This window comes from Mus caroli, unplaced genomic scaffold, assembly GCF_978045245.1.
Source record: "Mus caroli unplaced genomic scaffold, Mus_caroli_1 scaffold_13, whole genome shotgun sequence".
In the NCBI taxonomy this organism is placed as follows: Eukaryota; Metazoa; Chordata; class Mammalia; order Rodentia; family Muridae; genus Mus; species Mus caroli.
This window is the reverse complement of record NW_028227268.1, coordinates 45,801,765-45,912,986: the sequence shown is the minus strand read 5'-3', so window position 1 is coordinate 45,912,986 and position 111,222 is coordinate 45,801,765. Positions and strand designations below refer to the sequence as shown.

The 111,222-nt window shown below is 42.6% G+C and overlaps 1 protein-coding gene and 1 long non-coding RNA gene across 2 annotated transcripts; one reads left to right on the top strand and one right to left on the bottom strand.

Moving 5' to 3' along the window:
- Positions 1-13,006: 13,006 nt before the first annotated feature.
- Cpd (carboxypeptidase D) lies at positions 13,007-87,089 on the bottom strand. The gene is made up of 21 exons (XM_021176197.3): positions 86,268-87,089; positions 80,602-80,849; positions 58,247-58,389; positions 49,462-49,631; positions 48,393-48,742; positions 47,660-47,851; positions 44,706-44,873; positions 41,828-41,937; positions 37,861-37,963; positions 37,254-37,396; positions 34,738-34,907; positions 32,228-32,551; positions 30,106-30,301; positions 27,370-27,505; positions 26,521-26,652; positions 25,649-25,744; positions 25,481-25,545; positions 20,934-21,065; positions 19,667-19,852; positions 19,034-19,133; positions 13,007-16,969 (listed from the first exon to the last, which is right to left on the bottom strand). The coding sequence occupies exons 1-21, from the start codon at positions 87,023-87,025 to the stop codon at positions 16,743-16,745; spliced, it is 4,149 nt and encodes a 1,382-aa protein (XP_021031856.1). The 5' UTR covers positions 87,026-87,089; the 3' UTR covers positions 13,007-16,742.
- Positions 87,090-98,320: 11,231 nt separating this feature from the next.
- LOC147001455 (uncharacterized) lies at positions 98,321-103,727 on the top strand. Its single transcript, XR_015044861.1, has 3 exons — positions 98,321-98,508; positions 102,410-102,516; positions 103,575-103,727. It is a non-coding gene; the product is annotated as an uncharacterized LOC147001455 (long non-coding RNA).
- Positions 103,728-111,222: the final 7,495 nt, after the last annotated feature.

The following is a 111,222-nucleotide window of genomic DNA, read 5'->3' as shown; positions in this document are numbered from 1 at the left end:
AGAGGAGAGACACAGTTTCCATTGTCTCTCCTTAAATAGGATGTCTTGGGACCGGAGGTTGGGGGGGGGGGGTCAAGCTTAATGGGGCAGGTGCTTTGCCTGTATGTAAGAGGGTCTGGGTTCGACCCCCAGCTCTCTATAAACAGAACATGGTAGTATATGCCTTTAATTATAGTACTCGGAATGTGGGGATAAAAAGTCCAGAAATGCAAGGTCATCCTCAGCTACATAGAGAGTTCAAGGCTAGGTAGGGATAAATGTCTCAAGAAAAAACAAAGAAGAAAGAAGAAAGAAGAAGAAGAAGAAGAAGAAGAAGAAGAAGAAGAAGAAGAAGAAGAAGAAGAAGAAGAAGAAGAAGAAGAAGAAGAAGAAGAAGAAGAAGAAAAAGAAGAGAAAGAAAGAAGAAGAAGAAGAAGAAGAAGAAGAAGAAGAAAAAGAAAAAGAAAAAGAAAAAGAAAAAGAAAAAGAAAAAGAAAAAGAAAAAGAAAGTATCTTCAATCAGCATTTTCCATTCTCAGAGCCAGTGGTTCTTTTCCTGCCCATCTTCCACTGTCCAGTATGTGAAGTTCCTTCCCTGGCTGACTTCCCTATGTCTACAGCAGAGCATCAGTCCTCTGTCCCTTGCTAACAGCTTCCATGTGCCCACAGCCTGAAGCTCACTGATGTGGTTAGACTAGCTGGCTATCCAGCCCCAGTTTTGGCCTCCCCAGTACTGAGATTACAGACATATGCTGACACGCCTGGCCTTTTCATGTTTGTCCTAGGGATCTGAACCACATCCTAATGCATTGCATGTATGCCAAGCAATTTACTGGTTGAGTATAATATGCATTATAGTAATAAATTGTTATGTGTTGTTTAAGCCCATTGAAAAGCTGGCTGTGGACATAGGGTTGTCACCCTGTGCCCCAGTCACACACATACTTAATACCCAAGCATATCTCTTGTAAATTGTCCCAGAGACCCCCTGGCTGGGGATGGGCTGCCTGGCTGGCTCTGTGAGAAAGCAATAGTGTAGCAAAATGGCCCAAAGAGTAAAAATACCAGGTCCGGGAGGAAAGAAGGAGAGTATCTGAGTTAACACACCGTGTCCTTGATCACAGCTGATCATTCCCTCTGACCTTCCTGACATAAAGATGCTGGCGGTGGGAATGGCTCATTGGACATCTTACCTAAGAGAAGCCGTTCTTCCTGGAACCCTTTTTGTGGGTGAGAGAGAGGCTCCAATTAGCTGGTTTTTGCTCTCCAGGTCTCCTCCGTTGCTTTCTGCTGGATGACGTAAGTGTCTGATCTTATGAACTACTACCTCCTGCTTGCTGTCTCTTTCTTTCATTTTTGTTTGCTGTATACCTAAAAAAATACTTGCTTGAAAATAGCACAGCGATCGCAGATCATTCTTTGTTCAGGACACTGGGCCATCTCCCCAGGCCCCTGGCAATGCATTTCTTAAACTCGATTTCCCATTGTTCTGTTTGGAGAACATCTACTATTCTGCCTGCAGGGTGATTGACAAACTAGGTGTTTCCCTGCCCGCTGCAGGTTGCTGCTGAACCTATCTGGTGAGCTTATTCCCATCATTGACTTTTTCAGGTCTTTCACACTCACTTCTTCTTTTCTTTGTGGAGACTGTTCCCTGCTGATGCTTTTTAAAACCACTGGTCACACGATTGTTTATAGCTGGGTGTGGTGGCGTGCTCCTTTAATTCCAGCCCTTGGGAGGCAAAGGCAAGTGGATTTCTGTGAGTTTGAGGATGGTCTGGTTTACACAGTGAGTTGCAGGACAGCCAGGGCTATGTAAGCAATGGTTCTCAACCTGTGGGTTGTGAGTTCCTTGGGTGGGGGGGGGGCGGGGAGGTGTCAAAGGACTCTTTCACAGGGGTTACCTAAGACCATCACAAAACACAGATATTTTCACTATGATTCATAGCAGTAACAAAATTACAGTTATGAAATAAAATAACTTTATGATTTGGGATCAACACAAGTGAGGAACTGTATTAAGGGTCACGGCATCAGGAAGGGTGCGAGCCACTGGCTTACAGTGTTTCTAGTCTGTACCTTTTGCCATTTCTGGTGCGATATAGGTATGTAAGACCCAAAATGACCCCCCAGGAACTCACTGGCGTGTTGTTCTTTGGATCCTGAGGTTTCTAGCCTCTGACATCTTTCCTCTTTTCAACGTCTAGTTGTTCTACCTACGACGCACAAGTTCTTACTGTCCTTCGTAGGAAGAATACAAACATGTTTATCTTGTCGAGAAATGAAGCTTTTCATGTAAATTTTCTCTAACAATTCATCTTATCTCTTTATTTTCTCTCCGTTCTTGAACTTATTCATTGCCATCATTTTAGTAATGTTTGAGTGACAGTTGAAAATAATTGTACTTCCCACAGGACCATTGCTATTTTTCTGGGGAAATAATGAACTGTATTTACATTCCACGGTGATAAGCCAGAACATAATGATTTCACTGTGTAGAGCGTCTTAGTAGAAGTACACGAAGTGTATGTTGGTGGCTCAGTCTCGAAGAGTCAGATTAGTTGACTCTGTCTGTCTTCCTGTGGAGTTCCTACCCCCTTCAGGGTCCACAATCCTCCCTCCTATTCTTCCATAAGAGTCCCCACTGTTTGTCTATGGGTGGCTGCTTCTGTCTGAGTCAGCTTCTGCGTGGAGAACAAACACAGGCTGGACCTAGGCCTCCCCTCACATATGTAGCAAATGTGCGGCTTGGTCTTCATGTGGGTCCCAAACAACTGGAGCGGAGGCTATTGCAAAAGCTGTTGCCTTTCTGTGATTTGTTCTAGCTGGGCTGCCTTGTCTGGCCTCAGTGGGAGAGAAAGTGCCTAGCCTCGAAGAGACTTGAAGTCCAGGGTGTGGGGATGGGGGGGGGCGTGGGGGGGGGGTGACCAGAGGTCCTTCACCTGCTCAGCGGAGAAGGGGAGGGTAGATGGGGAAGGATTGTGAGAAGGGTGATCAGGAAGGAGGCAGTGAGCGAAATGTAAAGTATGCAAGTAAAAAATTAAATTAAATGAAAAAAAGAAGTGCATAAAGTATGCTTAAGACAAGAAAATAAACCTTTGGTTTCACAGGCCATGTGGGCGTGGGATTCTTGGATCCCTCAAGTGAAGGTTCAAGACAAACCTCCCAAGCATCTACCGAGATAATCTTAATTCAGGGAAGTCTGAAGGAATTTATTCCAGAAATTATAGGTAAGAAATGGACCTTAACATTTGAGTGTTTCCAAGTAATAACACATTAGAAAACAAAGCAGTTTTCTCCAAATGAGCTCCGTGTTCACTGGTTACTAAGCCTGTGGGCTCACTCTCCCATGGTGTGTGGGAAGAGGCCCACAGTCACTGTGCAAAAGCCTAATGCCTTTATTCACTATCACTTTAGACTTCAGCCAAAGAACAGCAAAACCTTCCATATTCAGACTAGAGATACGTGGCACAAAAGAGTGAACAAACAGCGGGGGGGGGGGGGGGGGGGGGGGGGAGATGGCCCAGTAGATAAAGCGTTTGTTGTGCAAATGTAAGAACTGGAGTTCGAGCCCCTTGCACCCACATCAATGCCAGGCAAGAGGATGGCAACTTGCCTGTAATCCCCGCGCTTGGACGGCAGAGACAAGAGATGTCTGAAGCAAGCTGGCTAGCTGGGCTATCCAAATCGCCGAGCTCTAGTCAAGTGAGAGACCCTGAAGAGTATTGAGGAAGACACTTGACAGTAAGCTCTAGTGTACACAGGCACCCACACGTGTATGTATGCTCACACACATGCAAACATGCATATATACATACACGGATACTACACAAAATAGGCATACAATAACAGATGAATTAAACCCACGGTATTTACTGGTGAGTCAGCGGATCTGCCCGTACAAACTAGGCTAACATCTTAGTCTCATATGTACTGCTCTCCTTGGAGATGCTAACTGAAGATTTCTTGCTGTGGTCCTGGAGTGAGCGCCCGGTAGACAGCTTTCCTTAACTGCTCAGAAATAAGCCACGGCTTCCCCACCGTGTCTTCTTGGGAGAGTCAACAGGGTATTGACACTGGGTTTCCTACGGCTTCTGTCTGCATTGAAAGGCAGGGTTAAAAACAAAACAAAACAAAACAGATTTAGACATAGAAACCAGGTTGTATGGGTACCATGTCTGGTAAGAAAGCAGTGCTCAGGCTAAGCTAATGTATCAAGTAGGGGATGGCAAAGCCTCTAACTCTCCACTCTTTAATTGTTTGAGGAGTCCTTCTCATGCTTCAGGATAGAAGCAGGCTTCCAGGAGAGAGGTTCTCTGGGGCCCAGCTGTCTGAAAACAAGTCATTAACTTAAAAATGAGAAGCAAAAAGCTATACCCTCAGCACCTCCCCAGATTCTCCTCACTGCTTACATATTAACTCATGCTTCTCCAATATAAAGACATCTGCATTAAACATGTGTGATACCATCGCATAGCAGGCTCTTAACTTAAGACAACCAATTATTCTAAGGCCCTTTGAGAGGTTTAGAAAATTCTCTCTCATCAAAAGCCCCAACACTAGACCATGCAAAATTCAAGAATGTTTGTCCCAGAGAACTCATTTTTCCTTTCTTTTTATTGGTTATTTTATGTATTTACATTTCAAATGTTATCCCCATCCCAGTTTTCCCTTCACAAACGCCCTATCTCCTCCCTCTCCCCTCTCCCCTCTCCCCTCTCCCCTCTCCCCTCTCCCCTCTCCCCTCTCCCCTCTCCCCTCTCCCCTCTCCCCTCTCCCCTCTCCCCTCTCCCCTCTCCCCTCTCCCCTCTCCCCTCTCCCCTCTCCCCTCTCCCCTCTCTCCCCTCTCTCCCCTCTCCCCTCTCACTATGAAGGTGCTCCCCTACCCACCCACTCCTGCCTCAGCTCCCTAGCATTCCCCTGTCCTGGGTCATCGAGCCTCCACAGGACAGAGGGACTTCCCTTCCAGTGATGCCCGGTAAAGCAATCCTCTGCTACATATCCAGCTGAGCCATAAGTTCCCCCCAACCCCACGCCCCCCATGTGTACTCTTTGGTTGGTGGGTTAGTCCCTGGGAGCTTTGAGGGGTGTACTCTCTGGTTTTGTGTGTCAGCTTGACACAAGATGGAATTATCACAGAGAAAGGAGTTTCAGTTGAGGAAATGCCTCCATGAGATCCAGCTGTAAGGCATTTTCTCAATTAATGATCAGGGGGAAAGGGCCTCTTGTGGGTGGTACCATCTCTGGGCTGATAGTCTTGGGTTCTATAAGAGAGCAAGCTGAGAAAGCCAGTGGAAGCAAGCCAGTAAGGAACATCCCTTCATGGCCTCTGCATCAGCTCCTGCTTCCTGACCTGCTTGAGTTTCAGTCCTGGCATCCTTTGGTGATCAACAGCAATGTGGAAAGTGTAAGATGAATAAACCCTTTCCTCCCCAACTTGCTTCTTGGCCATGATGTTTGTGCAGGAATAGAAACCCTGACTGAGACACGGGGTCTGGTTGGTTGATATTGTTGTTCTTTCTATGGGGCTGCAAACCCCTTTAGCTCCTTCAGTCCTTGCCCTAACTTCTCCCTTGGTCCCTGGGCTCAGTCCAATGGCTGGCTATGAGCATCCGTAACTGTATTGGTATGGCCCTGGCAGAGCCTCTCAGGGGACAGCTATACCAGGCTCATGTCAGCAAGCATTTCTTGGCATCAGCAATAGTGTCTGGGTTTGGTGTCTTCAGATGGGATGGATCCTTAGGTGGGGCAGTCTCTGGATGGCCTTTCCTTTAGTCTCTGCTCCACTCTTTGCCCTGCATTTCCTTTTGACGGGAGGAATTCTGGATTAATATTTTTGAGGTGGGTGGGTGGCTTCATCCCTCAACTGAGGGTTGTGTCTGTCCACTAGATATGGACTCTACAGGTTCTGTCTCCCCTTTGTTGGGTATTTTGGCTTCTAGTATCCAATAAAATAGACTTTCAACCAAAAGTTATCAAAAAAGATAGGGAAGGACACTAAATCAAAGGAAAAATCTACCAAGAGGAACTCTCAATTCTGAACATCTATGCCCCAAATGCAAGGACCTACATCTGTAAAAGAAATATTACTGAAGCTCAAAGCACACACTGAACCTCACATAATAGTAGGAGATTTCAACTCCCCACTCTCACCAATGGATAAATCATGGAAACAGAAACTAAACAGAGACAAAGTAGAACCAATAGAAGTTATGAACCAAATGGACTTAACAGATAGCTACAGAACATTTTTCACCCTAAAACAGAAGAATATACCTTCTTCTCAACACCTCATGGTACCTTCTCAAAAGCTGACCATATAATCAGACACAAAACAAGCCTCAACAGATACAAGAAGATTGAAATATCCCATGCATCTTATCAGATTACCACAGACTTAAGGCTGGTCTTCAAAAACAACAGAAAGCCCACATACACATGGAAGCTGAACAACACCCTACTCAATGATAACTTGGTTAGGGAAGAAATAAAGAAAGAAATTAAAGACTGTTTAGAATCTAACGAAAATGAAGGCACAACATACCCAAACTTATGGGACACAATGAAAGCAGTGCTAAGAGGAAAATTCATAGCTCTGAGTGCCTCTAAAAAGAAACTGGAGAGAGCATATACTAGCAGCTTGACAGCACACCTGAAAACTCTTGAACAACAACAACAACAACAAGCAGCAAATACATCCAAGAGGAGTAGATGGCAGGAAATAAACTCAGGGCTGAAATCAACCAAGTAAAAACAAGTAGAACTATACAAAGAATCAACAAAACCCAGAGAACTTGACACATTTCCTTGGATGTACCAAAGGCACCAGGCAGCACAGAGGTACACCAGCCCCAACAGGAGTGTGTGTCAGCACACACACACTCATAGCATCAGGACCTAGGAAAGGCCTACCTAGCTCAGAGGACCTGAGAAATAAACACTGGCAGACAAATGAGTGGGAAATGACAGACAGGTAAGTTTGGAAACTGGATTCTCTGTCAGACTAGGAGGTAGAAGTTCCAGATATTAGCTGAGGACCAAAGGCTAGACCACATGACAAACAAGGTTCATAGTGAGGAAGCCCACACAGGCAAGAGCCTAAAGAAAAAGAGGGCTCTGGCCCAAGGACACATTTTTCCTATCAGAAGTGACCCTCTCCCATGCCATGGCTGGTTTCTTAGTCCGTTGTGTAGGTAAAGTCTTGTCACATGAGACGAACAGCAAGGACTCTGCTCCCTGACTGATGATGAAGGCCTGACACAGCAGGTCTTCAATACCGCAAGCCACAAAGGCGTGGAGGAAGCTGGCGTGGGTGCTGGGTGTGCTCTATGAAGCTGTCACAGGGACTGTTGAGTCCTCAGGCCAGCATTGAGGACCATGTGGGACAAACCCACAGAGGCAGAAGCAGTGCTGTGGGGGGTACCTGCAGTGTTCTGAGTCCTTCCTGATCAAAGTTTTCAGGAGCGATTTCAGGAGCATATGGCAAGGTATGATAGTGTGGGGCATTTCTTGGCTGGCAGAAGAGTAACATCTTTTGTATCTTCCATGATGTAGTTCTGGTGTTTGGAACAGGTAGCCACACAGGTTCAGATCTCAGGAGAGTGGTTTTCCCCCTATAATGCTGGGCATTGGCATTGGCTCTAAGCTGCCACGTCTAGCTAGGCACACGCTCTACCACGGGGTGGCAGCTCCAGCCCTTCTTTACGTGCCTATGTGTGTGTGCGCGTGTATGCAGGCCCGAGATTGAAGTCAGTGTCTTCCTTGGGAGTTCTCTGCCTTATTTTTGGAGACACGGAACCGCTTTGCCTAGCCTGGTTGACCAGCAAGCTCAAGGAATCTTTTTGTCTCTGCCCTCCCAGCACTGAGGAAAACATGCTTTTCTTTCATTTCTAATAGTGGAAAAGGTGCCTCTCCTCTGTGCTCTGTGTTTCATTAGAAGCTATGCTGCAAAGATGGCTTCTTCAGGTCTCGCCTACACAACTCAGATCACACTCACTCGATGCCCCATCCTCCAGTTTGTGGTGATTCTACATGGTGCCCAGTTACCAAACATAAGCTTTATAAATTTGGCAGTGGAAAAAAGTTTCCACTGAATATGCCATCACCAGGAACTAAGTCAAAATCAAATGTGCAGTGATTCCAAGGTTGTGGTTGCTCGGGTTTTCTCAGAATACTTCACTCCAGGTCTGGTTCTGCGCATTTGACCCACCCTTGGCACTGTGCATGATGTCACATGACATAAGGGCAATGAATTCCGCAAGCAACACCAAGCTCAGATTTGAGACTGTTTATATTACAAAGTGTAATGTTTTTACTGTACAAAGTTTCCTGCCCTTATCAACAATGGCTTAATTGTGGAAAAAAAAAGACTTGATTTTTCCCCCCTATTGTCATTCCTTACATTGGATAATGTAAGTATCCAATTACTTGGGGTGTGGTGAGTTAGAATGTTTGATTTTAAAAAACTGCTGTTTGAGTGGCTAATGGGTTTCATAAAAATTTGCTCAATGACTCTTGGCTTGGGATTAGGAAAGAACTCTCAACTTCTGAAATGGCTCAAAGCAGCAGTCTCAGCGCTGATGACTGTAAAACCAAGAAGTACTGATGACGGATGCTGTGTCTGAGTAGCACATATTCAGCGGTGATTTGGAAAAAGATAAGCAAGCCTGTTTAGCTCAATTAGCATATAAGTGTTTGTGAAATTCTGTGTACCAAAGAACTGTTTTAAAATAAATCCTTTAGGATGGATTAGCACTGGATGCTTGATTTGTGTACCCTCTGAGACCCTTCAGCAGGCAGCAGGCTTGCCATTCTGGCAGTCATTCTAGATAAACACTGGAGTGTCACATCCGTTTGCTGACACACCTCTCCTCTTCCCTGCAGTTTGCTTTTCAGTCTGGTGGTGGGACTGGGGATGGGGAGGGGAGGGGGATGGTGTTAGGAAGTAGATACATGCTGTGATGTTATTTTTCTCATTTTATTAAATTTGATTCGAACATTCTCTACTTTCCAATTATATCAAGAGTATACGGTTTTGATAAATACAAGTATATGCATTTTTCTTTTTCTTTGAGACAGGTTCTTGCTATGTGGCCCAGGCTGGCCTCAAAATTAGTGGTCCTCCTGCTTCCTTGCCTTAGATGGCGGAGGTTACAGGTGTGTCCCACTATGCCCACCCCTTTTCTGTTTTGTGTTATTCTGTAATGAAATACTAGGAGACAGCTAGGCTGCTAACGGTGTTTCCAGCTCTCTGCAAGTTTCTCATCATCTTTGAAGCATGTGTTATATTCCCTGTGTTGGAATCACTTAGGTACTAGCCAGCACACCCAGCATATATAATGAGTCAAATTAGACTTCTAAGAATGTCTACCAGCCAAAACAACTCTAATTGTATTTTTGTATCCTTTCCAGAAGTCTCCTATTTGACTGTTTTCTGCAACAGTCTCTACTGACTGTCCTTTGTTTTTTGATTTACAACACTTGATAATGCTAACAGAAGCTTTTCTATTTGTCTTTATGGTGGGGGAAAAGTTGTGAGGTTCCCTCTGCCTCTATGGTGGAGATGCCTTCCACAGAAACTGAGCTGCCTGGGTTCTAGGCATCTTCCCTGCTATGTCCAGTTCCTTCTCAAATTCACCCCATTCAGCCCTTCCTTGTATCCCAACATCTGCAAATTCATGTATCTGAAACTCTCAAAGTTATTTTCCAAAATCCAGCAGTCTTCTAATTCAGCCCTCTCCACAGCTGCCCACACACTCATTCCTTACGTTATCTTTAAAATCAATTTTAGGTTCCTTGTGTCTTATCAGATCCTAAATCAAAAGCCTGGTTGATACTGGGCTCTTTCAGAAAGGATATGCTCATCACAGATGACAGTGTGTACAGATGCTGTAGTCATGGGAAATACTTGGCATTCTAACAGGTGGTGCTCAGGTCTGAACCATGACCCCCGAGGCCTGTGCATGGCAGGCCACTGCTTTACCACTGGGCTACGGCCCCAGCATTAGATCAGCAACCTAAACTTCCCTTATACCTCTGTCACTTCGGCTCAACCTCAATGACAATCTCAGACTAAATCCACATCATCAGCAAGGCATTTATTCGGTACTGTTTCTAAACGTTCCACCCTAAAATTTTCTACAATCATTGCTCTTATTTTCCACTAAAGCTTTGACTTTGTCTTGATTTCTTCATATTCTATTTGAATACATAATTTTTGCTTAAGTTGAGGCATCCATACTAACCCTGGCCCCACCTTTGGACGTAGAGGATCTTACTATGCAAACCAGGCTGGCCTGGAGCTCAGACCTGCCTTTGCCTCCTGAGTGCTGGGGTTAAAGGCGTGAGCCATGCCCAGCTATACAATCATTTGTAATTACCATACTACTTTCAATCTAATCATGAAACTGTTTTGTCTTCAGTCTTCCAGGATGGACTCAAAACTGCACTGTACTCTTAACCCCTCTTAATTCCACTCTACTGGCTGAGGCCAGCCTCTCATTCCTGCTCCCTTTACCCACACTGTTACACAGTAACAGGAAAACATCCCGCTTGACCCTAGCCAAAAGCACGAACCAAGTGACATGCTTGCTGTAACCCATTACTGATTAATGCTTTATCAGATTCCATTGCCAAGGTTTTAAGTTCTAGGTCACTAATGCAAAGTTATTTTGAATCAGTACTAGAACTGGCATTTTGTTTTGTTTTTCTTTTTTTTTTTTTTTTAGATATTTTCTTTATTTATATTTCAAATGTTATCCCCATTCCTAATTTCCCCTCTGAAAATCCCCTATCCCCTTCCCCCTCCTCCTGCTCCCCAACCCACTCACTCCCATTCCTGGTCCTGGCATTCCCCTATACTGGGGCATAAAGCCTTCACAGGACCAAGGGCCTCTCCTTGATGACCAACTAGGCCATTCTCTGCTAAATATATAGCTATAGACACAAGTTCCACCATGTGTTTTCTTTGATTGGTGGTTTAGTTCCAAGGAGCTCTGGGGGTACTTGTTAGTTCATATTGATGCTCGTCCTATGGGGCATCAGACCCCTTCAGCTTCTTGCGTACTTTCTCTGGCTCCTTCATTGGGGACCTTGTGCTCCATCCAATGGATGACTGTAAGCATCAACTTCTGTATTTGCCAGGCACTGACAGAGCCTCGCAGGAGACAGCTATATCGGGCTTCTGTCAGCAGGTAGAGCTGGCATTTTGAATGCCAGTGACAATAAGACATGCAGACCTAGCTGGGAGTGGTGGCATATGCCTTTAATTCCAGCACTCGGGAGGCAGAGGCAGAGGCAGAGGCAGAGGCAGGCAGATTTCTGAGTTCGAGGCCAGCCTGGTCTACAAAGTGAGTTCCAGGACAGCCAGGGCTATACAGAGAAACCCTGTCTTGGAACACCCCCCCCCCAAAAAAAAGAGACATGCTGACGTTTGACGTTTATATGCATGTGAGCAATGGCCACTGTATTTACATTGCTGGTAACAATTCCTAGACATCCGAAAAACTGAGCACAATTAGTAGATTATGTTTATAAAAACAACCAAAAGACGTCTGGATTCAGGTATGAAAAGTGATAAAACTCAGGATAGGATTTCCAACAGTTAAACCAAACCTCTACAAAAGTAACATGGATAGTCTAATCTCACCTAAAAGCCAGTATGAAGCCCCTGGAAAATTAAAACTTTTATCATACTTCAGGCAGCCTACTGAACCACACAGTGGAAGAAAGTTCCAGGAAGTTTTCTTATCTAAATATCTTCTAAATTGAAAAGATGGCCTTTAAGAGATATGGATGCTCACAGTCAGCTAATGGATGGATCACAGGGCCCCCAATGGAGGAGCTAGAGAAAGTACCCAAGGAGCTAAAGGGATCTGCAACCCTATAGGTGGAACAACAATATGAACTAATCAGTACCCCCAGAGCGTGTCTCTAGCTGCATATGTATCAGAAGATGGCCTAGTCGGCCATCACTGGAAAGAGAGGCCCATTGGTCGTGCAAACTTTATATGCCTCAGTACAGGGGAACGCCAGGGCCAAGAAGTGGGAGTGGGTGGGTAGGGGAGTAGGGGGAGGGTATGGGGGATTTTGGGAGAGCATTGGAAATGTAAATGAGGAAAATACCTAATAAAAATATTAAAAAAAAAAAGGGATCTCTGTTCAGATGGCTGACGACATACCACCAAGCAGACCAGGAAACAACAAAGGAAGGGAAGGACATTGGCTACTCCAGGTACTCAGCTTGGAGCCAAACACCACGCTGGCTCCATCTTCTCAACCCACCTCCCATTCTCTTCCAGTTGGTTCCTTAACAGACATGAGGCTGAGATGGTGAGCCTGCTCTGAGATTCTTGCAATTCAAGGTCACATTGTAAATGACATCTATCACAAGCTGGCCCAGACTGAAACCTCTCGGAACTTCCTCAGGAGACTTCTGAGAGAGGCCAAATGCCACTGAAGCACAGCCTATGGCTGTCTCTGCTTCTCTTGTCTGGACCAAGAGTTCCCTGTCAGCACAGCCCATGTTTCTTACATAGCTCCACATTCCCAACCCATTAGAGCAGCAATTTTGGGGGAACTTGTTAAATAACCAGGGGACACTGACTTCATCACGGTCATGCCTGAGATGGCAGGACAGGTTATTCTAACTGTGCTTCACCATGTAGCATGGGTCTATACGCCTCTTGGGCGTTCCTGATCTGAAAGGCAGCACATAGGATACCTGTGGAGTGGGCCATGCCGTGGTAAAGCCCTGTGTGGCTACTGTGTGTGGTGCTCCTGAACGCATCATTCTGGATGCTGCACACTTGTGGCTGCTATGTAAACAGTCACTTCTGAAACAAAACCTTCTGTTAGTCAATTCATAAAGATGGGAACACTTTATAGGTGGCTCCCCATATCCTGCCTCTGGTACTATTTTCTCTTCAAGTTAGGTAGAAAAACTAAGCTTAATACTTTCAGGATTAGAGCAGTAACCATCTACTGTTTTTGAATAAAGCTTATGAGACAACACACAAAGAAAGACAAACATCATAAAATAACTTTTATACAGGATTAGTAGATCTGTTTACATATAAAAAACAAAGGACCTCAGTACAGTTAGATTTCACATAAATTACACAGATTAACTTTTTAAAACTACTATTCAATTCTTTTAAAGTCCCTTTTAAGTTTTCATTTTGAAGGCACAGTGCATGAAATAAAACAAAAGACTGAAGCACTTAAGACAAATGGGTGTTATGTCATAGGAATAGTTGTGGAGAATTTTGGATCTGGGGAAGTATTCTGAAAAAAAAAAAAAAGAGGTAAAAGGAACATAAAAAAATACCATGTCACACTTCCAAAAATCTGCAGCATTGAATGTAGCTAGTACATTCATGTTACACTATTTATAAACATTGTAATTGTCTATATTTACATAATTTTTATCCAATTGCCTCAAAATGGTAACCTATTTTCAAATTTCAAAATCAACCAGGATAATACTTTGAGAGTTAAGTGGAACATTAATGAAGTTTTTCCAAGTATAAAGGAAAAGTGTACTTGGGAGGGTTTTCTTCAAAAAACTAGAAACCCAAATTCAATTGACATTAATTGAAGGCCCTATTTACCCCCCAAACTGCTATAATTAAAACAAATCAGAAACCTAAAGTTATCAACAAGTTGCTAGACAGAAAGATCATTGAATATTTAACCATTAGTGGCATTTTAGTAATAACAATAAAGGAAAAATTGGGGGAAGAGACTTGGGTGCTACCGTAAAACCATCCAGCAGAGACCCACACTGCAGGACACCATGACATGTTCATAGCCAAGAAGCTTCTCAGAGAGTGGGGACCAAACCTGGCACAAGGGTGAGTCTGGCAGACGAGAAACCTCTAATGCTGGGGACAGGTGGAAATGAATGGAGTATCGAGCCATGGTTCCTGGAGAGCTGGTGCTAGCTCAAAAACGCAGCAAGTTCAGACATAAGCACGACCCTTTTATTTTTCACTCATAATTAGTTTTAAATTCAATATTCATTAATTCATCAAATCTCATTCAGGTGAAATTACCAAAGATTAACCAGCCAAGCACACTGAGCCAAACATACAATGTTTCCTTCCCCAAAGCTAACAGCGTCCCAAAGCCAGTTCTCTTCGGTGAGAATGGCAAGTGTTTTTCATTGGATCAGATCCCAGCACCACCCGGAGTTCACTGCTACACCAAAGCTGGTGTAGTTACTTGAGATCATCTTACCAAACCCTATCAGCACAAGTGCATCCGCACAAGCAGAACTGTGAACATCACCTATCCATCACATTGTTTTTGCTAAGGAGCAGGAGGGAAGAAGGCTTATAAACTCATCCCGAGGACAAAGCAACATCTTGTGAGCAAAGGAAAGGCACATCTTAGACTGGGGCAAACTTCCTAATACTGTGACACTTGAGTCCAGGCCTCTGAAGAAATGGAAGGTCTCCAGGAGAAACACTGGAGGCACGCACTGCCCACCCCATATGGCTTCAGTGCCCTTGGCTGCCGAAGTAGTGTAGGATTAGATTGGTTTCACAACCCAAAGAAGGCTGGGCTAAGAACAAAGTCTTGTAGTCATGGGTCTTGTACATTCATGTTCGTAGGTGACAGGCTGGGGAGGCCGGATTTTCCACCTCAGTACATTAGAAGTTCATTAAAGACTCAAAACTTAGAGCAGAATTTGGGTTTCATTTCAGGAAAAGATGACTAAGAGAACTATTCTATATATTCATCTCTAAAAAGGTTTCATACATACTTAAGAAGGCATGGCCTGTGACCGCTGAGATGAACTGTTAAAGACACACTTAATGCCAGAGAACAAGTGGAAAGTGTCCTTTAGTGAACTCTAGTAACGTGAAGGCTGTCACATGAACTTGGTTTCTATTTGTCCCAAGCAGGGCCCAGCCACAGGCCACTTGTTGGTTTTCTGACTTGGCACTTTTAAAAATAAAGCTGAAAAAGAACAATACACATCATTTAGGAAAACAAAGCATTACCGGAAGAGATGGAGTCATGTGCTCTTCATTAGCATTAACTGCCACTAACTGTTCTGTTCATGCAGAGAAGCAAGGTTCAGATATGCTGATACTAGGACAGATGTCAGAACAGCTGGACCTAAGCCACCTAGGTGACCGTGACTAACAGATACCACGATCACATTAGCTCCTTCCATCAACTAAGATGTCAACTTTACACTGTCACTTGGGTGAGTGGAGCCTTTGGGGTGGCTGATACATCAATGGCATGGATGCCGTTTGGAAAGGTAAGAGCTAGTTTTCTGATCCCCTGATTTAGTACAAGTTCAGCAGCAACTTGGCCATTAAAAACATTCAAAGATATTAAACTGTTACGTCATTGGTAAGACTCACACTTACAAAAAGCATCATTCCACTGAACAGCATTCAGACAGACACAATAAAATGCCAATCTTTTAGGTCTCTGCCTGACTGGCATTGAAGAGGACACCTTCACACCAATGTTCTATCACATGGCAGTCTTTCAGTTGACTTTTTTACATGGAAAGAACCATATTTCAAAGCTTAGAACTGAAAATTTTAACATAATTGCTTGATCAAAAAAGGAAAAAAGGAAAAGAAAAAAGAAAAAGAAAAAGACTGTCAAGGGAATCATCGGACAAAGGACTGAATTACTTTTGGAGGCCCATGTGCAGAGGCCACACTATCTCCATGACAGTATGCCATCACAGGGCGGAGGCTTAGGCCGGAGCATCAAGTGTAGACATTTTGGATCCAAGTGTACTGAGAATGTGCAAGTAGGTTTCTTCCACTTCTAGATAGTTTCAGCAGTAGAATTCAGAACCTTTAGGTGTGGGTCATATGGAAACCGCAGGTGTACACACAGAAGGGCTGAAATGCAGGAAATGCTAAGGAACAGGCGTTCCTAGGAGAATGAGTGCTTCACAGTTAAAGCAGCAGCACCTATGGGTTTTACCAGGATAAGACGGACAACGTCCTTGCTTCTGTTCCATCTACCTTTCACCTCTACTCATGGGACATCTGGTGCCTCCACAGCAAAGCCAGTGAGTTCTCCTCTAGGATAAAGATATCTAGAACTTTGCTAAACCTTACAAGAGAGGTAGTAAAATCCTGCTGAGAGCACAGCCCACCAGTTCTGACCCAGCTTGGAAATAGGTAGAAAGACAAATACGGAAGCCCGTTTATTCCATTTCCTAATGTCAGATATGTCTAAGCATCATCCAGCCTCCATTAGACCTGAATAAGAGAAACCCCAGCTATGTGCTAACTGGAGAAGAGAGCTCCTCAGTGGATGGAGAAAAATCTCGAGTTTTTAAAGCTTCGTGTCAGAGTCTGACTGGTGTCCCTGCCTTAATATTTCTGGATTCTTTTGGCCTTTAAATTAAAGAGAACAAAACTAAAGCCACTAGTAAATGCCTGATGTGCAAGATACAACATCTACTAGCTGGCTTTATGCTGTCTCTATAGAGTCTCCGAACAGCTCGTCTTAAATTAAAAAGGGAAACAAAGCGGCTGCCCCATCTTCTGCTGCATAAATAGAAATCAGATTTTTTTTTTTTTAAAGAAAAGGTTAAGAGTACTTTAAGGAAGGGAAGTTCAAAACTGCCTGTGACATTCAGAAAGTATGAATTTAGCAGGCTAACTTCCCAAAGCTCTTTGAAGGAGGAAGGAATTTCTCTTCTTACTGCAGTGTCTCCCAAGAAGAGCTGTCATTTTGCCTGGTACGTATACAGGGAGATATGCAAACCGTGCTTTTCAATGTTTGCTAGAATATAATGTTTCCTCCTCTGTGTCCGTTTCATCCTGGAACTCATGGCTTAGGAGGGACTTCTTAGAGCCAGTTGACATCATGCGAATTTCATCTTCATATTCATCATGATGCTGCCGCAGCCGGTGGAAGCCATCTTTGTGTCTATTGGACTTGATGGAGCAGATGCACCAAATGATGCAAGCCGTTAGGATCAGTGCTGACATGGTGGCACCTGTCCGACAAAACCACATGGGAGTGTTAACAAACAACTACCTCTGATGACACTATTAATAATATGCCATTTACTTTAATTGCATGCAATTAAGAGCAATTTGATTGTCTGTTGATGATCCTCTGTGGTAGACCTGGCAGGCAAGAAGTCCGGAGCCCAATCTCTGGCATCTCAACAAACCCACTCTGTTATTCCAGAAGCAGCGCCCCCACTGTAGCACGACGGGAGACACCAGTAAGCAAACCAGCAAAGCTCAGGACCCAGTCATTTCTAATTGCTTCAGAGTTATTTTCCAAGATCTTCCTTCCTTCCTTCCTTCCTTTCCTTTCTTTTCCTTTCCTTTTTCCTTTTCCCTTTTCCCTTTCCTTTCCGTTCATTTCCCCTTTTCCCCTTTTCCCCTTTCCCTTTTCCTTTCCTTTCCTTTCCTTTCCTTTCCTTTCCTCCTTTTCCTTTCCTTTCCTTTCCTTTCCTTTCCTTTCCTTTCCTTTCCTTTCCTTTCCTTTCCTTTCCCCTTTTTCCCTTTCTCTTTCCCTTTTTCCCTTTCCCTTTTTCCCTTTCCCTTTTTCCCTTTCCCTCTCCCTCTCCTCCCTCTCCCTCTCCTCCCCTCCCCTCTCCTCCCCTCCCCTCCCCTCCCCTCCCCTCCTCCTCTCCTCTCCTTCCTTCCTTCCTTCCTTCCTTCCTTCCTTCCTCCCTTCCTCCCTTCCTTCCCTTGTCTCTTTCCTGTGCTGGGAACTAACTAATCACTGGACTGTACTCCCAGCTCCCAGATTATTCTTTCTTTTCTTTTCTTTTCTTTTCTTTTCTTTTCTTTCTTTCTTTCTTTCTTTCTTTCTTTCTTTCTTTCTTTCTTTCTTTCTTTCTTCTTTTTTTAAAATTTTTACTTAAAGATGTTTAAATTATTTTTTAGAAATTTATTTTGTGTGTGCACACATGCATGCATGTGGAATTCCGAGGACAACTTGTAAACACTGGTTCTCTTTCTACTGTGGGTTTCAGGAATTGAACTCAGGTCACCAGGCTTGTGTAGCAAGATGCTGCTACCTGCTAAGCTATCTTGCCAGCATCCATCCACCCAACCTTCCATCCATCCATCCATCTATCCTGGCTCTCACTGTATCTCGGCTAGCTGAGACTAGCATAGTCCTGACTGGCCTCTAACTTGCAGTGTTCCTTCTGCCTTAAGCTCTTTTTTTATTTTAAATTTGTATACAAGATTAGCAAAATAATAGCCTTAGCCAAAAAAAAAATTGTCATGAAATAAAATCTGAATGCACAACAGCTAACTTAAATCCTGACTCCTGTGGCTTTAACCTCCAAGTACTTTGTATTTTGCCAGGTTCAGAGAGAATGGTGAGCATCCCACAAGGGGCTCTGTGATCACACCACGCCTCTAAGATGCCATTTTCACCTGAGCCCCCACACCTGCAATAGAGCTTGGATTTTTGCTTTAAGTCCAAGTTACACTGAGAAATGAATGGAAGATCATTGTGTCAAACAGACGAAATACACTGGAACATGGCTTTTTCCACATATTTTCCCCTTAACCTTTAAGCAACTCAAACAATGGCACAAATTAACCTTGGCAGGGAAACATTTCCTCTTTCCTGGACCTTGAAAAACCAAAGAGTAAATTCTAGCAACCATTATGATCTTGATACAAGGCAACACTGTTCAGTAAGACCCATTGTGCCAACTATGGCTCTAGGATCTGGGGGTGCAGATCAACTCTGTTGCCTGGAGCCTTTGTTTTAGTGGGGGACAGTAAAGGTAGACAATGCACTGGGCAGACTCATATGAGATCTGTGATAACTAAGATGATGCAAAAAATGTAGGGTTGAGATAATAACAGGTCTCTCAGTAGAGATGAATTTGAGGATAGACCTGAAAAAGTTAGGGACAAGTCACGAGAACATATAAGACAACAGCAGCTTGGGAAAATCAGGTTATGTAAGTATACTTTAGAGGAGAAGCAACTAGCTGGAGGTGTTTGTGGCGGCTAGCCACTCTCAAATTGTAACAGCAGAACTGGTTTTAATGTAAGTACTAAAAACTGAAAATCTTTACCTGACACAGTTACCACGAGTTCCCTTGGCAAACCAAATATCCGGTTATCTGTATCAAAGACTATTACCACAGAACTGGCTGCATCATGATGCACAAAGACCTAAAAGGATAAAGTTTAAGAATCATAAAAAGTCACTTATGGGGCTAGAGAGAAGCTCTGCAGAGAAGAGCAGGGGTTGCTCTTCCCAAGGACCCAGGCTTGGTTGCCAGCACACACACAGTGGCTCACAACTATCCATGACTCTAGTTCAAGGGAACCCAGGAATCCAAACCCTCTTCTGGCCTCTGCTGGCATTGCATGTGAATGATGCACAGACCATACAAGCAAATATCCACACACAACAAATGTTAAAATTAAATTTGCAAAAGCCACTTATAGGATACTGAAGCCCTGCTTCACTAAGTGCTTTGTGCTTATAAAGCAAAGCCAAGTGACATCTACACTATACAAATGCTATGCAAGTTAGTCTTCTGTTGCTGAGGAATTTTTTTTTTTTGGCAACAAAAAAGAATAGGTTCTGTAATCAAGAGGTGGGCATACTTTTTACTTCTTGCTTCCTAACAAGAGTTTCAAAATAAGACACAAGTGTTACTAACAATAAGCACTTACCAAGTCCACCTTGAGTCTCTTACCTGTGTGTGCTGCTGCTGGTACCCATCAGCAATGGCGTTGATGTTATGGACTCCAGGAGCTAGGAGCACATGGAAATAACCCCCCTCCTTTGTGTATACTTTTATTCCTTCATTGAGTACAATGACTGCTTTCGAGATTGGTTTACCAGCCTTGTCTTTTACTAACCCGTGGACTCCTTTGTGGACCTGAAAGAAAAAACAAACAAACAAACAAATAAAATAACATAATTTTCACAATGTCAGCAGATATTTTACAGGCAATAGCTTGAGGCTTGATCAAAATCAACCAAACACATGTATGTGTACATGTACACACCCTACACAAAACACAAAACCTTGTAGTTACAGTAGGGCACAGCCTATGATCCTAGCTATGTAGGAGGTAGATGTAGGAGATGGAGTTCAAGGCCACTCTCATCAAATTAACAAACCCTGTCTCAAAAAAAAAAAAAAAAAAGTATGGGTGTATTATAGCTCAGGGTTGGGTCCAAACCAACCTGACCCCGCCCGTCAGCTAGCTAACTCTCTGTCTCCAGTGACTCTGACTAATCAGTCAGTGCTTCCGAGACAGTGTCAGCCATAAGAACTCTGATACAATGAAAGCCTAAAGTGTTAGCTAGGCTTTAAACGCCTTGAATGCTTTCCCTCCATGGCAACACTGACAGTGTGCACTTGAGCTTGAAGAACAAGAAGCTCCCAATTCTATCAGAGTAACGGTCTGTGAGCGCACGGCATCTGTGGCATCAACAAAAAGATGAACAAACCTCAGGCTAGGGGATGGCTCAGAGGAAAGCAAGCTTTCCACCGCAGTGGGAGGACTGGAGCTCAGATCCCTATAACCCATGTCAAAGGCTAGGTGAGCAGGCCAGCCTACCTGTAATCCAGTGCTCAGGAGGCAGAGGCAGGGGACCCTGGGACAAGTTGGCTAGACAGATTAGCGAGGTTTGGGTACATCGAGACATGTGTCTTAGTATGTATAGTAGAAAGTGACCTCAACCTTTGACATGTACACATGTGATAGTCCATGTGTGGACAGCATACACACATAAACTCACACATTCTTTCTCTCTGCCTCTCTTTCTCTCTCTCTCTCTTACACACACACACACACACACACAAGAACAAAATTCTTCTTTCTCTATACATTTAAAAGTGTTTTAATAAAGGTTTTCATTGAGTACACTCCTAGGATGAAGCCCAGCATGCATGAGGCTCTGGGTTTGATCCTCAGTATCCGAGGGAAGCAAACAACTCAAACCCAGCTCACCTCCACCAGCATGCTAAGGAGAGACTTCTTGTTCTCTGCCCACAGGGCAGGGAGCTGAGCCGCACTTGGGAAGAAACAGCAGCTTGTGTACACGGTGATTTCTGGGCAGTGGCCATAGGTGACACTATAATCCTGGAATATAAAGTCCAGAGTCAAACTAGTACATGTGAAAATCAACTTTGTAAACAAATGAACTAAAAGGAAAATGTGTGACGTAAGCAGCTTTTGTGATAAGTCTTACAACAAGTATAAATAAATCAGCATGTACAATAAGGGTCCCTTGAGGACAGTGACTGTCATGTCCACTCTGATGTAGCAGTGCCTCCCATGGTGCCTGTAGGACAGACAGTGTACTGGGGTTTGCTGCACAAATGCCTTGTGGAGAGCCAGCTTGCCTTTCAACTCTTCAACTCCCACTGTTGCTCCCCTGGCACTGGAGGCAGAGGACAAGCACTTGTCCTGATCCTTCCAGTCTGAGCCTGCTGTGACAATGGCCACTGCTATAGTGGAGCACTTGGTCAAGTGCAGGAATCAGGTATGCAGACAGATTCCAAACTCTTCTTACCACCTTCCCCGAAACTCTCCCACTTACCTAATGATATTAACTTTCTCACATTGTCAACAAACTTTTTTTGTTATAATTTTTTCTTATTTTTGAGATTATAATGTAATCACATAATTTTTCTCTTCTCTTTTCTCCCTCCAAACTCTTCCATGTATCCCTCCTTGCTCTCTTTCAAACCCATGGCTTCTTTTTACATTGATTGCTGTTGCCTATGTTATGTAGATACATATAGATTTCTAAATATAACCTGCTCAGTCTATATACTGTAACTAATATGTATGTTTCAAGGGATGGCTATACTCAATTGGTGTGCTGTTCCTTGGGGAATACTATTTCTCCAGCTCTAACCATTCCTAAGTTGCCTGCAGTTCTTTGTATAGGGTTGAGGCCCTGTGTTTTTCCCCTACCTACTTTGGCATGTCTATTGTACTTGTCCTTGCTCGGCTCATTTTTAGGCAATTACATTGGTGAGATTTTTATAGTTTATCTCCTGCATTACTAGGAGACACAATCTCACAGCACACTCCTTCTCTGACCTACAATCCTCCCCTCTCTTCTGCAGTGCTCTCTAAGACTGCAAGTGATAGAGTTGTTTTCTAGATTTATCTCTTAGGACGGGACTCTGCAACTCTGCATTCTGATTGGTTGTAGTTTTCTGTAATGGTGTCTATATGTTGATGAAGGGTGAGGACATTTATCTGTGATATAAGGGTAAATAATTAGAATGTAGTGAGTGTTCATGCTGGTTTAGTAAAGTGGGTGGTTGTAGATTCTCTAAGACCTGTGACCTCACTAGCTCTAAATAGTTAATTAGGTTTCTAACATTACTCGTGGTTTCCTTCTTGTTGAACCTGTCTTAAGTCCAATTGGAGAGCTGTTGGTTACCACTAAGGTATTTATGCCACTACTGCATAAATAAAAAATAGGGTTATTGTGCCAGAAACTCCATTTTGATTTGATTCACTATTATCCATAATTTCCAAATGCTGTCACTGCACTTCAGTATCAAAACTAAAGCTTTAATGCTTGATTCATATCCTATTGTCACTTGTCTAGATTATTTCAAACCAGTTTCTTTGCAGTGTCTCCTTCCAAAGTATCCTAGGCTCACTATTAGCACAGCTCAGATCCCGTTCTTGCTCAAGACCTTCAGTGACTTCCACTCCTTATTAAAGCATACCAGTTCCAGGCCCTAAACTCTTTTCCTTCTTGTCTCTATTTGGTAAAGGTTACTCAGTAAACTGCTTACTGGTCTCTGCATATGCCACTTTCTCTTTCTGAGCATCCTGCATCACTATCTCTGCATCACAGAAATTAGCCTTCACATAAAGGGAAGGCTGTGGCTCTGTGGTTCTGACTTGGTATAACATTTTCTGTCTTTACATTTTCATGATATCTGGAAGATGCTCTCTTCTAGATCAAATCAATTAATTCTGAAACAGCTACTTGTTTGATAGGCATTGGAAAATATTTTATCATTAATACAGCAAGATGCTCCCACATAGTAAATTCCTTAAAAAAATTTTTTAGATGTACTTTATGTATATGTGTGTTTTGCCTGCATGTACCTATGTGCATCACATGTGTGGAGTGCCCACAAAGGTCAGGAGGCATCCGATTCCCTGGCACTGAAACAGAAGTACCTGAGAGCCAGCATGTTCCCAGCATGTTGGTGTTGGGAACTGACCCTGAAACCTCTGGAAGAGGAGCCAGTGTTCCTAACTGCTGAACTAGCTCTGTATTCCCCCACATAGCAAACTCTTAAAAAGTAAAGGAATGAATAGAAATGAAGTCAATTTCCTATTACTCACAAGAACAAATGATCAGTTAATCACTCACTGTGTAATTGTAAGAGCACTTACTAAACGGGGTCAGAAAGAAGAGCAATCCCTAAGTCCATCCAAACAGCCTTTTATGCAGAATATGAAAAGCCAACTTCCAGTCCAGCTGGAATTGCAGAGACTTTTGAATAACCCAAACAATCCTTAAGAAGAACAGTGTCAAAAGACTTATCAATCACAGTTAGAGCAAAACCAGTACAACAGCAACAGAGCAGCTGCAAACCCGTGAGATTGTATCTGGACATAGGCCCATATTTCTGTGTTCAATTGCTTTCTGAAAGGACGTCAAGTCCATCCAATGAGGAAAAACTCACATTTTTGACAAAAAACCATCTAGATCCCTGCCCTCCCATGAAACTAAGCTCCTGTCTCACACTGTATACAAAACGAACTTAAACAATATTAAGAGCTAAAGCCATAAAACTCTGACAAGAAAAACAGAATCTTAATATGCCAACAAATCATGAGGCAGAGACCTGAATTCCATCCCAGGCCCACATGGTGGGAGGAGAGCAGTGACACCCACAGGCTGTGCGCTTGTTTCCACAAGTGGCGCATGCTCACTTCTACCTCCAAATAAACGTAATTCTTTAAAGTTAAAACAGCAGCCTATAGGATGAGAGCTGGAACTATTTGTAAGTCATGAACATGAAAAGGAATTAATATGTGGACTATATAGAAAACTAACAATCCAATTGGTTAAAAAATTTAATTTCATCCTTACTTTATGTGTGTGGATGCTGTTTTGCCTGCATGCATGTGTACGTATGTGCAGTATCTAATGAGGCCAGTAGAGGGCACTGGACCTTCTACGATTGGAGTTACAGATGGTTGGTTATTAGCCATCATGTGAGTTCAAGGAATTGAACCTGGATCCTTTGGAAAAGTGACTAGAGCTCTTAACCATCTCTCCAGCATCCCAATTAAAAATTTAAATTAACATTGTGTGTGCATCCATGTCATGGTACATATGTGAGGGCAAAAGACAACTTGTAGGAGTTGTTTCTTTCTTTCCACTGTGTGTGTTACGGGGACTAAACTCAGGTCATAAAGCTTGGCAGAAAGCACCTGTACCCTCTGAGGCAGCCTGCTGGCCCAAGCCTGATTGTAAAGTGGACAGAAGATCTGGATAGATAACTTCTTCAAAGAAGCCATACAAATGACCAGCGAGCGCATACAAAGTCAGTCAAATGTCATCAGCCATTGGAGAAATGAAAATGAAAACCACAGCGAGATGATGTTACATCTGATAGGATACGCAAATTAGAATGGCAGGCATTTCGGAGGCTACAGAGAAGATGGGAGTCCTTGAATGCAGCTGATAGGTGTAAGGTGGTAGGAATGCTATAGGGACGCTTGGTGGGTCTTCAGAACATTAAAAATGGAAATAAAGTAATATTCAGTAATAATATCCAGTAATGCCGCTCCTAGGTCTCTACCTAGACAGAGTGAAAACTCAGGCCTAATGAAACTACATACTCGTGTCTATCAACATATAAGTTGATAAACAAAATATGCTATATATAACAGAATAATATTTTGTTCTAAAGGTATGTGATATGTGCTATAAAATGGATAAACTTCAAAAAAATATGTTAACATAAGACGTTAGATACAGAGTCAGGCGTGGTGGCACACACCTTTAATCCCAGCACTTAAGGGAGGCAGAGGCAGGTGGATTTCTGAGTTCGAGGCCAGCCTGGTCTACAAAGTGAGTTCCAGGACATCCAGGGCTACACAGAGAAACCCAGTCTCAAAAAAGGGGGGAAAAAAGAGAGAGAAATTAGATACAAAAGGGTTAACAGGTAAGTTTACTTAGGAGATATTTAGAATGGGCAAATTCCTAGAGACAGAAGCAGCAGTTGCCAGAGAGAACAGGGAGTCGCTCACTGCTTGACTGGTACAGGTGCAGTCTGAAGTAATGAAAACAATTAGAAGTAGACTTGTAATGGTTGGAAATAAGTATAGTTATACAATTGAAAAATGCTTAAAATAGAAGATTACTGCCAGGTTAATTTAAGGCCTAAGCATGTCAAGGAAGTAACAAGGCAGATGCCAGATGCCCGTCACTTTTCTATCTTAGCTTTCTGCTCAATGACCAGCATTCTTCAGCCCATCTAACCATGCTCTCCAAAGCATACCTTCATGCTGCCCAGGTGACTGTGCCACTCGGCTCCCCGCATCACTCCTCCAGGTATGTTCTCATCTATAAAAACCATTGTGAGATGTAGGGTCAACAAGACCAAAGACTCTCCTTTCCCCAAAACAATCAACCAAAACAAGTCACCCAGGGTAGGGGAAGTACCTACCTGAATTATTTGGGCAGCTGGGCTGACCCATGTGCATTGATGGATGGTTATTTGCATAAAGAGATGCCAAATGCTTTAAAGTTTCTTTGTTTTCCACTACCAAGAAGAAAAAATTGAAAGTCAGTGGAAAATTTGAAAAGATTTTTTTCTCAAGTTTAGTATCGTGGATTCAAGTCTTCTTTTCTCCTTCTAGTAAGTTCTGCACCCACTGAAGTTTACTGAGAAGTTATCATAAATAACAACATTGATTTGTTTAGTGTAAGACAATCTTACTTAGGAGCAAACATCTTCTTTACTTTAAAAAAATACTAATGGTAAATTTATACAATAGGCCTCTATACTAAGATACAATATTCTTTTGGTCTTATTGTACCTCAACTATGGACAACTGGGGCCTAATAACAATATTCCTTGTAAGCTACATTGAAACAACTCAAACTGTCTGCATTTTCCATGACCTGGGGGAGATTCAACAAGCAAGTGTTGAGCTTACCACAAGGCACAGCCCACTAGGCAAGGGTGTCAAGCGTGGGAGGGAGTGGTTAGACTGTTACTATGAGCACTGTCACTGTGCCAGACTCGCTTTTGTATTCTCAAAATCTACAAACAGGAATTTCTCAAAATCTGACAGCTTTTGAGAAAGTAGAGCTTACTGAACAGATATGACCAGATGCTGCCACTTGGCCTCCATCGGGTCTTCCCTCTGCAGCCTGCCTGAATTCTTTAAGTACAGTATGGATAAGGCTGATTATTTGAGCATAAAGCAAAGCAAATGCTCATTACTGAAAAACTTTTAGGAGGAGCATTACTTAGTGACTTGGAATGTCCTACCAGGATTAAATAGCACATGTGAAAAGCGATCCTCAGCATACCTGTCTGTACTGGTTTATCATACGGATATGTGACCAGCACAGAACCACCATCTAAGGCAATGGAAAGACTGAAGTCCTGCTTTTGAATCAAATTTTCAATGATGGCTTTGGTCTCAGGCTGAGAAGCATTACCTAAAAACAGAAAAGTTAAAGATAAATATCAAGTTTTAATTTTTGTGAAAGTATAAAAAAATACTCTATTTGAATTCCATCACTATGCTGGCTTACAAAACCTCTAGGTAGCTAGGCAGTGGTGGTGCATGCTTTTAGTCCAAGCCCTCGGGAGGCAGAGGCAAGTAGATCTCTTGAGTTCAAGACTGATCTACAGAGTGAGTTCCAGGATGGCCAGGGCCACACAGAGAAACCCTATCTAGAACAACAACAACAACTAAAAATGTGTGACAATTGTCTCACTATATGCTGCCTCAAGCAAGAAAAGACATTCTCAGAGGGAGGTTATTCCAAGCTGTGCATAGTTTGAGATAATGTGTGCACATTAGTACATTACATAAAACAGCATGCATATATGCTGTGTGTGCACATATTCGGAAGGGTAGAGAAATAGAGGGCCTTTGCTACCTTCTATAGGCACTGGAACACCCCAATAATCTCCACTAAGTTTCTTTTAAAAACCACACACACATACACACACAAAACTTCAATTACTTTTGCTAAGTGAAAGAAAAAATGTTTAAAATGTTTTCTGAATGTCTGTATTGATTTACCCTTCACACTCATAGCCTACATAAGTTAGCACCGTATTCATCACTCACAAAGTGGGGCTGACCAATCTCCTCGCACAGAAAGACTCTTTTCAAAAGTACTAAATGGCCTAAAGTTTAGACCTACTTGTAAAGTCTGTGTCCAGGTCTTTGCCACGGGCATTTGTGTGCCCAGTCTTTGAGGTGCAGTCTTTCTCTTGAGCACGCTCTCGCCCATCTGGATTCAGAGAGGGAACAATCACAATTCTTGTCCTGTCAACCAACTAAAATGAAAAAGAAATCAAGAGTTCATTAGCTCTCTGTGGAACTGACAGCCCCCCGCCCCCAAACACAAAGTCTTTATTGTTCATTTTAAATCGTTATTTTAAAGGGCAAAACACTAAAAGAAACTGAAGTGTAGAATACAATTTTTATTTGCTTCAAACAAATTTTAAAAGAAATGAGACAATACTGTATAACTAGTGTTCTTCGTAGCCTCTTAGTGACAAAGAATGGTGGTCACAGAAGCATTCCTGACATAAAATCCAGTTTGTTGGCTGGCTGCTTTTCTGTGTAAATTTTTATTTGAACATAACCAAGCCCATTCATTTATGTTTAATTACTTTAGTGCATTATAATGGTAAGATTGAGCAGCTATGGAATGTCTGCTGCTGCAAAGCCAAATTATATACTGTCTGGCCCTTATAGAACATGTTTGCCAATCACTGCCTTAGTAATAATAGTGGGGTCATTTTCTGGGTAACAAGAGGGAATATAAAATCTGAAAATAGCAATGCCTGTTCAGACAAGGAGAGTTGACAACAGTGTGTCCACAGACATTAATGCCTCCACATGGGGCAAGGAATAACTTCTGAAGTGCTTCATATTTCTGACAGTATAACATTTAATTTTCACTGTCATTTTGAATGGACTTGGACTCACCTCAGAAATAGCCCTGGCCATGCCTGTGGGGTGTTTTAGAGAAGTTTAACCGTGGACCCACATTCAATGTCAATGGCAACATCCCATGGACAGGGGTCTCAGACAAAATAAAAATGGGGAAAGGAGAAAGCAAGCAGAAGACGGCGCCATCTCTGTGCTTCCTGACTTTGGACCCAATGTGACTGGCCACCTCCTACTCTGGAACACTAACAGGCCTTCACCACAATGATGGATTCTCATCCCCTCAAAGCAAGAGGCACTAAACTCTTTCTGAAAACATGTGAGACCTTGCTCTGAACACTGGCTCTTAAATTTGCCTTTGGGAGATTCTTCGACTACACCACAGACCTACTCAACAGCATCTCTGCATCCCATCACCTCCTTTCTCTTCTGTCAGGTTCCACCATGTCCCAGGCTGACTTCAGAAGCTCTGAGATTCCTGCTAAGTATTTTACCTATGATATGGTCTCTTACTACTTTAAGACCAGTAGGTACAAGTCTGGCTAAATATGAGAACAACCTGGTTTAACTCAGTGGTAGAGCATGTGCCTAACATGTACAAGCCCTGAGTTTGATCTGTAGTGTGTGATTGTACACACCTATAGCCCCACAGTTTCAGAGGTGAAGGTGGGAGTGTTATGAGTTTGAAGCCAGCTTGGGCTATACAGCAAGTTCAAGGCCAACCTTGGCTACATAGTGAGACTTTGTCTCAAACAAATAAACAGCCTAAAGCTGTAGCAGTTTATTTCTTGTGGGGAGGAAAGCCTAAGGAGTGATAAAAGAAATACTGATGCCTCCTGGGGATGAAGTCCAGGCACTGGTGTTTTTAAAGGTTCGAAGATATTTCTAATATACAGTCAGGGATTTCACTATCTTAGATAGTCTCATTTTAAAAGAAAACAAACAAAAAGTGTCTGGGAGAGAATTCTGCAACCTGTAAGAAGTTGTCAATGGAGTCAACTTTGCTGGAGATAATAATTTTCGATTGAGTCTGATCTCACCTAGGGACCTAGGTCCCTTTTGATCCTCATCAGGACGCCAATTCTTCCCCAGTTCCTTTGGGGGATGGTGATGCACTATTAGCAACACTGCGTGGGCTTTAGCACCAGATACACTTGCTGTTTGTTTTTAATTACAAGAAAAAGAACAAACATAGACTATATATTGGTTTAGATTTGTTTTACTAATTACTGGATTTCAGATGTCTAGTAAATTAACCAATACCTCTACTCAGTCCTTGCAAGGATGAGGACTGAGCAACAATGTATACACAGTACTGAGCAACAGTGCTTGGCAGTCAGTGTATACTTAACAAGTATTTGTGCTTCCCACCTTCCCTAAGTTCAATATAAGCAGTGTTAATGGATGTATGTTCTTGCCTTCCTTTCCTTACACAACACAGAGGCTTCTTAATCACAAGGCTTCTTAATCATATACAACTAAGCCCCTAGGACAGACCTCTTTTCTACAGCCACAGATGGCTAAATAGATAATGCTATCAGTTCATATGCAATTGCTTTCAGTCAAGATCCCCAATGATTTTATATATTACCTAAAAAGGTAAAAAGAATTATGTCTTTCACTGTATTTTGTTATTTTGTCTATAAGTAATTGAGGATGGCAGATCCTCAAGTTAGAAGGCACAGAATTGTGGGTAAGGATAAAAGGAGCCTCGGCTTACAGGAGTACTGGACTGAATATAAACTTTCAGCATTTTATTTGTTCTTTGCCTCTCAACATACACAAAGAAATATACGAGAAAGACACTATGCACAGTGCGTATATACAAAGGTGGTTCTTTTTCTTTCTTATAGTACCACAATGTACTAAAAGTGTTTCTGTGTAAAATCTACTAAGACATTTAAAGTTTTATATGGTACCCTGATATCAATGACCCAGAGTCTTTGACTTTGAAGTATGGCAAAACAAACTATTCTCTTACTTGGGTAACAACTGGGTTCCTTTTGTAATTCAGGCAAAGAAATTCAGCCAGAGCCAAGAGCAGTTCAGTTCCAACTGGAGCGTTTCCATGGATACCAGCAACAAAACGAATCTTTGGTTCTTCAGGTTCTGATATGTTGGGCTTATTGGAGATTTCGAGGGACCAAATGTGACGATACTCAACACTCTGTCCCAAACTTTCAGAAACCAGAAACAAAGTCAGCGAGGAACTCAGTGTTATATTAAACTCAACTTACAGACTTTAAAACAGAAATGGAGATGAAGCTGGGCAGTGGTGGCGCACGCCTTTGATCCCAGCACTTGGGAGGCAGAGGCAGGTGGATTTCTGAGTTCGAGGCCAGCCTGGTCTACAGAGTGAGTTCCAGGACAGCCAGGGCTATACAGAGAAACTCTGTCTCGAAAAACAAACAAACAAACAAACAAAGAAATGGAGATGAAGAAAACGAAGCACAAAAGCCTTTACAGTCTTTAAGGACTGAGACATGGTGTCTGAAAACCCTAGAGGAATGGCTTTCCTGAGTCCTGCCAGACTCAGAGCCAGGACTGCTCAGCAGCCTGCAGACTTGGTGCTCCTGCCTCACAACACTGCCCTGCTCTATCTTCTACACTGAGTTGCTTCAATTCTTATTATGTAAGTATTTAAATATACTAAATGTAGGAGTCTCTCTTTTTAAAATCTAAATTAATCTGTATGAATAACAGTTTATACCTTATAATAAATGCAGCAACAGCTTGACAGTAAAAGTTAAGTCAATAAAAATAAAATAAATTATCAAATTTCTACTTTCACAAGGGTTTCCAGTTCAAGGCTAGCTTTTTTTTTTTTTTTTTTTTTTTTACTATGACCAAGATTTAACCAGACCTAGACAGTAATGATGTTATTAGCATTAAATTGAAAAACATTAATAGGATAAAACTGATTGCTTTGTCACAATGCCGGTAGAACTTGGTGCCTGTTAATATACCACTTAAAAAGACCATGTCTATCATTGGCAGATATGTTGTACTTTAAGGAATTATTTAATTTTCAAAAGCACATCCTGAACTAGAATGGCTAAAATATTTAATGAGCTTTTTAAAAAAAGTTATCTAGCAGGATACTGTCCAAATGTGGGCTTTATTAAAGTAGGGAGGCCACAAGCGGTGTGCAGTTGTATGGCTATGACAGATGACTTAAAGCCCAAACAAGGCAAAAATACTAAAAACTCAGTTGAAGAGAGGAAGTTAGCTGGCTCTTCCAAATTAAATATTGCTCTGTATCTATAAACACTGTAAATCAGAATTTAAAAAGCTAAAGTTTCTGACAAAATTTTAGAATCAATGAAGTGAACCCAGTAAAACAGTAAAAGGCTAAATGACACTCAGTAGGTGTGCAGAAGACAGCTTATACACACACTCGTGGCATACACTCAGTAGGAGTGCCGAAGACAGCTTATACACACACTCGTGGCATACACTCAGTAGGTGTGCCGAAGACAGCTTATACACACACTCATGGCATACACTCAGTAGGTGTGCCGAAGACAGCTTATACACACACTCATGGCATACACTCAGTAGGTGTGCTGAAGACAGCTTATACACACACTCATGGCATACACTCAGTAGGTGTGCTGAAGACAGCTTATACACACACTCATGGCATACGCTCAGTAGGTGTGCTGAAGACAGCTTATACACACACTTATACATGGCATACGCTCAGTTGGTGTGCAGCTTATATGCTCCTGGCATAAATATCCTTGATAGGTGAACTCAGCCTTCCAAAATGTGTCCACTGCCCTCAGCAAGACAAAATAAACTAAACAACATTTAGTGAGAATATAAATCTGCAGCAGAAACTCAGCATGCACGTGACAATCAGTCAAAGGAAGTGATAGGAAGAGAACTTTGACTCTAGGAAGGCTCCATCCATGCATCATTAACCTAACAAGGAGTTTCTGGCAATGCATGAGACTCACTGTCAGAAAAATGTCCTTGTGAAATAATTCTCATCCATCAGCTCCCCAGAGAATCCTCTGAGCAAGCCTAAGAACCATTCCAATGGGGCAAAGCAGGAATGAACCCGCTTAAACAAAGGAAGAAAACCAGGGTCATCTTACGTGGTAAGGTTTGTAATGTGTGGGTAGTTCATTACAAGTCCTCTCAGGAACTCGGATAAGTCTTTGTATGAATGGTATCGATACAGAGCCAGGTCTGAGGACGAGCTTAACATGAAGCCTTCCAAGCCATTCTCAGCCGAAAGGTGTTTGATTAATGCTTCAAACTCCTTAGAAGTTGGGTCGCTGGTGTCGTCAGTGCTGGTGCTATGCCCCCTGCCTTTCTTTGACTCATTGTTTGCATCTGCTGAAGATCGAACAAGGGTGAAGTTGACCTGAACAGCACCTTCACTCCTGACGGTCACGTTCTTGGTGACAGGGTTATACCTATAACAAAGCATACAGGTCAGATGCACACTTTCTCAGTATTACAGCACTGGGAAATAGAGGACTGCAGAGAAGGAATAAGCTCAAGAAATAAACTTATGTCGTTTCTAAAAAAAAAAAAAAAATCAAGTTTTCAACTTGAAGACAATTTATTATTTAAAAAAAATAACAAAGAAAAAACATAGGTAAATATATAATATGAATAAGTTTCTAAGATTTAAATTAGGATTTCATGCTGGCCATGGTGGTACATAACTTTAATCCCAGCAGAGGCAGGTAGCTCTCTGTGTTTGAGACTAGCCTGGTTGTCATAGTGAGTTCCAAGACAGCTGGGACTATGTAGAGAGACCCAGTCTCAAAACAAACAAACAAACAAACAAACAAACAAACAAACAAACAAACAAACAGTATTTCAGGAGCTGGAGAGATGGCTCAGTGGTTAAGAACACTCACTGGCTGCTCTTCCAGAGGACCTGGGTTCAAATCCCAAGACCTACATGGTGGCTCACAACTATTAATAACTCCAGACCTATGAATCAAACATCCTCTTCTGGCCACTGTGGGTAACAGGCATGCACAGACATGTGTAGGCATAATATTCATATACTTAAAATAAAAAGTAAAATATGATTTTAAATGCAAGTTTGAGCTTATTGCAGATACCCAGAGGTTCCCGGAGTGTGACTCCACTGCCAGCATTTGTGGAATGTGATGGGAGAGCCTGAGGTAGGACATTCTCTACCAAAGACCTGATTTTTGCCTGCTTCTCGGACACCCTAATGGATCTAGTTTCTCTAATTATTCTGCAAAAGTAAAAGAAAACAATAACCTTGTAACGCAATAGTGTGGGCCTATTTACAAGCTACCAGCTACTTAAAAGCTCTGTTCTTGGTGAAAAGAAAGGTACTGACAGCTCTGAGGGTCTTGTACTTAGCTTTCCTCCAATGAATGTTCAAACTAACTTCACAAATACTCTGGCTCTAAAGGAGAGGAGAGTATCTGTGGTAGGGTCTACTCTTGCTAACTCATGAACAAAGAAAACCAGCTGAGTGTGGTGATGTGCCTGTAACCTTAGCACTCCAGAGGGAGAGGCAGGAGGATCAGAAATTCGAGGTCAAACTGGATGTCACCAGCTCCTGTCTCAAAACAGCAACAAAACAAACAAAACCAACAACAAAAGAGAAGTTTCAGTTTAAATAGGTGTTTCCAATTCTATAACCAGTTGTAAAGGACTATAAAGATAGACTGTTTAGTTTTCTAAAAAAAGGAAGGAAGGAAGGAAGAAAGGAAGGAAGGAAGGAAGGAAGAGAGAAAGAGAGAAAGAGAGAAAGAGAGAAAGGGAGAAAGGAAGGGAGAAAGGAAGGGAGAAAGGAAGGGAGAAAGGAAGGGAGAAAGGAAGGGAGAAAGGAAGGGAGAAAGGAAGGGAGAAAGGAAGGGAGAAAGGAAGGGAGAAAGGAAGGGAGAAAGGAAGGAAGGAAGGAAGGAAGGAAGAAAGAAAGAAAGAAAGAAAGAAAGAAAGAAAGAAAGAAAGAAAGAAAGAAAGAAAGAAAGAAAGAAAGAAAGAAAGAAAGAAAGACCGGCCATAGGTTCATTTTCTTCTTTTTAATAAATCTAGTTCAGCATGCACTTGAGAGGACCAAGAGTTTTGGGGTCAGCCTGGGCTACATAAGACCCTGTCTCACAGACAGACAGACAGACAGACAGACAGACAGACAGAAGAAAATGGTCTTACTCAGAGCCTGCAAGCAGCAGAAATTTTCATAAAAACAATGATGTAAATATATTACATAAAAATGAGAGCACATGAGAGCTTGGCAAAGCTATAAACTATAGACTGGTGTTCTCTGTGGGACAGCAGCATGACCTTACTCAGCGGAACACCAGTATTTATCTTTTCCCCCTCACTTCTTCCAGCAAGCATGTGCCAGAATTACTACTAACAGTGAGGGAAGTCACGAAGGCAGATGATCAGAGTGGAGGAAGGCAAAGAAATGGCTTCAGAGGCCTATGACGGTATAATGCCATAGGCAGCAGGTACTCACTGGTGGAACTAGCTCTTACCCTCCCTGCATTAAACTCTGCTTTGCTTAGCAGGCTCTGAGGGACTTTCTAGAAATAACCTTCTAGAGGGAAGTTCATGTTTGTCTTATTCCTAAGCTTTCAATTTGAAAGCATTCATCACTTACCCTCGGGCAGATGCTGTGATTTTATATGTCCCTGGGACCAAGAGGCGCCAGTAATCTCCAGCTTTGTAAGTAGTCACTGGGTGATTAATTTCAGCAACACTGAGGGTGGCATTTAATATGCCCCTACCATCTGTGGCATCAAGGACAAATCCTTTGACACCCTGATGAACCTGTATAAAGGACAAGAATACCAGATTTTAAGGGGAAAAGCCCATCTAATTACTTTGGGAGCTCGTATCCAAACTAAGAGATTGCTAATAATGTAAACAAAGGAGCTACCAGAACTTCAGTGTTCCCAGTAAAGCTGAATGTAAATGGTCATTAAAACATATATTTGCTTCTAAATGCCTCTGAAAGCAGAGGCCATGTGAAAAACATAATAAGACTTTAAATTCTAGGATGTTAGGTCTACTTCAGAGTATAGGATGCTATAAAAGAAAATACGCCAGAACTGTTTTGAATGGATTATTTTTGTTTTTTTGTTTTTTTTTTTTTTGGTTTTTCGAGACAGGGTTTCTCTGTATAGCTCTGGCTGTCCTGGAACTCACTTTGTAGACCAGGCTGGCCTCGAACTCAGAAATCCACCTGCCTCTGCCTCCCAAGTGCTGGGATTAAAGGCGTGCGCCACCACCGCCCAGCTGAATGGATTATTTTTAAAAGGAAGAATATTCTATATTAAAAAGAACAAAGAGGGGCTGGTGAGATGGCTCAGTGGGTAAGAGCACCCGACTGCTCTTCCGAAGGTCCAGAGTTCAAATCCCAGCAACCACATGGTGGCTCACAACCATCCGTAACGAGATCTGGCGCCCTCTTCTGGAGTGTCTGAAGACAGCTACAGTGTACTTACATATAATAAATAAATAAATCTTTATTAAAAAAAAAAAGAACAAAGAGATACAAAAACAATTATACTATACCTTGCTTGTAAATGTACCTATATGATTACATGTAAGGTATATAGAAATTTGAATATAGACTGGGAATTATAAAATATTAGAGAATTGGTATAAATTTCTTAGGTGAGATAATAATAGCATTTAGAGATGGTATATAGGAGAATATTTTTATTTTTAGAAAATAGATGCCCAGAAGCTAGAGCAATGTCTCAACAGTTAAAAACACTAATTATTCTTCCAGAGGACCTGGGCTCATATTCCAGTAACTAACAACTGTAATTCCAGTTCCAGAGAATCTGATGCCCTCTTCTGGCTTCCACAAGCACCAGATATATACAAATAAAATACCCATACACATAAAATTAAAACAAACAAACAAACAAACAAATAAAAGTAAACAGATATCCAGGTATCTAAAGGCAAAATGTCCCAATATCTCTAATTTCTACGTAGATAGTTCAGCCAAAAACAAGCAAATGAACCAAAACAAACAAACAAACAAACAACCACCATGCATCTGTGTGTTTTTCATATAAATAAAGCAAACCCGGCAGAACGATAGAATTGTAGAAGCTGGGTGCAGAGTAGGAGTGTTTGCTGTACCAGTCACATGTCTTCTCTACAAATGCCAATATACAACACAAAGCATTTTTAAAACAACATTATGAACTAACCAGTACCCCGGAGCTCTTGACTCTAGCTGCATATGTATCAAAAGATGGCCTAGTCGGCCATCACTGGAAAGAGAGGCCCATTCGACATGCAAACTTTATATGCCCCAGTACAGGGGAACGCCAGGGCCAAAAAAATGGGAATGGGTGGGTAGGGAAGTAGGGGGGAGGGTATGGGGGACTTTTGGGATAGCATTGGAAATGTAATTGAGGAAAAGATGTAATAAAAAATATAAAAAAAACAAAAAAACAAAAGCATTTTTAATATTAGTATACGCACTTAAGAAAATGATACAACTGTGATCACATACATATTAGGTTATTCTAGCTAACCATTTCTGAAGCATCTTTACCTGTTAGCCACTGTGCATATCCAAATAAAAGGAAACCATTATACACTTGCATGTGTGAACATGAACACACAATGACAACAAAAGAATATCCTTCCTAGTCATCCACTGGCAAGTGCTTCTAAGTAGCCAATCTATGTCAGCTTTTATAAAGCCAGGCAGAGTGACCACTAACCACCATAGCAAATGCTAACCTGCTTACTCACTTTCTTCCTCATTTAGACAAATAAACTCATCTATACCCATGACTTTCTAGGTAAATATACAAACAAACTGGAATACCGAAGTAGGGCAAACACACTAAGACAAATTAGAATTAGAAAAGGTATATTCTGGGGGTGAAGAGATGGCTCGCTGACGAAAGGACACTTGCTTTTTTTTTTGCAGAGGCCCCTGGTTTGCTTGCCAGGACTCACAGGGCCTCCGTGGACACTGCACACATGGGGTGCACATACACTTATGTAGACAAACTCTCATATACATGAGAATATTTTAAAGACATACTCTAACTTCACTGTATATAAACTATACACTGTATAACCTGTAAGCAAAGCTCGTCTTGCACTTGGAAGGACTCACATTTGTTTCTGAGTAGTTACCTGTTTCATAAACTGGATTAGAGATCTTCGATTTTGCTCCCAGTACTTTGGCAGTTCGTTCTCAAATGGATACTTCACACAACCGAGTTCGATAGTTACTTCAAAGCAATTTGTCTGTAAATAGTTCCAGTCCTGCATGCCACCTAAGGACAAGGACTTAAAATCACCACTTTGAATATTTGAAATAGTTTAGACTCTACAAGGTAAGAATTATACCCAGTTTAAAAAAAAAAAAGCCAACAACAAAAATTATCTTGGCTCTGCAGTGACTGAAAAACAGTAATAAACTCCTGAAAGGGCCTTTGATCTGCATTTCCATAAAGCGCCCAAGGTGCTGCTAAGTCTTCTCCCATTAGCACATGAAAGACATAGCTATGATGGTCTGGACCTTCATACACCAGATGCCAGTCAGACTGTAGTGCAAAGCGTCTATGCAGAATTCCAAGAGCACCAAGTGCAAAACAGTTGAAAGGTTACTGTGATGTCTTAAAGCACTTGGGCATTAGGAAAATAACAGTTCTTTCTCAAAATTGAAAAAGATCATTAGCAAGCAGCACCATCTAGGAGAGTGGGAAACCCACGTTGTCAGGCCTTGATCTTTATTTACCTGGGACGTTATACCAACTAGCTCCGTTTGTTATCCCATGAGGAAAATATTCATTGAGATACATGTCCTTGCAAGGTCTACCTTGGAACATCTGCGAATTTTCCTGAAGAAGAAAAAAAAATCTTTACTAGTATTTGTTTGCATTTATTTTTTTTTAAAGTGTTTTATTTAGTACAGGTACAGATTTACAAAGGTTACCGGAGGGTATATAAGAGAAGGTTTCAAGTGGGAGAACACTGCCATAGGAAGTTGTGAGACTTTCGATGTGTACTTTTCTGTGTCTTTTGGATTTTGACTGTGTGAGGTTTGATCCCTGGAACCCAACAATGACTCCACAGAGCCACATATACATTCGCATAGAGCCCCCCAGGAGTGCTGGGGTTGTGCTGTGTGTTTCTGAGATGACACTGTCTCTTAGCACTCAGACAGAGAATGGGGCTGACAGTCCTCATCATACATTCACATAAACTCACATATAGTTATAAGAAGAAAATTAAAATTAAGAGCTGGATGTGATAGCAGCTGTGGTTGTCTGCATAAGACCAAGCCAGTCAACATTAAGATAGAGAGTGGGTACACGTTTTCCTTATTTTTATTTATTTGTTCCCATTTCTCCAGCTGTTTTTTTCTTTTAGGATAAGACTCGTGGAAACAATCTGTGTCTTGGTGTCTTCAGTATCCAGCCTGGCATCTGGCACATGTGCACACTTATATTAAACTCTGAAAGACAGTCAAAGCTTCATCTGCCCCCTTGGCAACAGAAAATAAGGACAAAAAAGCATGAAGAGACAAATAACAAATTGTTCTATCATCTTGAGAACTCGGCATTTAACTTTAAAATAACAAACTCTGAACAGAAACTTACTATGGGTGTTTATTACAGTTTATGTAAGTCTTTACTCTTAGTAAGCCAAGAAAAGCAAGACTGTGAACAAAGACATAGGGCTTTAATAATCATTTTTCCCAGGGGCAGTAGAAGACAGACCCGGGCCTCCAGAGAAGGCAGGATACAGTGGAACTTAGAATGTGAATCACTGGCTGCAGGACGGGGGCTCGGCTATGGTCAGTGAGGAGAGGCTGAGTGTAGCAGATGTGTGACTACTCTGGGTTATGTCTGTAATGATGAGATGGACAGTAAAGGTGACGGTTGGACTGGTGGGTTTTGTCAACTCAACATAAGCCTAGACATATCAGTTGAGAACTTTTTTTTTTTGGTTAATAATTGAAGTGGGAGGGTCTAGGCTGCCATGGGTGGTGGCATCCCTTGGGCAGGTGATCCTGGTTGATGTAAGCAGGCTGAGCAAGCTATAAAGAGCAAGCCAGTAAACAGCATTTGCCCATGGCGTCTGCATCAGCTCCGGCCTTGAGCTCCTTTCTTGGCTTTCCTCAATAGACTGTGACCCAGATTATGTAAGCTAAGAAAACCTTTTCCTCCCAAAGTTGATTAGTCAGTCTTTAGCATGGCCACAGAAACTAAATGAAGACAGTGCCACTGAGGGCTGGATTTTGGGATACTTGGTATGTCAAAAGGTGTGTGATCCTTAGCAATACCACTGAAAGCATATGGCTGTAGGTCTATGCTGTAAAAAGTTTAATACTCTAAGGAAATAAATGAAGGTAAAGAATTGTGAAGTCACAGCGAATGAGTGCAGAGTATGATGGGAATATGTAAAAACTCTGATCAATTAATTTTGATTTTGACAGTGTAAGTTCTTACTCCTGTATGCATGTCCTCCTAGATATGCCATACCCAAATAGAAGGTAACAATTTTTAAGAAAAACAAAACAAAACAAAACCAGGTGCACTCTTTTATTAGCAACTCTGAATGTGAATCTCACAAGGTCCATTTGCAGAGGGGGTGGGAAGGTGGAATGACAAAAGCTTGTATTAGAGAGCAGAGTTGCGGTAATAATCTTTATGATCCATAACTAATAAGACTACATACCCAATCAGTTGATGAGCGTTAGAAACTATCACATTCAGTACTGAAGTCCCAATGTGAAATTTTTTACTCAGAATTATTTAAGTTTTTACACACACACATTCTGACATATCTTTGTGTATGTGGTGGGAGTGTGTATGGTTACATATAAGTCAGTGTAATTCATCACACTACTGTGTGTGGAGGACAGAAACTGAAGAGTGTGTATGGTTACAAATAAGTCAGTGTAATTCATCACACTACTGTGTGTGGAGGACAGAAACTGAAGAGTGTCCTCTCTGAATCATTTTCTGCCTTACTTTTTGATCTTGGAACTCATGGATTCATTCCGGCTGGCCAGGGAGCTCAGGAGTCTTCCCATCTGTCTTCCCTGGGCTGGGGTTATTCTGTGCCCAGACTTCTATGAGGGCGCCAGGGATCTGAACTCAGGCCATCATGCCTGTTACTATCTGTGCAACTTCTCCAGTCACTGTCTTATTAGTTTGATTTGGAAAAGTGGCTGTGCTCATTATATGGAAAGTTTAGAAAACAGAGTTTAGAAAACACTTTTTTACATTACAGTAAAACTCCAAATATCTTCGTGAATCACTGGTGATGTTTGTTCTGTCTTTAGCCAAGGTCTCACAGCCCACAGTGACTTGGAGCTTGCTCTTTACCTAGGATGTCCTCTAACTCACGATCCTCTGCCTCATCATCCACCTCCCAAAAGCAGGGATTCACAGGGAGCCGACAGTAAAACGTAGGTTTCACAGACCTAACAGTCTCTGTTACAAGTATTTAACTGCCTTTCCTCTACTGAGATGGTTGTAGGTTTGCCTTCTTTGTTGGTATGGTAGTCAGACTGACCTGTTTTCAAATGTTGAAAGAGAAAACAACCATAGACTTGTAGTGAAAATTTTGGAATTTTGGTTTCTTTAAAAAAAAAAAAAAAAACACCAGCACTCGGGAGGCAGAGGCAGGCGGATTTCTGAGTTCAAGGCCAGCCTGGTCTACAAAGTGAGTGCCAGGACAGCCAGGGCTACACAGAGAAACCCTGTCTCGAAAAACCAAAAAAAAAAAAAAAAAAAAAAAACCACAACAGAAATATTATAAGAATATGTTTGCTGGGTGGTGGTGGCACACGCCTTTAATCCCAGCATTTAGGAGGCAGAGGCAGGCAGATTTCTGAGTTCAAGGCCAGCCTGGTCTACAGAGTGAGTTCCAGGACAGTCAGGGCTACACAGAGAAACCCTGTCTCGAAAAACAAAAAAAAAACAAACAAACAAAAAAATCAAGAATATGTTTTTGTTTCTATTCCAGAAATGGGATGCGTGGCTGCTTCAGGTTATCCGCAGCAGCTGACTATGATTTGCCTGTGATAGTTTCTGCTATTATGTGATGTTTGGAATTCTGGGGACTTTTCAGAGTGTATATAAATTCTAGGGCCCTGAGCGGTAGGATGGGTTGTTTGTTAAATGGTTGTGCGCAAAGATGAAACAACAAGAAGAAATTAGATTTCCTGATGACAAAGATCAAACTTGTCCCAAGGAACCTGACCCTCCTAATCAGCAGGCAGTAGTCTAGGGATGACATCACCCCTTGCCCCTCTATCCTTTTTGTCTCCTATCTAGGGTTAGGGTTTGAAAAGGTAGAAGAAAAAGGGTGAAGAAGGGTGGAAGAAACAAGAACCCACAAAGTAGTAAAGACTGGCTACATGATCTATTTGTAAAGTATGGCTGTGGCTGTATGGCCAAAACATTTAACTTAATGCATCAATTCTGCTTTAGCCAACTTTATTGGGCTTATAAACTAAATATGTATCAAATGAAATAAGCTGACATTCTGTTCCAGGTGCTGAGTTAAAACCCACAGATAAAATACATGCCTGAGTTTAAGAGCTAATGGGAAAAGAGCTATAGTTTTCAGAAGTGAGATGAGAAACAGGAGGAGAAAAAAAGCAAGGAGCCCAGAGTATCTTAGCTATGAGAGAGCACCTGACCCGAGTGCTTTCAGGTAGTTTGTACTGAATTAACTTTCCAGTGTACCTTGGAATAAGAAAGTGCTATTTGCTGAAATACAGCATCATCTGGTGACTTGCTGTATGTGGCAACTCCTTGCTCATTATCATCATAAGGGTAGTTAACCACCAGGGAACCTGCAAGGAAAACAGGAAAAGGCACTGTTTCAAAATGGATCAGTTATGCAAAACAAGGCTTTCACACTACAGTCAGAATTGGAAGGTGTGGTTTGTGACCCTGATAGGCTCTAGAACCACCGGGGAGATTATGTTAACTGTGACAGGAGGCAGCACCTGAGGTGCACAGGCGGCTTGATTCTGCACTCTCCTGCAGAAGTCCCACTTTCCACTAGGCTCTCCCACAGAAAGCGTGGTGAGGCTTGCTTCTGCGGCTTGCCTCTGCAGTTTCCCTCAGAAGCTCTGCTTTCCCCCTACACCTGCCCCCCCCCCCACCTTGAAGCAAAGGTGGGGGTTCTTTCCACCTTCCTGGCTGTTTCGAGAGGACTCAAGGAGCCACGGGTGCCAGCCTGAGTAAGACAAATGACAAAACTCCTCAGCCTCAGTGGTACCAAGGCCTGCACTCTCTCAGATAACCAGGTGCGGCTGGTGCCTATCCTTCACAAAAGGAGATTAGGGTCCCACGCTTACATCATAGAAAAGAGGTAATCAGAGGTCACAGACACTTATGGCCGACCATAAAATTAGTTCCTGATAGCCCCACAAAAGACAATCTTTAATCCCCCTCTGGTCCTCGAGATTCTGCCCTACCAAATGGTATTGTGTCTGAGTTATAACTTACCTCACTTGCCTCATCAACCTAAGCATTCAAAGAATTTCTAACTATGCTGTATATAAGAGCTAAACACTCGAGCTTGGGGGCCCACTCCGGACCTACGCTGTGGGGAGGTTTGCGATCTGAGTAATAAAAATAAAAGACTCTTACACAAATTGCAACAGACTTCGAAGTTCTTGAGCTCTCCTGGGTTTTCCCACAGATTTGGGGCATAGCACACCATTCCCTAGGCCCGACTGCCAGGAAGCTACCTGAGCTCAATCATTTACCATTCTCTGCTTCCTAGAACTGTGGGTGGAGATGAAGCCCTTCTCCCCTTGGTAGTGTTTGTCAAGGTGTTTTATCACAGCAACAGAAAAGGTAAGATAGAAGAAAGCGCCATGAAATTTGTTAAGCAAGGCCAATTACGTGTTCTCTAAAACAGGTTAAGCAACTAAGGGGTAGCAGAGCCAGCCTGGTCTGCACAGAAAAATCCTAAAAATTTCTTATGGTCTAAGGAAGTACCAACAGTGAACTGACTCAAAGTGAAGAAAGGGATGCTGTCAAGTGTGAAAAGGCCATCGCTCGCCGCATGCTTGCACGAGGGAAAAGTAGCAATGGTGGGTATCAGGGAGAAGCTTTGAGTTATGCTTGTTAAAGAACCACATCTTTTATACCTGTCTGACTGCTTATTATGCTTTCTACTGCACAGTGTGGAAGTCAGCAGGCCATTTGCTGGAGCAGATTTCGGCCTTCCACTATGTGGGTTCAGAGGATGGAACTTGGCATGTGTCCTTATCTGCTGGGCCATCTCTCCAGCCTGGTACTTTCACTCTTATTCACATGAATCTGTTTTGAGACAGGGTCTCATGTATCCTAGGCTGCCTTGAACTACTATGCAGCTGAAGATGACCTTGAACTCCTGACCCTCCTACTTCTCTTTCCTGAGTGCTGAGATTATAAGCATATGCCACCATGCCAGGCTTATAGGGTACATGCTGGTCATGGACTCCAAGGGCTTCATGCATGTTAGGCAGGTATCCTACTGACTCAAATACGTTCCTATGGTGTTTCTCTTAATATTGACCTTTCATTTTGTTCAAATGACTCATTCCTGATAAGTCATCTTGATATATATATTTCCAAATCCTCAATAAGAATGAAGTCATTATGCTGCAGTTAAATAACTCTGTGTGCGTGTATGTGTGTGTGTGTGTGTGTGTACAGGGGGGAAGAGCACAAATAGAAGATAAGAGAATATGTTTGATCTTTATGATGACAAAGTATACAGTACCTAGTGAACACTATAACAGATAAAGATGAAACACTTGAAGAACTATTACAGAAAGTGATATGAAAAAGAGAAAAGCAAGAAAAGGGAAGGCAGGAAGTGGGAATAAGAGGGAAAGATGGTTTAGTGGGAGAAAAGTACTTGAGGGTAAATCCACAAACCTCATTTAGATCCTGAAATCCAGTGGAAGAGAGAGCTGACTTCTGAAAGGTGTCTTCTGACCGCTACACACATGTCATGGCATGTACACACACACAGTACATGTGTAATAATAAATAGCATTAAAATTTAAAAGGAAAGAAAAAGGGAAGAAGGAGAAAGGGCATGGGAGAAGGCAGAGGCAGGAGGAAGATGCCTGCAAGGCAGGGCCAGTGTGGCCTGCACAGTGAGCTCTAGGCCTGCCTGGGTACCTGGTGAGGACATGTCTAAATTAACAACAACAGAAAAGAAAAAAAAGGAACAAAAGAAAGAATGAGTGGGCGCCGGGCGTGGTGGTGCACGCCTTTAATCCCAGCACTCGGGAGGCAGAGGCAGGCGGATTTCTGAGTTCAAGGCCAGCCTGGTCTACAAAGTGAGTTCCAGGACAGCCAGAGCTACACAGAGAAACCCTGTCTCGAAAAAACCAAAAAAAAAAAAAAGAAAGAATGAGTGGGGAAGGGAGGGGAGAGCCAGGAAATCGGCCTAAAGGGAAGAAAGGCTTTAACTGTTCTCTGTCACAGAGGTGGTGATAGAGGACTCACTTGAAGGAAGCCTAGGACTTCATACAAGCAGACACAATTTCAGCAGGATTTTCAAATACTCTCAACAAGATGAACTCAGTGGCACAGGAGCTGCCGTACATACCCCCGTGCAGATTGGCTGACAGCACAAACGGGTAGGCCTTCACCCAGCTCATCACAGCGATAGTTTCTGGTTGTGTAGGTTCTGTGATCGGAACAAACTGGTCTGGGAAATTCCGGTTTAGGTCAAAGTTGTTGCTGTTGTTTCTGCCAACTACACTGATTGAATCTCCTGCAGGATAAAAGATTAAGGTTTAAGGTAGCTTTTTACTATGCTTTAATATAACACAGACAACGTCAGCCACCTTAACATGCAAGCACCTCAGGCTCACTGCTACCAATCCCATTGAGTGAATTACAGCTCTCCCCCCCACCCTTTTTTTGGTACATTGTGTATTGTAAAAAAAAAAAAAAAAAAGCAACCTCTCTTACAGATCTTTAAAGCAAAGTGATAAAATCATCACTCTCTAGTGTCTGTCCTCTACGTATCCTTTGAGAGGAAAAAAATTAATTAGATAAATGATACTAAGGCACTGTTCAAGTGTTATAATACACACATGATGACATAAGCAACCCTTAAGTTGGTGGCCTTCATCATGAGAAAACATACCAACAAAAAGAAAACTGTGCTGTGCTGACATTAAAATTATTACAAAAAGGTAAAGTCAGTAGAGAACACGCTTGGGCATTTAACCCAATCAAGGAAAAAAGTTCAACTCAAGCTTAACTGTGTAGACTCTTACATAAGTGAGAGCGAAATTACTGTCATAATAGAGAGAAGAATGGCAAGTGAGGTGAGGGCCCACTGGAGGGCTCCCTCGTGGTACTTGGCTCCCCCTTTCAGAAGGGTTGGAGGTGGCAGGAGGGATCTGTGATGCTGGCAACAGTGAGGAGCAAGAACCTGAACACAGTAAGGATCAACCTGAGCTGTGTGAATGAGAGCCCCAGGGTCAGCTCAGTGTGAGCTACCCCATCCTGTGTGGATGTTCACACTGTGAAGTCTGTTCCACTCACAGGGATCACTACAGAGGGATCACTGCTAGCAGCAGCTAAGGGAGAGTAAACAGATTGCTTGGACATATTTCAAGTTGGCTACAGTTAACTGCAGAGACAGGAATAGCTCTGCAAAGCTGTCCTTTTATAAAAAGAAAGCTTTTCTGCCTGATACCCTACTTTGTGCCTTGGAAAGGCATCCCTGAAATAGAGACTGGGGGTCTGACACCTGGTACAGAGATGACCATAGACAGTTGTCAGCTGATAGACTTTATATGCATGTTCACTGCTGGCAGTGAACATTCTCCCTCAACCTCCCATATCCCATAACCACCTCTCTCCAGCTAGACCTAAACCGCTAGCTTAGGTGTATATACAGTTCAACTAGTTCTCCTTTGAGACTTACACCTGTATGATTCTCATGTTTCTGAGTATAAATAACTTAATTTTCCCTGTTATCTACCCATTATCAGCTTAATATAGGTGAAAATTATCAAACCTTTATAGGGAAAACTATTTAAAAGTTCCCTATGGAACCCTGGGCTGGGAAAAGGTGGGTTCTTACTCTCCTAGGGTTCTGTAGAAGGTGACCTGTGTAAACCTGTCCTCCCAGCCCTTTCAGCATTGCCTCAGGAGAGATGGGCTTGCCTAGGGGAGGCAGGAAAAAGAAAAAGCAATAACTTAGCATGGATGGAATATGGATGAGTACAGAAGCCACTGGCTTCAAATATTATCTGATTTGATTTTCCAGTGATAAATAAGGTTACACATATAATAGTTTAATAAAAACTACTGTTAAAATGAAACAGTTTATGAAAAAATCTTCCATTATTTTTAATAAATTGGTTAGTCTTACTTGTCAACTTGATTGGATAGAGACACCACAAGATTAGTAAAGCACTCTATGGGGGTATACCTTTAAGGTATTTTACATCTAGAATAGTATGATGGAAAAACACTGATCATTTTTTTAAAAACAGATTTACTTATTTTTAAGAGCATTGTTGTCTTGCCTGCAATTATGTCTGTATGAGGGTATCAGATCCCCTGGAACTGGAGTTACAGACAACTGTGAGGAAGAGGGAAACAAAGACTGGTCCTGAACATGTGTACTGCCCTCTAATAGGCTAGGGACCCAGACAGAACAAAACTACATGGAGGAGGCGGCCAGCTAGTGCCTGCCAGCTCCATTCTTCCAGAGCAAGTGAAACCACTGCTACTGTCACCGATCAGACTCCAGCATCTTCAAGACTTTCCATGGGGACTGGTATCAGTGACCTCGGGTAGCTGCCAGGGCTCAGCCTTGGACAGCACCGCTGAATCCTTGTTTCCAGGCTTCCTGTTTCTTGTTCTGAACAGCTACCATGTTCTTTGCATGTATAGATGGTCCAATATAGGGCTTCATTATTGAACTACCTCGCTTCTAAGCATATACAACAATCTGATGAACCCCTTTTTATGGTTTTACATACATACACTCTCTATCAGTTCTGTTCCTCTAGAGAACACTGAAGAAGGCAAATAACCACTACAGAAATGCAAAACCAAACAAGGAACACACATCTTAATGAAAGGCTGGAGGATGGCTCAGTTGGTAAAGTGCTATGCAAGCATAAAAGTTCAGACAGTAAACAGCTGCGCACTGTAATGTGCATCTGCAACTCCAGCGCTAGGGGGCAGAGTTAGGCAGATTCCTGGAGTTCACTGACCAGCAAGTTGAGCTGAATCAAACTCTGGGTTCTCAAAAATTAGGTGGAGAGCAACTGAATAAGAACTCAACATCAGCCTCTGCCTTCTACACAGGTACATCATGTGTACATATAGTGTACACACACACACACTACATACATACATACACACACACATATATATGCTTCATCATGTATTGAAAAGTCTGCCCTATTTTCTAAGTACACAAAAGCTAAAATCATTAATAAATCAGCAGAATAAAATAGTTCAACATCATCTCTCTTCCAAATGACGACATTATACAACAACCAACATATTAGGCTGTCTCTTCTTTACCTTCCTGGGACTTTTCATATCCATCAGGATTCATGGATGGCATAAGGTGAATTCTAGTGCTGCGAACCAAATCTGTTACTTCAGGGTCTGTTCCAAAATTCTTGCAGAGATATTCAATGAGATTCAATAGCAGCTCTCTTCCAACCACTTCATTTCCATGCATATTTCCAATATACTTAAATTCTGGTTCACCTGAAACAAAATAATTACACAGATGACTTTTTCCTTTTCAGTTAAAATGAACTCTGCTTTCCCCACTAATATATGTGTGTGTGTGTGTGTGTGTGTATATATATATATATATATATATATATATATATAGTTCCAAACCAAAATATTAAGTAAACATGTACTTCCCAACATAAAAAAACTTCATAAACAAATTGTAGGGTTTTTTAAATCAGTATATATGTCTGAGCAGGCTCAAAGAAAGTATGTTTGCATATCTTGTAGATACACAGACAGACTGGTAATACTCATATATGTATATCCACATGCCAAACTGAACTCAGCTAAATGAATTCAATCTCTGAACATACTAAATACCATGGAAATGTGGATTACCAAATTGATTTTTCTCTTCTGGAAACAGACTGGCTCTATGTTCTTTTTTGACTAGGTATTTTTAATAGAAGTTACACAGCATACAGATGACATTTCTGGACAAAGCACAGGGATACAACACTAGCTTTGAGAGGCACTACTGAGATCATGTGAAAGGCCATGCAGTTACCTGGTTCATGGACACCTGGGTTATCAGATATCTCCATCACATACAGTTCTCTTGACTCTACGGATTTCCCCAGAGAATAAAGACGGGTGATATTAGGATATTCATTGGCAAATCTTCTCAAGAAGATTTCCATGTCGGGAAAATGGTGGTGGTGAAAGTCTTTAGGCTGAATTGGCTGATGGGAGGATGGTGTTCCAGGAGGAATATTAGGAACAGCAACTGTGCCAGGAGTTGTTACAGCCTCAGTTGAACCAGGCATGACTGACATCACAGTTGGCCGAAGGGAGAAATCCATCTCTGTGGCTGGTCCTTCTTTCACCATTATATTATTAATGGTCAATGGCATATACCTTAAAAATTGGGAAGGGAGGTGGCTTGAAATTAAGACTCACGATGCTTTAACATTACAGAAACACTATGACCTTTTCTCATACTCTTGCAGTTAGTGATCTGTCAAAACCCAAAATGTAAGCTAAGACAACTGTATAAATTTAGCCATCTTAGAATGTTACTTCACAGAAAATCTTGGATTAAGTCTTTAAAGAGTTATTTCTTTCACAAAGCTTCCTGTGTATCTCACACTAGAGTTTTGCCAAAAATGTTGCTGTGATATTCAAAGGGGCAGGCAAGTGATATTCAAGGCACGTGTTACCCATCTTTGCCTCACCTTATCAGATTAGCATCCCTCTTCCCTCCCATTGCAAAGCTCAGAATGAAAGGTTATCAAGAAAATCCTCACTCCATGCGAGTCCAGAAAGGTCTGCACCGGTGAGAACCCACTGCTTTAATGCACTGGAAGACAGGTCTTCCCACTCCATCTATGGAGCCCTAGGCTGCTTCTACCTGATTCAACTAGCTGAGGCAATGCTTCCAACGGCGGAACCTTTTGTAAAGCTTTTATAATCTTTCTTCCTCCTAGTGTTCCAATTATGCCTCACACTGTTGGACTACAGGACAAAACACTTCAGTGATAGTACTTTCTCATAGAAAACAGACGCCCCATTCAGTGAGAAGCACATCGAAAGAGAGGCTTGGCACTGTAATTAGGAATCTAGCTTAAAACTTTTACCCAGTTGAAAGCGCTGTAAGATTGTAAGTCCCAGGGACAAGTAATCTGTGGAAATCACCAAATCTTCCCGTTGTGATGTTATGATTAATGCCAGCCACGGAAATGGTTGCGTTCTCTAACCCAGAGCCTGTTACGGAATCTTTAACAAATCCTTTAATTCCAATGTGGACCTAAAAGAAGAAATAAAAACTCAGAGGCAATCAGTTTGATGCTAGAGTTTCTAAACAGTAAGACTACTATAAGAGTTTCAAATTTTTCTTTTTTGTTTGTGACAGGGTCTCACTATGTATCTCTGGCTGTCCTGGAACCCTTATGGAACCAGGCTGGCTGGCCTCCAACTCATAGGGATCCCCTGCATCTGCCTTTGGAGTGCTGGGATTAAAGGAGTGAGTGCCTACCATGTCCAGCAAACAAAGTGTTTTTTAATCCCTTGGAGTTGAAACAAAGTAATAACAAAGAATTAAACTCTTTTTTTTTTAAGATTTACTGTTATTTTGTGAATGTTTGTTTGCATGTATGTGTATTACATGTCTGTCTGGTGCCACACAGAAGCCAGAAAAATATGTGGGAACACCTGGCACTGGAATTACAGTAGGTTGTGAGCTGCTATGTTGGTGCTAGGAACCAGATCTGGGTCCTCTGCAAGACCAGCCTGCTCTTAACCACTGAGCCATCTCTCTAGCCTCAGCACTAAATTCTTAAATTTGAATTATAAAAATCTCTAGAGTGTTTTTGAAGTTCCCTCTCTTTGAAGTCAAGCTTCAAATTTCCTCTTCACACTATAACTTCTGGTGCAGTCAACAGCTGTATGAACATTTCTGATATTTATACTAAATTGATATACACATTCACAATGGTAAAGGGTCTCTAGCAAATATGAACACACAGCCTGTCAACATGACAGTGAAAGAGTTAAATTACTGGACACCTGAACTCTCCATGAACTCTTCAGCTCAGAGTTCTCTTACCCCTCCCATCCAGAGATAGTTCCCGGAGCACTCCTGAACTTTTTACCCCAAGGTACCCCCTCCCAATTGGAAACTGCTCCAGGAACATTTTTTAGATAAGGGGTCTCCTGGAAAAAACCTAGTCCTACCCCTCCCAACTGAAGACTATGCCAAGAACATTTTTGAGATAGGGGCCTCCTGGTACTGTCCCAGAATGTTCCAATAGATCGAGTACATTGCCAAAATATAGGACACGACCCCTTGGTTATGTAAAGCCCCTTGGCAGAACACCTTGGTGACGTAAAACTTGTACTTTTTACCTGGCTATTTCCTATAAAAGCTTGTGAAAAGTTTGAGCTAATTGCCGAATCTCCTCTGCACCTTGCAGGCTGCATGAGATCCGACCCCAGATATCTGGTATATGTGCTTTTTGTATGCTTTCTTGTCGTTGCTGTTGCTGTATTAAATCTTACTCTCTATACATCTTAAGACCGGTCTCAGTGTCTTCTTGGGTGCGCGGCTGACCCGAGGCTTGAGTAAGTGCCTCCCTTTGGGAGTTTTGGAGTCTTTCATTTGGTGCGTTGGCCGGGAATCAGCGCGACTACCCAGAAGTCCTGGACCCACTCAGAAGTAAGATTTACTGTTCTGCTTTGGTCTGGTGTCTGTGTTCTGTTAGTTTCTGAGAGGCCAGGTAGGCTGTTCTGTATCTGGCGCGATCGCGGTTTCAGTTTTGCAGACGCTCAGTGTGCAATGTGCACAGTGAGACCGCGCTCCGGGTAGGAGCGCAGGGTGTGGACAGACAGACGTGTCCAGGTGTCCACCGTCTGTGCGCCCTGGGAGACGTCCCAGGAGGACAAGGGGAGGACTAAGGACGCTTAGTGGACCCCTCTGGAGACCGGGTGGGTTCGAGTCCCACCTCGTGCTCCAGGTTGCGAGATCGTGGGTTCGAGTCCCACCTCGTGCTTTGGTTTTTTCTTTTGTCTAAGTCTCGTGTCTGCTCTCGTGTCTGCTATTATTCTAGAAATGGGACAATCTGCTGGGTGTGTAGGTGTGGAACTGCTGCATTTGTGTATTCTGAGATTGTGGGTTTATTCTGACAGTGGCTGTGAGAGGACGACTGTCTATGGCCTCACGGTCCGCACCCCAAAAGAGATGTTCCAAGGGAGACCCTGGAAGGAGTGCCCAGGGTACAGAACAGTCAAAAAGACCTGGCTGTTGCCTGGCAGAGTGAAAGAGAGAGAGTGTTCCCTCTGCCAGAGCGGGAGTGAATGTGGAATCCCACCCCTATCAGGAAAAGGAGTCAATGTAGAATCCGACCCCGTCAGAAAAAAGTGTTTGGCTGGTTGTGTAAGTCCAGGCGTGGACGAGTGTGCTTGTTTGTGGCCACATGACAAGACTGTGTGTGTGTGTGTGTGTTAACCCTTTGTCGACTGTAGACTTGGACTGACGTCAGGACAGAATTAGTCAGCAATGGTTTTAAAAGGAAAAAAAAAAAAGAGAAAAAGAACCATCAGGCCGGTCTTGCCCACCGCGCTCTCGGCGAGGCAGTGCCAGCGGCTCGCAGCGGGTGGGCAGCGCCGGCCAGCCTGGCTGCGGGGCCATCGTGGGGCAAGACCAGCTGCCACCGGCCGACAGGGGCAGCACACGGTCCGCACTCGGCTGGGGAGCCCCAGGCTGTTCAAAAGAGAACCTAGATGCAGAGCCGGCTTTGGCGGCGCAGTTATGCTGGTGGTGAGTGCGGCCGCCTGCCGGTCCTGGAGTGGCCGTGAAGCCTGCCCCAGCTGGGGAGGGGCCGACTACAGCCGCCGTCCCTCCTTTGGCCCCCCCAGAGTCTACCCGCACTCCCTTGTGCCTGCCTGACTGCGTGCTCCCTCCCCAAAGACAGTGCAGAGAGCACAGGGCGTCTATCAGGTAGTTAAATAGTTAAATTGCTGCCTCTGCCTGCCTGCCAGCGTTTGTTTGCCACTCCCAGGAGTTTACACCGCATTCCGGCGCGCAGCGGAGACTCCGCTCTGGGCTCTTCGCATCAAAGGGTTTGTTTTCAGCCTTTGCCTGCCTCTTGGGTGGGAGAAAGGCTCATTCTCCTGCCCCCTGTATCCTGTCTCTTGTAAACAGAAAAAATTGTGTTCATTTTGAGATATCAGTGTGCAGCCAGATGTAAGAGCTACACTCCCTTCTCTGCCCCATGTGTTTTCTCTTCTCAGGCACTGCCCTGAGCTGTGTGAGTTTGTTCTAAGCTCCGGTGAGGGAGACATACAAGGTAAGGAGCACCTGACTGCCAGGCTCTGTTGAGGGTCTCATGTCTGTGGGACTAGAAAATGTCCCTTCAATCTGACCTAGGTTATGAAAAGTTACAAAAGTTAAGAGAAAGATAGAGGTCTGCAAAGAAGAATTGAGAGCAAAGCTTCAGCAGACTCAAAAGAAATAGGTTAACAGTAAAAAGAGGTAAACTATGAAAAAAGTTAAGTGACAGAATATAGATGTAATAATTAGATCCATTGCAGTTAAGAAACAGGAGCAAAGAGAGATAAATGACAAAGATTAGAACTTAGCACAGTGATACTTGCTAATAATACTAGCACTTAGAGATGATCTGTAAGAAATAGGGAGCCAGAAAATTTTCAAAAAAGATAAGAGAAATGAACTGCTGGTCACAAAAGTCAGGGAGACTAGAAAACTTAGTACCTGGCAACAAAAAAAGAAAGCTTTTGGCTAAAGATCAGAGTGTTTGCTGTTGAAAAAGAAGAACACTGGGTGAGAGACTGTCCTAACAAAAAGAAGAGGAGCCCCCCCCTCCTCAAGACAAAACCCTTCACCTGTTCGTGGCTAAAAATAAAGAGATAGAAGAAGGGGTGCTAACACAGAAGCTGAGTCCTTAAAAGAGACCGGTGGTCTACCTGTTAAAAGCAGCTAAAAAGAGACTGTGTTTTCATATTCCTCCACTAACCAATGCAAAGCAAGTTTAAAAGGTTCCTGGACACTACAGGTCCTTGCAAACTGTGGATCCCAGGTTCTGCTGCATTAAAAAGATAAACAGCCCCTCGTATAAGAAATAAAGAACAACCTTGGATGGCCTTGGATGCTATTGAGACTGCCCTAATGTTGTCCCCAACTTTGGGACTCCTAAATGTGACTGAGAACAAAAGTATTGCCAAAGAGGTTCTTACTCAGAAATTGGGACCCTAAAAGACCAGTGGCACTTGAAAAATTAGACCTGGTGACTGAGGGATGGCCTGCTTGTCTGCATATAGTGGCTTCTGGTCAGGGACACATGATTCAATTGTTTCCCTGGCTGATGGACACATTATTAGAGCTTTTTTTGACAGAACAAGTGACTTTTGCTTCCCCTGCTAACCTGCTGAGTCTTCACCTACTCATCGAAGGAACTTTGGCTCAGAAGGCTGAACTCCTGGCGCTAACCCAAGCCCTGCGGTTGGCTGAAGGCAGAGACATCAAAGACAAAGAAAAAATTCTGGCCCTCCTAGAAGCTCCTGAATGAACTGGGTGAGTTGGGATATCGGGTATCGGCTAAGAAAGCTCAGCTATGTCGTACCGAGGTGCCGACGACGGAAAGCGGTGGCTCACCGAAGCCAAGGAAAAGGCTGTGATGCTGATCCCAACCCCCACCACCCCGCGCCACGTGAGTTTCTGGGAACGGTGGGCTTTTGCAGATTCTGGACTAAAGAAAAAGTCCCATTCACCTGGACTGAGGAACACCAAAAAGCCTTTGACAGCATAAAGGCAGCCTTGCTTGCAGCCCCCGCTCTGGCTTTGCCAGATCTGATTAAGCCTTTTACCCTACACGGATGGCAGTAGCCTCATGGTTAAAGGTAAGCGGAAGGCGGGGACAGCAGTGCAGCAGTGGACAAAAAGCAGGTGATCTAGGCCAGCAGCTTCCCTAAAGAGACTTCAGCCCAAAAAGCTGAACTTGTGGTTTTGATACAAGCTTTATAAATGACACTGACAGCGGGTATGCTTTTGCCACTGTATGGAACAATATGCAGACAAAGAAAGCTGTTGACATCTGCAGAAAAAGACGTTCTCAATATGGATAAATGATACTGCTCACATAGTCATCAAGAAGACTATTAAAGAAAATTTTTTTCCAAGGTTCAGAGTGCCAAAAGCAATAGTTGCCCAGGTAAGTCAGGGTGTGGCCAAGCATTTAGAGGTCAAATAAAAATTACATTGTGTGTATAGACCTCAGAGCTCAGGATAGATAAAAATTAGTTTAAAACTCTAAGACGGACCTTGACAAAATTAATCGTGGAGACTGGCATGGACTTGGTGTTCCTTCCCTATGTCCTATCTCTTGATTCAGTTTTACTCTGTTTAAGATCCTTTATGAAACTCCTATGCCCATCATAGTCTCAAATGATGTGTTTAAACCTATGTTGTTAATAATGCTCTGTATGCTAAGTTAAAAGGGCTTGCAGGTGATACAGAAAAAAGTCTGGTCACAACTGGTTACAGTGAACGAGCTGGATATCCCAAGGACATCTCACCAGTTCCAGCCAGAGATCTGATCTACGTGCACCTGCGTCATGCCCAGACCCTAACTAAATTAGTTATTGAGACTGGCGGTAAAGACTGGGTGACCCTCCTTCCCTTTGTGCTTCTCAGAGTCCGAAACACACCTGGACGTTTTACTTCTTTGACTGAGTCTAGCAGGATATTGGATCCCTGTGTTGACTCTTTCTCACCCTCTGCTCTGTTTACCCATTTAAAGGCCTTGGAGGTTGTCAGAACACAGATCTGGGACCAGATCAAAGAAGCTCATGCACCTGAGACTACAGCAGTTCGGTCCTTGTCAGATGACATCGCACCGGCACTCTTGAGCCTCGGTGGAAAGGACCATATCTGATACTGTTAACAACTCCACGCCTCCCACGTCAAGAAGGCTCCTAGCCAGGGTAGAGGCAACCATGAAGACAACTGGACGGTGGCAACTACTGACAATCCTCTTAAACTTCGCTTGTGTCGTGGGGGCCACCCTAAGCCTAGGGAACGACAACCCTCTTGCCCCGATTCAACAGTCATGGGAAGTGCTTAATGGGGAGGGAAACATTGTATGGGCAATCACTGCAGCACATCCCCCTTGGACTTGGTGGCCTGATCTCACACCTGACATTTGTAAGTTAGTAGCAGGATCTCCCAATTGGGACCTCCCTGACCATACTGATCTTAGTAACCCACCCCCTGAACAGCGGTGTGTTTCAGGTGGAATAGGGAACATGTATGGGTGTTCAGGGCAGTTCTACCGAGCTAATCTTAGAGCTGCACAGTTTTATGTTTGCCCTGGTCAGGGTCAAAACAAAGAGCTTCAACAAAAATGTGGGGGGGCATCAGATTATTTCTGTGGCAAATGGACATGTGAAACGACAGGGGATGCCTACTGGAAGCCTTCCTCTGACTGGGATCTAATCACGGTAAAACGAGGTAGTGGTTATGATAAGCCATATCAAGGAGAAAGAGATCCCCATAAATATCCAAACTATGGCGACCTCCATCCAAATGAGGCCGCCATAGGAGCTTATGGGTGTGCTACTGAAAACAGCCCCCCAGGACCATGCAAAGGTAAATACTGCAACCCCCTACTTATAAAATTCACTGAAAAAGGAAAACAAAATCGTTTAAGTTGGCTTAAAGGAAATAAGTGGGGTTGGCGTGTATCCAGTCCACCGAGAGACCCTGGGTTCATTTTTACAATCAGGCTAACAGTGAGACCTTCCCTATCGACCTTAGTTTCCCCACCGCCCCTAGATACAAAAAGCCGTCTGGTCAGTCTAGTTCAAGGAGCTTTTTTGGTGTTGAATAGGACTAATCCTAATATGACTCAATCATGTTGGTTATGCTATGACTCTAGGCCCCCTTATTATGAAGGAATTGCTCAGATCAGGACTTATAATACTACTTCAGATCATTCTCAATGCCTTTGGGGAGAAAACAGAAAGCTGACTCTGGAAGCAGTTTCAGGAAGTGGACTCTGTTTAGGCCAGGCACCTCAGGATAAACGGCACCTTTGTAATCAGACCCAGAACATCCAGCCTAGCAAAAGTGGTCAGTATCTGGTGCCTCCCATAGACACAGTATGGGCTTGCAATACCGGTCTCACTCCTTGTGTATCTCTATCTGTTTTTAATAGTTCCAAAGACTTCTGCATTTTAGTTCAGCTTATTCCTAGACTCCTGTATCATGATGATAGCTCCTTTTTAGATAAGTTTGATCATCGGGTCCGTTGGAGAAGAGAGCCCATTACCTTAACCCTGGCAGTACTTCTGGGATTGGGAGTAGCAGCAGGAGTAGGTACAGGGACCGCTGCCTTAATTCAGACCCCCCAATACTATGAAGAATTACGTACAGCTATGGACATTGATATTAGAACTATAGAACAGTCTATAACTAAATTAGAAGAATCTTTAACTTCCCTGTCTGAAGTAGTGCTGCAAAATAGGAGGGGATTAGACTTATTGTTCCTTAAAGAAGGAGGACTTTGTGCTGCCCTAAAAGAAGAATGTTGTTTTTATGTTGATCATTCAGGAGTAATCAAAGACTCTATGGCCAGACTTAGAGAACGCCTAGATATGCGTAAAAGAGAGAGAGAAAGCCAACAAGGATGGTTCGAAAGCTGGTTTAATAAGTCCCCTTGGCTTACCACTCTCCTCTCCTCCATAGCAGGACCCTTAATTATACTTATGCTTTTGCTCACTCTCGGCCCCTGCATTCTTAATAAGTTAGTGGCTTTTGTCAGAGAAAGAATAAATACAGTGCAAGTTATGGTATTAAGGCAACAATATCGGGTCCTTCAGGAAGCCGGTACCCAGCTCTAAGATTAGAGCTTGTCCCTAAAAGAAGGGGGGAATGAAAGAGTTAAATTACTGGACACCTGAACTCTCCATGAACTCTTCAGCTCAGAGTTCTCTTACCCCTCCCATCCAGAGATAGTTCCCGGAGCACTCCTGAACTTTTTACCCCAAGGTACCCCCTCCCAATTGGAAACTGCTCCAGGAACATTTTTTAGATAAGGGGTCTCCTGGAAAAAACCTAGTCCTACCCCTCCCAACTGAAGACTATGCCAAGAACATTTTTGAGATAGGGGCCTCCTGGTACTGTCCCAGAATGTTCCAATAGATCGAGTACATTGCCAAAATATAGGACACGACCCCTTGGTTATGTAAAGCCCCTTGGCAGAACACCTTGGTGACGTAAAACTTGTACTTTTTACCTGGCTATTTCCTATAAAAGCTTGTGAAAAGTTTGAGCTAATTGCCGAATCTCCTCTGCACCTTGCAGGCTGCATGAGATCCGACCCCAGATATCTGGTATATGTGCTTTTTGTATGCTTTCTTGTCGTTGCTGTTGCTGTATTAAATCTTACTCTCTATACATCTTAAGACCGGTCTCAGTGTCTTCTTGGGTGCGCGGCTGACCCGAGGCTTGAGTAAGTGCCTCCCTTTGGGAGTTTTGGAGTCTTTCAACAGTACCAATTTATAGGGTTTTCTTGTTGCCAGGAATTGAATGCAGGGCTTCATTTATGCCAAACACTCCTTCTACTACTGAACTATACCACAACCCCCCACTAAAAATTTGGCCAATTATTTCTATTTGTAAAAGTGTTCTAAGATTGTCAAAGGAGGTCCCACGGAGCAAGGAGCTAGGACCAGGGCTGGGGTAGAAGAGGTGGAGCTTGATGCACTCTAGTCGATCATAAACTAAGAATTTCTAGAGAGTATCTACAACCTTAAGGCACATGAGACAAAGAACATGCTATTTGGACTGTTTCTTCCTTATTTAACCCATTATTTCTAAATTCCAGTCTTCACGCCAGCAACTTTTACCTTTTCAATCAATGTGATCAAAGACTCACGATTATTCTCCCATTCTTGTCGAAGCTGAGAAGCAGGTGGGTACTTGCAGCAAGACAATTCTAATGTGATCTCAAAACAGTTGGCCCATACATAATTGTAATCTTGCATACCACCTGCGGAGTGACAGGAAGACAAGTTTATTTACAGAAGAAAAGAATTCCACTCCCGAAAAGACTGGTGAAATTAAATCATCAAACTTTTTCCATGTATATATTATGTTTCCATTAAGTTGTATGAAATTGAAGAAGGCTCTTCAATTATATAAACTAAAAAGGAAGGTTTATACACACTGGGAACTCGTGTGTGTGTGTGTGTGTGTACATACATACATATATATATGAGAAATACATTTAACTGGTAGGATGAGCAGCTATAAAAAGTATGATTAAGGGGGCTGGAGCAATGGCTCAGTGGTTAAGAGCACTGACTGCTCTTCCGAAGGTCCTGAGTTCAAATCCCAGCAACCACATGGTGGCTCACAACCACCTGTAATGGGATCCGATGCCCTCTTCTGGTGCGTCTGAAGTCAGCTACAGTGTACTTAAGATATAATAAATAATAAATAAATCTTTTTTTTTAAAAAGTATGATTAAATCAACTAATAACAGTTGTAGCTGCTTATAATTTCAGACCAGTTCTGTTTTATATGTTTGCAGTATTTCCAGAATGAAATGAATTGTATGAGGTAGTTATTGCTACTGTGCCCATTTTACATATGTGAGAGGTCAGGCAAGGGTACTAGTGAGCAGGCACTACTCTAGTTATAGTGAGGGAAGTGGGGAGATGCCCACTGTGGCTTTATACTAACTGACGGAACAGAAGTGCTTCGAAACGAGGTTGAGTGATGGGAGCAATGTAGGATCACAAAAGGCTTTGGCACTGAGCAGTGTGTGTTATCAAGAAGGTAGCAAGAGACAAAGAGGCCATCTAGGGTGGCACAGCTACATCACTCAGGAAACGATAAGAGAATGGACTCCTGAAATGTGAATAAAGGGGAGAGAACTGGAAGATTAGTGCTCACAGTTGACCATCGTTCTCACATTACGCCTACACAAGCCCACACATTCACTTGCACGAGAGTTTTACCTCATCATTCCTGCTGCTTGGTTTTTCTCCCATCTTCTTTTAGGAGGAAGAATGAAGAGTGGAGGAGGGGGCATAAATTCTCTATGAGCTCACCTTGCTCCTAGAGCGTGGGCACCTAAACATACAGAGAACCAGAAGCCTCCCACCGCCTTTTGCCTGTGAAATGGGCTCTGACCTTAGTCATTTCCAACATCCCTGAAAGACACCCCAGAGCTCAGGTTTGCTGAGGGTTTTTATTTGTTCATTTTGGGGGGCTTGTTTGTTTTATACCTAGAACTCATCAAAATCCTCCTAGGATAACTGTCCCTCGCCCAACAGGCATCCTCTCTCAGCTGTCTCCTCCACCCCTGGCAACAGAAGATACAAATGTGCATTTTGAGAGTTATCTTTCTCTAATTCTTGGTACATCTTAAATGATAAATGCAAGATCCTTCAGCACTCAGAAGAGAAATACACAATCCCTTTTATAGACTCAGCACTAAGAGGTATCCTTGATCCTTGAGTGATAGCTCTTCTCTTTACAGACTGAGAATCTTGGGCTTTGTTTGTTTTGTTTTGTTGTAATTTTAGGTATTATTAACATGGCCTTTATTTCTTTATTTGCAAATGTGAGCATTAGGATCACAAAGGACTTGGAACCCTCAGACACCATGGTGTTCAAGAATGTGTGGTAGTTTGACGATACAAGAAAGGCAACACTTGGGAGAGAGAAACATTCTGAGATCTGTCTACAGAGAAGTCAGTGTCACATAGCTCACTTCACAACTCCAGCAAAGAACAGAGCTTAGCAACATCATGGAAAGGCCAGTACCACGCTCAGCACAAGAGACATGATGCTGACAACACAGTAAACAAGCCTAATAAACTTATGTCCATCCATGCTAACCAAATGCTTGTAAACAAGGACAAGTTATTAAAATTATTTTTAAGGTTAGCATAAAAGCATTGAGTTTCATATTTATTTTCTTTTTAAATTATGTTGAGGTGCTGGGAGACGAGCCTGGGACCTCTTGGGAGATGTAGAGACAAGTCCACTACTGTCCAGTTGCATCTCTAGCAGAGGTTTGTTTACGATCTAGAGGTGACAAACAGCTATAGCAGTAAAAAGAATATAGAGATGGAGAGAGGGCTCTGAGGTTAAGAGCACTGGCTGCTCCTTGAGAGGACCCAGGTTCAAATCCCAGCACCCACATAGCAGTTCACAACTGTCTTTAATACAACACCCTCACACAGACATACATGCAATACACATGAAATATAAATGAATTTAAAAAAGAAATACAAGCATGGTATGCAGGTGACATGAAGGCTACACACAATGTAAATACATTAATGCCAAGGAACTGGACACTTACAATTATTATTTTTTTTTTTTTTTGGTTTTTTCGAGACAGGGTTTCTCTGTGTAGCCCTGGTAATTATTAAAATGGTTGTGTATTATGTATACTTTGAGATCATTTTTAAAAACCAGCAATGGCGATATTATAGGCCTATGCTAATAGTTTCAATTTTAGGGCTGAGGGGCGGGTTAGGGTTAGAAAGGTTTCTTGGGAGGTGTTTTATTGCTGCAGTTTTTCCAGTAAGGTACTGAAGAAAGGTGGGTAACTCTGGGCCAGAAAAGGGGTCTTGAGGAGTCAGAAGAATGGAAATGGAATTTTACAAGTGCTGGGCAGGGTCCAACATATGCTGTTTGAGCAGTAGTGATGCAAGCTACAGGATGAACACATGTGAATCTACTGAGAGGTCAGCCTGGTGAGGGAGCCGAGTCTAAAAGAGGCTGGGGAATAGAGGAGGCTGCATGAAAAGACTGTGTTTTGCTGTTCTGAACAGGAAAGTGGCATCAGGACTGGAAGGTCTTCTGGTCCAGAAAAGAGGAACAGCGAATGAGAAAGAGGAGCAGCAGCAAGAGAGGAGAATGGGGAAGACACACAGCCTAGTTTGGCACCTTTAACAATGATTCAAGTAAAACAGACTTTGGCTTAAGGGTGGTGGTGATGAGATGGGAGGGAGGAGGAGAGGGAAACCCTGACAGGATCTGCTGACTGCTGGGAGGTCAGGGAGAGGAAAGAACTAGAAAGGACCGCAGACCTGACAGCTCAACCACAGACAGAAGATGCTTGGCACAGCAGGCAGAGGGGTGTGACAGCCTAGGTTCAGAGCAGGCTAAGTCTGAGTCTGAGGCATGTGCACAACAGTTAGATAGAAATATCCAAGAAGACATCCTAAAATTAAATTTTAAATCATTTGGAATGAGGCCATTTAAGACTAGGAAGATAATTCATTCACAGCAGGCACTGTTCTAGGTGCAGGGGATAAAGTTATGAAGAGACAAATTCTACATCAAGATCACGTACGTCTTGGGCAAATCCAGAAAGTATCAGCTAGTGAGCAGTGTTGCACAGAGCCATGTGACATCTAGAGGCTGTTAACAGTGGATGCTGGGTGATCAGGAAAACAGCTCTGTGACGAGGGGCTTCATGGCAGCAAATCTTCCTTGTTAACTAGACTCTGTTTAGAAGCACGCTGCAGTCATGGGCACGGCTGTGGGGGTTTCCAAGGATGTTAACTGAAGACAGAAGCCCCGCGCTGAGAATGAGCAGCACCAGCGCCCCCCTTTCTCTGTTTCCTAAGTGCAGACAGCGTGACTATACCTCACTCCCCCACACCATGCCTTCGCTGCCATCATACATTACATCCCCTTGGAGATGAAGTCTAAGTAAATCCTTCTTCCTTTAAGATGCTTCTGTTGGGTCCTTTGTCACATCAACAAGAAAACTAATGCATACTACTGAGCCAAAATATGAAAAACAAGACAGAAACAGCTGGGTAAATGCTACAGAGAAGAGCATTCTGGGTAGAGGGCAAGACTTGTCAAGTTAGGGAACTGGGAAGATAGCCTCTGTGGTTCAGAGAAATGGTTCAAAAAGAGGTTGAGTGATCTTAGCAATGCAGGATCATATAGGGCTTTGGGACTGGGGATAGCAAGTTTGTAAATTTATTTTAAGTACAAACAAGACTACTGAAAAGTTATCACTTTAGTCTAATTCTGTTAATAATATATTTATAAGATAAAATTTGGTGCCATAATCATATTTAATTACATATTACAATAATGTTATTTGCTGTCATAGTTTGGATGTGTTTTGTCCCACAATGGCTCATGTCCTGGAAGCTTAGTCCACAGTGTGGTGAGATTATAGGTGACTGAGCTTTCAAGAAGTAAAATCTAACAAAAAGTAATAAGGTCCCTGGGGTGCTGCCCTTGGGAGGGATTAAAACAGTTCTGATAAAATCCCAGTTAATTCTCAGAAAGAGTCTTTACAAAGCAGGCCCACCATCACCTTGCATGTAGCTGATTCTCTTTATTTTTCTGTCTTATCACTGTCCAGTCTAGAGGCCCCTCACCAGAGGCTACTGATAGACCTGCCCAATTGGAACATTCTGCCTGTTAGCTACATCTTCAAAACTGTGACCACAATGTCTGAGTGAACAGTCTAGAGAAGAGCCATGCATTTGGCCTCATAGTTTCAAGTTCACTCAGTTCAAGGCCATGTGGACTCAGGAGCTTGGACAGAACATCAGGGTGGTGGGAATGGCAGCTCAGGAGGTTCTTTGCCTCACCGTCATCAGAAAGCAAGAACAGGGAACACAAGAGGATACTCAGGTAAGATACAGTCCTGAAAGGCATTACTTCAATGATCTCCTCCTACGACAGGTCCTACCTCCAATTTCTTACCACTTTCTAATAATGCCATCAAATTATAACTCTATGCATTAGGTTGGAGCCCTCCTAATCTAATCATTCCTGGAAGCGCCTTCCAGACACACCCAAAAGAATGCTTTCCAAATCCCCTAGATATTTCTCAGTTAAAGCACAGTGATAATTAAGATTATCCATTGGAGTCTCCAAAAACATGAGGTAAATAAGTCACTTGCCCTTGTAATAGCAGTCCATCACAGAATAACAACTACATTCATGATGTTGTGTGACAGATCTCTAGAATTTCATCTTGCAAAACTGAAACCCTGTGCCCCGTGAACAGCTCTCTCTTTTCTTCTCTTCAATTTCAGTTTCCTCCTGAGTTCTACTTCTTTATGACTGGCTTCTTTCATTTAGCATTACTGATAACAACACAATGGCCACTGTGTATAGGAAATTGAACTAAGATTATTATAAAAATATAAATTAAAAAATATGACTAGCCAAAGTTTAGCCTTGTTGAAGAAGCAAAACAGAGAACACATGAAAAAAAAAGCAATGTGACAGCAATATTAATATGAATTCATCTTTTTTGCACAAGTGAAATTTAATAACCACTTTATTATAAATATGGCCAACTCACACTTTAGTCATGCCAGAGGTGGTGAAACAGACCATAACAATATAATAACAGCACTGTAAAAGAACCAAACTTGGGTTCTAGCATTCTTTTATCTGTTGTTTATTTTTATTTCAGTAGCAATTTAGGAAATATTAACTAAAGAAAGCAGAAGGATCAAGTTTATGTAACATTATAGAGTGTTACCTAATCTGGTTTTCAGATGTAACTTTTATTGGTCTACAAGTAGCCAGTTCTAATCATTGGCACAAGTATACCCTCATGGTAGTGAGCAGGAGAGCTCAGAAGTCTTTTAACAATAAGGTTGTTAAAAGATCTGGGGTTGAGGGGGAGTTACAGAGATGACTCAGTGGTTACAGGGAGCACGAATTGCTCTTCAGTGAACCTAGGTTCAGTTCCCAGCTCACTGAGTTATAACTCCAGTTCCAAAGATCTGACACCCTCTTCTGGCCTCCACAGGCACTGCACACACAGGGAAGTACATCCATGCAGGTAAACTATGCATACACATAAAATGATAAGCAAAATCATTTAAAAAAAAAAAGATTTCAAAGTACATCTTAGTAGTCTCTAGTCCCATTAGTATTAGCTTCACAGTGCAGAGCCTAGTGACATACAGACTGTCAAAACCTTGACATGTATGTCTCAAGTTTCCTTTGACAACTTATATTTAAGTTAAACAGAAAACCATATAAAATGACATTGGAAATAAAAAAGACAACTTAAAAATAGTATTTTGGGGCTGAGTGTGATGGAACACATCTTTAATCCCAGCCCTCAGGAGGCAGAAAGGCAGATGAATCTCTGTATCCCAGGCCAGCCTGGTCTACCGGGTGAGACCCTATCAAACAACAATGCTACTTGGGGGTTGGTGAAGACACTCAGTGTAGGAAGCACAAGCAGCATAGGCCCTGGGTTCAGACACCAACATCATACCAAAAAAGGCAGAAATAAAAAGCATCTCCACCATAATCAGAAATTGTGACACAAAAAGGTTAACAATAAAAGTTGTAGGATTAAATGTAATAAAATGTATGACATATATCATTATCATAAAACTTACTGTGGGAAACATAAAGATATAACATTTTCCCAATTTAATTTATAAATATTAAATATAATGTTAAGTGAGGTCACACAATCTCAGAAAGAAGTAAGTCATGTGTTCTTTCTCATATATTTGAAGATATTTATCCAGAAGGCATAAAAGCTTTACCATATGGCATATCAAATAAATTCCTTCATCTATATAAAATTTAATGTAAAAGTTAAATCATAAACAAAACTATAAACCAATATGAATAAGTCTATGTTCTCAGAACACCTTTCTTATTTTGTTATCAAAATGTGAAATCATTAGAGAACAACAGATTTAGCTACCTAAAACCTATAAAATATCTTTAGAAATACTAGCATAAAAGTTATAATTGTACAGCTAGAGTACAATGTGCCTATCCAGTCTCCATGTGATGGATATTCCAATTTTGGTTTTGTGTATATATGCAATTATTTTTTTAAAAGGTATACATAGATCTTATAGTGGAGTATTTTCATGCTTTCTGAGTAAATACCTTCAAATGGCATGAACAAGTTTATGTTTAACTTTGTAAAAAGTATGATTTCTTTTCTTTTTTTTTCTTTTTTTCTTTTTTCTTTTTTTGGTTTTTCAAGACTGTCCTGTCTGTAGATCAGGATGGCCTCGAACTCAGAAGCTCACCTGCCTCTGCCTCCCAAGTGCTGGGATTAAAGGCATGCTCCACCACTGCCTGGCAAAAGTCTGATTTCTAAAGTGGTTATACCAATTTCACAATCTTACCAGCAACGGTGGTCATTGAGCAGCTATGCATTACCTAGGTAAGTTCTTAAGTGACTGGCCGATTGTAAATGTCTTGGCAGTCTAAGAGATGTGCAGTGGTATCTCACTGTGGTTTTAATTTGTAATATAATTAATATTCCACAATGCATATCCCTTCCTAAGAAGGGACATCTTTCATGAATATATTTATCACTATATTGGAAAAGCTGTGAAGCCAGGGACTTGGAAATGTTGCGAATGTGAGATGTTCACAAGGGTCTCAATAGCTTATCTATCAAGTCCTGGCTCCTGAACTACACTACTACACTACTCCAGGAGTGCGCATCTGCCCTGAGACAGCACGCTCAAACCACTGAAAACTGAAGTACCGAAGAGGTCCAAGACTGACTTGAGACATACAGAGGACAGGCATCAAGAGCACCACAACCATGTGAACTGAACTGATAAGAATCACACCCCACCTAAGGCGAGTCTGAACTCATAGTTAAACCTAACTAGGTCATTTCCTGCTAGGACAAGCACACACAAAATGTACCATAAAAAAACAGGATTTAAACAAGGAAAAGCAGGAGGAAAGAAAGGAGTGAAGGAAGGAGGGAGGGAGTTTTATGGACAATGTTAAGGGTTTAATTAAGCACTGTTGTTGCAGGAGCATCAGGTAAAAGGAGCCACCACACTGTGGCAAATACTTCACAACTTTGGCAATGGTCAAAAAATAAAATCTATTCCTAAATTTCTAAAAACCAAAAACAAATTAAAAGCTCCCTGAAAGCAGACAGAGAGCAACAATGCAGGGAGAGCTCTGGAGTGCACAGGAAAGACCTTTCAAATGCCTACTTCTACAGCTCCTCAGTACAAACAGTCGCTCAGGAGGCTCTAGGCAAGTATTTTAAAGGGGTTAGCAAGACAAAGCATGGACAACACCTCACAGCCCATAACCTGGGAACACCAACACCTCCTTTCAGCCAATATTCCGAGGTTTTACAACCAATAAAAAATATTCTGCAGGAAGAGAGACAAAACAGACATCCAATAAGAGAAAACCAGAGAATCTACTGAAAGCTGACTGACCTTAACATAAACTAACATAGAAATTTCCTCAGGTAAAAGATATAATGCCCAGCAATAAAGGACAAAAGAAAAGCAGCAGATGTAACTGTCTGGGAAGTGTATAAACTATTTTTAGCCTGCTGGGGTGGCACATGCTGTCTGTAACCAAGCACTCAGAAGGCAGAGGCAGAAGGGTTTCAGATTTGAGGCTAGCCAGGGCCATACAGTAAGACCTTGTCTTTAAAAATCAAGGGCAAGGACAGTCGCTCAGTAGTAGAACACGTGCCAGGATGTACAGCCCCTAGTAGACACACATACACACACACACACACACACACACACACACACACACACTAGTTTACTTTCTCATCAATCAGAAGGCTGAGAAAGAAGCCTTTATGATCATAAATTTAAAGCCAGTCTGTGCTACACACAACAGCTTATCTCAAAATATAACTTCACCCACAAGCTCCCAAAACCAGAGATATAAGAGAACTAATTAAAATTGTTTTTAAAACCCAAACCTACCTACCAGTGATTATATATTTAATGAAAATGTTACAAACCAAACAGAACAAAACATCAGCAACAGCTGGCAACTACAACCTGGGTTATAGAGTAGATGACTAAAAGAAATTGTCTAAAGGAATTACCACTCAGTGCCGGAGATCAGGTCACCTCATGTAGTGGTACAGATACGTTAAAAGTAAGAAGGGCCCCAAAAAGGCCTGGAAAACCAGATGCTACATGAACATATGTAAAGGCTGACGAAGGGCTTGGGACATTAGGTCACTGGAGAGAGCTTGCCTAGTGTGTGCAAGGTCTGGGGGTGAATTCCTAGCTCCACAAGCATGAACACAAGGAGAGGAGAAAGAAGGGGGGGGGGGAGGAGGAGAGGGAGACAGGGGAGAAAGAACACAGAGTGAGAAAAGCCATGACATCAGATGTAGTACTTTCCAGAGGAATACAAAGATATGATAAAGGGTCAACTCCACTAAGGCAATCTACCCTAAGTGTGAGTATCTAAAACAGGACTGCAAAATATAGGAGACAACTGATAGCACTAGGAAGACAGATCCACACATCTACCTCAGCATTCTTCAGTAATCATCAGAACGAAGGGGCAGGGGCAGCTTGTGGGAAGCCACATGTGCCGTTGCAGAGTGGCGCAGGCTACTGCTGGCCACCACGCATAAGTTTGGGCAAACAACCAATGTGTACTTATGCAGCAAAGTTTTTTCGCCAAAACACTGCCTGGCCCCCGGTGTGATAATGAGGCTCTGCAAAGTACTGAGAGAATAACCAATCAGATGTGAGACATGCAAATGAGGTATGATAATGAGGTACTGAGAGAATAACCAATCAGATGTGAGACATGCAAATGAGGTATGTTAATGAGGTACTTACTGTGAGATACTGAGAGAGAGTAACCAATCAGATGAGGAACATGCAAATGAGGCATAGTGCATAACCAATCCGGGTGTGAGACACGCCTCTCCTAGGCCTATATAAGCAGCACCAGTTCTGGGCTCGGGATCTCTTCGCCTCTACAATCAAGCTCTCCCAATAAACGTGTGCAGAAGGATCCTGTTGCAGCGTCATTCTTGCTGGTGGAGTTGGACGCACAAGAGCAGCTGACTAGGTCTAAGGCTGTGTCTACTGTCCCCACCCATCGGCAGCAGAGTACACATGCTTTCCAGACACATACAAACATTCATCAGACACACACACCGGGTCATGAAACAAACAGGTTTAAAGGAGGGAAATCCTGCTTTGTGTGTTCTCTGGCCACGGGGGAAGTGATCTAACAAAGTACTTTCCTTGATAAAACCCCGTAAGAGGAACGTACACTTGCTTTACTACGGCTGCCTTCAGAAGGAATTCATGTATTGCATTACCCCCTTAATCTACAGCTTTCTCGTGACTCAGAAGAACAGAAAACAAACTTATTTCACAGGAACAATCAACAAAAAAGCTATCCTACCTTTAGAAAATCAAAAGTCTTTAGTCATCAGTTTCAATTCATAATTTAGAAATTTCTTCTAAAATTACCTAAAAACCTGGAAACAAATGGAGATACTATCTGACTTATGAATAATTTAAGAATTTTTTTGTGAGCTGCCACAAATACACATCAGTTGACTTCTGTGTTAAATTTAACATTTTTTTTCCAATACTAAATGTCAAAGACCTTGTAAGTATAAGGAAATATAAGCAGTTGGTTTGGATCTGTTGGTTTGATTTTTTTTTTCATCAACACAAGACCTATCCGCACAAAGTGAGCCTGCACTGTAACAGGAAGCAAACACTGATCCGTAAACAGATATGATGCTACCACCAGCAGCCACTGCCAAACTCAGTCAAGACATTTACCTATTTTTTTTAAAGGCTAATATATAATTTGATTCAACATAAAGAAGAATGTCAGATTTCACAATAACATCTGAATACGGGCAAAGACAATTTTAATTTGGGGAGTAAAATATTCAGCTATAGGCATACCTTAAAAACATCTTAAGAACAGTAGAAAGCATCTGCCATTTGTCTTATTAATAGTGGTAGTAAGCAAGCCTCTATGGATGCTTAGTCTCCTAGGGGGCCATCCAAGCCAATGATCTTCACCTTATGCACACTAAATTGAAAAAATATGCAACAGCTCACAAATTATTGATATCTGTGGTGCTGAGTATCAAACCCAAGCAGGGCCTTAAAGAAACTAGGCAAGCACTATGCTGCTGAGTGATCCTCCCAACTTACCTCACAAATATTGAGTTGGTATCCAAATGTTTTAATCTTAAATTTGAGCAGTTGTAAGCAAAATAATATCCTGCATAACAAAATGTTAAATAAAACTTCAACGTTACTTTAAACATATTCAAATAAATGAAAATGGCATAGAAGTTTGATTTTTAGAATCTTATTTTTCTTTTATTTTAAAAGCTTATGCCTGTGGATACTTCTGCTTTTATGTATGTCTATGCACCCTAAGTGTACAGTACCACATAGAGAAGAGGGGGTCAGATCTCCTGGAACTGGAGTTACAGATGACTGTGAGTCACCAAAGGGAACCAAACCCAGGTCCTCAGAAAGATCAGTCAGTGCTCTTAATCTCTGAGCCATCTCTCTAGCCTCCAAAGCAACTATTAGAACCTGTCCAGGGCTACAACAAGTTATCAATGCCAGTATTAATTGCTATGGGTAAGCTAAAGGTTCTCAGATCAAATGATCCACTCATAGGCATTACTCTTTGTCTTCCAACTCATCTTCATCTGCTTTAAGATACTCAATTCACCTCTGTAACAGAACAGGCCCCTGTTACTGATTTAAGCCCAGAGATCTGGCTTTAAAGAGGGGGGAGACTTCAAAACAGTCAATTTTTTATTGAAAACTACTACCCCTTCACTCCTCTCTCTTAGACTGAAGCTTCCATGTTAAAACAGCAACTATCAAGCTAGGCCCTTGGAGAGGCAGGCAAGTCTCTAAGTTCAACACAAGCCTCATCTACAAAGTGACTTCCATGATAGCCAGGACTACAAAGAGAAACCCTGTCTCAAAAAACCAACCAACCAACCAGCCAGCCAGCCAAACAAACAAACAAAAACCAAGCCCAATGCCAACTAAAAAACCCCAACAACTTCCCCTCTTCCAAGGCTGAATTAGCATCCCAGAAACTGTACTTGTTTTATTTTATTTGTGTTCTGATTACTCTCTTAAAGTACCTGTTTAATTTTTAAGTTAGATGCTGTAAGAAAATAACAGCAACTGATAAATAAAGCAAGTATAACAATATACTGTACTGAAAGTCACGTGAATATGCTACTGTCTTTCTGGAATATACTCATTTCTCTTATTCAGAGGTGATGTGAGCATTATTTGAATTGGACCACACAAGATTTGAAAAACCAAGTGGAAACCAGACACTACTGGGCAGGGAGTATACAGAGTGTGGATATTCTCATTGAAGGAATGAGTCATGTCCCAGGCAGGATACAGGCAGAATGATGTAAGATTCCATTGTGCCACTCAGATCAGTGTATAATTTAAAGCTTATCAATCACTTATGGCTGGAATTTTCCATTTAAGACTTTCAGACTATGACTGATGACTGGTAACTGAAGCGTAGGAAAGCCTAACTTCAGATGAGGGCAGACTTCTCAGAGTTTCTAAAGGTAGTAAGAACATTTCACAATTTCAATTTCTGTATGTATAATAAATGATAAGTTTGCATTCCAAGTTAAATGTTAATAAATATACCATTCATTAAAAAGGGTAAGGAGGCACACTGAACCAAACAAGTGAAAAATGCAGGTTCAGGCAGGCAGGCTTTCTCTGTGTAGTCCTGGCTGTCCCGAAGGAGTCACTTTGTAGACTAGGCTGGCCTTGAACTTACACACTTGCCTGACTCTCCCAACTGTGCAAAAAAAAAAAAAAAAAAAAAAAAAAACAAACAATTTTAAGACTTTAAATTCAAGCTGCCTAATTCCTACCAGAACTTGTTATTTGCACTCGGGTCACTTCTGTGAGCATCCATTTCCTTCACCACTCCCACTAGATACATATTTGCTAGTGATATGATTCTACAGAACTAGATGTAGTCCTGCCTGGTCTCGGTTCCCACTTGGTCAATACTCTCTCACATCTCTGAATTGTATTTTTCCTTATAAAAGTGTTCTTGATCATCTGAATTACACAGAAAAGGGGTCATGGACTGAAAGCACCTAACTCACAGACATGAGCTCTGGAACCTGAGAGATGAATCCTGGCCAGCATACGTGGCTCTCCCTTGGTGAAGGCTGAAAAGGCTCTCTGAGCCCATCATCACATTACAAAGTACACAAGCGTGCTGATCCTAAAGGCCAGGCTCTGTACTAGGGCGGACCACAGCTCAAGGAAGCAAACGCATGACTCAAGAAGCAGCCAAGTGTTCTGTTTGAATATGGGTTTATATCCTTTTTTTCCCCTTTTACATTAAATAGCTCTCAGATTTAAGAGGAGAAAGAAAAAGGAAGAAAGCTTCCACCAGGTCTTTAACGTACAGGACGAGGTGAGACAGAAAGCAGTTGCTAACACAAATTTCACCATCATTCCTACTTGTGAACCGTGAACAGGTTGACGCTTGGTGCTTGAATTGTCAGCATCCCTTCATGAAAACCTCCTGCTACAAACATTTTTCACTCTGGAGGCGAAAAATCACCCATCTGTTCGACTATGTTCTAGTTGGAATTTGACTCTAAGCAATTAAATTATGCCAGGAAACTGTATCGATTCAATCTTCAGAACTGTGGACTGACATATGCCCATCACATGTCTTACAACCCTCAGCCTCTTTTCACTTTGATACTGCCAAGGCTCTAGAAGCTGTTTCTTTCTTCTTTTTCTCTTTCTTTTTTTTTTTTTTTTGAAAGATTTGTTTATTTTATACATATGAGTACACTGTAGCTAACTTCAGGTACATACAACAGAAGAGGACATCGGATCCCATTACAGATGGTTGTGAGCCACCATGTGGTTGCTGGGAATTGAACTCAGGACCTCTGGAAGAGCAGTCAGTGCTCTTAACCACTGAGCCATCTCTCCAGCACTTAGAAGCTGTTTCTTAACAGCTCCTTGGTACTTGGGAAGATTAAGTAGTACCTCGCTGTTACTCTTCTCCCACAGCAAGGTGAGGCTCGGGTGGATCTCTTCTGAGGGTTCTCCTTGACCCTTCACCAGCACTAGTCCTGTGATTCATCTTGCACACTTTTTATTTATTTATTTTTTTTAGTTACTCTTCTCTTCTATATTACACACTTACTGCGGTTTCCCTTCCTCCTCTCTTCACAGCTTTCCCACCCCCTCCACCCCTCCCACAAATCCACACCTCTTCTGTGTCCCTTCAGAAAAGGGCAGGCCTCTGGGGATGACAACCAAACATGGCATATCAAGTTGCAATAAGACTACACATATCTCCTCACATTAAGGCTGGATGAAGCAACCCAGCAGGAGAAAAAGGATCCTAAAAGCAGGCAGCAGAGTCAGAGACAGTCCTGCTCCCACTGTGAGAAGTCCCACAGGAAGACCAAGCTACACAACTATAACACATATGCAGAGGACCTAGCTCAGACCCAAACAGGCTCCCTGATTTTCTGAAACAATTCCTTATACCTCTTATATCCCCTTCATTCCCATGTAATCCTGTGGATAAAGCCCTTATCATCAAGAGATCCCATTCCAGATAACGATAAAAACTCTCCCTAGATCCCCTTCTTCTAGGATTCTGTTCCTTTCCACACAGAGTTAAAGGTGATCTGAAATGAGCAGTGCCACCCTGCCTAACACGAGTGGGCGGGCATCACATTCATGGTGTTAAAGAAGAGGACGTTCTGTGGTGAGGGCAGGAGAGTGAGTTACTTGGAGGCTTTCTAGAGGCACGGTGACCTGTAAAGGTCCGTATTTGCCAGCAAAGGACAAAGAGTCCAGCGCACAGGGGAGGCAGAGGAAAAGGCTCGATAAGTAGGTTGGATCAGACTCCATCCATTGCAGCTCAGACCTGATCCTATAAAATGTGAGACCAGCAGGCATGGCAGGCATAGAGCCTTTCAGATTTCCTCCATGTGTTGTTTTGTTTTTACTGCATAGCTTTAAATACTTGTAAGACCCTGACACACACTTCCTAAGCCTGACAACTATACCTCGGATTAGTAAACAGACGTCAGAAGCACACATGGAGCACTGCTCTGCACTGTTCTTCAGGTCAGACTGGTTTGTCTCTGCTGTTCAGATCCACTAGTCTTCATGACTGAACAGCTACTGAGAGAAACTAAACTTCTTATGATCCTTAAGGACTCATCTTTTATTAATAGCAAATGCTGTGGTTTATCTTTCCAGTTATGCATTGCATATTTAATTCTTTGTTTTATATTCCAGCTTTCTGGTATATGCCCTATTTAGTGACATAGGAAACATTCAAGCCAGCACACTTCAGTGTTTAGAGCACATTAGTGCTGCTCGGAGTAATGGCCATTTAGAGGAAGAATGTGAATATCCACATGATCAAAGGAGTTCACGCTTATACAAACCTGCTCTGGGTATGTGATGTGCTATCTGCTCACGTTTCATAACTGATGAAAGATTAAAAACAGAGGGAAGAAGCCTCAATAAATCAACACACTGTTTCCTTCTTCCAAAGAAAGGGGTAAAATATCATAATTGCCAGTTCGAAAAGGCTCAGTGCCACATTAGCAACAACTTAAAATCCAGAGCAAAGCCCCATAACTATAAAGCATTGCAGCAGCTGTCTCAACGAGTAACACTGTGCAGACATGGGAACAGCACGAGGCTGGCTGGTGCTGACGATATTTCTGAGTAATTTTCTGTCTCAATAATCATTCAAATTACAGGGAAGACAACCCGAGGTAAGTTGTAGCTCAGTCTTCACCATAAATGACTGAGGTGTATAAACAAGCCAGGACAAAAGAAAAAGGAGTTATCATGTGCAAATTGTAAGATGTTTGTTCCTATTAGAAAAAAAATGAAAGCAATTCAGTTCTATGGCAACAGTGATCAAAAGCAAAGCTGTTCCAAGGTGGAGGTGGTGCCCATTACTGGGTTGTAGGAGACGTTAGTGGGTTTAGACACACTTTTAAAATAAAGGAAATATTACAATGGCAAGCTAGTTATCAGGTGCTTGCAGTGATGGGAAGATAAACCAACCAAGGGCCTGCCGTGTGCTAGGTAAGTGCTCTACCACTGAGCTACATCTCTGGCCCCACATTTAGGTATTGTCTCATAAAGTTTAAAAAAATAAAAGTTTTTAACATATATACACATTGATGAAATGTATATAAGCAACCAAAAGGGACTGGTGAGATACTCAGAGGCAAACAGTGCATGTTAGTCTTTGTAGAGGAGCCAGTTAGGTGCCAGCACCTGTGCCAGGCAGCTCACTACAACCAGTTACAGGGATCAGACGCTCTCTTCCCACCTCCATAGACAACAGCACTCATGTGCACAGACAGAGGTCTACACATAGTTTTAAAAATGTAAAGGCATTTCATATTATAGGATAATAGTAAAATTAAAAAACAAACAAAACAAAAACAAAAAACATCACGTCCTACGATAAGACGAACTTATTTTATCACAGTAGGAATAAACGTAGGAAGAATATTTTTAGGAATTTTGAGTCCAAAGTTCAGGTATCTAATATTGTAAGCTATGTAAACCACTTTTTACATGAATAACAAGAATTTGTTTATTCAAGTATTCACAAAAGATGCACTGTTTACCTTCTATTACAAGACATGATTCAAAGTCAAGGAAATAGAATACCAAATAAACTGGAAATCCTGCCCTAGTGAAGTGGGAGCTCTTGCAGAGGTAAGTAGTTACAGTGCCTGATGCTAAGTGCTTACAACAGTTCTCAGCTGAACCTCATAATCCTGGGAAAGAGATCACACCGTTTATCTTCATTTTATATTTAGGGATCTAGAGTGAAAGAATTCATTAACATGTTGAAGATCAACTAATCTCTCTTATCTATGTACACACAGAATTTGCTCTTAGCCTCTGTGCCTCTGTCTTCAGGGAGGTAAAAGATAACCATGCCCTGCCCTAGATGGTTTCTAACTTTTACACAGAATGGTGACTTTGGTAAAATCATTTCAGTTACAGTCTTGGGTTTCTTGCCTTTCCTAAACTATATAAGTATACATAGATTCTTTCTTGTGTGTGTGTGTGTGTGTGTGCCGGAGAACAATCTCAAGTTCATCCTCAAGAACACAGTCCACTTCCCAGAAAGGTCTCTCACTGGTCTATCGTTCACCTAAGCTAGAATGGTTGGCCAGCAAGCCCCAAGGACCCTCCTCTTCCTCCTCTGCCTTCCCAGTGTTGGGATAAGACACACACCACTACACCTGACATTTTTACATAAAACTCAGGGGCTTGTGCTAGCTCCCCAGGCCTTAAAGACAGAAACTCTTTAAACAGTGACCCAAACTACAGCCCAGTTTCATTAAATATGATTTGGAATATACATATTAAGCCATCAGCTAATTTTTATGTCTGAAAAACTTTCAAGATGGCTCCTCAGGTGGCTGAGACAGAAGGAACAAGCTCAATTCAAGCCTGGGCAACGTAGTGAGACCCTGTCTCAAAACAGAATTTAGAGGCTAGAGAGGTGGCTCTGTGGTTAGCACTTGCTCTTGCAGAGAGTACAGGATGAATTCCCAGCACCCACACAGTGGCTTACAACTCCAGCTCCAGGCGGTCCAGCTCATTCCTTTGCCTCCTCAGGCAGCAGGCATGTGTATGGTATACATACATCCAAACATTCACGTACATCAAATAAAAATAAATCTTAAAAGAAATTTAAACGTTAAAGGAGGGCTGGGGATGTAGCTCAACGGCAGAATGCTGCTAGTATGCACAAAATCATGGGCTCGGCCTCTAGTTCTGACTTAAAAACCAATACACAGTCAAACGACAAGAACAAAACAAAGAGTGGGGGAAAGGTATGCCAGTGGCAGAGGACTCAGCATTGTGCTGGGTAAAATCTCCTGGCTAGACTCTCACAACCACACAGCTTTAGCAGGTGAGTGACTTTTCACAGGCCTACTCGGACAGCCATTCCCTACCTGGATCTGTGGGTTTGAAAGGCATGTTGAGAGAAGCCAGGACTCCATATGGGCAGCTAAGCATGCATGTCAGCCTTGGCAAGCATAGGGAAGGCAGTGGCGGCCCCATCACTCCACTCCCACACTACTTATCTGCTATCTGATCCTTGCAAGTAGCAACTGTTTCTGCTCTGCTCTTACTGTGTCCCTATTGCCTGAAGCAGAATATGGAACGTGGCAGGCAGTCAGGAACATTTACTAAGTGAATAGCTATATTGTGTGAGTTCGTCCGTCTCTTAGTCCTTGAAGTTTTATAAAGCAAAAAGGACCAAACTAGATCAATATGTTCATTTTCAGCTCTAGACATGTACACTGCTTTGAGCAGGAATTCATGAGTACATCGCACAGAGTATTAGTAACGCCATTCCAGGACATCCGGCCTTGAAAATAGGCCCAGTCACAGGTCTTTACAACATCTCCCTGTGGTGCTGCATGACAGAAACAAGATGATTTTATCCTGGGCAAGCTACTGGAGCCAGCACGGCTTTCTCTCTAGGAAGCAGTTGCTGTGGCAGGAAGAGAAGCTAGCAACTGTAGAAACAACACAGTGCATCTGACCGCTCAGCTCAAACAAGAGGGATGTTGATGCTCCCCAAACAATGAACAATGGCAGCCCCAAAGCTTAGCTTCCTCAGAGGTGGGGAGAAACAGAAAGGCTTCATAACCGGCTTAATGGGAGAATCTGTGACTGTGAGGCAAAGTATACTTCTTTTCTCTAAAAACCGCATAGTTATTTTTCAGACTGTGTTTTAGTGTATGCTTCAATCAACTGTCAATTAGGAATCATTTTTTAACCTTTTAAGGTGTTTTTTTAAAACCAAAAAGATAAAATAAATTATCATTCATCCCATTATCTTAATATCTCTAATTCATACAATAACTTGACCAGTTCACAAAACTACTGGCTCACAAAATTAATCAATTTATTTCTGAAGACTGAAATGTAAGGATTACACATTAAAGTATACTCCCATATAGTGCTTTTCAAACCATGTCCAACTTTAACGAGGGAAGAGGTTATCTGCTAAATATTTCAGACTTGTAGATGTTTGTAACACATAAACTATGGATAGAAACTAGAGGAGGTCAGAAAACTCTAGAAGGTATTCAGTCCTCTAACTTAAGACTCCTTTTCAGTACACGCAGCTAGACATAAAAAAATCAAAAAGTTATTAGCTAGGCATGATAGCACATGCCTTTGATTCCAGCACTTGGGAGGCAGAGGCAGGAGAATCTGGATTAGAGACCAGCCTAGTCTACACAGACTTATATGGTAAGACCCTGTCTCAAAAACCAAACAGCAAAAACCAAAAACATCAGTGGCATAAATAAAGGTGAATTAAGAGATATGTCACAAGATGTTCTATAATGAGATTGCCCGCAGATAAGTAGAGAACACCTCAGCATCTCATCATGGATTCTTGTGACATTCCTATAAGTTCAACTCCTCCTTCTGCTTACATTTTGAAGACTTTTTAAAGGCTGTGTAGCTCAGGCTGGCCTCAGACTTGTGATCCTGCTATCTTAGTCATCTGCATGCTGGGGATTCGTGTGTGCACCCTGTCTAGCTTCTTTCTGCATACTGTTTGTGTGCAGGTGATGTATGCCTCTATAAGTGTGAAGAGAGAGGTACACCCCCAGGTGCATGCCTGAGGCGGCCAGAGGAAGATGTCAAATATCTTCCTCTCTTGGGCTCCACAGTGGGTGTCTCCCTGAACCTGAAGAGGTTACCTGTTCAGTTAAGTTTCCAGGAACTTCCATCTGACAAGACTAGGTCACAGGCACACATGCCACACAGGGCTATTATGTGGGTGCTGGGGATTTGAACTCAAGTCCTCTTGCTTTCAAAATAAGTGCTCTTACTTACTGAGCCATCTTCCTAGACCTACTTCTACATTGTACTTTATTATTCTGAAATTTTAAAATGGTAGCTACTTTCATGATTTTTAATTTATTATTTGCCTTTCATAAGTATGGGTGTTTTGCCTGCATGTATGTTTGTACACCATGAGTACCTGCTGTACCTGCAGGCCAGAAGAGGGCTACAGAACCCCTGGAACTGGAGTTACAAACAGTTGTGGATAGATGTGAGCTGTCATGTGGAGACAGGAATCGGATCTCAGGAAGACCAGCAAGTGCTCTTACCTGATGAGCCATTTCTCTAGCCCCACTTCTATGACTCCTAGCCTGAGAGTGAGGACTCAGACACTTACTTGTACAACAGTGTTCACTATAGCACTACTCCACAGTGAAGTAGAAATGACTCAGTGCCATCAACAGAGAATGGATAGACAAAATCTATTACATATCTGTGCATACGTGGTATGTATTTTATAGAGAGAGAATATTATTTAGCTATACAAAGGAATGATGTTCCGGTACATGATACAGAATGGATGAACACTGAGAACATTATGGTAAGTGAAGCACACTAGATGTAAAAGTACAAATATTTTATGACTTTAATTATATGAAATACCTAGAATAGACAAATTCACAGAAAAAAGAAAATAACGGTTTCCTGTAACTAGAGAAAGGAAAGTAATAGGAATTACCTAATCATTACAGAGTATCTGAGGTGATATAAATATTCAGAAAATAGACAGTTAGTAATGGACATATAACACTGTGAATGTTCTTACTATCACTGACGTCGTAGTCTCATACCTAGAAAACTGGCCAAGCATTGTGGTTTAACCCTGTAATCTCAGTACTCAGAACACTGGAGGCAAGATGATAAAGAGTTCAAGCCTGGAATGGTTGGGCTGATGCGATAAAGAACTTGCCTAGGCTGACTGGGCCCCTGGAGTTTGATTCCTCAACACCACAAAAATTTTCACAAAAACAGGCATTCACATGCATGATCAAGCAAAGAAAGCAAAATGGCAAATTTTTTGGCTAAATATTTATGTATAATATATTTAAATAGATGTATATATAATATTTATATAATAGTCATAATATTAAATATATATTTAAATATATTTATATATTATATTATATAAGTTATCATACATGTATTTATATAAAACATAATTTTATATAATCTATATATTAAAATATATTTATATGAAAGTATAATATATAAAACATATTATACTTTCATATAAATATAAAATAATATTTATATATTATAATTTTATATAAATATATTTTACATAAATATATATGATCTTTTCATATATTTATACATTAAATACATAATATAGAATATTTATAATTTATATATTAAACATGCACTATATAATAAAATAGTATATTATATTGTATATTATATCAAATATATATAAATATAGTTTTTATATAGTATATGCTATATATTATATATTATAGTTTTTAATATTTATAGATTGTATATATATATATATATATATATATATATATATATATATATATATATATATAAAGAAAGTCAGAATTCCATGATCAACCCACAGATTAAAATACATGAGCAAATATACCTTTATGTAAAAGATAAGATTGATAGTCACTATTTCTAGCCAAATAATTTAAGACCTATAACTTAACTTTCTGTGTCTCCTGACATGTGATATGGTCTATATAATAGTCTTACTGGGAAACTGAAGTTGAAGTACAATATAGAAAGTAACAAACCTAAAAATTGCAAAGTTCTATAAGACAACAACTTGGACTGTTGTTTTAGTTTTTTTTTTTCATTACAATTACATTTCTCTGTGTGTGTGTGTGTGTGTGTGTGTGTGCGCTCACATGTGTTTAGGCAGGTAGGTAGGTACACGCATGCAACAGTGCATATGCGGAGAGCAGGAGGCAACTTTCGGGAGTTAGTACTCTTTTTCCACCATATGGGTCCTATGGCCCTGACTCAGGGTGTTAGGCTTGGTGGCAGGTGCCTTTATCCACTGGGCCATCTTTCTGGCTCCCGCCCAGATTCTTAACAAGATCAAATATAATGGCTGTGCCTTGACCAGATCCTGGATTTGGAGAAAAAGGAACTACAAGGGACATGAAGTCCAGGCAGCATGTGGATGACAGCGCTGACTGATTGCTGACCTCTCAGATGCGGGAATGGTGCTTGGAAGAACAAGTGCTGAGGGACTTAAGGGATCTGTCAGCCACAAATTTTTGAGTGGTCTGGGGAAGAATGGGGGGGGGGGGGAGAGGCATGTGTAGACAGGGAGGTGGAGCATATGGGGTAAGAGATCAGCAAGGGAGTTCAACTGGAGATAGTACATATTTCTGTGGTCGTCTTTAAATTTTGCTGTAGTTTTGGAAACTTCAGACATACAAAGAAATAACCTGTTTAAGAAGTGAAATTGCACATTTCCTCCTGCATTCAGAATACATGTAAGAAAGCTAAACCAACAGAAGGAAATGCAACAGAATCAGTACTTGGCATACCTTCCACGTCATACCAGTGCGCGCCATTCGTGATCCCATCTTTGAAAGTCTCGTCTTCATCTCCTGGACAATGGGGTTCGCCAGTTTTCATTATAGGGTGGTTAGAGGCATAAGCTTTTGCCAAGTATCTAAAGACTTCATCATCGGAGGTTTTGCTATAGAGTCCAGTGGTCTTATGCTCGGGAGAATCATCAAAAGGATAGCTTGCTACCACTGAGCCGCCATGAAGATTTCCAGAAAGCACAAACCTTTGAAAACACAATCAAATTACATATCACCCTTAGAAGGCACAGACAATACCAAGCATTTAAAACCTCCACAGGATCTTTCATAAATAAACTCAGTTTTTTCTTCCTTTATTCTTTTTTCATTCATTCATTCATTCATTCATTCATTCAATCATTCACTTAATCAGTCCCGAGGATGAACTCAGGGCCTGGGCACATGCTAGGCACTGACTCTATCCTCCAGCTCCACAAATCAAATACCTATCCTGGGCCTGGAAAGATGGCTCAGTGGATACCTGCCACTAAGCCTAGTGCCCTTCATTTAATCCTCAGGGCCCACAACAGTGGAAGGGAGAACTGAGTTCCACAAGTTGTTTCCTAACCTATACGCACACTTGGCATGTGTGCTCTCCAACACATATAAATAAATATAAAAAGGTATTTAAAATTTCAGAACTAAAGACATAGCTTAATGGCTGAGTGCTTGCCCAGTATGCATAAGCCCTGGGTTTGATCCCCAGCAATCAATCAATCAATCAGGGTGCTTTTACATTTCAAGTTAACCATAAGTACTTACAGAGGTTTCCATCATTGAACATGTTGCTGAATAAAAACCACATTAACTAATGTTTTAGGAAGTGTCTTACGTGAGAAATTTCCAATTCATTAATTAGGTTGACCTACAGGAACTTGCCAGAATTCAATCTTATTTTTTCCTACCTATAAAAGTGACAATTTCATATAGTGTAACTTGGAACTTATGTTTCATAATGTGTCAATTTCATAGGAAAAGTGGCTAACATAATAAACATGTGCTGAATACAAGAGGTAAGTTAATAACATTATGTTCTATATACTTACTGCCTTATCCTGAAATTTTTCTTTGGGCAGTAAACACAATATATCTTATCTGACTCCAGTTTCACAAAATCCTTATACCAAATTATATTTTCAAGAAAGATGCAAAGTTGGAAAGATTCAGGAAAACTCCACCTGATATATATATAGTGAGCTTCTTTCAGAGAAAACCAATACAGAGCCATCCTCTGCTACCCCAAGGTTTCTGCCTGGGCCACTGGATACCAAACTGACACAGACAAGGGGGTTTCTATTCAAAAACAATTCTACATGGGGCGGGGGTGGGTTCTGGGGGTTAAGCAAGCAAAGTTCGTGTTAGCCACACCCTCTAACTCTGAGCTACAGCCCCAGCCTCATTTCATTGTAGATGTCCCCCAGAGCTGTTCTTCAACAGTAATGTGATCAGAAGTCATTGCCTCTAAATCCCCATTTCTATCTCATCTATAAAATGTGAATATTCAGCCCACCTCTCAGAATTATTACATCTACTAAAACCAACACACGATCAGAACTCCACACTAGCTCCTCAACAAATGTTCATTTCTTTGGAGCTCTCTAACATCCTGGTCAGTTTCAGTCTGCTTCTGACTGCCACTGCCCCTCCTTGAGTGACAGAACAACCCTGGAACAATAAAGGCTGTCACATCGAGCTTTCTAGTTCCACCTAGCTACTGTATTAACCATTTACTTTCTGGTTGCATTTCTAAAACAACTCTAGATTTTTTTTTCCTCCATTTACTTTGGGAAAACTATAAAAAGGCTCTCCCAGTTCAGGCACTTCACTTAGCAACAAGCATTTTTAAAGTATTAACTATGAGCTGAACACTACTGCAGGCATTAAAATACATACAAGCAACAACAGAAAAGCCCTGAATATTCTGTGTAAGTGGGGTGTGCTACTTCACATATTTTAGGTTAAGACTCTACTAAATGAGAGATCCTTTTGTTCAACACTGTTGCAATACTTCTCAGAAACATCATAAAGAGGACCTGATGTTTCAACCACTTTTACAACCAGGTAACATTAGTAATCTATGAGAGTAATTAAATGTGATTCTCTGTATTCTAATTACATAGTTTTAAGATACAATGTCACTCTTCTGGGGACAATGTCAAAACAAAGCAATACCTGTCACAGTAGCTGTAAGGCTACTCTTTAGTATCTTTGTCAAAGCAGCTTTGTGTATCATTTCCAACCTTATTTGAAAGATGTTTTAAGATTTCCACTTAAATCCTCAAGTGTTTGACTTCAGTATCATAAGATTTAAAGAAGTTGCTAAATATACCATATTAAAAATAATAATCTTTATATATTTTTAAAATTAACTTTGAAATTAACTTTATTATATTTTTCCTATAGCCCTATAAACAACCTCTTTAAAAATGGAGAATTTGATATGTGAATAACAATAAAGACTCAAAAATATTATACATCATATACAATATCCCTCAAAAATAATCTGTATCAGCCGGGCATGGTGGCGCATGCCTTTAATCCCAGCACTCGGGAGGCAGAGGCAGGTGGATTTCTGAGTTCTAGGCCAGTCTGGTCTACAGAGTGAGTTCCAGGACAGCCAGGGCTACACAGAGAAACCCTGTCTCAAAAACCAAAAAAAAAAAAAAAAAAAACCAACATGACGATACCATTCTTTATTAAGTATACCAAAGGTTGGGATGTAGCTCAATGGTAGAATACTTTCCAGGCCCTGAGGTTCAACCCTCATAAACCAAAGAAATGTCTTAAGAGTTTTTCTCTCTTTTCTCCCTTATCCCTCACCTTTCAGTTCAGGGCCCCACATAGATAAGGAAGGCACTCCACTACTGAACTATAAATGCCAGCATTGAAAAACTTAATATGCATTGGGAGGAGGTGGTGGACACCTTTAATTCCAGCTCTTGGGAGGTAGGTTTCTCTGAGCATAAGGATTGCCAGCCAAGGCCACACAGAGAAACCCTGTCAAGAAGAGAGAGAGAGATAGATAGAGAGAGAGAGAGAGAGAAAGAGAGAAAGAGAGACAGAGAGAAAGAGAGAAGGAAGGAGTGAGCTGGATGAAAGGAATATCAGGACGTCGCTGAAGCAACTTACTCCACAAAACACATTTAAAAGTATAGTTTTCTCACATAGACTAATGTCTGTGTTTTTCTTTTTAATATCCCTCCCATCCACCAATCTGTAATTGTGTTTGTGTTTTAAATTTTATTTACATATCAACATCCTGTTATTAATTAGTCATTAATGAATATGTATTTTGAGTTCTATTTTAAGACTGAAGTTATGCATAAATTTTCCTTTTTTATTAGCGTTACATCTGAAAAAAAACACACACAAAAATTTGGGATTGATAAGTAATCAAAGCCACCTGCCACAGGACAGACAGAGTCTGGAATACCAACTGAGCCCTGAACTCCTAGAAAACACACCAGTGCCCATCAGCGAGCCAAGAAGACCGTGATGTGGGGGGACTCGTGATCACTAAATGACACTAATTTGGAAGAGTTAAGCAGAGAGTGAATTTTTGCCTTGAGACTGTCAGTATCACCTCAGAAAAATTCTTCACATTGGCCACAGCAGAACAACCAAAGATAAAGTCCCTGCAAGAGGTGTTATGGGACATTTTAAACACCCAAGCAATGAATGCAAACAGTGCAGGTGATACAGTTTCTCAAAAAAAAAAAAAAAAAAAAAAAGCCCTAGCTGGCAATGGCAAGCACCTTTAATTCCAGCAGAGGCACAAGTATCTCTGTGAATTTGAGGCCAGCCGCCGGGTCTACATGGTGAATTTCAGGCGAGCCTGTTTCAAAACAACAACAAAAAGTAAAATAAAAAGGCCTGCTTGTCATAGCACCTTGTCGTAGTTTAAGGGCCATATCAAAATCAAACTTGTGCAGATGTTCAGAAGTCTGACATGGTCAAGGAGAGGAAACTGTCCTACAACATCTAAACAGAATAAGCATCTACAGGGGACCTTCTACACACTAGTAAAGTGAAAGACAGATGATTAAAAACCATTTGGAACTATCATAATGTCCACAATTTTCTAGATTTCATAATATATGACTGACATCTTACAAAAGACATCACGTCAGGAAGGCAGTATGTAGCTCAGTTGGTACAGTACTTGTTAGCATGCATGATGCCCTGGGTTCAACCACAGGCACGGCATAAACCAAGGCTGGTGGCACATGGCTGTAATTTCAGCTACGGCAAAAATAGGAAGATCAGGAGCTCAGGTCATACCTGGCTACATAGCCTGTCTGTAGCCAGCCTGGGCTACATAAGAAATGATTCCAAGTCTCACAGAGAAACGTCTTTCTTCATCTTTACCTTCGGCTCATCTGCCAGTCAAAAAAACCTTCAACTCATGATACAAAGATCCCAACTACCGCCCTCAAAAGCCTAACGAAGATACACATCGGGAATATGCTGGCACAGCTGGTGCTCTAGAAAGGAAAGAGGTACAGGTTTACTTCAGACGAGAAGACTCTATCTGGAGTAATACCATCTTCCTCCACTCCTCCCTCCTCTTACTCCTCAGCTCTGAAGAGTTAGATCACAGCCCCTCTCCAAGAGCTAGGGAGCCTTAAGTTTGCAGCTCAAGCACATTTTGTCATGGGGAACAGTTTCTGTCAAGTTTTAACTGAGTAAACCTCTCATATGTATTTATAACAGCTCTTGTTACATACTAGGTTTTGAAGGTCCTCATACTTCTAGTTTTTACCTCTTAAAACCCCACACGGGCTGGAGAGTTGGCTCAGCCCGTTAAAGGCTAGGCTCACAACCAAAAATATAAAACCCCACAGGGTGCTTAAATGTTACCGATGTCAATGTCTGGCTGTACTACCGCAGTAAGAAAGAGTACAGCTGGCATCAGAAATAAAGCAGTTCTGATCTGTGGGGGTTTCCCTTTATTCCATACTCCCCTAAGCAAAATCAGAAGTAAAGGCAGGAGAATGGGTTTCTATCCAGTAGCAGAGGAAGTGACTGGGGGTGTCGTTTGCTATTTCTGAACTACATTCTGTCTCCCTGGCAGTGGAGCACTGAGTAACCAGGCTTAGATTCCCCGAGGTTAGTCAACCAGTCTGCCCTTCAATTTCCCCGTATGCAAAACAAGAGTACCAGTGGTGTCTAGAGGATATGAGTGGTGTCTAGGTCGCCCGGTTGTGGTCAACATCGAGTGACATAATGCAGTCGCAGAAAGTGCTTGCCACAGTGCTTCTAGTGACAAGCTTAGCTACATAATGAAGGTGCTAACTTAGGAATCCTTAAAATTCGTACCCGTTGCTCATATACACGATGGTCTTTCAAAAATAGGGATAGAATGGCAGGAAAAAAAAATCCCCCCCCCCCCCAAGGCTTGCCCTGCACAAATGACAGCCACAAGCAGGCTTCTTTACAATTAGCAAGACGAAGAGGTACTGCAGCCTGGCCTCCGTTCCAGTTTCAGGGTGTCACTCTCCACACCGACTGTCCCCGACCCCTTAGGCTGGCAAGCATTGTTTGGGCGCCTGCTGGCTGTCAGAATAAGCCTCCTGGCCTCGTAGGCTCACGTGGGACCGAAAGCAGAGTCAAGCAACACTTACTTGTTCCTGCGGATCCAGTCGATGAGGGCGCGCACCTCCGGCACCTCGTCCAGGGAAGGTGGCTCGCCGGTGCTGAACTGGTCAGGGAAGCTGCGGTTGAGGTCGCGGCCTCGGCTGTTGTCACGGCCGCTGCTCCCAGGCGGGCCGCTGTCGCCGAGGCCGCAGTCACCCTCGCGGGCACGTTCGAAGCCATCCGGGTTCAGGCTGGGCAGCAAATACACGTCGGTGGTGTTGAGCAGGCGGACCAGGCGCGGGTCCCCGCGGCGGTAGCCCGACGCCAGCTCGCGGGCCAGGTAGACCAACACCTGGCGTGACACCGTCTCGTCGCCGTGCATGTTACCCACCAGCTTCACCTGCGGCCGGCCGGGCAGCAGCGGCCCCGCGGCGTCCAGCCCTGCGGCGGCGGCGGCGGCGGTGGGCGGCGGCCCCAGGCCGGCTGTGAGGCGCAGCACCCACAGCGGCCGGCCCTCCACCGAGCTGCCGATGCTGAAGAGACGCGCCAGGCCGGGTGGCCCCGCGGCCGCCGCCGCTTCCAGCGCCTCGCCCAGCGCCGCTTCGTGGTAGTAGTGGTCAAACTGGCCCTCGGCCGCCTCGGAGCTGCCAACGGTTGTCGTGGTAGCCTCAGCCTTCTTGATGTGTGCCGCCTGGGCCGAGCTCCTCAGTAGCAGCAGCAGCAGCAGCAGCAGCAGCGGTGGCGGCGGCAGCAGGCGCAGGCGTCCCAGCCGCCAGGGCGGCCGCTCATCCCGGCCGCTCGCCATCTTCCAGCAACACCGCTAATACCGCTCCGCTCCAGCGGCTCCACACTCCGGGCGGCGGCAGCCCGCCGGATCCCCTCAGCGCCTAGCAACCCCATCCCGCCCTCCAGCCTTAGCCAATCCTAGCCTTGAATGCTTGGGTGTCACGCTAGGGGGCGGGGCTTTCCTTAAGGCGGACGATTTTCCCTCTGGGCGTGCCTTCTCCACTCCAGTCCTTAGGGACTTTAGTCGCTTTCCTTTCCTCCACTAAGGTTCTACTCTCTGTCTTCCCGCCTCCCTATTTCCTCTTCTACTTCTCTCGGGTTTTTTTTTGTTTTTTGTTTTTTGTTTTTGTTTTTTTTTTGCTCAGTCTCTTCTTTATGGCTTCTCCTCTGAAATTCTCTGAGAGCTTTTACTAGCCCCCTTCTTCGTTGCAGCATTTCTTAGCTACGCTTTAATGCTTTAGAGTCAGTAATCAAAAGAATCGAAAGGTTCCAAAGATTAAAGGACTCTTGAGAAAATCAGGAAGTTAGAAAGAATCTTAATCTCCTTGGAAAATCAAAGACCTCCTTAGTCCCATCTCCTTTGCACCTTCCCCGCCCCCCTCGCCCCCCCCCCCCCCCCCCGCCATGGGTTCTACCTGGGCTTGAGCCCATCTGCCTACATGCAGTTGAAGAGAATGAGACACCTAGCGCACCTCATAAAGCAATCAATTCTATTTTTGATTTGTCGCGTGACTAGGTATCTCCTTTATTAAGTGGAAACTTCCATAGTAGGCGCCCTCTGTCTTAATGTGGTCTTAATTGGCCATTCAAGAGTGTTGTAACTGTCTTCTTTGTGTGCTGGCCTCGGCTCTCATTGGGGAGATATCATTTTTTAGTGACCTTACCCTCCTCTCACACTTCTTTTGAGTAGGAGTATCTAGATCACCTCTATACAGCCATAGCTATAGTTTTGGAATGCTGTCTTTAAGAGATAGATTTGCCATGTCTAGAAATACCTGCTTGGCAAGTGCACTTCCCCCAAGGTATTTGGTTAAGTCCAGAAAAACCTAACCTTCCAAGTAGAGTTTAATCACGTTAGCTTGAAGAAATTTGAAGTTTGGCAATCCTTTTATCAAGCGTGAAATTCTAACCCATCTAATGACATAATTGTGATAACCATTATTATTCCCTTCTTTCGGTGCTGGATGGTTCCAGTTTCTGAACTCTAATTAAGAATCTTCATAGAGCTCACAGTCAGCTATTGGATGTATCACAGGGCTCCCAATGGAGAAGCTAGAGAAAGTACCCAAGGAGCTAAAGGGATCTGCAACCCTATAGTTGGAACAACATGATGTACTAAGCAGTACCCCGGAGCTCTTGTCTCTAGCTGCATATGTATTGAAAGATGGCCTAGTCAGCCATCACTGGAAAGAGAGGCCCATTGGACTTGCAAACTTTATATGCCCCAATATAGGGGAATGCCAGGGCCAAAAGAATGGGAATGGGTGGGTAGGGAAGTGGGGGGCGCTATGGGGGACTTTTGGGATAGCATTGGAAATGTAATTGAGGAAAATATGTAATAAAAAATATTAAAAATTAAAAAAAAAAGAATCTTCATAGAGCCCGTGGAACTCACTGATTACTAAGTATTTATTGAGCAATTGGTGTCTGTCAAAGCTAGAAGCTGGGAAGCAAGGCATTGCTTGCATAGTTAGAGATCCACTGCAGGGATGACCGATGCAATACATCTGTGGGGACATTCCTGAGGAAAACCTCATTCAGTCTGAGGAGGAGGCAACCAAGAAGCTAGGGAAGAAGCCAAGATGGGAGTGAAGAATTCTGGGTAGAAGGAGGAGCATGCACGGGAGGTCGGAAAGTTTCCGAGCAGAGACTAGGTGTTCTAGAATTGTTTGTAGGTCCAGGTTACTGGCGATGGGGATCACAGAGGTATCAATAAAGAGCCAAGGATGGGTTTGAAGCTAATTTAGAAAAACCTCCCCATGATAGTAACTTAAAGAACGGAATAGGCAATCTTAAACATGAGGCCAAGGGACCCACAAGGAGCACATAATCTAAGAAGGTACTGAGTCCCTGAACGAGGATGGAGCTGGTGGAAGTGGAAAGAAATGGCTGGAAATGACCTTAGGGGTGAAATGAGACCGTTCCTGCCGACCCAGAGAGAGGATGGCAGGCTGGCTCCAAATTGAACATTGCCATGGTAACAAGCAGTGCTGTGTGAAACTATTCCTGCATAGACATGAACAAATGTCTGCTCACCACAGATATGGAACCAATGACAGACCAAAGCAAGGATACTACTAAAATTCAACTTGGTGAATCAATGAATTTTATTGATGTTACTTACAGGAATATGATTCAGGGGTTGCTTACAGGAGCAGAAATCACTCAAAGACAACAGCTGCATCGCCAAAAGCCCACCCCACATGGGCGATGGTTCATAAACTGGAAAACTGGAGGGCACTACATAACTTGCAGGCAGTACAACAGGTTGATAGTGCATCTAGCAGTCAATTCAGTTGGCTTCAGCATCCTCTAGACAGGTGGTCTCTGCATTCTCCCAGAGCCTCTTCTAGGTACCTCAGCAGATCTGAGAGTGTGTCTTAGTAGTCTTTACTGCTTATATGCTTAGAGAGGGAGGAGTCTAGTGAATCTGGTCAGTTTCAGGGACTTCCTGAAGAGGCTGAAGTGTTTACTTCTGGGGCTAATGAAGCTTTCCAGCAAGATGGAAAGCTTCTCCTCCCCCTTTAGCATTCTGCACCTTAATATGTGACCCTCCAAGATAGAAGGTTTTGATCTTGGAGGAAATTGCTACAGAACACACAACCACTCTAGTTTTGAGAATACTTCTTCTTTTTGTCCCATTAGTCGAGGCTGTATGCTGCACAAGGGCTGTAACTCATCTGAAATAAAGTCCCAGCTCCATGCAGAGAGACCCTTTTCTCCTCTGGGAGTACTTCATCATTACACTGTGCATTTTTGTAATCACCCAAATGGAAAGAGCCCAGGGGACATATTAACCTCTAATCAAATATTTCCTTCTCTATCATTTTCTATCATTCTTTGGATGGCCTTGGCAGGGCTGCTTCACCTAGGAAGGGTGGCTGAAACACAAATAAACAAGCGTCAGTGGAATAATAGTATGTAACTTGAGTCAGTGCCCTCCCTGGCATCCTTAGGCCTCCCACAGTGCAGACCTGGGCTCTGAAAGGACTGGAGCCTTCTTCCTTCCAAGTACAACTTGGCTCTGTCATGAAACCCAAAGCTGCAGACCAGGTCATGGCTCAGTGAAGGGGCATAGAGGGGAGGAGGGCTGGCTTTGTAGTTACCCACAGCTGAATACTGCCCTCTGTTCCAGAAGCCTGGGAGCTTGTGGCAGGTGTCCTTTTCCTACTCTGCCTCCCACAAAAGCAAAGCCTTGGCTCACAAGTAACAAACTTGGAGTGGCTTCTTTTTTCACAGTAGCTGAGTGGTAAAAATCTGGATTTTTAAAAAACAGGGTAGAAGCTTGTGGATAGCCAGCCTATTCCATAACTACTTTCTTCAAAAGATTTGTGCATAATTAAAACAGTACGATCCTACACTTGTAAACGTCTCGTTGTCTGGCAAAACACCTACACACTTATAAACTTAATATGGCAAGCATTTATGGAGCACAAAGGCTATTGAAATTTCTGCCTTATGAGTTTCAGAGAATTGGAAGATGAATGGGGAAGATTTCTCTTCTCTCAGAGGCAGAAGCTACTGAGGGACCAGAAAACATAGATATAACACATTACAAAGGCATTCATTCCATCAGGGCAAGGCTCTAGCATACACTGTTGCAACAACGCCGTGGACTCACAGTCTGAAGAGATAGGTACTACTGTTTCCATTTCAAAAATGAAGACATTGAAGCACACTGTCACTCTAGGCAAGCTCTCAAAATAGGGTTGTGAAAATCTGGGTACTTGACCTCTGTTACAAACATCGTTTCTATGTTATGAACTTCAAAACAAACACCTGCTTTTGGAATACAAAGGAAAAAGCATTTATGTCCAGTCAGAGAAAAACCTCCATCATGCCAGCTCACTGGCTTTGATGTCAGTACTGACTGAGTTCCCTCTGATCATATTATAGATTCTTCACCTTGAGCAATAGTTCTCAACCAGTGGGTGGCAACCCCTTTGGGCGTCAAATGACCCTTTCACAGGGGTCACCTAAGACCATCAGAAAACACAGGTATTTACATTAAGATTCATAACAGTAGCAAAAGTACAGTTAAGTTGCAACAAATGTAATTTTATGATTGGGGGTCGCCACAACATGAGGAACTGTCTTAAAGGGTTACAGCATTGGCAAGGTTGGGAACCACTGTCCTTGAGCAAGTTTTTAAAATTTTTATTTTATATATATATATATATATTTTTTTTTTTTTTTTGGTTTTTTGAGACAGGGTTTCTCTGTGTAGCCCTGGCTATCCTAGAACTCACTCAGTAGACCAGGTTGGCCTCAAACTCAGAAATCCACCTGCCTCTGCCTCCCAAGTGCTGGGCTGGGATTAAAGGCTTGTGCCACCAGGTCCGGCTATTTTTTATTTTTATGAAAATCAAATGCAATGGTTTACATGTATAATACATAACAAAGCACCGTGTGTCTGTGTGCACATGTGTCCATGTGCTCTGGGGGTTTGAAACCACAGCATTGTGCCTACTAGGCAAATGCTGTATCATTAAACTATACCCCAAGCCTTAGCTTTGTTCTTAGTAGTATTTAAAAAAAGAAAAAAAGAAAGATGGAGCAAAGCACTCCAGGGAGAGGGACCAGCAAGTATGCAGAGAACAATGGCTAGAACCGAAAACTCATTGAGAGAAGCAGTAAGGGGCAAAGCCATAAAGGTAAGCTAGCCAAATAAGGAACACCTTATAATGCCATGGGGGGAGGGGGCTTGTGTCCTTCCACATCAAATCGAGAAGTTACAGAGCCACATGTGATGATGCTTTAGATGACGTTTTAGCAAGAATGTACCAAGTGTGTGGAGCAGGCTAAAGAAGGTCCCTTTAGAAAAGGACTGATTTGCTAAATTCAGAAAGACGAAAGGATTTGGAGCTGGAGAGATGGCTGTTCTTCCAGAGGACCCAGGTTCAATTCCCAGCATGGCCAAGGTGGTTCACAACTGTCTGTGACTCCAGTTCCAGGGGATCAGACTTCCTCTTCTGGCCTCCAACGGTGTTGCATACATATGCACACATAAATACATGCAGGCCAAACACCCATGCACATAAAATTATTTTAAAAAGTATGCCTATGTGCACATAAATACATGCGGGCCAAACTCCCATGCATATAAAATTATTTTTAAAAAGAATGGCCTGGAGGGATGGCTTAGTGATTAAGAGCACTTGCTGTTCTTGTAGAGGAACCAAGTTTGTTACTGGTAACCTACATGGTGGTTCACAACCACCCATAGCTTCAGTTCCAGGGGATGTAATGTCCTCATCTGACCTGGTACCAACAGGTACCTGATAGGTACCAGGCACACATGTGGTCCTTATACATACATGCAGGCAAAACACTCATACACATAAAATAAATAAATCTTAAGGAGGAAAGTATTTGAGGGATGTTTAGGTGGTTGGGTTTGGCAATTGCCTGGATCAGAACAACGGAAGGAAGAAAACATGGAGATGACAAACCCATGAGGAGGATGAAGTAGATGGCTTCACCAGTACCAGAAAGAAAGACTTCAGAAGAAGAGAGGCTGTGTGGGAGGAGCTTGGGTGTTGGGAAAGGAATTGGGGGGTTGGGCTTGAGACCTTTCAGGTTTGGGGTGCTTGTGAAACCCAGAGTGGGTATGCCGGTTTGTTTGCGTTTTTCTTTTGAGACAGAGTCTCCTGTAGCCTACGTTGGTCTCCAACTCACTATGCGGCTGATCGTGGTCTTGAACTCCAATTCTTCTTGCCTCTAACTTCTGAGTTCTAGACTCGTGTGCGTGCGCATGTGTGTGCGTATGTGTGTGTTAAGTAGAAGTGGGAACAATTTCTGAAGCATTGTCCCCAAAGTCTGTCTTCAAGTGAGCTGAGCAAGCTGGATGATGTCTAAGTGCATGTGGTTAAGGTACTAAAGAGAAACATTGAGGTATGTCTCAAATGCCTGCAGCTCTCTTCACAGATCGAAGTTGCAACGCTAAGAACTCTCAATGTAAACGTGACACACTACATTCATTTATTCAACAAATATTTATTATGTATGTATTATATATATACCAGACATAATTGACAGCAATAAACAAAATCGAGAAAAGCATCCAGATTGGGGTTTTAGTTGATTGGCAGCAGGCTTACTTAGCATGCATACACAAGGCCCTGAATCACCATCACCACAAAAGGGATCCTTTCTTTGAGAGAACTTATATAACATACAGGGCATGAATATGAACAGATGGAAAGTGAATATTCAAAATAAATGGGTTTTAGACCATGTATTAGTTATTCTTTCCCCCGCTGTGACATATTTGACAGAAGCAGCTGAAGAAAAAACAGACTATTTGAACTGATGGTATAAGGAGGATTCTGTTTGTCATGTTTGGGACAGCATGTGACAAGTGTGAGTGAAGTAGTCACGTTGTGTTGAGGTCATGAAGCAGAGATGAACGCCAATGCTCAGCTCATCCCCTCCCACCCCTGCTTTTTTTTTTTTCAGTGCAGGGTCCCTGCCTATGGATGATAGATGGCTTGGAACAGGTCATGGTAGAAGCGGAAGTGTTGAGAAGTAGTTGTATCCTAAATATATCCTGGAGGTAGAATGATAAAATGTGTTGATGGGTTAGTGTAACAGAACTAGAATTAATGATAACTCCAGGGTGTAAGCTAATCAGCTAACGATAAAGAGAGAAGTGCTATTTACTGGAGGAGGAAAATTAAGGCAGGGCAGGTTTGTGAGGGAACAGCTGAAGCTGCGTTTGTAGGCGTGCCTATTAGACATGTAAGGAGTGATAGGCAGTTGGATATATAAATATGAGGTCCTAGGAGAGATGCTTGCTGAACCTCTTGGTTGAATCCAAGGGAGGGACACATTTAACCTGTAAGGCAGGATCACCACAGGAGTGAGAGAGAAGAAAGAGAGCTGGAAACATCGATGTGAACCCTGAACCCTGTCGTCTTGGGGCCCTTTGATGCATGCAGGTGGGATGATGTGTGCAGGGGGGAAGCAAAAGAATTAAAGAAGAAAATCCTCCGAGTGGTCAGTAAGTGGGAGAAAGGAGTTCTTAGAAGCCACATGAGGACTTTGTTTCATTGTCAGGTATGGTTGTGGATGCTATAATCCCAGCACCTGGGAAGTAAGGCAGAAGAATAGAGAATGAGGCCACTCTGGGTTATGTAAGAGTCCAGGGCTAACTTGCCAGTCTCAGAAAAGAAAATGAAAGAAAAGAAGGAAGGAAGGAAAGGAGGGAAGGAGAAAGGGAGGGAGGGAGGGAGGGAAGGAGGGAGGGAGGGAAGAAGGAAGGAAGGAAGGAAGGAAGGAAGGAAGGAAGGAAGGAAGGAAGGAGAAGGGAAAGGAAAGGAAAGGAAGGGAAGGAAAGAGAAGGAAGGGAGGAAATGGATGGGAGAGAGAGGGATGGGAAAACAATGTATTTGAAGGATAAAGAAGGGATTGTCTTAAATGTTATTCCGAGGGCAAGTGCGACTAGGACCAAACCATTGAATTTAGCAGTGCAGAGGTTACTAGTGAATATTCTTTTGGTTTTGTTTTGCTTTGTTTTGTTTTGATTTGGTTTGGTTTGGTTTGGTTTGGTTTGGTTTGGTTTGGTTTGGTTTGGTTTTGTGAAACAGGATCTCATGCAGCCCAGGCTGACCTCAAACTCAATAAATCACTGAGAATAACATCAAACTCTTGATCCTCCTGTCTGAGAGCAAATTTGGGATAAGAAAGAAAAAGCATGGTGTCAATCATAGTCTGTGTAATAACGTTCCCTTAGATTTCTGTGTGCCTTTGTGTACACTATCCTGAGCAATGCTCACAGCAGCACTGCAGGCTGGCAGGGAACCCTGAAAGGGTCCTTGCTTTAAGTTGCCACTAGCTGGCTCAGGTAAGAACACAATAAAGGGGCTGGAAAGATGGCTCAGTGGTTAAGAGCACTGACTGCTCTTCCAGAGGTTCTGAGTTCAACTCCCAGCAAACACATGGTGGATCACAACCATCTGTAATGAGAGATCGGATGCCCTCTTCTGGTGTGTCTGAAGAGAGCTACAGTGGACTCATATACATTAAATAAATAAATCTTAAAAAAAAAACTCACAGTAAAGCACACCGCACACCGCAGAGCTGCAGACATCTGCCCCACCTGTGGACCCCCCTCCGACGCTCCTGTAACAACACAGAGCTCACTGCACTTTGCTCCGCACAAATTATATACACATTATACCCATGCGTGATTCACAGTGGGGGAAAAAGTGAGGCGCAGTCACAGGCAAGCCTGGAACAGAGGCACACATCGGTGAGAGGCTACAGAAAGAATCAGTGAATAGTTTTAAGGTTCACTGATCATTAACAAAGAAATGAAATGCAATATGCAGGCGAGCTTGTATGTGGCTAGTGCCTGCGGGGGAAGAAATCTGAAGACTTAACTCAGGACCGCAAAGATCCGTTAGCTTCAAGAACTGGAGGAGCTGACAGAAGAGATGATGAGACCGTGCAGCCCAGCCAGAATGTTCATACACTCCCTCCTGTGTCACAAGGAGGAAAGCAGAGTGATTTTATTTCTGAAAGGAAAGGGTTAATAAAGGGACAACTCAAGATGGACTTTGGCCCAAGAGTTCTTTGCAGCTGTTGTCATTACCCACCCCCTAGTTCCACCCACGCCTTTCATGGGAAGCTCTCTCTGATCTGACAGGCGCTGCTTCTCCTGAAGCCCAGTTACAGTTCACCTCCACATCTCTGGAGGGGGCAATGCTTTCTTATGGAATCAGATTGTAACTAGAGTTTGTTTATCTCTACTTAGTTTCTTCTTCCTTTGTTTTGGTTTCTTTAAGCCTCCATAGGTTTCTCCTTGAGACACTCCCCTGGTGAATCACGCCTACTGGCATTCCTGTCTCAAGATATGCTCTTAAGGAACCTCCATTTAGACAGGCGGTGTGGAGCTGGGGATATGGTTCTGAGGTTTAGAGCGCTGGCTGTTCTTGCAGAGGACTTGACTTAGGTTCCTATCACCCACATGACTGCTCACAATTGCCTGTGACTCCATTTCCAGAAGATCCAACACCCTCTTCTGGCCTCCATTTGCACCAGGCCTGTATATGATATACATACGTACATGTAGGCAAAACATGCATACATTTACAAAGTTAAAAACTGGGATGTTTTGCTCTGTTTGTTTGATAGTTCATTGATGTTATTATTTGCTTTGTTTTGTTTGACAAAATTATTTTTGTTTGGTTTGTTTGTTTTTGAGATAGGATTTCTCTGTGTAACAGCTAGGGCTATCCTAGAACTTGCTTTGTAGATTGGGTTGGCCTCGAACTCAGAGAGATCTGCCTGCCTCTGCCTCCCAAGTACCAGGGTTAAAGGTGTCTGCCACCATGACTGGCTTGTTTGACAGCTTCTTAATTCCTTTGTGTTTTTCTCCTTCTATGCTAAAGGGAAATGAAATATGTTTATTGACCTTTTAGATTTGGTTTTGGTTATGTAGGCCTATTCTATTTCCTCATCTGTTTTGCTTTGAGATGAGGTCTCACCCTGTAGTCCAGGTTGGCCTTGAACCCACAATATAGCCCATGTGCAGGACTATTCTATTTGAAAGGTGCCTTTTCTTTTCAATGTTGGAGATGGAAGCCAAGGCTAGTCAAATGCTCTGCCAGTAAGCTACACTCCTATCCCTATTTTAAGTGTCAACTAGAACTAGTTTCCAGGCCATAGGTCACTGCTACTGAATCATGAAACCAGGATAGTGATTTTAATCTATATTTCTGAAAGACTATAAGCCAAAGCAGAGGGATAGTTATGCAGGGAAGGAAGCAGCTGCCAGATGCTTTCACTTGTACACATTTGAAAACCTGACTCAGTCTTGCTTAAATAATGAATGGGATTTATTGGCTCATATAACTGAGAAGTCCAAAGGAGAAATATGGTTTCAGGCTTTGTTTTACCCAAGTGCCTCATTTATTTTTGCCCCTTGGCCTTACCTTCTGCAATGTTTACTTTATCTAAGTCTGACTCCCCATGTGATTCCAAGAAGACTGCTGGGAGCTCCGAAAGCCACTGGTGTCTTCTGATTCACACCTGGCCAGAAAAAAACAAAAAAACAAAAAAAAAACAGATTATGCCCTTGGGGTAGCCAAATATCTGGTTTCACGAAGGTTGGAGAAACTTGGGTCTCAAGCTTACTCATGAACCAATCACTGTGGCCGGGGAGCAGACACGTAACCTAGGCTCAGGACTTAAGGTCTTTTCTCGGATCTGGAATGGTCTGATTCCCATAAGCCATTTCCACAGTGGAAATCAACGGTGTGGCAAGGAAACAGTGGGAAATGGAATTTGAGGAAACCACCCATAAACACCGACCTGCAGAACATCTTACTCATGTACTATCTACCAGGGTGCCTTGCAAGGATTGGAGGTCATGTGACTGAAGACAGGCCAGAAGTGGAGCAATACAGGGAAGTTAGCAACAACACCAACCAAGTGCTAATAGCCAGAGCCTGGGAGGCAAATTAGTTTACAATATACATTTCATACAGTTTATCTTGCAACTTGAAAGGAAACCTGTCCTGCTCTTGGCTGTTCAGGGACTGAGTCCCTGCTCCACCAGGGCAACATTGCCCCTTAGGAGTCTTAGGCAGGACCTTCTGCTCCTCCTCATACTGAAAAGGTTTGCTCTGCTTGCCGGGGCTGAATAGCCTACGTTTTACCAAGCAGACGAACCTAGGGTTTACAGGTTTAACGTCGGGAGCTGGTGACACAGAGAAGCAGGGACCGTGGCTAATTCTAGCTGGGGTGGAATGGAGAAGGCAGAAACACGGTTTCTGAGGCAACACGGAAAACAGGACACTTGGCTTCCAGAGTCAGAGGTGATGGCAGGACAAGCCACAGCAGATGGCACCCGGCGACTACAGTTACTTAAGTTCCACCACTCAGTGGTTCTTATCTGTGCATAATCTGTTGATTGGCCGACATTCTGGCAAATCTATGAATGAGTCAGTGTCTTTTTACTCTTCTTTGTGTTTATTTTTAGCTGAATGTGCTGTCACAGTTTAGGTCATAAATAGCATCCCGTGTGCTAAGGCTTGGTCACCAGGCTGAAGCTCTGCGGGGAGCTGACAGAATCTTCAAAGAGGAGGGACTTAGTGGAAGAAAGTTAGGCCACTAGGGCCTTGCCCTTGAAGAGGGATATGGAGTCACTGGCCTCTTCCTCTCTCGCTTCCTAGCAGTCAAGAGCTGAACAGATGACCTCTGCCACATGCTTCCACCATTACGTACTACAACATCGCTGGCCCAGAGCAAGAGGCCGGTCAAGAGGAGACTGAAACTGTGAGCCAAAATAAAGTGGACATTCCTCCCCTTAGGCTGATTTAACCTCAGTCGCTTGTCACAGCAATGGAGAGTCAATGAACACTCGCCATACAGTTTTCCTTCCTTCTTCCTTCCTTCCTTCCTTCCTTCCTTCCTTCCTTCCTTCCTTTCTTTCTTTCTTTCTTTCTTTATTTCTTTTCTTTCTTTCTTTCTTTCTTTCTTTCTTTCTTTCTTTCTTTCTTTCTTTCTTTTCTCTGTGAAGCCTTCTGTTCAGGGACAATTTGGGGTGTTTCCCAAGCCAAGTAAATAGTGAACAATTCTTCACAAATGGTCTCAGGCCACTTACAGAGAAACCAATTTAACTTATTATTTTTCCTTTGGGCAGTGCCAAATCTGTGCATACCAGGCAATTGCTCTATCAGAGCCAAGCCTCAGCTATCCATCATCCTGGTAAAGAGTGCATGCTCAGCCAGAACTTCTTTCTTAGGGCTGCAACTTATTGAAACACAACCCCTGAGGGCTGAATAATTATTCTCATCTTTCAGGTGAGAGTACAGGTTCTAAAAGCATCATGTCTGTCACCTTCTCTGGAAACTTTAAACAACACTTTTTTTTTTTTTTTTTGCATCTGCATTATTCAAGGTAACAAGTTACTAGGACAGGATCCTTTGCTTCCAAAAACCACCCTTTCCTCCCAAAATCTGTCTAGTGCCTAAAAGGCACCATTAGGAAAAAAAAAAAAAAACGGCCCCAGCATTCTAATTCCTTTTCCTTCATTTAAAAAAAAATGCAAATAAAAGCCAGGCTCGGAGGCATGCATCTTTTATCCCAGCATCACAGAAGCAGGCAGATCTCTCTGAGTTCAAGGCCAGCCTGGTGTATAAAGTGAGTTCCAGAACAGCCAGGGCTATTACACAGAAAAACCCTGTCTTGAAAAACAAACAAACAAACAAACAAAAAGCAAATGAGTTGCACAGATAGCTCAGCAGCTAGACTATCTGCTACTCTTGAGGTTCAATTCCCAGCACCCGGATGGCAGCTCACATCTGCCTATAATTCCTGCTCCAAGGGATTTGACATCCTCTCTTGGCCTCCAAGGGCAACAACCAAGCACGTGATGCACACACATACGTGGGCATGAAACATGCACATTACATAAAATAAAATAAATAAATCTTTTTTTTTTTTTTTTTTTTTTTTCCGAGACAGGGTTTCTCTGTATAGCTCTGGCTGTCCTGGAACTCACTTTGTAGACCAGGCTGGCCTCGAACTCAGAAATCTGCCTGCCTCTGCCTCCCGAGAGCTGGGATTAAAGGCGTGCGCGTTCCAGGACAGCCAGAGCTATACAGAGAAACCCTGTCTCGAAAAACCAAAAAAAAAAAATCTTAAAGAAATAAAAAGTCTTTAAAAAGAAAGTACTCCAGGAGGCTTGAGAATGTGACAGACAGCTAATGTTTAGGGACAGGGTGGAGTTGGGTGACCTTTTCACAGGGAAATGTAACAAACAGTTTCTTACTCTACATAGGGTGCCACCAACAGATCAGGATAAAGATCCCCCCCTGAGTCTATTGCAGTGAACCAGCAAGTTTATCAGGTTTACTTACAAAGCATGGGTGCGGAGTTCCTGACAGTATCTGGGGTGACCTTAAAATAGCCACGCAACCAAAGCCTCAGCCCTGCATGGTTAATGACTTCCCCAATGTGGCATAGATGAGTCCCTCTTACAGGCAATCTTCCATACTTAAAATACACGAGCACCTTTGAGACCATGAGACCACAGTGACTAGGGCAGAATTACTTACACCTGAGCAGGAGAAGCAGCAGGGAGTTGAGAATCTCAGGTGAGGATCTCAGGACCCTTCCTGCCCTCCTTCCAGGCCTGCACATGGGGACAGGCTGGCTCTTGAGGGGTGCCTGCAAGTAGTCCCAGCTGCTTCTGATAAGGAAATATTACCTCTTCTGCTTTGGGGACAGCATTCCTCAAAATCCTTTGACTCTGAGGTGAGGTTCTGACCCAAGAAGGGATTCAATGGGCTGCTTAGGAGCTATAACCTGGGAAGCAGACTTCAGAGAGAGCACAGAACAAGGAGGGTACAAAAAGGGAAGGAGCTTGGTTACCATGGGTACTCGTGTGGCTGGGGCAAGAAAAGCAGAACTCGTCTGCTATTTCTAAAGTGGATTGTCTTGGCTGCCTATCATCTAGACAAAGGGTGGAGCTCGATGTAGGAAACCCTCAGAGAAGACTAGAATCCTGCTAAGTGATGGTGCTCATACATTAGAATTAGCCAATGTAATTACAAACCAGGCTCAGTGGCAAGTGGAGATTGACAGCTTAGTAGTCCTCCTTATTCTGGAGAGATAGTTCCTAAGTCTTCTGGTAGGTGCCGAAAACCATAGACAAGATCCAGGATCCTCCTGCTTCAGCATCTTCCAACACTGGAGTTGTAGATGGACGCCACTGTAGATGTATGCACTTGCATGTGCTTGGGGGATCTAAACTCAAGTTCTCATGTTTGCATGACAAGTGCTTTATCAACTGAGCCATCTCCCCAGCCCAGCATTTGGATGTGCTTTTTGTTTTCCTCCCCTCACCGAAGCACTTTCCTAGTGTCCCTACTCTCATGCTCTGAGACCACTGTTAAATAAAAGCTACTTGAACCCAACCCTGCGATACTGTAGCAGCAGATCTGATAACCCAGGTGGCCATCGACTGATTCACAGGTAGGCAACATATGCAGTATGGAAACTGGACAAAGGGTAATTCCTGTTCTAAGCTGGTTGGAGCAGGACAGTGTAGGATTCCAACATATTTCTCAGAATGGCATGTGATTTAAAACATGTTAATCAATTTAATTATTCCTACCCCTGTCTAGCTTCAAATGAGACTTGGGTTATGATTTAGTTATTTATTTAGCTTTTGAGTGATTACTGGGGGGCTACCACTAATCTCATTTTCTAATGGCTAGACGAGCTACTTCCCTGCTCTGCTCTCCGACACACTTGCTGTTTCAGTCTTCTGCTCCACGAGCCTGTCCTCAGAGTCCATTTCACTCTGGCACGTGCTGCTGGTCCCTCACCTCTAATGGAGACTTCCTGTTCTCTCCGAGCGAGCTCCTTCTCTCCTTCTCTCCACCTCTCATGGGCCCTACCTGCGACCCTAGCCCGGTCACCCAAGCCCTAACCTCCTTCTACTCTCCCCAATAATTGGCGGTTGCCAGTTTTATGTAACCAATAGTTTTACATTGAGGAGCAAGGTTTACACAGCAAAGGTCATACATGGGAATTTGTTCCTCTTGGGACAACCAGATCTTGGGGTATAGAATTTAGCATTTCAATACATAGCAACACCAGACCAACCCCTAACAGTTCACTATGGTAACCGAAACTATTGAAAATAACTACTGAGTGGGCTTTCCTTTCAGGATGCTAAAACTTTCTGGAGCTCTATAGAGCTACTGGTGAGTGTACTAAATGCTATTTGATCGTGTGCGTTACAATGGTTGACCATGGTGGCTTCACCCACTGAGCCATCTTACTGGCTTCCTGATGTAACTACAGTGAATATTCACCACCCTTAGCTCTACAGCTTTTCTAGGTGTGGGTATGGATTTCTCTTATATGTGACTGCTGTTAGGACTCAGTGCAACAGCTTCAGCTGCATCTTATATTTATTTTCTAGGTTTGTCAGAGACTGCCCCTAGATTCTAGCAACAAATTCAAGTGTTTTTTCTTCTTGCCCAGATATAATAAAGCATACCTAGGATCAAAGACATTTTCCAATTAAAAAGGTGACAAGAAATCACAACTGTGTTCTGTTGCATATACAGCCCAGAAAAAATCTCACAAGCCCTTAACCACACTAAAATATGAAAATAAATTAATTAAAAAGTTCAGTTACTAACGCTATTCCTTCCCACAGCCGATGATATCAGCCTCAGCGTTGACGAAGATGCTTGCTGAGACCCAGCTGGCATCAGCACAGTCATACCCAGCCAGCTGGACTTTGTCTCAAGAGGACACCAGAAGGTGAAGAAATGGATGCTATTTATGGGAACAATCTGCAGCCACCTCTCTGTCACAGGTCTTGGGGAAGAGTGATGCTCAAAGGCCTGGAGAAAGCAGTTACCCAGCTTCTGCCAGTCTGCGTGAGAGCCAGAGCAGGGTGGGAGGCTTGCAAATGTACTTCGTAGGAAGTCATTACTACCACACTGCTCATTATACATGGGAAATCCTCAAAGAGAAGAAAGAACAGATGATGAATCCAGATTTAAAAAATTAGGGGAACAGGTGAAACTGAAGATAAGACAAGATTGGCAGAGATTGCAGCAAATTTCCAGAGGCAGCAGAGATACCAAAACCCAAGGCTCCAACATTGCTTCCCACCCCTTGTCCTTTATCATTTTCTTGGTCTTTAGTTGTACCGTGCAAGGTCTCCCCTCCACGGAGAAGCTAACCCAGCAGATCTTGGTTAAGTACCGTCTCTATGTGGGCATATGGAAGTGAAGAACACACAGGTCAGATTAACTAGAACCTTGGAGGCTTTCAACACTGTCTTAGGGCTCCATTGCTGTGAAGAGACACCATGACCAAGACAACTCTTACAAAGGAGAACATGTAATTGGGCCTGGCTTACAGTTTCAGAGGTTCAGTCCATCATCATCATGGTAGGAAGCAGGGCACCATGCGGGCAGGACTTGGTGCTGGAGGAACCAAGAGTTCTGCATCTTGATCTGAAGGCAGCTAGAAGGAGACTGGATTCCACTCTGGGCAGAGCTTGAGCATAGGAGACCTCAAAGTCCTCCCCCACAGTGACACGATTTCTCCAGCAAGGCTACACCTCCTAATATTGTCCCTTACTGTGGGCCAAGCGTTTAAACACATGAATAGATGGGAGCCAAACCTATTCAATCCACCACAAGCGCTATAAAGAAAAATGAAGGTATCCCTTCCTAGACAAAAAAAAAAAAAATCTAGATAAAAATGTTATTTTGAGGATGACATGAACTCTTACCTTTTACACTATGAAATTGAAATTTTATGAACTAAAGATTAACACTTGTTACTCTTGTGTTTCTCCCTTATAGGACGACCAGATGCAGACATTTTCTCTCCTTTAAAAAAGTTTCCGGAGTTGAGGGTGATGGTGCACACCTGTAAACCTGGCACTCAGGAGGTTGGGACAGAGGGATCAAGAGTTCAAGGCCAGCCTATGCAACATGACATGACCCTGTTTCAAGTCATAAATTCGGGTGACTGTTTTTCTAATCACAAATGCTATTCTTCTCTTTCTCAATTTCTGGTAGCCACCACAGTTGTCAGCGAGTAGAGGTATCAATAGAGGCTGGAATTACTTTTTCTAAAATGGGGCTGCTTTACTTGCTAACAAAAATCACTGGACTGCCATATCAGAATGCTGCAAGACGTCTGGTGGTTGTTTCACGAATGGAAAAGGTTTTGAGAGCATTAAACGATCAGAGGTCAGAGGAGCGTAGGTTGAATCACAGAATGTAATTCAATTGCTAGAGTGCTTGTGTAGTATACATAGACCCTGGGTGTGAGCCCCAACGTGCATAAACCCAGGCATGGGGCTGAATGGTGGTACTCCTCGAGCTTGGGATGTAGGAGCACGAGGATCAGATGTTCAAGATCGCCCTTGACTACATCGTGAGTTCAGCACCTGCCTTGGCTATCTAAGATCCTGTCTCACACACAGAAAAGGGGCTGCCTGGAGAGAAGGCTTCATAGTTGTAGCAGGTACTACTTAGAACTTCTATTTGGAGTATACAGTGCTGTTGCAGACATCCCAATTGCAGTTCTCAGCAACCATGTCAAGTGGTTCACAACTCCCTGTAACTCCAACTCTAGGGAACCCAATGCCTTTGACTTCTGTGGGTGTGTACATATATATACACGCACACACATAATTTTAAAAACAATTAAGTATTTTTAAACTCTTCTGACCTCCCCTGCCACCAGGCACACACACACAAATACACATACATTTATGCAGGCAAGATACTCACACATGAAAAATAAAGTAAGTACACCTACAAGAAAAAAGACCTACAAGAATGTTTGGGGGTGTAGCTCAGTGGAAGAGCATGCATTTAGGTTTATTTGTAATATCCCAACACAATGAGACTGAGTTTTAAAATGGTGTACAACGAAGAAGAGTGAATTATAACCACGAAGCTGAATCTAAAAAAAAAAAAACATTACATTGAGTCCAAGCAGCCAGACACAAGCAAGTAGGTACATGCTGTCGTAATTCCATTTATATCAGGTTAGCAAGAGAACTAATCCATGATATAAAAATCACAACAGAGATGGGGCTAGAGAGGTAGATGGCTCCGTGGTGAAGAGCACACTGACTGCTCTTCCAGAGATCCTGAATTCAATTCCCAGCAACCACATGGTGGCTCACAACCATCTGGAATGGGATCTGATGCCCTCTTCTGGTGTGCCTGAAGACAGTGATAGAATATTCAACATATATAAGATAAATAAATCTTCTTTTTTTAAAAAAAAAAGTCAGAACAGTGGTTGTTTAGGAGGAAACATTGACTGAAAAGAGGCACGGGGAGCTTCCCTGGATAATTTAGATAATTTATTGTATTATAATCTGGGTGACAGTTACATTGATCAATATATGTGTGCCATGTTTCAAAAATCATCAAAGTATTCATGTGTTCCTTTTAGTTGGGCATGGCACCACAGGCCTGTAATAGACATGCACTGGGAAGGTAGAGACAGGAAGACTAGGAGTTCAAGACCAGCCTTGGCTACTTGAAACCTTGTCTCAAAAAAATAAAAAATAAGAAAAAAGAAATCCATACATTTGATTGTATATAAATTATTGTTCCGTTTTAAAAGAATATCCATGCATCTGGGTTTATAGCATGATTATTCTTGATAGCAAAAAGACAGAGATATCACAATGTGTTAGATACAAACAGTGGGGCATTAGCCCTAAAAGTGAAGACAATTCTAGCATATGTTCCTACAGGGATAAACCTGGCGGCAGCGGAGGGAGGAGGGGGATGTTACTCTAAGTAAAATAATTCAGTCATATCCCCAAACATGGCATCCATCTGGAGTAGTTAAATTCACAGTGGTGGAGGGTCTGGAGAGTGGAGGCAAGGAGCGGGGAGTTGTTTAGTAGGTATAAACTTTCAATTTTGTATGATAAGAATCTGGGAAGGGAGTGGTGTGGAGGCTTGTACAACAAGATACATGTAGCTAACATCACCGATCCATATTCTTAAACATGGTTGAAATTGTATGCGTTTTTGCCACATTGGAAAAAGTTCTAAAACAGCTGCACAGGGCAAAAGTGACGTTGCCTATTTTGGACTTTGCTGGATGAGAACCAAGAAGCAACCTGACAAATGTCCAATACATAGGTTTCAAGGTCTTTATACTAAAAATATATGGAGGACAAATCTTCAAAATAAATTCAGCTCCTTTCCTAACAATGACACCTGGGGTAATAGCTACTTGGTTGTCAACAACATCTAGAATAACTAAAACTCAAAAATGGATGGGCACACCTGTGAGGGTTTTTTTTTTTTTTTTTTTTTTTTTTTTTTGCTTAATTTAGTCATTTGAAGTGAGATCCACTTCTAACTGGATCTTTGAGGTGGGAAGACACACCTTCAATCCATGTTTTTTGAGGTGGGAAGACCCACCTCTAATCTGGACCACACCTTCTTCTGGAAGCCTATAGAAAGGGCATAGAAGAAGGAAGCCTGCTTTTGTCCTGGATAGCATGTTCATCCCTTTCCTGGCATTAGGGCTTACTCCTTCAGATTCCACAATATTCTAAAGACCAGCTGAGACATCTAGCTTCGTGGACCAAGTGAACAGATGCTGGAATCTTGGACCATCTGTTCATAGAAGTAGCAGCTATTGTTGGACTGGCTGGACCACAACCTGTAAATAATTCTAATAAATTTCATGTATCTATGTACATACATATATGGAATTTATATATAAATAAACCATATATGAATATTTAGCAAATATAAGTAATAATATAGAATACTATATAAACTATGTATAATAAATTATAAAAATAATATATAAATTATATCATATCCCACTATCCCATCGTAAATAATGGGTTATAAAGATAACCCAGCACTCTGAAAGCCCATTGCCACCTGCTTCAAGCAAGTATCAAGAGATCACAGAAGGTTGAAACTAAAAAGATACAGAAGTCAAACATTAGCGATGTCTAATACAGCACGGGAGGATTCCTTCCACTTAAGGGGAAGCTCAGACTGTGGATTCCTCATCCTCCCTGCCTTCTTGGTATATCAGTGGTGCCCAGGCATGCCCCCAAGAAGAGAAGCAGAACAGGGGACCACATGATCCCAGCATTTTAGATGCCAAAGCAGGAGAATTGAGAATTCAAAGCTAGCCTGAGCTACACAACAGGACCCTGTCTGGAAAACAGCATTTTTTTAAAAGTACAACCAATGAATCTCATGTTTTGTGTAGCTTTGCTGAACGTATTCTAGATTTTTAGTGGATACCTTGGGCTTGTCTATTTAAAGTTGAGACCATGTCACCTACAAATAGAGGAAGATAGCGCTTTTGTTCCTTATTTAGATGACTTGTACTCATCTCTTTTTCCTCATTTAGCTACCCTGACTGACAGGTAGGCCACCACACCTAGCTTTAAAATATGGAACCCTTCGAAAATTTGTGTGTCATCCTTGCACAGAAGCCGTGATAAAAAGCAAGCCCTATAGTCCTTTTTCTAAGGAAAATGCTTCTGCCTTTCACCATTAAGTACAATATGAATATAGTTATGGTGTTTTAATAAACCAATACATAGGTATGAATTCTTTTAGGGTGTTGTTGTTGAATTTTATGACACACTAACACTATGCTACTGTGTCGGTCACAATGGAACTGCAAAGTTAATCCTTGCTTAGCCACGAGGAACGGAAACTAGCCGAGCTTATTTAAGGACAGACAGAATTTACTAATGGGATCTCACTGAAGAAGGCAGAACTGCAGGCTCTGAGAATGGGTGGAACAAGAGGACCCTTGAGGCAACGAGGATCGCTTTATCTAGATGAATTCGGGTCACAAACCTGACTCAGACAGAAAGTTCTGTGATCTCTGCTGCTTAGAAGAAGGATGCCTGTGTTACTGGAGTATTATACTGCAGAAACTGAAGTTGTCTCTGGGAATGGTGTTTCTGTCATCACGGCTGCCAGTGAGACCATAATTAATCCTCCTCTTTTTTTTTTTTTCCTTCTTCATTGCTGTGAATTGAAAGTTGGAAGGGCTGAGTGTGTAGCTCAGGGGACAAATGCTTAACTAGGCTCCAATTCAGCGCTGCCAATCAAAGCAACAGAACAACAGCCCTCTGTTGTTGTAATTCTGGAATTACAGGTGTGCACGCCGGGCTCACTGCTGGCTGAGGACAGTAAGACCTCGTGGGACTGTTGTATGGAATTCAAGGTTGGGATTTGGTAATGCCCTTTGGGTGCATTTGGCAATTATAACTAAGAATATTCTTTTCAGCTATGATGGCAGCTAAAACCTGTTTTTAAAAATGACCTGAAGTTAGAAGTGTATATGTGAATTGCTGCCTCACAAATTGGTTTTGAAAATAGCAGATGCTTCTCAATTATGGGGAGAACAAACCATTTTTGATCTCTAAAAACCTCAAATGTTAAATAAAAAACTAGAGTGGGTATATAGTTCAGTCTAGAATGCTAGCTTAGATTACTTAGATTAATTAACTTAGATTAATTAGTTTAGCTATTAGATTAGGCCTTGGGTTTACTCCCCAGTACTGGGGGTGGGAAGGGGAGTTCACTTTTTATTTCCTTTTTATCTTATATTAATATATATATTTGTATCTATTTTTAAAATATATTTGCTTAGTTATCCAGGTAGATGACTACATAATACGTAAATATGCTAGAGATTTATGCTCAGGCAGTTTTATGGATATGGTGTGCTTCCGGGAGGATTGGGAGATCCCAACCACAGAATGGCTCTGGGGCTCTGTAAGAGAGAAGAGAGAAGGCAGAAGGACAAGGACAGGAGGATGGGGACCAGACACTTTGTCGGCAGCAGTGTTCCATGTCCACAGTAAGAAGAGGCTGAGTTAGGGTAATGTCGGAGAAGGAACAAGTCCCAGGGGCTGAGGTAAAGAAAAGAAAGAAGTGCTAACCACTGGTAACACATGGAGCTAAGGAATGGCGCAGGAGCAAGTACAGGGCTGAGGGGAAGAAAACGTCATGAGGGGAGAAGCAGTGACTTCGCTTTAACTAGGTTGAGTCAAAGTACCTTTGGGAATATCCAGTGACTAAGAAAGAGAAACCGGATGGCTGCCAAAAATTGCTTTGTAGAGAAAATCTAAAGTCTACGTTCAACGGTTTACAGTGTGATACTCTAAAAGATGACACACTCTCATAGGAAACAACACATTTGACTTCTTAAAACATGGACACTCCTCTGGGCACAAGCCTTTAAATCCCAGCATTAGGGAGGTAGAGAGGTAGGCAGTTACCTGAGTCTGAGGCCAGCCTGGTCTATAGGGTGAGTTCTGGGGCAGCCAGGGCTACACAGAGAAACCCTGTCTCAAAAACAAAACAAAACAAAAACAACAACATTTTATTCTACTGATTGTTTATTATAATTCCTGGAAAATAAATGGGCTTCTATTTCACTCAGTTGAGGGTCCCGACATTTCACCCCATTCCTCCTCCTAAGAGGGAAGGCAGACATTCACTCGGCCCACTGAAAGGTTAACACCATGCTGTCTCTATGGAGTGGAACCTCTATACAGAGGATGGGCAGATCAGTGACGCTGTCCTGAGCCCACTATCCCATCGTAAATAATGGGTTATAAAGATAACCCAGCACTCTGAAAGCCCATTGCCACCTGCTTCAAGCAAGTATCAAGAGATCACAGAAGGTTGAAACTAAAAAGATACAGAAGTCAAACATTAGCGATGTCTAATACAGCACGGGAGGTTTCCTTCCACTTACATCCATTGATTCCTCCACAGATCAATGTTGGATACAGTTACATAGAGAGCAGGCCCTAATTTAGCTCTCCCCAATCCCCCGCCATTCTCTCCAAGCCATTCACATCTCTGTCCTGGAGCTCTTCCGTGGGAACTTCCTGTATGTCTCCTACTCTGATGAACTCAATGAGACTGGCTCAAGCTGCTGGGGCCCTCCCAAGGTCAGGAAGAACTAGGTTTTACTGCCGCCTGCAACACCCACTGGTTCCCTGGGTCCAAGAGGTCCTGGGTCAGCATGTGGCTGTAGCCACAGCTGTTGTGTCTCTCTAGCCACATGTGGATGCTGGGGGAAGCCCTGACTGGGCAAAAGACCTCCAGCCCTAGCACAACCTTCTGCTGGAAGGAAATGTATCTTGCTTCATAAACATCCTGCCTTCCTAAGTGGCGTAGCACTGCCATCCATGTTCTTTACCAGTTTCAAGTCCTTGCTGGATCAGTTTCTTTCTTAGGTCTCCCATAAACACATTCCTGTCTGGGCATGTGAATTGGGCATCAGATAACAATTCCTGCATACCCAGTTCCCTCAGCAGTGTCTGCCTGTCTATTACTTTCAAGTCCCAATATTCAGGAGCGCCTCAGCTGGAGATAACCATGTGTCCCTGATGGCTCATATGAGCAGATCCATCAGGGTTTATCTTGTAGCCTTTGTCTCAAGGAGGGAAGTATGGCTATATATTCCTTGGCTCTTGTTTCTGCAACACCAAACTGATCCAGTGTGCCTCCAGGCCCTGTGGCCTCAAAAGCCAGACTAGGATGGGCTCCTTCACGGCTTGTGTGAAAGCCTTTCTTAGTGAGGGCTGAAGGGTTGGCTCAGCAGTTAAAAGCTCTTGTTCTGGGGCTGGAGAGATGGCTCAGCTCTTAAGAGCACTGACTGCTCTTCCAGAGGGTCCTGAGTTCCATTCCCAGCAACCACACAGTGGCTCAACAGTGTACACACATACAATAAATAAACTTTAAAAAAAAGCTCTTGTTCTTACAAAGGACCCAAGTTCAATCCCTGTTTCCCACATGGATGTTCACCATGGCACCATGGCACCTCCTTGAGTACCAGGAATTCGTGTGGTGTACAGACACACATGCAGACAAGAGCACTCATATATATAAAATAATTTAAAAAAAAAAATCTAAAAGGAAAAGTTTAGCTGGGTGGTTCAAGGCCAGCTTGGGCTACAGAGCAAGTTTTAGGACAGCCTGGGGTACACAGAGAAACCCAGTCTCAACAAAACAGAAAAAGATAAGAAAGTCTTTCCTTTGCCATGACCCTTACCAGACCATTGTCAAGGGCCCATCAGCAGGCCACCCCATAGATCTTCCCTCTCTCTCTGCATTAAAGGTCAGGCCTGAAGCATGTCTTCTGTCACCGTGGGTTATTCTCCCTGCCTTGTTGCTATCTGACGTATCCTGAGGATTCCAGGCTTTGTGGTCCCAGGACAGACTCTCTATTATTGGTCCCCTTTGGAACCCTTCCCTTATTGTCCCCCTTAGCCATGAAAAATAGCAGGTCAACACCTCCACTTCTCCCTATCTTTTGTCCAATTACCTGCTAAATTCGAGGCCAATACTGAAGACATCAGCCCTATGTCCTTATATCATCCCTTACTCAATGCCTCACTGTCCCCCGTACATTTTAGACCCCTGCCACTACCCCTACAAACCCTATAGGGACAGACTATGG

What these genes read in the sequence shown, in the direction of transcription:
- Cpd (XM_021176197.3), bottom strand. Translation starts at nt 87,025, where the DNA reads ATGGCGAGCGGCCGGGATGAGCGGCCGCCCTGGCGGCTGGGACGCCTG. An exon ending in TAGTTGGTATAACGTCCCAG is followed by an intron (nt 37,397 to 37,860) that starts GTAAATAAAGAT and finishes CCTTGTCCTTAG; the next exon opens with GTGGCATGCAGGACTGGAAC. An exon ending in CCTGGACACAGACTTTACAA is followed by an intron (nt 26,653 to 27,369) that starts GTAGGTCTAAAC and finishes TTCTGTTTTTAG; the next exon opens with GTAATGCTTCTCAGCCTGAG.